At 33.1% G+C, this 144179-nt stretch overlaps 1 protein-coding gene across 1 annotated transcript; it reads right to left on the bottom strand.

Moving 5' to 3' along the window:
- Positions 1–67586: 67586 nt before the first annotated feature.
- On the bottom strand, positions 67587–142590 carry LOC126885166 (retinol dehydrogenase 11-like). The gene is made up of 4 exons (XM_050651587.1): positions 142306–142590; positions 97511–97840; positions 86574–86866; positions 67587–67874 (listed from the first exon to the last, which is right to left on the bottom strand). The coding sequence occupies exons 1-4, from the start codon at positions 142445–142447 to the stop codon at positions 67668–67670; spliced, it is 972 nt and encodes a 323-aa protein (XP_050507544.1). The 5' UTR covers positions 142448–142590; the 3' UTR covers positions 67587–67667.
- Positions 142591–144179: the final 1589 nt, after the last annotated feature.

Here is a 144179-nt window from a genome sequence, read left to right as displayed (position 1 = left end):
AGTGAAGACAAAAGGGAAGGAATTCTACACTATGCAATTCACAACCCCCGTCTGCAGCGTGGTAAGTTCCAACGGAAAATGGACCTAGTTACTCTATAGGAGTAATATAATATAAAAATAAAAATGTATAGCATTTTTATTCAGTTGCAATGCGAAGCCAAAACTGTCTTAATTTTTACCTAGATCAGAGAGTGCAGCCAGCACTCTTATCGACGATTTCACCTCTTGTTAGAGGTTCATCAGAGACTGCATAAGCTGCTTTCTCTGGTCCAGGTAAAAACTTTCGACATATTAATCCTCCACTGCAACTGACGGGAAGGTAGTAGGTGCGTAGCGCCTAAAAACTTAGTCTTTTATTTAGCAGATGCCGCTACGCACCTACTACCTTCTCGTCAGTTGCAATGGGGGATTAATATGTCGAAAGTTTTTACCTGGATCAGAGAAAGCAACCTATGCAGTCTCGGATGAACCTCTAACAAGAGGTGAAGTCGTCAATAAGAGTGCTGGCTGCACTCTCTGATCTAGGTAAAAATTAAGACAGTTTTGGCTTCGCATTGCAACTGAATAAAAATGGTATACATTTTCATTTTTATATTAGTATTACTCCTATAGAGTAACTAGGTCCATTTTCCGTTGGAACTTACCACGCTGCAGACGGGGTTTGTGAATTGCATAGTGTAGAATTCCTTCCCTTTTGTCTTCACTGCAGCATCCATTTGGCTTGCATATTGTAGAAGCCTTGGAGGTGTCACCAGGAAGATGGGCCAATAAAATTTTTTAATGAAAAATCTTTTAAAAATATTTAATTTACAAATATTTTCATTAGGTTGAAAAACTTGATCTTTCCTTCCTTATTTGTATATTTCAGGAACTCTTTGCCTAATTCGTAAACATCTACATGTCTTTCCACCAAGACCTAATCATGACTACTTCACGAAAAATTCTACCTTTGACATCTATTTACCGACCCCGTCCTCTGAGTTAGTAACGAAATTTATATTATATTTCGCAAAAAAACTTTACAATCATCTCCCTCTACAACTTAAATCTGCAGCATCTTTCCCCAAATTCCAAAAATGACAAAATCCTACCGATCTGAAAGACCATAATATATTATTCAGTAGAAGATTTTCTTAATAAATAACTAAGAAATTACAGTACCCTTTACACAAGTAGTATTTTTATTGTTTTTTTTTATCTGTATTTGGGTGTCATATGCAGCAGCTTAACTTTTAAACTTATTGGTTACTAGATAGACTATGCAATTTGCAATTTATTTAAATTTTTAAATTTTGCAATTGATTGTTTCTTTTTTACTTCATTATTTTTCTATCAGAAGAAGAAGAATCTAGTAGCAAAGCAAACAAAAAGAGTATTATAGTAAAAAGTATCACTGTATACAGATGTGAGGTATGACCACTAAAAAAATGACACTAGCAACGCCGAGAGGAATGGCATTGGATTTTTGGAGAAGAGTTGCAGGAAGATCTAGAAGAGAAATGATTATCAACGAACGCGTTAGAGAAATAATGGGAATCAAACGAACAATCACCGATGACTTATCGACAAAACAACTTATCTGGTTCGGACATATATAAAGAATGGAAAAACAACGAATACCAAAGGAAATACTAAAATGGCAACTAGAAGGAAAGAGAAAACGAAGTAGACCAAGAAAAAAGTTATACCGACGGGATAGACAAAGAGCTGAGAGAAAAAAAAAACTAGAAGAAGATATGTGGAACAACCGGACGAAGTGGCGGTTGGAAGTCTGAAAATGGCGGAGCACGTTATCTTAGTAGTAGTAGTGTTAGACATTGGAAATGTCTAAGTCGCTATTGATTCCTCGACCGAATTCATCGTATTTATGTTACTTCACATACTCTAAAGAGGACGCTGAAACTACGCGAGTGTTTCCTCTGTCCCATTTTTCTGCGCAAATGGTTATTAGTTCGGTATCACTGATTTTATTTATAATGTTACGTTGTTCAGGTAGTATGTGCAAAGAAGGGAGGTCCAGTAGGGCATACACAGAGCCCCTCAGAGTTACTCTGATTCCAAGGCAAGCAAGTTTTTGTACATTGATTAGTTCAAAATAGAGTAGTTTTTGCTGCACATTTAGCCACAATAGCACGGATGCTTATCTAATTGATGATTTTACCATCATGTTATAAATCTAGTATAACTGTGTAACGTTACAAACGTCACATCTTTGATATTTTATTTTTAAATAATTATTTTACCTTATTTCCTTTAATATTTCATTAATAATTATCTTCTTCTAATTGGTTTACCCATTTTCCCCTTTAAAAATCGGTTGGCGCTCTCTTTTATTACCCTCTTTTATTATCTTCTATTTAATATATCTCTTTCATTTAAATCATCATCCTGAACATACCTCGTATATTCATACTCTCCAAATATCTGTATTTTCAATACGGAACATGCCGCTACTTCATAGTACTTGGTTGTCATTTTAAATGTCGTTTTCAATGACAGTGTCACTTCATCGACTTGACCCCCTACTCCCTGACATACACTGGAAGGGAAAAATTAATCCTTAAAAAGGCATGTAATTCAAAAATAAATCATTTTTTCTATTTCAACAAATCATCTTCCTCTTGGGTTTTTTGGAAAGAAATCACTTTTCTCCCTTTGGGAGCTTCAAGCCATCCACACCGGTGATGGAACTAAGGCTGACACAATGGGGACTTTGACATCCAGACTCCAGCATCCAACACCTTGAGCTGCAGGGGCCTAGGGCCGAAGATCCGCCCAGGCCTACGAGAAGTCCACAACAGCAGCACCATACGACATCAAGAAGATACCATCAGCTACCAAAAACCATAAGTATAATCCAGAATTGTTAGTTTTTGGCAAGAATTTGAATACATTTGTTAATGCAATTTACTAAGTCATTTTATTTATTATATCTTTATGAACAATAAACATGATTGGTTAAAAACTATGTTTTGTTTGCTTCCATTCCAATTTTCATAGTTCATATCTGAGGTTAGGACAAGACGGACACACACCTGAGTGACTGAGCTAAGCTAAGGGTGTAACGATGGCTATCTTGGTTAGTTGAGGTAATATTTTCGAATATTATTTCAATTAGCGGGGTAGTCCATCGCTTACTCGTTACACTCTTTCCAAAAAACTATAAAACTGGCGCCCCACGTTGGGCGCCAGTGTAACGAAATAGCGATGGACTACCCCGCTAATTGAAATAATATTCGAAAATATTACCTCAACTAACCAAGATAGCCATCGTTACACCCTTAGCTTAGCTCAGTCACTCAGGTGTGTGTTCGTCTTGTCCTAACCTCAGATATGAACTATGAAAATTGGAATGGAAGCAAACAAAACATAGTTTTTAACCAATCATGTTTATTGTTCATAAAGATATAATAAATAAAATGACTTAGTAAATTGCATTAACAAATGTATTCAAATTCTTGCCAAAAACTAACAATTCTGGATTATACTTATGGTTTTTGGTAGCTGATGGTATCTTCTTGATGTCGTATGGTGCTGCTGTTGTGGACTTCTCGTAGGCCTGGGCGGATCTTCGGCCCTAGGCCCCTGCAGCTAAAGGTGTTGGATGCTGGAGTCTGGATGTCAAAGTCCCCATTGTGTCAGCCTTAGTTCCATCACCGGTGTGGATGGCTTGAAGCTCCCAAAGGGAGAAAAGTGATTTCTTTCCAAAAAACCCAAGAGGAAGATGATTTGTTGAAATAGAAAAAATGATTTATTTTTGAATTACATGCCTTTTTAAGGATTAATTTTTCCCTTCCAGTGTATGTCAGGGAGTAGGGGGTCAAGTCGATGAAGTGACACTGTCATTGAAAACGACATTTAAAATGACAACCAAGTAATATGAAGTAGCGGCATGTTCCGTATTGAAAATACAGATATTTGGAGAGTATGAATATACGAGGTATGTTCAGGATGATGATTTAAATGAAAGAGATATATTAAATAGAAGATAATAAAAAAGGGTAATAAAAGAGAGCGCCAACCGATTTTTAAAGGGGAAAATGGGTAAACCAATTAGAAGAAGATAATTATTAATGAAATATTAAAAGAAATAAGGTAAAATAATTATTTAAAAATAAAATATCAAAGATGTGACGTTTGTAACGTTACATAAATAAGGCTATCTTGGTTAGTTGAGGTAATATTTCGTTACACTGGCGCACCAACGCACTTGTCTTATCCGAAGAATCGAGCTGTGAGTGTGTGGTTTGGTAGCAGACAACAAGCATTAATAAATACTATTTTCTTATATTTCATTTTTATATTCAATTTTTGCAGTAAATCTATATATATTATATATTATCTATTTTGGTACTTTTTGACTACCTTTTTGACTAATTTTTATATATTTTCACATGTTATGGGTCAAAAAGTATTACCAGTTTCAATAATTTAATTATATATTTCAGCATAATTGATTTAAAATACATTTACAGTTGCAAATATTGGTATTTTAACATTTTGATACTTTTTCCTTATTTTTTTGGCTAATTTTTATGTTAGGACCTTGATAGTAATGTCCACATGGTGTTTTTTCTGTTTTTTTCAATTTAACCAGTTTTTTTTTGGTAGTTCTTCTTTAATTACTTTCTTATTTTATTGTAACTTTCCAAAACCCAAGAGAATTTTTCCATTTATTGTCATATTTTCTGTACTTTTTATACGTACTATTTCTTTTACGTTCTTTTCATAGGTACTTCTGTGTACTCTAAAGTGCATTTAAATCTTGTTTTATTACTTATTTTCAATTACTTTCTACTTATTCTTATATTTCCTAGTTGTTCTCATATATTTATTACCCATTTTGTACAACTACCAAAAATTTTGTTGTTTCCGTCGAACTTTCTGTTCGGATGGTATATACTACTTTACTTGTATAGTAAAGACTGGGACAATTTTCAAGTTCTTTTCTTTCATTAAGTTGTTTTATTATTCTTATTCTTTTTCTTTTCTTATTCAGCAAATTAATTTAAATCATTCTTCTTCTTCTTGTCTTGAATCTCAAAAAAATGTTTGTTCGTAAAGCATCATATTTTACATTTTTCAATTTTTTGCATTATTGCACTTATATTAATTATGATAAACATTATATTTAACATCTTTTTTATTTAACAATGCCCTATCTATCTATATATTATTGTTTTATTATTTTATTTTGGGTGTTGTACTGATTTTTGATACAGATTAGCATGAAAGCCTCATCCGGCACTTATAAGTTGTGTATGGCTTATATATAGCTGCATAGACACCTAGTGTTTTTTTTTCCTAGGGTACATATAAGTTATCCATAGGGTTGGGCCAGATCTATTGAGTCTGAGTTCCGTTTTTTTTTGGTCTTAATGACTGTTGATATACAGTTTAATGCTGTATATTATTTTTAGGATGATGTCTTTTATAAATTTTTTCTTTTGGAGTTCAAACAATTCTATGCATATCTACTTTTAGAAATCTGGTGTAGAATTGTGGCGCTTTGAAGTATGATTGTAGTTTAGCTACTAGCATTTGTTATTTTCCATCTTTGCAAATCATATTTATGCATTTTTATACATATATTTTGTTCTCTAGTGTAGATCCCTGGTATGCATTTGATGGAAGTAACATTTGCATTATGTATCATTATCTCTCTCTTTATTAACTTATTGGTTAAGTCTTTTAGGACTGGTTTTATGCAGTTTTTTCAAACCCTTTGGTGTAGAACTTTGTCTTATTTGGCTTTCCATATAGTTGGTACTTATTTTTTTAATGGTTTATCTATAGTTGCACTTGCATTTCTTTTTATTATATTATATTTATATTATCTTTATCTACTTATATGCTTTTACTCACCTTATCATATTGATTATTATATTATTACCTTACTTTAGGTACTTGTTATCCGAGTACTTGTTATTTTGTTCGAGATTCAGTTGTTGTTAGTAGCTCCAATAGCTATTTATTTATTTTATATAGGATGTGATATCCCTTATATTTACTTAAATTTGGTTATAATATGCCTTTTATTTTATATAAATACCTGAATATTTGCAATTCATTTTTATAAATAACATTATTTGGCTTAGGTCAACTTATTTACCTTTAATTATGACTTACTTGGATTTTTAGTTGAATTTGATTAATACTTACACTTTATACTATAAATCTTTATAATTTTAAATTGATTTCATACTTTTTAAAGTACATCTATTTTTTTTACCCAGAGATAGATATTCTCTGATGTCATTTATTTATAATAAATATTTTATAGTGTGATGAATGCTACAATTCATTGGGTAATATTTTTATTTTCCCCAGAGTAACATCTGAAAATTATTCTGGTACTTTAAAATTTTTATGATTAATAATTTAAATTAACTATATACATTGACTTAATGATTACTTTATTATCAGTATTTATTTTTGATTTGTTTTGAACGATTACTACTGCATATATTTATTTCTGGTTAGAACTTTCGTTTTCTTGTTTTCCTTGAGAAAAATTTCTCACCTGTGTTCGAAATTTTTCTGATCAGTGGAGGGAGTGTGTAACATTCCTGTTTTCTTTGGGAAAAATTTCTCACGTGTGTTCAAAATTTTTCTGATGGGTGAGAGGAGTGTGTAACGTTACAAACGTCACATCTTTGATATTTTATTTTTAAATAATTATTTTACCTTATTTCCTTTAATATTTCATTAATAATTATCTTCTTCTAATTGGTTTACCCATTTTCCCCTTTAAAAATCGGTTGGCGCTCTCTTTTATTACCCTCTTTTATTATCTTCTATTTAATATATCTCTTTCATTTGAATCATCATCCTGAACATACCTCGTATATTCATACTCTCCAAATATCTGTATTTTCAATACGGAACATGCCGCTACTTCATAGTACTTGGTTGTCATTTTAAATGTCGTTTTCAATGACAGTGTCACTTCATCGACTTGACCCCCTACTCCCTGACATACACTGGAAGGGAAAAATTAATCCTTAAAAAGGCATGTAATTCAAAAATAAATCATTTTTTCTATTTCAACAAATCATCTTCCTCTTGGGTTTTTTGGAAAGAAATCACTTTTCTCCCTTTGGGAGCTTCAAGCCATCCACACCGGTGATGGAACTAAGGCTGACACAATGGGGACTTTGACATCCAGACTCCAGCATCCAACACCTTTAGCTGCAGGGGCCTAGGGCCGAAGATCCGCCCAGGCCTACGAGAAGTCCACAACAGCAGCACCATACGACATCAAGAAGATACCATCAGCTACCAAAAACCATAAGTATAATCCAGAATTGTTAGTTTTTGGCAAGAATTTGAATACATTTGTTAATGCAATTTACTAAGTCATTTTATTTATTATATCTTTATGAACAATAAACATGATTGGTTAAAAACTATGTTTTGTTTGCTTCCATTCCAATTTTCATAGTTCATATCTGAGGTTAGGACAAGACGAACACACACCTGAGTGACTGAGCTAAGCTAAGGGTGTAACGATGGCTATCTTGGTTAGTTGAGGTAATATTTTCGAATATTATTTCAATTAGCGGGGTAGTCCATCGCTTACTCGTTACAACATGTCTGGTTTTACATTAACCATTTTTCCAAAAGTGCGTCTGTCTACCAATAACGTAGTTACTACTCTTTTGGTTATTCATTTACATTTAGATGTGTACAATTTAGACTTAGGTAACCTTAGACAATGTTCGAAGGATAAAAGAAAAGTAAACGAATCACAGATAAAAACATTTTTTTCCTTTAGCCCTTTTTATCTGAAGGATAAAAGATGGAATCACGAAATACAACAATGGAGACCATGGTTAGGAAGGAGAAGCAGAGGAAGGCGGCCACAAATGAGATCGGCTGATGACATTAAAAGATTGGAGGATACAACTGGAAGCAAGTATCGCAAACTCGAAAACATTGGACTAAATTGGGGGAGGCCTATGTCCAAAGTTGGATTACTTAAGGCTGAAGAAGAAGAAGCTTAGATAAATTCGAATCGAATCGAAATGAATCGAAGCTTGGAGTAAACGATTCATTAATATTCAAAATTAATAATACACTCGACGTAAGCTCAAACAATCACTTAACGATTTTCAGTGAGGTTAACATTCTAATAGACTACGTACTCAATAGCGTTCAACAGGGGCGTAACAGACGCCCCCGCAGCGTGAAGCTTGCGGGGGGGCCCCAATCGCTTAGGGGCCCCATCTTGCCATCTGATATTATGTAAAAATCTGTTATTGTTATATTATTTTACGTTGTGTGTTTAAAATTAAAAACGTAAATTTCTAAATAGACGTATTTGCCAAGTGAATCATCTCATAATATCTAGAAACTTAATACCTTCCGGCCTACCGAAATGTTATGGTAACGACAATAAACTATAATGCTTTGTACGTGACTATTGAAAGATTTGAGAATTGCAATTTGCCGAATTTTGGAACAATATTTCTAAATCTAGAAATGGGTTTTCTCTTTAATCTTTACCTACAGAGGTAACCGCTTGGTTACCTCTGGTAACCAGAGGTTGCCAGAGGCGTAACAGAGGCCCCCGCAGCATAAAGCTTACGGTGGGCCCCAATATGTCAAGGGCCCCATCTTGTTGTCTAATATATGTAAAAATGTGTTGTTATAGTATTTGCATACATACGTTTTTTAAGAAGTGCAGTACCTTTGAAACTGAAGTTGTCCATCCGAATTAATAAAATTGTAGATATATTCGCTGATAGTAGATAGTCCACGAAGAAAGTTGTTCATCTTATAGAATAATATTAATGTAATCATTTAGTAATTTTTGTTCTATTTTATTCTATACCAATAAAGATGAAAAATGTAAGTCGTCATAAACAATGCATGAATACACCAATAGCTCAGTAAATGACAGTTTTGGAGTGAAATTATCAGCGTCACGACGGACGTATTTGCTTGACAATTTGGATTTAGGTTCTAGTTACACTCCACTTCAAAGTTGGTATGCCGTTAGTTGCTTTCACTTCGGGGGGTGGCACCCCTGCTTGGGGTGAGAAACATACGTTTAAAATAGGTCCGGAAATGTATAAAATGACTAATTATAAGCAACTTTTGTTCTTCTATAGAGTTTCTCTATCTATGCTAATACTTTTCAAGTAATTTGCGAGTGAAAATGTTTATTTTTCAAAAAAACAACGTTTTCAGACGGGTTTTTTCGCAAATAACTCAAAAATAAGTATTCATCGAATTAAATATTAGATATCAAAAAAATATTTGTAGCAAAAATGTAGCTTATAAGATACAGAGAATGGTGTACTTATTCATTAAGTTTATCGACACAGTAAAAGCACAGTTGAAGCTCATGAAAAATTATTCTTATTTGTCCAATTCCAAATCGAATATTTCAACCTGAAATAAACAAAAAATTAAGCAATTTTCGAGAAAAATTCTTAAAACTTTTTTTAAATCTTTCAAAAAAAAGGTTTATTTTTATTTTTATAAAAATTTCTGGCACCAAAACTATACAAGTTGCGCTCAAAATAAACTTGGCCCCTTTTTTTGGTAAAAAATATCGTGAAAATCTGTCCCTATTTCGCACCCCAACATTAGCGCTTTACCATTTACTTTAAATATTTCTTGTTTATATGATCTGTAAGTTTGACCGGTTGGAAGTTCTTATTTTTAAAAAAATTTAAAAGTTTTTTTTTATTTTGGAAAAATGTCTTTTTTTTTTTAATAACAAAAGTATTAGTGATACGAAAAATCTCAAAGATTAAAGAATTGTAGGTCTTGCTTTCATAAATATTTTGGCTTTATTTTGTTTTTCTGTAAGACAAAAATTGATTAAGACATGGCTGTTTAAAATTTGCATATACAGTGGAACCCCGATAAGTCGGCCCCCGATAACCCGGAAGTCCGGCTAACCCGGACCGATTTTCATCAGACAAAAATTTAACAAATAAACAATTTAACAATTTTATCAAATAAAAATGTATGTAGGTCAAATAATATTTGAGAGATAATGTGTATTTGTGTAATTTGAACACATATAAGTACAACAGTAAAAATGATTCATGCACACGGCGGCAGGCAGAGCGACCGTCTCAGCTTATCGGAAAGAACAGGCACCTGTCTGTATTCCTTTTCCGTTATTTATGTCAAACTGTCTTAGCATTGTTTAAAATAGACGTGACTATTTAAAAATTCTTTTTTAAAACAATGGCCTTAGTCTGTTCTTAACTAACAACATTGTTTTAATCACTTCCGTTCTGTAATCGTGCTTCAGATTGTGTGTGCCTGATTTTTGTCTACGTAATGGTAACAAAACTGTAATGTTAACAAAACGTAAAAATGTTGTGACAATGGAAAAGAAACTAGAAACATTAGGTAGGATTGATAAAGGCGAATCTTTAAAATAAATTTATTGCAGCATCATAATATGATATTATGATACCATAGGTCTGGATCCCGCGTATGAAAAAAAAGTTGATTAATAGCAAGCTAAAAATTTGTTAATAGCTTAAGGGTGTCTAGTCGGATAAACTTTGATATATGAGAACACTGGAACAGGGGCAGTTTTAATTGTGGAACAGGTAAAAAATCTGGAACGGTCAGAACACGAAAATGGCACATTTGTTTTGTCCGACAGAACAGACATAAACTCTCCGAACAGAGATTAAACTCTCATGCAAAAATCAGACTGCTATTTATCACCTGTCATAATTCCTGTCATTTGACATATTCTACATGTTCCACTCATTAAAACGCCAATTTGGTGATAAATAGCAGTCTGATTTTTGCATGAGAGTTTAATCTCTGTTCGGAGAGTTTAAGTCTGTTCTGTCGGACAAAATACATGTGCCGTTTTCGTGGTCTGACCGTTCCAAATTTTTAGCCTGTTCCACAGTTAAAACTTCCCCTGTTCCAGTGTTCCCATATATTAATGTTTGTCCGACTAGACACCCTTAAGCTAATAACAAATTTTCAGCTTGCTATTTATCAACTTTTTTTTCGTACGCGGGATCCAGACCTACCATATTATGGTGTCGGTACATCTCTACAGTATGACTGAGTTTTTTACCAAGAAATGAACAAAACTCTACACTCTATACAACTATACGTAATTTAGATGTGTACTGTGCATATGTGTTTCATGTTTTTGTAATTATAATGGAGGTTATTTATTAATTTTTACTATATTCTCCGGCTAACCCGGATTTTCGATAACCCGGATCGGCCGCGGTCCCGATTAATCCGGGTTATCGAGGTTCCACTGTACTCGTGATTAGAGACTCGTTCAAGCCCTTCAACTAGAACCCTTTTAAAAATACGCACTTTGAACCGGTGAAACTTACAGGTCATATAAAAAAGTTAGGTAAATTGTAAGACGATAATGATTAGTTTCATTTGGGGTGCTAAATAGGGGGAGATTTTCACAATTTTTTTACCAAAAAATGGGATTAACTGTATTTTGAGCGTAACTGGCTTAGTTTTGATGCTAGAAACTTTTGTAAAAAATAAAGCTTTTTTTAAACACTTTAAAAAGTTCTAATGGATTTCCCCGAATAGTATTTCATTTTTTGGTTATTTCACGTTGAAATATTAGATTTGGAATTTGACGAATAAGAAAAACTTCTCATGAGCTACAAGTTTTCTTTTACTGAGTCGATAGACTTTTGTGTTTTATTGTTTTTATAAGCTAGATACATTTTTGCTAACAATATTCTTTTCGAACGAATACTTACTCTTTGAACTATTTGCGAAAAATCTCCTAAAAACGTGGTTTTTTGGTTGAACAATAAACATTTTTACTCATAAATAACTCGAAAAGTCTTGAGTTGACCACTTCGGTGGTGACACTGAAAATTACACGGTATCGCCATATTTTACGTTGATTTACTGGGCTGTAACACATATAGGTATTTATTACACATGTCGCATTTAGTAATTTTTTAAAGGGGGCCCCATATCCAATTCTGCGGGGGAGCCCCGGCGGAGTTTGTTACGCCACTGGCGTTCAACCTTAATTTATAAGCTCTCCCATAAAACATAAATTTATAAAAAAAATGCCATTGACTTGCCCTTTGTAAATTTTACCTTTGTACCTAATTACTTACACAAATATAATTCGAACTAGAAAATGATTGCAACACAACAATACTGCAGATAACAGAAATTATCAACTGATCTAATTCTACCGGAAAGTAAATAACCATTAAATATGTAAAATATTATTTAGGTATATGGTACGTCAAGAGTTATGTAAAATTACTAATTTTTACTAAATTATTAATTTATAATATTACATAATATTATATACAATATTGTTTGATTACTAGCAGCAGGTATTGAACGAAACAGTAATAAAATAAAAAAAAATAACAAGCAATCCTTCTGATAGCGTCTATTGCGAGAAAGTGGAATTTCTCCATAAGCGCAATACAATAATAATACACAAGTTCAAATTAAATTGGTTGGTCAATATTTCAAAAAAACAATAAAGGATAATAAAGGTAATTAAATTTATAATAGTAGGGGAGCAAAGTATGCTAAATGTGCAGTCACTCGAGCGCTTTGGGGACCCATTGGGTTGTAAAGAGTAGGTCCTAAAACCAAAAAAAAAGTTAAGTAAAGTTTTTCATTTTAGTGGGCGCTTGCCATTTTTTAATTTTTTAATTTTCCATTTCCAACAATCGTTTTTTCAGATTATAGCGCCATCTATCCATAATTCAAAAAAATGTTTCGAATAAAAGTTGCTTATTTTTACGTAAAGAATCCAAATCTATAATAAAAATTTGGGACTCCTATTTAAGATTTTAAAGTAACCCCCCAGCCCCCTCCGTGGGGAGGGGGGGTCGTGTTTGATACCATTCGATGGATTTTTCAAAAATATTGATTAAGTGTATTTTGCAGTTTTTCGATCTAATGTTTATTTTGCGAAATATCGCGGGATTTGTATTTAAAATTTTAAATTTATCCCCACCCCTCTCCGTGTGGGCCATGTTTGGTATCATTCGATAGATTTTTGAAAAATATTGAACACGTATTTTTTAGTTTTTCGATCTAACGTTCAAATCGCGAATTATTCGCTTTCTTTTTGTGAAACTTTTTAACTCCCCATTTTCTTATGCCCCGCTCAAATCGTCAGATTTTTAAAATATACACTCTTTTGCATGTACTTAACTTACCTTATCTTAATCTGACAATTTCGAGTATTTTTAGGAAAAGATTTTTTTTTTCGGGCCCCCCTTAACGAACTCCCCTGTGTTAAGAGCCAGTATATGGTGGATGTACATCTGCAGGGCACCAGGTTTCTCCCCATATGATAATCTGACGCGCTCGAGTAACTGCAAAAATCCCCTCTTGGGCACTCCTACCATTAAGTTATAGACTAAGAGCCGCTATATGTGAATTTCTTAATCATTTTAGGCACGATGGGACCCTATAACTTAAATACTAGAACCTAAAAGAAAAGGTTTGAACACTGTGCCGTCACTTTTCAGTGGCACATGCGTCGACAGTGGTGCATCAAACTTTCCACTTATGGACGGGATAAATAAATTAAAAGTTACCCTCCCTTACTAACAGAATTCAATTTTTTTATTTTTTTAAGTTCTATGTGATTAACACATAAGATTCAGCGTAATTTTAATTCACCACCCCCTTCCCCCTGCCCCCACCATCACAAAATTTATTTTTCGATTTTATTTTTTTTTGGTGAGATGCAATCAATTTTAAAATTTCAAAAAATTCACACGCATAGTTAAGGCTTTTATAAAATACGACTATTTTTTATAGACCTGTAGGTTGAGTGTACATAACCTCAAAAAATTTAAACAAATTTTTTTTTGGAAAAAAGTATATAACTTTTTTTAGGGATAGCTGCAGATCTAATTTTTTCTTAATCTTGTGTATTTTATCAAACACTATATTTTTTTTTAATTTTTCTGTAATGCCGGTCACCTTCAAAAATCCAAAAAACTGTTTTTTAAGGGGGTTTTGGGGGGTTTGAACGCGTTTCTCCCATTTTTAAATATTTTAAATGACTCAGTTACTTTAAGTTACATATATATCCTATAAAATAGAAATTGATTTAATATATTATAAAGTCTATAAAATAGGGAAAACCCCCCAAAACCCCCTTAAAAAACAGTTTTTTGGATTTTTGAAGGTGACCAGCGTTACAGTAAAATCTAAAAAAAATTACAGGTATAGTGTTTGATAAAATACACAAGATTAAGAAAAAATAAGACCTGCAGCTATTCCTCAAAAAAAGTTATACGCTTTTTTGAAAAAAAATCTTTTTTTTAAATTTTTTGAGGTTATGTACACTCTACCTAAGGGTCTATAAAAAATAGACATGTTTTATAAAAGCCTCAGCTATGCGTGTGAATTTTTTGAAATTTTAAAATTGATTGCATCTCTGCAAAAAAAAATAAAAACGAAAAATTAAGTTTTTGATGGTGGGGACAGAGGAAGGGGGTTGTGGGTTAAAATTACGCTAAATCTTATGTGTTAATCACATAGAACTTATAAAAATAAAAAAATTGAATTCCGTTAGTAAGGGAGGGTAACTTTTAATTTATTTTTCCCGTCCATAAGTGGAAAGTTTGATGCGCCACTGTCGACGCATGTGCCACTGAAAAGTGACGGCACAGTGTTCAAACCTTTTCTTTTAGGTTCTACTATTTAAGTTATAGGGTCCCATCGTGCCTAAAATGATTAAGAAATTTCACCTATAGCGGCTCTTAGTCTATTAAGCTTACCCCGTCTGGCTGGAGACACAACGATCGAAAAAACAAACGAACGAATTCGCTAACTACTACACGTCTGTACACATTCGAGTTGTGAAGGCATGTCGTCCCTTATCTCGTTAGGGAAGAATTTTTGGATTTCAAGTGGTCCGATCATCTTCTTCACGACACATGTGAATTTCGATAAGATGCTCGCCAGGAACAACACCGGCGTCGACAAGGGAAAAAAAGGGACATGATTTAGAACTAGTTAAACAACCAAATTAATATGGGATTTCCAACAAATATAATTACAGCGCCAGCTGTAAACCCTTGTTTAAAAAGCATGGCATCCTTCCTTTACCTTCAACAGTTAACAAAGTTTCAAATATATACATTAGGGTGGAGCGAAAAATTCAATTTTCGAAATTTGAAGTGGGGTAGTGTGCAAAAGTTGTCTATCGGTATACAAAATAACGTGTTAAAAGCACAAATAAATTAAAACTATTTCAGAGGTTCCCCGAACGCTTCGGATTTTACAATAATAAGATATATTACATACACGGTATTTTTATGGTTTACAACATCAATTTGATTCTCCCCCGTCAAGTATATAGGACATGTGATGCCGCAGTCTGGAACTGCATCTCATATTAAACAAGCAATCGTAAATTTCTTAGAGACAAAGGTGGACTTTTCCCATTCAAATGCTATCGGATGTGACGGAACAGTTGTGAACACTGGAAATAAAAATGGTGCCATAAGAATGATGGAAATATATCTTAAACGCCCCGTGCAGTGGTTGATCTGCCTTTTTCACGCAAATGGATTACCCCTAAGGCACTTACTTCAAAAGTTAGATGGACCTTCAACAGGACCTAGCGGATATTCTGGTACCATTGGAAAAGCTTTAGAAAGCTGTGAAAATTTGCCAGTTGTGTCATTTAATCCAATACAGAGTGGAAACTTTCCAGTGCTTGTTCCTGATGATCTAAGTACCGATCAAAAATATTTGTGGGATATATGTCAAACTGTTACTTCTTGCATTTGCACGGAGAGCCTAGCCAATCGAAACCCGGGCAAATTATCCCATTCTCGTTGGCTAACAGCTGCAAATAGGATACTTAGACTTTATATATCCACAAATGAAGTCTCAAGTAATCTTCAAATTCTAAGCGAATACGTACTAAAGGTGTACGTACCTTTATGGTTCCATATTAACCTAAAGCCGTTATGTAAGGACGGTCCTCGTCATCTGTTGAATATGATTAGATGGTCCAGAAATTTTGACAAGAAACTTTTGGAAATTATTGATCCCGTCATTCAGAGAAATGGTTTCTATGCTCATCCAGAAAATCTGTTACTTGCGATGGTAACAGATGAAACCAAGTCCATAAGGGAGCTAGGTTATCTTCGTCTCTTGAAAATTCGTCAGCAAAATCAGAATAATCAATATATAAGATTTTTTACTATTCCAAAAATTTATTTTAATGCCACAGACTTTGTGGAACTCATCGATTGGCAGTCTTGCAGGCTGACGGAATCTCCATTACTAGCTAATATTTCTAACAAAGACATTTTAGCTCTGATAGGAGTGCCAGATCAAATGGAAATTGTTAAATATCCATGTAATATTCAAGCAGTTTAACGATGTGTCAGACTGGTTACCGAACCTTCTATGGCGGTCCGTGGGGAGGACAACAGGGATGGATTTATCAAATCAAGATTAGAGTCACGACAACAGATGCCGCATTTTAATACAAAACGTGAGTACTCACTAGACACTATATAATACCATATTTACATTATGAGTTAGGGGGTGAAAAGAATTTTTGGGGGTGGAGGGCGGTGGCGGAGGGGGGTGGTGGTGGAACTCGTTTAGCAGCCACCTCCTCGTGGTGAGTTCTGGGTTGCATTTTAATGATAAAATATAAAATACAAGTGAAGTATGCTATAAGTGTGCTATTAATGTATACAACTTTATATATTACATATTCCAGATTGTGTGTTACACAACTTAATATAAAAGATTATAATCTGTATAATTGTTTTTTAAACCTAAACAAAAATATTGATATTAAGGCAATAAATTCTAAACAATTTTATATAAATTAGCAAATCACTTCCTGCTTGAACACTGTTTCTATAGTATACTGGAATTTGTTCGTTTGAGCTCCTAGTGTGGTCGTTTTTATGAAAACTAAATTACAGCCAACTGAACTGTTTTTTTTTATATTTTTATATTTCTATTTTTCACTGTATATGTTACATTATGTGTTCTTGTATTATTTGTTAGTTATTTCCTATGTATACAAAAGTGACTTATTTATATTGTGATATTACATGTTACTATGTAAAAATTATCAATAAACGTATCTATCTATTTAATTATTAATTTACTAATTATTTATTACTAAATTATTAATTTTGGGGTTTATTTTTGATTGAACTCCCTACATTTGAAATCCATTCTGTAGCTAGTCAGAGTACGTTGCAATCTATCTCTGACTGTGCGACTGTCTCTTGTACTATTCCCATACAGTCTTGTACATCACAGAATTTTCCATATTACCCAATGAGACGTGCAGTGTTAAGGATGACAACTTCTCCACCCATGCTGTTTGAGGAGCCCTGTGGAGCTCCTTCTTAGTTCAATGAATCTCAGCACTGTCTTATATTGGCGCAAGGTTTTACAGCTTTTCCGTGTTTATGTGATATTATTTGACATTTTTTTTTTCTAAATGTTCGTCTACAATTACAGCAGATATTAGCAAAGGCGATGCTGCAGTTTTCGTTACCGTCTATGACGTACTAATTAGTCCACTGATCATCAGTGAGCAATTGATTAAATTTAATACCTTTAACATATCGTCTTTAATTCGGTTTGCTGCATTTGCAAGACGACACTTCAGGAAGTAACAGTTTCATAATAAGGCTAGAAACATCTGAAACTGTGTATAATTACGAAATACCAGCAGCGAAGCTTACACTCCTTATATGATAACATAAAAGTTAATCGTTAAGTAGTAAAATGGAGTGGAAATGATTCTTGGACGAATAATTTCCATAAAAAGTTTTATAATAAAATGTTTTTGTAAAACGAAACTGTTAGGTTGAGCGAACAAGTGGTCCGTATACGTACAAATTCTCACGAAACTTTCAAGTCTTAAGGCACGTATCCAAAACGTTGGTGCTCCGTGCTCGGTGTAACTGCTTCAATGGATACTGCATGCGCTCCTCTACATATAAACCGCTACCGATTGGATCGCCGAGGGTGAGCGCCGAGCGGAGCACCAACGTGCCTTTAAGTGTAATAGGATATCTCAAACTGTATACGAATATTCATAAGTGTACATAGTTCCGACGTCCGTCAAGCATCCGATTGTGTTGGGTTTTATTCGTGCGTAAAAAGAATTACATTGTAAAAATGAGTCATGAATATCAAAGAATTTAATAATTTAATACGCTAACACAATTTTTTCCGCGATGAGAGTGATTCTGTAGATACTAAAATCACAATAAAGATGCGCTAGAAATAAACAAACCAAGACACGTTGAATATTACCAGGAGCACTCCCAAATCATGATTTACAATGTATACAGGGTGAGTCATGAGGAACTGTACATACTCCTACCTCGTATAGAGGCCCCTATGGGGTATAACAAATGACCATTAAAAAGTGTCTGCTCTCATTATTTAATAATATACAGGGCGAATTTCGCATTTTGACAGAAAGTTATATTGGTCATAATTTTTGAACGGTCAGATCGATGTATCTCTTATTTTGGTCAATCGTTACACTATTACCACTAATCAACTGATTTATTCAAACTAGAAAAAAATCAGGTCCGGCTTTAAAAAATTAGTTCGTTTGGGTCTTAGAAAAAATTTCACCCTGTTTACGCTTTTTGAAAACTCTAATATTAATTTTACAAATTAGACAAATAGGCAATTATTAGGCAAAAAGTGACATATTTATTTTTTCCCCACACGATTACTTAATTTTTTATAAAAAAATCAAATTTTTCAAAATCGCAATTTTACCATAAAAATAAAAAAAATTAAACAACGTTTTTCTTAAAATTAAAAGTTTCACCTTTTTTTCTATAACACGTCTAGATCTAAAACTCTCCATAACACTTCTCTTTGGACTCTATAGTTTAACATAGACGTGATCAAATAGATAAATTTTAAATTTTTTCACTTAATTTTTGCGAATTAACTTTGCAATTCACGAATCTGCACCTTTTATTTTTAAATTCATAACTTTTACGAGAAGAAGACTGAAAGTCTACAACAATTGTCATAGTCTTCACAATGGTAACAGATATGTGCTGTAAAAATTTCAGAAAAAAAAAATTAATTAAATATTTCTTAAAAAAAATTAATTTTTGTAATAAAAGTAAATTTTTTTAAATTTATGGTTCACTTTACCAAACTTTTAATTATTATTCATAGTCAAATTTGATTTTTTTATAAAAAAATTAAGTAATCGTGTGGGGAAAAAAATAAATATGCCATTTTAATTGCCTATTTGTCTAATTTGTAAAATTCATATTAGAGTTTTCAAAAAGCGTATACAGGGTGAAATTTTTTCCAAGACACAAACGAACTAATTTTTTAAAGCCGGACCTGATGTTTTTCTAGTTTGAATAAATCAGTTGATTGGGTGGTAACATAAATCAAATGTTTGTTAAGAAAAATAAATTTTTGTAATAAAAGTTAATTTTTTTAAATCTATGATTTACTTTAACACACTTTTAATTCATAGTCAAATTTGATTTTTTTATAAAAAAATAAGTAATCATGTGGGAAAAAAATAAGTATGCCATTTTAATTGTCTATTTGTCTAATTTGTAAAATTAATATTAGTGTTTTCAAAAAGCATATACAGGGTGAAATTTTTTCTAAGACACAAACGAACTAATTTTTTAAAGCCGGACCTGATTTTTTCTAGTTTGAATAAATCAGTTGATTTGGTGGTAATAGTGTAACGATTGACCAAAATAAGAGACACATCGATCGGACCGTTCAAAAATTATGACAAATATAAATTTCTGTCAAAATGCGATACTCGCCCTGTATATTATTAAACAAGGGGAGCAGACACTTTTTAATGGTCATTTGTTATTCCCCATAGGAGCCTCTATACGAGGTAGGAGTATGTACAGTTCCTCATGACTCACCCTGTATATATATTGTAAATCGCAAATCATGATTTACATTGTTTATACATTGAAAATGATCATTTGGGAGTGCTCCTCGTAACATTCAACGTGTCTCTGTTTGTTTATTTTTAGTGAATTTTTGTTGTCACAGTCGATCACAAACCTTAGAACAAAGCGGTCGCATTTCGCCCAGCCAATTTTAAAATATTTTATACTGTAACTGTTAATGTGATTTTAATTATTTTAATGTGTTTTTAATATCATATAATCGAATAACCCGGTACTTGTTTTAAAAATAATAAACTCAGTTTTTATTATTGATAAATTGAAAGTGATTCCAATGGCAAAACGGAAAAAACTCTCAGCGAAATGGATTACAATATTACTTCGCCGTTTCAACCGATGCAGCCACAACAGAATTTATACGGAGTTCCAACACCAGCGATGATTCAGCCAGGTCAATTTACAACTTAGCCAGTGGCGTACGCTCCGCAAATTCAGATCAACAACGACCAACTAGTACAAGGTAACGACCAACTAGTACAAGGTAACGTTCTATTTCCTCAGGTTTTACCCACACCATATTACCAAACAACACAACAACCCCTATACTTTAGCAATATCCCACCCTTACCAAGCAAAAATAACCAAGAAATTAGTCAAGAAGAATGGAAAACTGTAGAAAACACTAGGAAAAGAGTCAGACTTAGCCCTGAACACAGAGTAACTAATCAGACCAAAATTAATGACTACTGACTAAATTCACCTGTTCATACATCAAATCGCTTTGAGGAGTTGTCTAACGATGCAGATAACGAAGCAAAAAATGAACAAGTTCAAACTGAAAAAACTGAGATTCAAACTGAAAAAACCTCAAAACTACCTCCCATATTTGTAAATGAAGTGAAAAATGTGACCCCACTCACCACACTATTAAATAATATAGCCAAAAATGGATACGAAATAAAAGTTTTAAAGCACGATCAAGTTAAAATACAACCTTAAGAAAAAGAAAATTATGAGAAAAAAAAAACAGAATTCCATACATTTATACCTCGTGACGAACTCAGCTTCAGAGTCGTATTAAAAAACATGCACTACTCAGTCAATCTGACAGAATTAAAAAAAGAAATCGAAAAGCTGAAGCATTCAGTGGTAAATATGTGGAACATTAAAAATTACAAAACTAAGCAACCTTTATCAATGTTCTTCATTGACTTAAAATCAGCAGAAAATAGTAAAACAATTTACGACGTTGAACACTTGATAAACTACAAAATTAAAATTGAACCACCATACAAAAGCAGGGAAATCCCACAGTGCAGTAGATGTCAAAGATATGCGCATACAAGAAAATACTGTCAACATAGGCCCAGATGTGTAAAATGCACCGGAGATCATGCCACTGAACACTGTACCATAAAAGAAAGATCTGACGATGTTTAGTGCATTCTTTGTGAAGGAAACCACCCGGCAAATTATAAAGGATGTACGGGAGAGTTGGACAAAACCGGGTACCACTCCAAAAACCGTCTGTACTTTTGGCTATATGAGAGTAGCAAATGTTTGCTGCAGATTGAAATATTCTCAAATGATTTAAGTTTGATATGCCAATGTCAATTTTTAAAAATATTCTTAGATTTTTAATTTTCTTTATTTTTATGGAAATATTGCAAAATACCCGGTTTTGTCCAACCGGTATGATAAAACCGGGTAGTAACTTAATTACCATATAAAAAGACTAACGGGCAGAAAATAAAATATTTATTAAAAGTATGTGAACAAAAATCGAAAATCTATGAACAGAAGTCACAAATAACACTTCATCTACATCATCAAAGGCACTACAGGCGTCATAAGCCCTTTGGTGCAAGACACACATTTTATCCAGCCTTCCTTCGCATTATAATTTGAAAATAGTTAATTGTAATATAGACACGCATCGTCATTATTATCTTCTTCCTCCAAACTCTCCAAAATTTTGTTTTTGGTGCAGCTGCTTTTACCACGTTTTTTCTTTTTTTTTTGTCCAGTTCATTTAGTTTTAATTTTTTTACGACTGAGATTTTTTAAATTTTTTCCTAGTAGCTTTCTTACTAGCTTATTCAACAGAAGAAGCTACATGTTGTAGTTAACTAAAAGCAAAAAAAACCACTGCAGAAACTGGAAGTAACAACAGGTCTGATAAAATCGGGTACCAGGTTTTGTCGATTTTCGGACTACCCGGTTTTGTCAAACTCGTAAACAAGACATTAAATGTTATTATAATTTTTAATTTATGAAATAATATTCAAAATTGTTGGCCAAATTAAAGGTAATTTACTAGGCTACATGTATTAAATTTTGAAATGGCCATTAGTTATTCATTAGAAGAGAAAACAGCTATAAACACCTTAAAAATCGAGTTTCCTGCATCAAAAAACAGGTGAGGTCTTACTGCTACACAGATTACTAAAATGAGGCAAAAATGAATACAGGTGACTGTTGGTGGTAAGGGAACACTAATTTTAACATTGTCTAATAGATAGCAGCAGACAGTTAGAAGAATTGAGGGGTACCCGGTTTTATCAACCTACCCGGTTTTGTCCAACTCTCCCCTACTATAAATAAGAAACTACAGAAAAATCACATATCCAACCCTACGACAAAAACAACCTACAACCCCACTAACGAGTAATATTGGAAGAACCATCAATCCAGGCATTAGCTACTCACAAGCAGTAACAAACCAACTACCTCAAGCAAGCACATCTCAGAATACTTTACAAGCACCAAATTTAACACACCCTACTCCTGCTAACGACTTATCTGAACTAAAATCGATGTTAAAAGGATTTGCGGAACAACTGTCCACACTGCTAAAAATCCTAACGATAGTCGTCAATAATTTAACAAAATGAATAAGTTATTAAAAATTGCACTTTGGAACGCCAACGAGCTTGCCAAACATTGTCTTAAGGTAAAAAGTTTCATCATTAGTCACGAAATTGATATAATGTTAATATCAGAAACTCACTTCACAAGTAGAAGCTACTTTAAAATACCTAACTACACAACTTAAAATACTAGACACCCAGATGGTACAGCCCATGGTGGAACTGCTATTATAATCAAAAACAATATTAAACACTACGAGACTAATGACTTTAAAAAAGACTACAGTTAAATAGGGAGAAGTGTACTTTTGAAGTGTGTAAATTAAATACTTCCTAGCTGAGCGCTTTCGGCTTATAAAGTAGGGTGGGCTGAAAAAAATAAATGTTTTTTTTTTCAAGTGCTATACCGCGAAAAACTTGCATATATACTTCATAAATAAAATGCAACTGAGAAAAAAATTATTTTTTCAATATCACGGTAGCGCAATGCAATTAAAATAGTTCGTTTTTTGAAAAAAACTTGGATTTTTAAAATTTTTTCTCCGGTGTAAAAACTTTAAATAATCAATCGCTATAGTGAAAAAACTGTATAATTTGACTTAGAAAACAGAAATACACAATGAACCAGTTTAAAAAACAATGTTTACGGTAGCGCAAACAGCTTTAAATAACGGATAATTACGCTAAAAGGCGCAGTTTACAACACTGCCGTCCTGCGACAGTTTACTCACAATGCCTTTTAATAAAAAGATTTCTTTTAATTTATTTGTTGTTTAAAGTGTGGGGACTGCAAATTAATAATTCAAATTCCTTTTAACATAGTTTATTAGCATCAACTTAAATCATAGCATTACAAATCTTTCATGAAAATTGTTATTGAAAATTCAAAAAGGAATTTTGATTAGTAGAATATATTTCATCACTAAGTCCATAATCATTCTTGTTTAGGAAGTTTGAAGGCTGATTTGCTTTCAAAGCATGGCATAGCTGCTCTTGACTGTAGTGTAGTTCGGATGAGCCCATCTCTTGCTTCAAAACCAACTACTTTTTGTGAAGCGCTGGTTACAAGTTTGATGCATCGTTCAACCGCTTGCGTATGACAAGGAAATTTGTCGAATCTCCATTCAGCTGCGGTGTCCCCAGTGAAGATTTTTGCACGAATTTCTTCGTCGCTGATTCTTCTTAGTAATGGTGGTGGTGACAATGTGGTGGCAGTCCAGTCAATCAGTTCACTGTACTCTGTGGCTTGAAAATTTAATTTGGGTGGATGGAAAGCTCTAATTGACTTTCTTTTGGGTGCTGATGTCCTGGCCTTTATGATTCGTCTCAATCCCAATTCTCTTATGTGAGTTCTTTTATCTACTATCATACTCAACATCAAGTTTTCTGGGTGGGCAAAGTAAGCGTTCCTTTCAATAACGGGGTCTATTACTTGAAGCAGATTTTCAGGCAGGAATCTTGAGGATTTTACAGTTTGAAATATGTGTTCTGGTCCATCAGTTAAGTACTTGCTTTTTTTGATATTGAACCAAACAGGCATGTATGACTTCAGAATAAAATGAACTACGATTTTATGTTCGTCTGATGGATATTCAACACTCACATACAATCTTAGAATCCTGTTAGCCATTGTTAGCCATCTTGCGTGAGAGAGTGGGCCAGGTTCACGGTGAGATAAATCTATGGGACAGATTCCTGATTGTACAGCAGAACTTATGTCCAGTAAATACTGTTGGTCCTTGCTCAATATGCTTCGGTCAATATCTGGAATTTCACACTCCACACTAGCAAATTTCACCAAGGGGAGTTTTTCGCAGTTATTGAGCTCTGTTCCGATAGGTCCTTTAAATGTTGTAGGCCCTGTAGTGTCTCCATCCAAAAACTGGAACAGGTGTCGGAGTGGTAATTCGTTGAAGTGCAAGAGACAAACTGCCCACTGCATTGGCCTTTTCAATTTTTCTTCAATTGTTCGAATTACGCCCCCTTTCCACCCTGTATTTGTAACGGTGCCGTCACATCCAATGACGTCTAAATCATCAAGGGAAAGTCCAGTTTTTTTCAAATAAGTAATTATACTGTCGGCAATGTTTTGAGCAGATCCAGAACAAGGTGTAACATGACCAACATATACAGATCCAGGTTCTTGAATGATAGAATAATGTTCTTCCTTAATCACTCTCCGAAAATGCTTTGAATTTACCTTCTCAATCACAATGGTGTCATCTTTCCTTCCATCAAAATACAATCCTTGAAATGTGTTGAGCTCAGCCTTATTCTGCACCTGCAGTTCTGTGCGGATAACCTTTTTCCCCCTTCGGATTTTATTTTTATCAATAACATTAGAATGTTCAGTTTCAGTTATAATACCAAAATCTTGCAAAAGGCTAGAAGCAATAGCAGCTGTTGCTCTATCAGAAACTCCAAAACGATCACTTGTTAGCGCAGTATTAGTCAATTTAATTCGCATCTGCCATGGTGACTTTACAACAGGTTCAAACTCTTCTTCATCGCTACTATCCTCATTTCTATTTATTTCAGTTGAGTCAAAGTCTTCTATTTGTGTAGGTTCCATAGTTTTTGAGCACGATGGCTGTGACAATGAGTCAACGTTCGACTGACATCTGCTGTACTCAGTGTTTTTTCTTTTTTGTCTTTGAATAATTTTTTTTGACTCCTTCACATCTACGTTACCAATTTTGCCTAAACTATGTTTTCTTTGAAGGTACAAAAACTTAAGTTCAATGACTGGTACTTTTTTTGACTTCTCACATGTACAAACAATCGATACCGGACACTCACACAAGTCAACGGCCTTTCGGCAATTGCAATCTAATGTTATTGTGCATTTGCATGCGGAGATATCAAACAGTCGCAAGGACTTTTGCTTGAAATCTTCAACTTTTTTTTTGAACGAGTCTTTTTCCTTATCTCGTTTGTAGCACTTCATAAGACCTCTGTAACTGTTATTGTAGGCATTGATCATTTGAACAATTCTGTAAAGGGAGACTGTTGGTATTGAGGCTTTATCAAATAATTGCTTAACTTTCGGTGCAACAATATTAGAAATTTGTGAAAAACTGTTGTTGTTCAACAATTTGTTGTTGGTTTCCACAGCTAAATTGTAATGTTCAAGAAAGAAGCACTTTAAAACGTTTTCATAGGAAGGCAGTTTACTTACAGGTAGTTCCTTTGGGTAACCGAATATTGGACAATCAAACTCACTACGCGTAATTTTCTTGGACAAAGCCATGACACTCAACACACACTCAACGTAACAGTAAAAGTAACACAACAAAAGCTTTGACACTGACAAACACTGCCGAGTCACTGACGCGAGCTCACAAAATGGCGAAGCAAGCGTACACAACACAAGGAATTGTGGGTTGGGTACGAGTGGTGGGGGAAACGGTACAGTCACATACAAAACGAATCATTCCGCGCGGGACGGCAGTGTTGTAAACTGCGCCTTTTAGCGTAATTATCCGTTATTTAAAGCTGTTTGCGCTACCGTAAACATTGTTTTTTAAACTGGTTCATTGTGTATTTCTGTTTTCTAAGTCAAATTATACAGTTTTTTCACTATAGCGATTGATTATTTAAAGTTTTTACACCGGAGAAAAAATTTTAAAAATCCAAGTTTTTTTCAAAAAACGAACTATTTTAATTGCATTGCGCTACCGTGATATTGAAAAAATAATTTTTTTCTCAGTTGCATTTTATTTATGAAGTATATATGCAAGTTTTTCGCGGTATAGCACTTGAAAAAAAAAACATTTATTTTTTTCAGCCCACCCTATTATAAAGCCATCTTCAGAGCTATGGTCAAAAGGTTCAAAATACCACTATGAAGAGAGATGGATCCCATGTATGTAATGGTAGGGCTGTCATTAAAAGCCTCCATGCCACATGTCGCCATTCTGCATGCTGACACCGTAGACTTTAGATGGTAAGGTTTCTTGACCTTACCATGATCAAATATTCGTTTTATTTAATGTAATTTTTCGTGTGAAAGTCCTTTGTGCTTGTAATAGATATTTTTAACTTTTCCGACCTTAAAACAATAGCTAGATTAAGCATTTTTCAACAATCAGATAAGGTTTTTTCCAATTTTTTTCCATTAATTAAAAAACTGCATAAAAAAATAGAAGTATTTTTATATCATACATGGGATCCATCTCTCTTCATAGTGGTATTTTGAACCTTTTGACCATAGCTCTGAAGATGGCTTTATAAGCCGAAAGCGCTCAGCTAGGAAGTATTTAATTTACACATTTTAAAAGTACACTTCTCCCTATCTACCTGTATTCATAAGTGTGAACAAAATTATTTCAGTCTTTACATTTTTAAAAAAGACTACTTGCAGGCTACTAACATAGTTTTTGAAGATTGGCATAGCTCACTAACAATCTCTGCACTATATTGCCCACCAATACACAAGATAAAAAAAGAACAATTTGAAGAATTTTTTAAAACATTGGGTAACAGATTCCTGGCTGGAGGAGATTACAAATCTAAACATACACATTTGGGATCAAAATTAATCATCCCAATAGGACGACAGCGTCTAGCGGCTATGAATAGTAACAACTACTCATATATTTCCAGTGGCGAACCTACTTATTGGCCAACCGACATAAACAAAATATCAGATCTACTTGACTTCTGCGTAACAAAAGGAATTCCAAAAAGATCACAAAAATTTAATCTTGCTTTGACCCCTCCTCGGATCACTCGCCTGTATTGATCACGATAGGTACCGAACTTGTTGAGGTACAGCTACCGCCAAAACTGGACAACAAATATACGGATTGGGAAAGGTTTCGGCGGGTGATTGAGGACAGCCTAAGCCTAAACATACCTTTAAAAACAAACTATGAAATAGATGAAGCCATACAAAACTTTAACGTTATTATACAGGAAGCAATCTGGAAAACAACACCCCTAAAAAACACGACGCTCATGAAACAAGAGCTACCAAGCATAATCAGACGACAAAAAATCATAGAAAAACGAAATTTAAGAAAAACATGGTAAAAAACGCACGCGCCTTAGGACAAAACCAGACTCAAACAGGCTACACTTCAACTCAAAACTCTCCTTAATAACTACAAAAACGATGGGATTAAAGAATATCTTAGCAATCTATCAGCAACAGAAAGTACAGACTGTTCTCTATGGAAGGCTACGAAAAAGTTTAAACGACCTCAATCAACCAACCCTCCTATTCGCGCAGAAAACGGCGAATGGGCCAAAAGCAATAAACAAAAATCAGAAGTGTTTGCAAAATATCTCACAGACGTCTTTCAACCTTTCCCTGCTGAGAATAATCAAAACTTTGAAGCATCCATCCAACAAGTTTTGGAATTTCCATACCAGTTAGAACTTCCACCGGAAAAGTTTAAGGTAAATGAAGTAATCAAAATAATACAAAATCTTAAATCGAAAAAGTCCCCAGACTTCGATCTTATAACCAGTAAAATTATTAAACAACTACCCAGGAAAGGAATTGTATACCTCACTCAATTATTCAATGCAGTATTAAGAACCGCATATTTCCCTCTCCTCTGGAAGTCGCAAAAATTATACTAATTCCCAAAACAGGTAAGCCTCTGGAAGATGTCAAATCATATCGACCCATAAGCTTACTGCCGATAGTGTCAAAGATCCTAGAAAAACTGATACTCTCAAGGATTCAACCACTCCTATCAGATCGAGAACTAATCCCTGCACACCAGTTTGGATTTAGATCCCAACACGCAACCATAGAACAGGTTCATCGAATATGCAGAACTGTTAATCGAGCATTGGAAGACAAAATGTACTGCACTGCCGCCTTTCTAGACATCTCGCAAGCATTCGATAAAATCTGGCACACAGGCCTTTTATACAAATTAAAAAAAATGCTTCCTCTCACTCACTTCTTAATTTTAAAATCCTACCTCCATAACCTTACTTTTTTGTACAACATAAAGATGAGCGCACGTCCCTATTTACAGTTGGATCCGGAGTTCCACAGGGCAGTGTTCTGGGGCCAGTGTTATACCTATTGTACACAGCTGACTTACCATCAAACTGTCAAACCACAACAGCTACATATGCAGATGACACAGCAGTGATGTCAGTACATCAGGACCCACGGATAGCTTCTCAACTTTTGCAAACCAGCCTCAACACAATGCAAACTTGGCTAAAACGGTGGCGTTTTCAAACAAATGAAACAAAGTCGGTTTATATTACCTTCACAAACCGTAAAGATCACTGCCCGCCTGTATATATCAACAACCACCAACTAAAACAGCAAGAAACAGTCAAATACCTTGGAATGCACCTAGACCTAGACCAAAGATTAAACTGGAGAACACACATTTTTATGAAGCGTAAACAACTTGGTCTCAAATTAAACAACCTTTACTGGCTGATTGGTCACAAATCATCACTTTCGATGAAAAATAAAGTACTTGTATACAAAGCAATTTTGAAGCCAATATGGAGCTACGGGATCCAACTTTGGGGTACTGCATCAAACTCCAATATCGAAATCTTGGAGAGGTTCCAGTCGAAGGTTCTTCGAATAATCACAAATGCCCCATGGTATGTTGCAAATAATATTATTAGACACGATCTAGAAATTGAAACAGTAAAAGAAGAAATTACCAACTTTGCACAGAAATACGAAGATAGACTGACACAACATCCAAATGTACTAGCCAGAAACCTGATGAGACAACCAGTCAGACGAAGGCTTAGACGAAATACACCTAGTGATTTATCATCGCGATTTTAGTGTATATATGTGCCGTAATTCCCAGAGACAAACAATTTTATATCTATGTAAAATTTTTGTAAAGAAAATGATTAATAAATCATTTTCTCCAAGTCACCTACACTAGTGGTCACAACATTTACTCATTGTAACTTGTTTTACAGATTGTAAATAAATTGGAAGGTTAAATAAATAGTTATTTATGTACCAAGTCAGTAAAGTGACTATCGAACGAGTCTGATATTATGAGCCGTGCGAGCGTGGCGAGCAAGGCGAATAACGGACGAGTTCGATAAAGAGTCTTTACTGACGTGGTGTATACAAAATTGCATTGCCAATCATAAAAAACATTAACACTTACTTAACACTTACTTAATTACATCCTTCTAATGAAAAAAGAGTGTGTGTACTTTGTATGCACGTACGAAGTACTTAAAAGAACAGCCTTTCGAAGTTGCTTTTTCCTTGTTTGATCGTAGAAAATCTAAATAAATAGCCATATTTTGTGTGATCTTTTTAATGTACAATGTACATACATACAATCTTCGGGTAGAAGGGTAGCCACTTCAGGACACTTTGACCTTTGGACCCTCGCGATACAGCATCGCGCGTGACTGACTGCCTCTCGATACAACAGTCCGCGTGACTCCGACTTGTTGGGGTGAGGTCATTGGGGTAACTTGTCGGGTGACGTCATTGGGCAACAGCCGGATTAATTATTTTAATTATTTTTAATCATTTTTTAAGTCCTTATAATAGTCTAAGTATGTCAATAACCATTAATATTAAACAAAAAATTTTCCTTACGGGGATTCGAACCAAGTACTGACACGTCCGTAACTAGATACACATACCACTAGCCTACGAAACCACTTGCGAGAAACGGCCGATATTAGGAATAAAAAGAACAAATAGGCAAGTAAAAAATGTAAAGAAAATAATTGACATCAAATGAAAAGACATACATAAATCATGGTAGATTCAAGGATATGAAAAAGAACTTTATGTAGAATATAAATGTAATAGTAATTTGATTTTTGTGAATTACCTTCATCACTAAATAATCGTTATCAGGTGCATTTAATAAGAAATTAAGCACTTCGCTTCTTGCGGCAGGGTTTGTGATTTTTTGAGAATGTAATTCCTTCCTTTTTGTTTCAAAAAAGCTGTAAGTTTTTTATAATTACTTATATCTATGTCTTTATTTGTGGTCAGAGTTGCCTTTAACATTGAGTAATAGGACCACATAGTCGATGAAAAATATTATTTAGACAATTCAGAGAAATATGCTAGTAAAACACTTTCACTATAATTTGTAATAGGTACCTACACTAGGTTCGCTTTCAAGATGCAGTAGAAATAAACAAACCAAGACACGTTAAATGCCACTAGGAGCATAACCGAATCATAATATACAATGTATGTACATTGTAAATCCCAAATCATGATTTCCGAAGTTCATACATTGTAAATTATGATTCGGGAGTGCTCCTAGTAGCATTTAACCTGTCTTGGTTTGTTTATTTCTACTGCATCTTGAAAGCGAACCTAGTGTACTATATTTTTCACGCCATGCATTCAAATATGTCATATTGCCTATTGTATTTTTCGATGGATTTTGCTGGGAGAAGCTCTGAAACTGCCTCTAACGATTTCTTGCGTATTTCAGGTGGCGTGCCTACATGTAATTTCTTCCATTTCCAAAGCAGCACTACTGTACTATAATTTGATATTCGTTTTAACACTTTTATTACAATAAATACAATTTTCAATTTAAATTTTTTTAATATGACAGTGATGACAGATGAGTTCTGCATGCCGCTTTCGATTTTTCATCGATAGATAGTTATCAATATTGAATAATTACTAAATCAGTAAAATTTTGATTAATTTTATATGAATATAATTGCAAAATATTACAAAATTTTACTTTTGGTATAAATTTAATTAACAATAACGTAAATTGTGTACAATATTTTCCATAATTAAAGTAAATAAATTTTAAGTTCACTCAAATAAATAATCGATTACTGCCATCGACGCATCGACCACTTACATTCAATCTCGGTTAATTTGATTAATCGCGGCAGGTAAAGTAAAATTCTTCTTTCAGTACAATAAAGTGTTACTTTACTGCCGCAAATGGCGTCAAATGAGTAAAATAATAAATGACTTTAGTGACGGTTGGCGATAAAAAAAAATTTTTTGTGATTTTAGTATAGATAAGAAACTACTAACGCAAATAGTGGCAGGAAATATCGGAATATATCGAAATACAAAGTATTCTGAAACTGTTTTCTTGAGGCGTGTCTAATTTAAGTACTCACTATGTTTATATGGGATGTATCCACAATTATTCTCAAAATTCTAGGAATCTGGGTATCTAATGTATGTCTGCTTAAAAATGGACATGTTTGGCCTAGTTCTTACAAGCCACAGCAAGTGTGTGGTTAAAAAAATTGCGTGAAGGTGGTGTTATTACCCTCTTCTTCAGCATGTTTGCATCTACCCCTGGACAAAGGCCTCTCCATGAGTTCTTCACTCCTCTCTGTGTTATGCTATTTGGTGCCAATTTCTCCCGACTTTTGATTTAATGTCGTCTAGCCATCACTATGTACGACTGTGTTCGCGTGGTCTACAATGTACAATGCTTCTCGCCCATATTTCGTTGTTTTTCCATGCCACCTATCCTACCCAGTTCCATTTCATTTGCGCAATTCTTCCAATTACATCTTCCACCTTCATCCTGCTTCGCACGTCTTCGTGCGAAGACGTGAGTATCTCTCTCAGAGATACTCCCAACCTAGCTCGTTCAATGGCCGTCTGTGTTATTCTAAATCTCTTGGCTGACAACTCTGTAAGTGTCACAGTGTCCAAGTCCTTATTGTAGGATACAACTGTTGAATATCATTTTCTTTAGATTTATTGCCATCTTTTTGTTTTTCAAAAAATCCCTGAGTCTTCCTACTGCTGCACTAGTCATTCGCATTCTTCTAGTTACGTATCTCTATCTACCGTTTGATTCTGTTTGCCTAGTTTGACCGTGTGACCTAGGTATAGTTAAGTCGATTGTGATATTTTGATTGGTCTTCACTTTTGTTTTATTTAAACTCATTTTTAAACCGATTTTCCCAAATTCTTGTTTAAGCTCCTTTAGAATGTAGATTAGGCTCTGTGTATTGTTGTTTGTGAGTACTGTGTCAGCGACAAATCTTACATGACCTAAAAATCGGCCATCAATTTTAATTGCGCGTTGTTCACAATTTAACTTCTTGAACGCATCTTCTAATGCCAGAAAGTTTATTTAACTCTGACTGTTTTTTGTGTTAATATTTTTTTGAAATCAGTATCATCTATGTGGTTGTATAAATCAGGTTTTTTAAAGTTTTGTAGGTAGAGTCTTTTTGTGTATTGGGTGTTGCATGTATATGGTGTATGAGATGATTGGGATTTGTTCTTCGACTTCCGCTATTATTGGTATGTTTTTGTTGTTGACTTCTTCTTTTAGTATTGGTTACCAAACCGAGCTGAATTCTGCTAATGGGTTTTCTATACATTTTTATTCGTTAAGTAGGATAAGGGGTGCTTCTTTGACTTTTCTTTTTTATGTCTGTTTCTTTCTTGATTATTGATGCATCTTTCCATGGTAGTCTATGCTCCTTGTATCAGACATGTTTGAATATCAAGGATTTTTCGAAGTATCTGTTTTTGATTTATGTTGTATGCTCGTTTACCCTTACACTTAGTAAACTTGCAGTTTCTCCAACGTAGAAATTATTGTATTCAAAAGATATTTTATAGATGCAGTTTTTGGATCTTTCTTGTGTATTGTTAGAAATGGTTTTGGATAGGATCCAGTGACGGATCGAAGGGAGGTGTCATGTGGGTCATGACCCCCCTCCCAGATGAAAATAAATATCAATTCAATAATCCTAAAAAAACCGAGAGCGGTCAATCAAAAAATATTTTAGGCCCATCCAAAAAATAATTGAAAACCCACTTATTCTAGAGGTGGTAAGACTAAGTGACCTTGCATCAGAGAAAAGTAATTAAATCACCCTCACCTCACGATCCATGAGCCCCCCCAAACCAAAAAAATTTCTGGATCCGCCGCTGGATAGATCTTAGAGTGTTGGTTGTTTTGAATGTTGTTGTGATCTTGTATTTGTTTCTTATCCTCCTTAAATTTTTCTGGTAAGCCTATGGTATTTTTGTGATCTTTCAATCCTTTCTTGCGAGTGTATCTGAAATGCTTGTGGTGTTTTATTGTTTCTTGTCTTCAATCTTGTGTGAAAGTCCTTGTTCATAAATGACAACAGGTAGTCATTTTTAGTTAAAATCTTTGTTAGCAGTTTTTTTTATCTTCCTGAAATACATTTTCCATTAAAGCAGGCGTTGCGGGTCGTATCATACAGGGATTTTATAATTCCTTTCTTGATATTTATGTTATGGTTGGAGTGGTAATTTAAGTATCTTTTGGTGTGGGTTTGTTTTCTGTAGAATTTGATGAATTTTTCTTTATTGTTGATGAACAACAGAAATTTGTTCAATGCCTCTGGTCAATAAATGGAGAAAACATCATCTACATATCTCCACCGTATTGTGAGTTGTTTGTCTTGTTGTGTACTGTGTTGTGCTCCAAATCTTCTATAACTATGACAGCTAATAATGGAGATAAGTATGAACCTATAGCTAATCGGAAATTTTGTTTATAGAAGATTTTATATAGTTGAAAATAAGTGTTTGCTGTGCACTGTGTTAGTAGCTCCATTTTAGCTGATACATTAAGTTTGGTTTTCTGTTGTAAATGTATTATCGATTATATTATAATAGAATATAATCAATATATTATCTAGATTGCCTTTTAATATTTTTACAGTTTTCTCCAGTGGTAGATGGGTAAAAAGTCTGGTAAGGTCAATAGGCGAGCGGCAGCAACCCCTAAAATCACGTTATACCGACCACGAAAATCAACTTTCAGGTGAACGACCAATTTTGGTTATTATTTATGTTTTCGAGGTCGCTGAATCCAAATACGACGTTTATTTTTATCTCAAATTGGTGGAACATGTTCAAAAATCAAATTTTATGCAAAAATGCGACAAATAAATTTAGATGATTTTTCAACTTTAACTCACTGTGTTCTTGGTGGGTGTAAATATTTGCTTTCGAAAATTTTACTGTATTATCTCTAAAGTATTTAGAGAACAATGAGATTTGTACAAGATGTTTAAACAGATTAAAAGAGGAGTTGTTAATTTTTAAACATTTTGTCGTTAGATTTCGTTAGTTTCATGTTTACTTAAAAAAATTGGGTGACAAACTTTTTAGTTTGTAATTTTAACCAACACAGCGTGAACACATGAGCCGTGAAAAAGTTTTCTAGATAATCTACAGTCAAAATTTGCAATAGAAAAAAAGGTATGTGACTTTATAGAGAGTGGCACTCCCTCCAAAAATTGCTTATTTCTAGAGATACTGACCACGGTGTGGTGAATGGCTAACTTTTGTCATATTTTATGTTTCTGACGGTGCTGAAAACGAAAATGAGGTTTATTTTGAATTTTATGTGGAGGAAAATTATTAAAATCGCAATTTTACCCTAAAAATAAAAAAAGGATACCATGTTTTTTTTAAATTAAAAGTTGCACCATTTTTTTTCTATAAAACATTTTGTTCTTTGTACTTTACATTTTAATATAAACTTAATTAAAAAGCTAAATTTTAGAAGCTAAAGTAATTGTCTATTAATAATTAAATATCTTGGTAATATAAAAGCTCTTTTTGTATAGATTATAATTTCAGAAGCCGATGGAAATTTAATAAACAGTTTAGCAACAATTGAATTGTAAATTAAAAATTTACGGTCGCTATAATTACCACAATAATTACGATATATAAAAATAACTATGATTTTTGTATAAAAAAACACTGTACCTATCTAATGTACTTTAATTTTTTGGCTTATAAACAAACAGAATATCTCGGGAAATATTAAATTAAATTAAATCCTGAAAACGTTATTGAAAAAAAAGCGGCAGGACGCTGCTTAAAAAAAACGTTTAATTGTGATGAGTGGTTCCTGAGATACAACCGGTCAAAGTTGACCGGCATTTACGGCAAAGATATAAACAATAGGATCATAATTTTTGAACCATCACCTTTTTATTTTTGTCCTCTTTTTTCACACCAATTTTCACATCTTTAAAATACTCATACCATATATTATTATAATAAAAACTATCGATATTACGAGTGAAAATTGCCAAAATAGCAAAATTCCAATCAAAAATTAGGTTGGAGAAAATGTAATCTCAAAGTTCAAAATCGGTATACGTTAAAAAAATGCATTTTCTCGGCTTCCCATGGAACAATTTTCTTTATTCTTTTTTGTAGACTCGAGTACCTTTGTAGTAGTACTTTTGAAGACCAAGTAACTCGAGTAGAACCATCTAACTAACGCATTATTAAATGTCAATGTTGCTTTTGTTTTGTTATAATAAATTAATTTATTAATTATAACAAAAATTTTTAATTTCTTTAAATAAAGATTGTTTAAATAATTACACAGCTATCAAATGAGAATATTTGTGTTTTTAACGTTAAAAGGTACACTTGAAGAAAGTTAATCTAAAAAAAGTCTAAAACTGGAAAAAATATGCAGTTTTCTTTTCTTATAAATAAATTAATCTATTATAACAAAACAAAAGCAAATTTGACATTAATTGGGGAACAAAAAAAGAATGAAGAAAATTGCTCCATGGGAAGCCGACAAAATGCATTTTTTTAACGTATACCGATTTTGAACTTTGAGATTACATTTTCTCCAACCTAATTTTTGATTGGAATTTGGCTATTTTTGGCAATTTTTACTCGTAATATCGATAGTTTTTATTTCAATAATATATGTTATGAGTATTTTAAAGATGTGAAAATTGGTGTGGAGAAAGAGGACAAAAATAAAAAGGTGATGGTTCGAAACTGCAAAACTTTGCCGTAAATGCGGGTCAATTTTGACCGGTTGTATCTCAGGAACCACTCATCACAATTAAACGTTTTTTCTTTTAAAAGAAGCGTCCTGTCGCTTCTTTTCCAATAACGTTTTTATGATTTAATTTAATTTACTATTTCCCAAAATATTCTATTTGTTTATAAGCCAAAAAATTGTTTATAATTTTAAAATATTCCTGAGGCCGCTTAAATAGTCCAATTTAAATTATGTAAAGTACATTAGATAGGTACAATGTCTTTTTATACAAAAATCATAGTTATTCTTAAGTATCATAATTATTGTGGTTATTATAGCGACTGTAAATTTTTAATTTACAATTCGACTGCTACTAAACTGTTATTTAATTTCCATAGGCTTCTGGAATTATAATTTATACAAAAAGAGCTTTTATATTACCAAGTTATTTAATTATTGATGGACAATTACTTATCTAAAATTTTAGTTGAAAATTAAAGATTTTGTTGGAAAAACCCGCATTTTCCGGGAAACGTTTTCGTCGAAGTAAATCGGAAAAACACGTCTCGATGAAGAATTTAATTGCGGTGAATTTTTATTTGGGTGTTTTTGGTGTAAAGTTAAATCTTTGGAGTTATAGGGCAAAAATTGAAAAAAAAAACACGATTTTCGGGCGCCATTTTGTTTATAAAAAAAGTAGCACACTATCTGCGGACTTTGCATACCTATATTATTATTATATACCATCATAAGATTCGATTCCAGCAATAAAATTGGTGGTAAATAACTTTTTCTACGAGCGTGCAAAAATGTCTACTTTCGCGCACGCGTTTTAGTTTAGAAAGTTTTACTTTTCCGCACGCGTGTTACTTTTCCGCACGCGTTTTACTTTTCCGCACGCGTGTTAATTTAGATATGTTAATATGGCCTTAAAGTAATTAAAATACATGCAATAAACTAATATTTAGATATTATTTACTAATTTATTTCAAATATATCTTATTGTGTTCATGTTTTAATGAAATTAACGCGAGAATTCGATGAAATAAAATAATTTTGACATAATATTCGAAAGTCAGATCAGTAGACAATAACAGTGGTTTTGAATCGTCGGTCGTCATGCTAACAAATTATGGTGAAAGTTTGGTTTTGACAACGTTGTCAAAGAATTAATTATGTATTTTCGTATTAATTAAATTAATTGATTAAGATTTGGTCATTTTTTAACGACTCGTAGAAAAAATATTGTTCCTAACGCTTGCAGAAATTCTCTTTTCCGCACTCGACTGCTTGCCGAACTCCCGCTTCGCGTCGTTCGGCAAACTGCAGTCGCGTGCGAAAAAGTATGACTTTCTGCACTTGTTAGGAAAATAACTATTTCCTTGTATTTTGCTAATTATTATGTATTACTTTACTCTCACTATATCTACAAATTAATATATTGTAATTGACAGAAATGTATCCAATTTTTTGACAGAATACCAATCCAATTTCAAATTTCAGACTTTTGAACCAATCAGATATTTTTGAGTTAAGATTTTTGAAGTGACAACTTCTTTAAGGACGTTGTGCGATTTTTGGATAGGGGAAAAAGCATTGAATTCGCGACCGTCATCGCGACCCTCATCGAGACCGTCATCGCTACCGTCATTGCGACCGTCATCGCTTATGCTATATATTATTTGTATGTATATATCAATTGTATAAAAGTATTTTACATTTAAAATAAATGTAAAGCCTATTTTAGGATGGGGAAAAAGGATTTATTTCGCGACCGTCATCGCGGCCGTCATCTCTTCGACGAAATAAATTTTGTACGCATATTTATTGAAGTGAAAACTTCCTTAGGGACGTTGTGCACTTTTTGGATGGGAAAGTGTATTAAATTGGCGACCGTCATCGCTTCGAAGAAATACATTTTTGAAGTGAAAACTACTTGAGGGACGTTGTGCACTTTTTGGATGGGAAAAAATATTAAATTGGCGACCGTCATCGCGAACGTCATCGCTTCGACGAAATATATATTTGACGTTGTGCACTTTTTAGATGGGGAAAAACTATTGAATTAGCGACTGTCATCGCGACCGTCATCGATTCGGTGAAATAAACACTGTTTGCATGGGAAAAAGTAATAGATCAGCGACAGTCATCTCTTCGACGAAATAAATATTTGAAGTGAAAACTTTTTTAGGGACGTTGTGCACTTTTTGGATGGAAAAAAGTATTAAATTAGCGACCGTCATCGCGACCGTCATCGCGACCGTCATCGCTTCGATGAAATTGGTTTTTGAAGTGAAAACTTTTTGAGTGACGTTGTGCACTTTTTGCATGGGAACATTTATTAAATCAGCGACCGTCATCGCTTTATCGAACTAAATTTTTGAAGTGAAAACTTCTTTAGGGACGTTGTGCACTTTTTGGATAGAAAAAAGTATTGAATTAGGGACCGTCATCGCAACCGTAATCGCTTCGACGAAATAAATTTTTGAACTGAAAACTTTTTTGGAGACGTTATGCACTTTTTGGATGGGAAAAAGTATTAACTTAGCGACCATCATCGCGACTATCATCGCTTCGATGAAATAAATATTTGAAATGAAAACTTCTTGAGGGACGTTGTGCACTTTTTGGATGGGGGAAAATATTAAATTAGGGAACTGCATCGCTTCGACGAAATAAATTTTTGAATTAAAAATTTCTTTAGGGACGTTGTGCACTTCTTGGATAGGGAAAAAGTATTGAATTTGCGACCGTTGTCACTTCGCTGAATTAAATTTTTTACATTATATAAATTATGTGTATGTATACATAAATAGCATGGGGCATACGCATCGCGTATATGATATAAGTATAGCACTTCTTTTTGGACGGGGAAAAACATTGAGCTCGTAATTTATTTACTTTAATAAGTTTTCACTTCTGTCGGCACTCCCACGAGTGCCTTCAATTTTTTTTAAATTTAAATAAACCAACTATTTTTTAGATATAGAAATCGTATAACTAAGTAAAAAATACTGTTTAACATTCATTATAGTTTTATTGAAAATTTTAAAATATTTTCTCCTTATTTTTTTGCTATTTTAAATTGATTGTGCTGTCTTCGTGTTTCGCGTACAGCTTAAAAAGTAACGAAGATTAAATTTCATTTGTAGCATTTCGTAAAAATTTCGATTTACGTAAGATGTGTATTATGTTTTCTAGGAAAAATTGTATCAAAATGCAAAAAATATAATTTTAATATTGTTCTGGAGATATTTATTTGTGGCATTTGTGTAATTTATTATTCTAATTGGGAAATAAGCCACAATTTTACTTGAAAAATGATTTTATTAACGTTTTGACTTCCACTTCGAACGTCGGCGTCGCGTCGTTGACAAGATACAAAATAATAATAAATTAAACAAAAATGCTCTTGCTTAATAAAAAATTCTTTTAATAATTTAATTTTATCTAACTCATTTATATGAGTAATTTAGTATGGTATAGTTAGACCCAAACCCAGACATCCAAAGTGAAAGTTATCCTCCAACACCAAATTGTTCTATATGGTCCACATAATGTTCAGAAAAAAATCACACCATTTTGAGCGTAGGGTTTGGGGGCTAGAGGGGGGAGAAATCTGCAAATTCGTAGTTTTTTAAGTTTTTCGTCGATATTTCTAAAACTAAGCGGTTTAGCATAAACAACCCTCTACACAAAATTGTTCTACATTAAATTTGAAATAAAAAAGGCCCTATGCATAACCCTTCAGAAATGAACGGTTCCAAAGTTACGGAGGTAGTATAGTATAATTGGTCCAAAAAAAGGCCTAACCCAGACATCTAAAGCAAAAGTTTTCCTTCAACACCAAATTGTTCTATATGGTCCATATATTGTGCAGTAAAAAGTTACACCATTTTGCGCGTCCGGTTTGGGGAGGAGATGGGGGAGAATTCGGTAAATTAGTAGTTTTTTTAGGTTTTTCGTCAATATTTCTAAAACTATGCTTTAGCGTAAGTAATGTTCTACAGAAAAATATTCTACATAAAATTTAAAACAAAAAAGGTTCTATACATAATTGTTATAAAATCAACGGTTCCAGAGTCACGGAGTGTGAAAAGTGGAGGTTTTCGATACTTTTTATATTTACCGATTTTTCCCCCCTCTCCCCCCAAACCCGACGCTCAAAATGGTGGGACTTTTTTCTGAACATTATGTGGACCATACAGAACAATTTGGTGTTGGAGGATAACTTTCACTTTGGATGTCTGGGTTTTTGGTATAGTTATATCTTAATATTGTCCAAAAAATATAAAAAGTATCGAAAACCTCGACTTTTCACCCTCCGTAACTCTGGAACCGTTGATTTTATAACAATTATGTATAGAACATTTTTTGTGTTAAATTTCATGTAGAACATTTTTGTACATAACATTGTTTACGCTAAAGCATAGTTTTAGAAATACTGACGAGAAACCTAAAAAATCTACTAATTTGCCGGCTTCTCTCCCATCTCCCTCCCAAACCGTACGCTCAAAATGGTGTAACTTTTTACTGAACAATATGTGGACCATATAGAACATTTTGGTGTTGGAGGAAAACTTTTACTTTGGATGTTTGGGTTAGGCCTTTTTTTGGACCAGTTATACTATACTACCTCCGTAACTTTGGAACCATTCATTTTAGAAAGATTATGCATAGGGCCTTTTTTATTTCAAATTTAATGTAGTTGTAGCAATTTGTATAGAGGGTTGTTCATGCTAAACTCCATAGTTTTAGTAATATTGGCGAATAACTTAAAAAACTACGAATTTACCGATTTCTCTCCCCTCTCCCCCCCAAACCCGACGCTCAAAATGGTGTGACTTTTTTCTGGACATTGTGTGGACCATATAGAACAATTTGGTGTTGAAGGATAACTTACACTTTGGATGTCTGGGTTATGCCATCTTTTGGATCAACTATACTATACTAATTTTATGAATAATAACCAACTAATTATGAATAAACTTAGGGCTAATTAATGATGATTGACCATATTCTTGAATTAATCATTTATTTACATAAAACTTCATTTAAAAAAAGGGATATATTTTTCGTTTGATTGCTGCTTGACAAGAGTTAGTTTTCAATATATTATATAAATATAATTTTAATATGTAAAGATTTACGTAGTTTATACAGAGTGAGTCTGTAATTTGGAATAAATTCAATAAGTCAAATACTAATCGTTTTTTTGAAAAATGCTCAGACCCGTCGATTAGTATTCCAAATTGTCTTTTTTGACACACAATAATAATATATACAGGGTATCACGATTTAGAGATATGACGTCATCGTTGATTTTCTTAAATGGCAACACTCTCATTTTGATAGCTATTTTGACAGGGTGTGTAAAGTTATACATAACTGCAAGATATCAAATTTTTATTCTCTACCGTTTACAAGATAATAAAAATTAACAAAGTTATGTCTGTAACTTGGAACAAATTCAATAATTCCAATACTAATTATTGTTTTTTTGAAAAATGCTTAGACCCGTCGATTAGTATTTCAAATTGTCATTTTTGACATACAATAATAATGTATACCGGGTGTCCCAATTTAGAGATATGACGTCATCGTTGATTTTCTTAAATGGCAACACTGTCATTTTGATCGCTATTTTGATAGGGTGTGTAAAGTTATACATAACTGCAAAATTTCAAATTTTTATTCCCTACCATTTACTTCTTTCTTTCTTTCACTTACTCCTGGCCCTAAGGCCCTTCTCAGGGCGTAGGAGGGCCTACCTAACCTACAATTTAAAAGATAATAAAAAATAAATTTATGAAAAACAAATAATCAAATAATAATTGAATTTAATTATTTCAATTAAGCAAATGCTCATAATTTTACCCTCAATTATTGTCAAATAGTCAACGGGCAAAATTATGAGCATTTGCTTAAGGGAAATAATTAAATTCAATTATTATTTGATTACTTGTATTTCATAACTTTGTTATCTTTTATTATATTGTAAATGATAAAGAATAAAAATTTGAAATTTCGCCGTTATGTATAACTCTACACAACCTATCAAAATAGCTATCAAAATGATAGTGTTGCCATTTAAGAAAATCAACGATGACGTCATATCGCTAAATTGGGACACCCGGTATACAATATTATTGTATGTCAAAAATGACAATTTGAAATACTAATCGACAGGTCTGAGCATTTTTCAAAAAAACAATTAGTATTTGAATAATTATTGAATTTATTAAAAATTACAGACATAACTTTGTTATTTTTTATTATCTTGTAAAAGGTAAAGAATAAAAATTTGATATTTTGCAGTTATGTATAACTTTACACACACTATCAAAACAGCAATCAAAATGACAGTGTTGCCTTTTAAGAAAATCAACGATGATGCCATATCTCTAAATTGGGACATCCTGTGTACATTATTATTGTATGTCAAAAAGGACAATTTGAAATACTAATCGACGGGTCTGAGCAATTTTCAAAAAAAAACAATTAGCATTTGAGATATTGGATTTATTCCAAATTACAGACTCATTCTGTATATGTAAAGTAAGCCAGTACCACCATAAACACAGAAAAGAAAAATCATTGGCAAACAACTTGCAGTGTGAATGTGAATATAAAAGAAAATAGATAAAAAAGGCGAAAGGAAACCGTATATACGTATATCAGACTGGTTGGTCATCACAGTACGTTGTATTTAAATTAAAAGAGGAGAATTTAACTCGGGAAACAATCACTAGCGGAGCAAAGTTACCATTTTTGGCGACAATGTCAGAAGACCATGTCTTTTAGGGCTACGAATAACACAGCCACGGAGGTAAAGCTACTTGAGGAAAGAAAAGCCAAAAATTTATAAAAATAAAGTATGTTGAGTAAGCAAGTGCTAAAATGAACATAAAAAAGGGTAATCGTTGGCAAAAAAACTCGTAGTGTGAATGTGAATACAAAAGAAAATAGATAAAAGATCGAAGGTAACCGTATAATACGTACCTATTTAAGACTAGTTGGCTATCATCAGTACGGTGAAAAACTATAACATTGCTCCTGTAGTGATCCTTTCTCGAGTCAATATGCTCCTTTTTTAACTTGGCTACACCGTATTGATGATGACCGACTAATAATCTGAAATACGTATATACGGTTATCTTCCATCTTATTATTGGTTTTCTTTTGTATTCATATTCACATTGCTAGTTTTTTTGTCAATGATTTTCCTTTTCTGTATTTATTGTGGTACTCGCTTACTCAACATCCCAAACCTACCTGCTTAATAATACATATCGAAGAATAGTCAACCGAGAGCGGGCTTCAAAACTCTAAAAACAAACACAACATGATTCTCCAAAAATCTCTAGGATTAGACATTCAGAAAGCGCGTGTGAAATTTCCAGCATCTTTAAAACGAAAACTCTCATTTAAAGAGATGTCAGTTACATGTGGGCAAAATATATCTTCTTCTTCCTCTTTGTAAGCAATGTTCATTGGCGGATTGATATCTCTATGGAATGTTGCCACTCCATCTTCTCTATCTGTACGGTTTGCGATACGTCTTCTACCGATTGATGATTTATCAGTCTTACTATTTTGATCACGCGAATAATATTGGAATCAAACTGCCAATGTAAGAATTGACAACCAGGACGCCCAAGATATCAAAACACAGAGAGAAGTCCGTCAGGGTTGCGTGCTGTCCCCATTACTCCTCAATGTCTACAGTGAAGCGGTATTTCAAGAAGCGCTCTCAGATTCAATAGAAGGTACATCTATCAATGGAGAAGTTTTGAACAACTTACGTTTTTCAGACGATACCGTAAAAATAACGGATAACAACAATGATTTACAGAACGTAATGCAACGTATTGATAAACGCTGTCATGAGTATGGACTGAAGATAAATTTAAAGAAAACTAAATGCATGATCATGACTAAATCAGCACACGCAAACATCCAATTGACTATTGAAGATACTGTAATTGAGAGTGTGGATAACTACAAATACTTAGAAACATTATTATTATCATCAGCCCATAGTCGTCCACTGATGAACATAGGCATCCTCGAAAACTTCCATTCAGATCTATCCTGCGCTGCTGCAATCCAGTTAGTACAAATCCTCTTTATGTCGTCAGTCCATCTTAGGGTGGTCTTCCCGGGTTTCGTCTATCCGCTCTCGGTCTCCACTTCAAGATGTTTTTGGTCCAACTATCATCTTTCATTCTAGCGACGTGTCCTGCCCACTTCCATTTAATTTTGGGTATGTGTTTTATGATGTCTTCTACACCACTTTAACGTTATGCCCAACAATGATCTTGCCATTCTAGGTTGCGTCACTTGTAGTTTTCGTGCAGATGTCCTTGTTGGAGTAAGTGTCGCTGCGCCATATGTAAGAACAGGCAGGGCACATTGATTAAAGGCTCTCCTTTTTAAGCTGATAGCTTTATCACCTTTAAAAATATCACGCAGTCTTCCACATGCTGCCCATCCCAGAATTATTCTTCTTAGCAGTTCAGCAGTTTGATTGCGTGTGCTAATTTTTACCGCATGTCCAAGGTATATGTATCTGTCAGCAACTTCAATTTCGATATCTTTTACCTTTAAAGGATGGCTCGGAACTAAATTCGTCATCATTTTAGTCTTTTAGTAACTAATATTTAGACCTACTTTACGTGCTGCATCGCTGAGTTCATTCAACATATCATTGGAAGTTTTTAGGTCATCTGAAATCAGGACAATATCATCTGCGAATCGTAGATGACTAAGCATCCCCTAAACATGTTCAAGCACAGTAATGAACAACTTAGGCGACATAGTATCTCCCTGTCGAATACCTCTCCTGATATATATTATCTTATTGGTAGGACCGTGCAGATTTATAGTTGTAGCATTACTGTATATATTTTCTATAATATTGGTGTACCTATGATCAATTCGACACTCTTCCAGTGCCTTAAGTAGTGCAGGTAGTTCGATAGTATCAAACGCTTTATGGATGTCTGTAAACGTTAGAACTAGAGGCCTGTTGTATTCAATTGATTTTTCAATCCAGACTTTGATGCACTGTAGGTGGTCATTTGTACCGTAGTTGGGGCGAACATTAGCCTGTTCTCTTGAGTAGTACAGCTCAAATTTTGCTTAAAATCGATTGTTTATTCTTCTGGTGTACAGTTTGTATAAATATTTTTTTCCGTCCTAGTCCGAAGCACTTCACCGGTTCTTTGAGATTAATTTATTTTTTTATATATGGCAGACTGCTAACCTAACCCTGCAACCCTCCTCCTTTATCCGGGCTTGGGACCGTCTGGACGCTGCCCGAGAAGCCATTGGAACAAAAATAATTAACAAAAACAAAAAGTGGTCAACGAAAACACCATGGTTTACAATAGAGCTAAAACAAAAATGCCACCAAAAAAAAAATCTTTCCTAAAATCATCATCATCATCAGTAGCTCGAAAACCCTTTTTGAGTCCTGGCTTGTTCTAGGATTTTCCGCCATTCTGTTCTGTTCCTTGCTTTGTTCTTCCAGTGGGTAATCTCAAGTGTTTTCAGATCTTGTTCCACTTGTTCCATGTATCTAAGTTTGGGACTTCCCTTTGACCTTCTACCTACTGGTGTTTGCTTCATTATGTATTTTGGTGTTTCGGTCTCCAACATTCATTCAACATGGCCCATCCAGCGCAGACGTCCGATCTTTATGGATGTTATGACGTCGGGTTCGTTGTAAGCTGCGTATAGTTCAAAATTATATCTTCTGCGCCATACGTCATTTTCTTTCACCCCCTTATATATGTGTCTAAGAATTTTTCGTTCAAACGTACCTAATAAGTTCTCATCGCTTTTCGTCAGTGTTCATGTCTCTGATCCATATATAAGGACCGGTTTTATCAGGGTTTTGTATATTTTGCATTTGGTTTTTCTCGTGATGTTGTTAGATCTTAGATGTTTAATGAGTCCATTATATGTTTTATTAGCAATATGTATTCTTCTCTTAACTTCTTCGCTGAGCTTTCCTATATAAGTCAGAAAAAACGAATGAATCATATGAAGATTATAAAAGAGTAACAACTGAAACCCCCCAATTAGTAAGAAAAACAAAAACAAATTATTGGGAAAGAACAGATCAGGGGTTTCCTGACCCGGGACCCTGTTTAGGGTCCCTTGTCCAGGGTTACGGATGAAGACCACAACGGCAGACATGGCGGAGAAGGACACCTTCTGTATGATATCGATGGAGGAAGTGGCAACCCCTTGATTTTAGGGTTTGTATGAGATCAACTAGCACGCTGCGTCTGACCCAGAGTGGGCGGCAGCAAATAGTGTCTGTATCCAGAGGATCGGCTAAAATACAAACCAGAGAAGGTAACGGAAAACCACTCTGGTATATATTTCCCAAGAAAACTGCAATGAAAGCACAAACAGAAATGGCCCCTAGTCTCCGGCAGTTCTTAGATGATCAAGGGGTGCGAAAAATCCCCGAGAGGAATAGGAATAGTCTAAATATTATGAATACAAAATTTAAGATTGCAACATGGAACGTTAGAGGTCTGTTCGAAACAGGAAAACTCGCAAATGAATGCCACAAGATGAAACGTTTAGGACTGCAGATATTGGGTTTGAGTGAAGTTAGATGGCCAAGTTCAGGTAAAGTTAAAACCATGAACAAAACTTTAGATTACTCTGGTAATATTGATCCGGCTCATCGTAACGGAGTGGAGTAATTTTAGAAGACAAATACAACAATGCCGTCACAAACTTTGTGCCATTTTCGGACAGATCGATGTCTATTTATTCAACTATCCGGAAAGCCAGTAAATAATAACATCATTCAGACTTATGCCCCTACGACCGATAAACTCATGGCAGATCTAGAAGCGTGGTATGCAGATGTAGAAAAACTTATAAAGATGACCAAAAAACGAGACCTAACATTTACCTTAGGTGACTTTAACGCTAAGTTAGGTAGAGAAAAGGTATCTGGATTGATTGTAGATTTCGGTCTTGGAGTGGTACATGGTAGAAACACAACATGGTAGCGACAAATAACAACATACGTGGTTTAAATTACATCCTCGCAGATTATACACTTGGACTTCACCACAACACAAAGAAAACATAATAATCCGTAACAAAATAGATTACATATTGGCCAACAAAAGATATCACAACGTTATCATCAGTACAAAAACATATCCTGGAACTGACTTCAATTCCGATCATAATCCTGTTGTTGTAAAAGTGCGCGCAAGATTGAAACTAATAAAGAAACAAAAACTTCAACACAAACTAGACATCCGATTATTGAAAAACGACACCATACAACACACAGTAAATAAAGAATTAAATAAAAATTTAGGAAATATTGACCACCACAGAATTATCGAGTCGGATGATATAAACGTTCTTGGGAAAACAATTAAAGAACAAATGAACAATGCAATAGAAAAACATCTAAAAGTTTCACCCAAAAATAACAAACAGGAATGGATGACAGATGAGATTTTACAATTAATGGACAAACGAAGAGAATCTAAAGAAAAAAATGACCAGGATGGAGCATACAAAAGACTAAATAGAATAATTCGAAAAAAAATAACCGCAGCAAAAAGAAGTGGCTGGAAACAAAATGCGTCGAAGTAGAAGAACTGCAACAGAGGCACGATTTTTTTAATTTACATAAAAAGGTAAAAGAGTTTACATCAACTACCAAGCGAACAACTTTTCACACCATGCTGAACACGGATGGCAAACTGCTAGAATTAACGGAAGGTAAACTGAAAGAATGGGAAAACTATATTAAAACTTTTTTTCATGACATACGAGAAGAACCAAGATTGGAAAATAACAACGAAGGACCAGCAATTCTGAAATCTGAAATTATAAATGCAATTAATTAACTCAAAACAAATAAAGCCCAGGTACAGATGGAATATACCCAGAAACGTTTAACCTAATCAGCGAAGAAAATATCGAAATAGACAAGGGCGCACCTGTAAAAATATTAGTACATTTGGATGTTGAGAGGTGACTCAAATTTTTTTGCAGAAATTGCTTGAAAATGACTGAAATAATAATATTTGAGTTATCCTCCCTCTCAAAAAGGTCCGGAACATTGTTTAAATAATCGAAATGTCAAACAATGAAGGAAAAATTCGATTTTTTTCTTCGTTTTTTAAATATAACTTTAAAAGTATTCATTTTCAAGAAAAGTTGAACCGACATAAAAGTTGCGTAATTAAATTTTCTACAATGTAGAATTAGTTATAAATTTAAAAAATAGTGACCCTTGTTGCAAAATAGCAATAATTGCGAAAAAACCAGACAAAAACAAGTATTCGCATTTTACGTTTTTCAACCATTTTCGCTACACTTAGGACCTTCATATTTCACTCAAAAAAACTTTATGATATAGTAAAACAATACGACAAATTTCATTAAGATCGGTCTAATAGATTTTGCAAAATAAATTTTGCAGTCCAGCTTTCGCAAAAAAATTATTTTTTTCAAAATGTTACAGGACTGAAAATCAAGCAGATAGCAAGTTGATTTTTTTTTGCGTACAGAAGTGTACTGTACATTTCATTTGCAATTTGTAAAATTAAAATTGGTTAACTACCACGGCGTCAGGAATTTTTTTAAATAAACATTAATTATTGGTGCTACGCGCAGGATAGCGGATAGTTTGCTCTGATTGGGCATTCCAGTGACCTTTGATAATGATTGATACATTTTAATTTTTTATTACATTTCAATATAAATAAATAAATTTGTTTATTGCAAAATTAAAATACATACTCTATCCTTTGAAATAACACTTTTTTTAGCAAAAACTTTCTTTGTTCATATATTTTAACTTAAAGAATAAAAGTTTATTATTTTTAAACATATGCAATTGTTTAAACAATATTTTACAAACAGTAATAAAAATTAGTTTGATTTTTGTAAAATTAAAATATTAAAATACAACAAAATATAGAGTAAGAAAATAATATATTAGATAAAAATTGGAAGAAATTTTGGTGGAAATTAATGTTTATTTTAGAAATTTCCTGGCGCCGTGGTAATTAATCGATTTTAATTTTGCAAATTGTAAATAAAAGGTACAGTACACTTCTATAAGCAAAAAAAAATTAACTTGTTATCTGCTTTATTTTCACTCCTTCAACATTTAAAAAAAATGAATTTTTTTTGCGAAAGCTGGATTACAAAATTTATTTTGCAAAATCTATTAAACCGATCTTAATGAAATCTACAGTGTTCTTTTATTATATCATAAAGTTTTTCTGTGTAAAATATGAAGGTCCTGACTGTAGTATAAAGGGTTGAAAAACGTAAAATGCAAATACTTGGTTTTGTATGTTTTTTTTTTGCGATTATTGCTATTTTTCAACAAGGGTGACTATTTTTTAAATTTCATACCAATTCTATATTGTAGAAAATTTAATTACGCAATTTTTATGTCAGTACAACTTTTCCTCCACCTCTCAATATCCATCTCAAAACAGATGCGCCATGGACTAAAATATTTGTCCTTTTATTCAATCGCATTTATAATACAGGTAAAATACCCCAAGACTGGCTAGAGACAATATTCATCCCACTACCGAAAAAGCCAAACCCACAACACTGCAATGAGTTCCGTCTGATAAGCCAGACATAATATAGATATTCGGGGAGATGAGTTGCCAAATATTGTACTTGAGGCAGAGTGGCTGGACCAAGATATATCAGAACACACGTGGAAAACCATTGCTAACAATCAGTGGATTCCTCATTTAGCCACAGGACTAGTCACTGTATTCATTGTTATGTGGATTGTCAATATTTGGAAGGTAGTCAGATATATTCGAAACTCCAAGACAACCAAAAACCAAAGGCATCAAGGTTCTTGCATCCAACCTCATCCAGCGCCTCGAAAACATACGGTATCACAACCAAATTTAAGTAAAACTTTAGAGAAAGCCCCTCCTAGATCAGTTTCACTTAATGAGCTTAGATTTGAATTAGATATTTTAGCTAAATCATAAATTCTAAATATTCAAGTTATAGGTAGCACTGCTCGGATGAGATAATAATTCAAAATCCGAGTGAATTAGTGTTATGAATATTGTTATAATATTATTATTTTATATTTTATATGCTTTAGACATTTTATACCTACACTACACTACACTACAGTACCTCGGACATGTGATGCGGGGCGAGAAGTATGGCATCCTGCAACTCATAATGCAGGGAAAGATAGATGGCAGAAGAAGCATCGGCAGAAGACGAATTTCATGGCTGAAGAACCTGAGAGAATGGTTTGGATTTAGCTCAAAACAACTATTTAGAGTTACTGCCTCAAAAATTAAAATAGCTATGATAATTGCCAACCTCCGTAGCGGAGATGGCACCTGAAGAAAAAGAAGACATTTTATATTGGTCGTTTGTTTCTTTTATATAGTGGCCAAAATGTTCAATCACACATTAATCCCTTAAGAGGATCGGTACGTTTTTTCGGCTGCAATGCTATTCAAATGGGGATTCATTTTTTTCGAATCCTGAGAAAACTAATAAGTATTTTTTTTTAATTTAAACGCAGAATGGAAGATTGCGTTATTAGCGAGGGCTGAAAGTCTCTGAGAACTTCTAGAATGTTTATTTTAATAAGTTACAGGGGTGAAAAACTAAGAGAAAATTTAGTGTTATATTTAATTTTAAATATCTCATTCAAAATAAACTTTTTATTTATTCTAAGGGACTTTTGGCCCTCGGTAATAATTTAGTCTTTCATTCTGCGTTTAGATTTTTCAAAAATATTTATTGGTTTTTTCAGGATTCGAAAAAAATGAACACAATGTCCGTGGTAATTTTCCAAATCTATCTTTGTCATACAACGCACTCAGTCGAATAGAATATTGTCAGTCAGACACTGACAATCAGTGACAATTTTAAATAATTATTTGACATGAATCGGGAATATTTTAAGTTGTTGATTAAATAATATTGATATTGTGTATTTGATAAATAATTGATTTAAAAGGTGAACTTTATAAAAAGTTATTTATTGTGTATTATTTATGGAAGATAGAAGCAGAGAAGACATCAAGATATATTCTGTGATCCAAGTATTTTGTTGTTAAAGATGTTCAAAATTGTAAGCGTTCCACAGTAACAATATATTATTAAAAAATCACTTTAACACTTTTCCTCTTTTCTCGATTGAGTATTAGTTTTTGTTGTAGGTACATATAAATTATTACAATCACTGAATACATAGCTAGTGAAAAAATTATCAAATTTATTAACTGAATTTTAAAATTTAAAATTTAATATTTAAAATTTGCAATTATACAAAAAATAACAGTTATCCAAGAACATTCAAAAGCCATCCCTTTAAGCTAGTTATGACGTTGTCAAGTAGAATGACATTCTAGTAATATGTACATATCCATACCAGTGTGAATTTTACTACACGTAATTTGCCATGTAAAGACAGAAAAGGTAGGGATAGCCGTAAAATATTTGCGAATTATGTACCCATGGCCTTAATTTGTAATCTCACATTATTCTTAACTTCCTAAACTTTTATAGTTTCACCGTGTATAATTGAAACATTGTGAAACATTTTGAGTAATATTTTAATAATATTTTAATAAGTACAGTCCATTAAACCTGCAAACTTAATAAATTGCCAAATAATATATTTTTTAATTGAACTTCCTAAGTGTTGCAATAACGGCCTCGATTAAATTGTATTGTAAGCTCATAGTTCAACGTTTGTTATTAGGATAGATTCATTGGCCTCTGTGCTGTTTTATACATTATTTGTGAAATTATAAATTGATTTAAGCTCCTTTGAGCGCAGTCTATTATAGAAAGGTACCTACCTACCTAACCAACAACTATAGTGTAATAATTAGTAGCTGTCAATAAAACCATATTTTTTACTCCACACGCCAAACATTTATTTTCCATCTTCGATCGAGAAGAAAAGGACACAAGACATTAGAAAAGAGTTCGATCCTGATATTTACATGGAATTGTCCACCCATTTTACTGTTCGTCAACTAGATTCTTCCAAAATATTTGGAACCACCTTTTTAATTTTACATCCGTTTAGTTTTACTTTTCATTCTTCTTTTAATTTAGGTTTAAAAGGAAAAGTTTTGTCTTAAGTACTCCTCGCATAGACTTGAATAATTTTTAAAATAATCCCTCTCTACTTTAATATGATACAGGTGTAATAAATACACATCAATACAAAATCTGTAAAAATTAAAATACTTCAATATTAGATATCAATGCGTTCAAAGTCAAGTCGAGATTAACGATTAGCAATTTGTCATACCATCATTGATTAAAAACCACCCAGTTGTACTATCCTATATAGTAGTTATTAATGAATGATACCACCTTTCTAGCATCCTCGTCCACACCTACACTATCGTTCTCCTTCTTAGTAGTAAGCTGCCTCTACTCCTATTTCTCAGAGGCATTAATAAATTGTTTACCTAAAACGATAGTTTTTTTAGATATAATTCATCTTAGCCTAAATATACTTGTGAAGACGTCCCTGTCATCTGATATTTCTTTATATTCCATATAGATAGCAAAGATATTTAGTCCTTTGCAGGTGCTATTTTCATAAGTTATTTCGAGTGTCCTTACAATTTTTTATTCAAGTATCCACTTAAAGATAATTATTAATTAAATTTTATGGAATCTGTTTATCCATTTTTAAGAAATCTGTAATATTTTGACTTAATTTATCAAATACTTTAGAGCATTTGATTTATTAGTCTTTATTTTAATTTATTTCATCAGCCTCTTGACACATAATGCACACACTCTTTATGAAAATCTTAACGAACAGACTAAACACCTAAACTTGATTTCTATCAGAGCTCAGCGCTAGGAACAGGCCGGCTTCAGGGCAGGATATGACACAAATTACCATTTGAATATCATAAAGATATTAATTGAAAAATGCCTCGAGTACAACATACAGGGTGCGCCAAACCTCTGGTCTTCTTTGATTACGGCTAATCTATGAGATATACAAAAAAATGTTTATAACAAAACTAATGTGTATCAAAGAGGTCTATAATTTAAAATTATTTTCAATTATACAGGGTGAGTCAGAACGACGGTATGAACCAAAGTTGTATTTTTTTAAATGGAACACCCTGTATATTAAATCATTTTTGAATATATTATTTAAAAATATGAAAAATTTGTATAAGGTCTTATAGGCCTAAAGTTAATAATTTTCAAGATATTTACATTTTTATTGAGAAAAATGGTAATATTTATAGGGCTGTGGATTATGTTTCCAAGGAAATAAAAATTTAGGTAATAGGTCAAAGTTTTTAAAATATAGTTTTATTTTTAAATAATTTAATATTTTTTACTTTTAGCTATAAAATATACAGTGTGATCACTATTTGCAAATACAAAATTTTCTCATTTTTTTTTAAATGGGACACCCTGTATATTAGTTTTGCGTTTTGTAGTAAATATTAAAACCTTTCTTTTGGTATAAGGTTGTATGTACCTAGCATGTTTCGTTTTGTAGATATTTTAAAAAAACTATAGATTTTACGTGTTTGCGGATTTTTTATTTAAAAATTTTTTTGCAAAAAAAATAATTATAATCTGGTTTTAGAAACATACACTAAAATATAAAATATGAAAATAAAAACGTAATTAAAGATTAAACTAAATCGTATGCTAGTACAATTCAATTGAATTTAATAACTTTAAATTATTTTACAAAAAATATTTTACCATATTAATGAATGCATAAATTAGTTACTAAATTAAATAAACAACCAAATTTTAAATCAACCGTAGTAATTTTTCTACTACAGCAACTTTCCTGTACCAAATTAATTGTTAGTTAAATTGTATTTAGTTAAAGTTTTAATTTACCTTTTAAATTTACTTACATACATCTTGAGAATATAAAAATTATTATAAAGTATGCTTTGAAACAAATGAATGTTAAATGTATCATCCAAATTATTTATTAATATAAATATTATTTACTGGTGTTACAAAAACTGGTAATACTTTTGTAGTTGAAATTTTTGTAACAATTTTTTATATTTTAAATTTTAATTTTTTAACCGAAAATTTTTTGGATATGACATTTGTTTTGGGCGAAACCATTAGAAATTATTACCAGCTTTTGAGACACGAGTAGGTACATAGATACTATTTACTTCTTAATATACTTCCATAACGTTCATTTGTTTCAAAGCATACTTTATACGTTCTCAAGATGTAGGTAAATTAAAAAGTTATTAACTGATCTTACTCGTAAATACAATATAACTAACAATTAATTTGGTACAGGAAAGTTGCTGCGCTAGAAGAATTACTACGATTGATTTAAAATTTGGTTGTTTATTTAATTTAGTAACTAATTTATGTATTCATTAATAAGGTAAAATATTTTTTGTAAAATAATTTAAAGTTATTAAATTCAATTGAATTGTACTAGCATACGATTTATTTTAATCTTTAATTACGTTTTTATTTTCATATTTTATATTTTAGTGTATGTTTCTAAAACCAGATTATAATTATTTTTTTTGCAAAAAAATTTTTAAATAAAAAATCCGCAAAAACGTAAAATCTATAGTTTTTTTTTAAATATCTACAAAACGAAACATGCTAGGTACATACAACCTTATACCAAAAGAAAGGTTGTAATATTTACTACCAAACGCAAAACTAATATACAGGGTGTCCTATTTAAAAAAAATGAGAAAATTTTGTATTTGCAAATAGTGATCACACTGTATATTTTATGGCTAAAAGTAAAAAATATTAAATTATTTAAAAATAACACTATATTTTAAAAACTTTGACCTATCACCTAAATTTTTATTTCCTTGGAAACATAATCCACAACCCTATAAATATTACCATTTTTCTCAATAAAAATGTAAATATTTTGAAAATTATTAACTTTAGGCCTATAAGACCTTATACAAATTTTTCATATTTTTAAATAATATATTCAAAAATGATTTAATATACAGGGTGTTCCATTTAAAAAAATAAAACTTTGGTTCATATCGTCGTTCTGATTCACCCTGTATAATTGAAAATAATTTTAAATTATAGACCTCTTTGATACACATTAGTTTTGTTATAAACATTTTTTTGTATATCTCATAGTTTAGCCGTAATCAAAGAAGACCAGAGGTTTGGCGCACCCTGTATATCTGGTTCTTGTATTTGTCGTTTACGAGAAGGCTTTTGATCTTGTTTAGTCCCGAACGCTACGGGAAGCCCTAAAGCAAAACCGAATTGATTACAGGTACACGCAACTTTTCAAAAACATATGTGCGGACTTCACGAAGACACAGAAAAATTCATATTAGGTCGAGGAGTGAACAAAGAGACAATGTTTTACCAACATTTTTCAGGGCAGCTCTAGAGTCAATTTAAGAACACTCAATGGCAAGATATGGCATTAATATCCATGAAGAATGATTAAATCATCTGAGGTTTGCATCTTCTTCAAGTGTCCTTTGCGAACGTTGGCTATTAACATGGCAATTCTGATCTTACTTGTGGCACTTCTGAATAGTTCGACTGATGTGAGCCCGAACCACTTCCGCAGATTTTGGAGCCACGAGTGTCTTCTCCTGCCTGCCCCTCGCTTACTGTCTATTTTTCCTTGGGCAATCACTTGCAGTAGACGGTAATTTATGAGGTTTGCATATGATATTTTATTAATCGCAGACAACTTAAAGATGCAGTTTCTTTGATACATTCGCTTAAAACTCTGTCTGCGAGATCAGGAAAAAAATAGACTTTGAGAAAACTAAACTTATGACAAATCTCGTAATGAGTGGAAATATAACTATTATATGGACAATTACCAGAGAACGGCAGTTCTCGCCAGTGGCGCACAATACCTCTACATGCGACACTATATTATATACACGAAATTTTTAATTTTCTAAATCTGACTGTATTGAAAATTGGGCCAAATCCCATCTTAAAGTTTAGGAAAAGACTCGTCCATCCATATGTCAACTCTCCATTTTGGTCCAACGGTGTGAATTTTACATCCCTTCCCATTTAGTGTCTGTTTTTCTTTCTAGTCCCCAAAACTCCCAAAAATTTCAAAAATTTAATTCCTAACTTTGCGGCTTCTGGTAATACTGATCATTACCTTTCCAACACATGGCTAATTTTGAAAATCGGTTATACCATTCAAAAGTTACCGGGTTCAGAAATATGACTCATATCAATTTTTATTTAAAAAGGGGAAAATGTTTGTGGATATAATATATGTATGTATGTATGTACAGTGTACAGTGAGGACGTTTGAGTTGGAATAAATTCATGATCTCGAGAATGGGTGGATTTGGAGAGAAATCCTGAGACAGGTCGATTATTATTTTTAAATTAGGATTTTTTGGCACATATATCATACTAGTGACGTCATCCATCTGGGCGTGATGACGTAATCGATGATTTTTTTAAATGAGAGTAGGTGTTGTGTGATAGCTCATTTGAAAGGTTTTTCAATTCTCTGTTTATTAATATCAACAATAACCTAACTACATATACAGGGTGGCCAAAAAATATTTTTTTATTAAATTAATTGACACAAAAAGAAGAATGTAAACAACTTATTTAACACACAATACATTTTACTGCTGTCAGAAAACAGGTAAAAATGTTTATTTCACAAATAAACATTGCTTTTCGCTTAAATTCAATGTTCCAAATGCTAAGAGACAGGTGGGTGGCAGTTTTAACATTGAATTTAAGCGAAAACAATATTTATTTGTCAAATAAATGTTTCTTTCTGTTTTCTGACAGCACTAAAATGTTTTTTGAGTTAAATGAATTACATACATGCTTCTTGTCTCAATTAATTTAATTCAAAATTAATTCTTTTGGACACCCTGTATAAATAATTATGTTCAAGTTAATATTTCTAAATAGAGAATTTAAGAACCTTTCAAATGACGTATCACACAACCCCTACTCTCTTTTAAAAAATCATCGATTACGTCATCACGCCCAGATGGATGACGTCACTAGTATGATATATATGCCAAAAAGTCATAATTTAAAAATAAAATTCGACCTTTCTCAGGATTTCTCTCTAAATTCTCCCATTCTCGAGATAATAAATTTATTCCAACTCAAACGTACTCACTGTATATGTGTGGTAAAGTTAGACCGATCTGAATTTTGTTTTCTGTGTTTCAAGATAGAGTCAGAGCCGATTCAAAACCGGTGTTGTTTGTGAGTTTTGACCACCCATAAGCCAGCTATACGGCTAGTTAGATACAAAATGGCACATTTTTTGGGCGTATATATCTTAGGTTCTAGGAGAAACAGGAAGACCACAAATACACCAAATCAATAGCGATGAGTTAAGCTTTCAAATGGTGCCTAAGTGCACGTTCAGAGTGGAGCGAAGAAATAGTGCGAGCAAAGAGCAAAGAGTAAAGAGCAAAGAGCACAAGCAAAGAGCAAAGAAGTGCTAAACCAGTGTAAAAGCTGATAGTTACGCGAGACAAGTAGTTACGCCAGTCATAGATAGTTATTTTCTTTTTTTTTTTTTTTTTTTTTTTCGAAAACTCCTCATTGAAAACGTGATACTTTCTGACTCGCGAAAGTATTACAGAATTCATTGTATTAATCAATCCCGCGGTAATCAAGGTGAATTTTGCCATTTATTCAAAGAGCTACATGAGGATCCCGTCAAATTAAACGCATATTTCAGGGTGAATATGGAGACTTTTGACTACCTACTCGAAAAAATCTAAAACAAATAATTAATAATTGGCCAAGATATGGAAGAATTTCAACAAGAACCCCATCTTACTTGCTGAATGTCTTACTGTAACTTTAAGTTTGGTATGCCACATATATTTAATGAATTCATTGTCATAATTAAGATTTAATTTATCATAAGTTATCATTTATTATACAGTGTGACAAAGCCAAATAGAATAAATTCATTTTTTCGTGAACCGGGAAGATTTTGAAGTCAAAGACTTGAGGAAAAGATCAATCTTAGCCCTATTGAAATCACAGACAATATTAACTAAGCATGGGAAAAAATAAAAAATCATATAACTAGTAGTGCAAAAGAAGCCATTGGACAAAGAACAATTGACTTACACAGCGGCAGAAACCAAAAACCATGGTTCACAAAGAAAGTCAAAGATTTAGCAAATGAGAAGAAAGATGCATACGTAAGATATATTAACAATAGGACCCCAGAAGAGTATCAAAGGTATAAATCAGAAAGAAATAGAACAACTAACAGAATCAAAGATCTAAAACAAATATATTGGGAAAAATTCTCAAATGACATGGAACATTTTACGAGGAGGTCAAAGGAAGGTATGGAACATGTTGAGGAACAGGAAGAAGCCGGTTACCGAAGAATTAAAAATTAAAATAAAACCAGAAGAATGGGTAATCCATTTCGAGAATCTCTACAAAGACGATAACGACGATAATAATGAAGTACAAAGAAATGACCTACAAAACATTCACCAAGAAGAAACAGAGAATGACAACATCACCCAAGAAGAAGTAAACGAAGCAATCAAAAGATAACAATACCCATCTACAAGAAAGGCGTAAAGACAGATCCTACGAACTACCGAGGAATTACACTACTCAATCTTGCTACGCAGATGATGCAGTCTTAATAGCCGAAAACGAAGATGACTTACAACGCCTACTACAAAAATTCAAAATAACCGCCGAAAAGTATAACCTGACACTATCTAAAGAGAAAACCCAATCGATGGTAATATCCAGGAGCCCAATTAGATATAAATTAGCAGTGGACGACCATATAATCGAACAGGTAATGGATTGTAGATACTTAGGTGTGGAAATATCTAGCGACAGGCATCTGTGGCAAGAATCAAAACAGCAGGCAACGAAAGCAGCGAGAATATCTGGTTTCCTGAGGGATATAATCTGGCGGAATAAATATATGAGCACCGAAATCAAAGTCCGCATTTATAAGACATGTGTTAGACCCGTACTGATATACGCAGCTGAGACAAGGGCCGAGACAACAAAGACCAAACAAATAATGAGAACAACAGAGATGAAAACCCTAAGATCCATAAGAGGTATCACACTCAGAGATAGAATACGAAACGAAGACACATTGAGAGAGCTAGGCGTTCAAGACGTAGTGAGATGGACAAGAGCGCGACGACGCATGTGGAGAGACCACGTAGATCGGATGGACCCTGAACGTATGGCGCATTGGGCGAAAACACAGAAGCCTAACACCAAGCGACCCATAGGAAGACCCAAAAGACGATGGTACGAGAGTTGGAGCTCCGGATCGCAGCAAAGACTGTAACAGAAGAAACAGGACATAGTCCTATTACAAGAAGAAGAAAAAGAGGAAGAAGTGAACCGGTAACTTTAAGAAAAAATCTCGAAATAGGTCGATTTTTATTTTTAAATTATGATTCTTGGGCATATACAGGGTGTAACGAAAATACAGGTCATAAATTAAATCACATATTACGGGACCAAAAATAGTTCGAATGAACCTAACGTACCTTAGTACAAATATGCACATAAAAAAAGTTACAGTCCTTTGAAGTTATAAAATGAAAATTGATTTTTTTGAATATATCGAAAACTATTAAAGATTTTTTATTGAAAGTGGACATGTGGCATTCTTATGGCAGGAACATCTTAAAAAAGAATTATAGTGAAATTTGTGCACCCTATAAAAACTGTATAGGGGTTTTGTTCCCTTAAGCCCCCCCAAACTTTTGTGTACGTTTCAATTAACTTATTATTGTGGTACCATTAGTTAAACTAAATATTTTTAAAACTTTTTTGCCTCTTAATATTTTTTCGATAAGGCAGTTTTTATCGAGTTGCGGCTTCTTTTTTAATATGTTAACATAAAAATTTTATGAGGGTTTTGTTCCTTTAAACCCCCCAAATGTTTGTGTACGTTCCAATTAAACTATTACTGCGGTACCATTAGTTGAACACATTGTTTTTAAAACTTTTTTGCCTCTTTGTATTTTTTGGATAAGGCACCTTTCATCGAGATGTGGTTTCTTTTTTAATATGGTTCAAAATATACCTAAAAATATAAATCAAAAATAAATTTTCATATTACATATTACCAAGTCTCCATAATCGTACTTAGCCATATACAAATATTGTGGTGGATTTGATAAATATTCAAAATATCTCGATAAAAGCTGATTTTTCGAAAAAGTACGAAGAGGCAAAAAAGTTTTTAAAACATTTTGTTTAACTAATGGTACTACAATAATAATTAAATTGGAACGTATACAAAAACGTCTAAACGGAACGTCTAAATTGGAACGTCTAAAGGAACAAAACCCCCATAAAATTTTTATGGGGTGTCCAAATTTCACTATATTTTTTTCTTAAGATACTACTACCATAAGAATACCATATGCCTATTTTCAATAAAAGATCTCTAATAGTTTTCGATATATTGGAAAAAATCGATTTTCATTTTGTAATTTCAAAGGGCTGTAACTTTTTTTATGTGCACATTTGTACTAAGGTAAATTAGGTTAAGTCGAATTATTTTTGGTCCCAGAATATGTGATTAAATTTATGACCTGTATTTTTGTGACACCCTGTATATCATACTAGTGACGTCATCAATCTAGGCGTGATGATGTAATCGATGATTTTTTAAGTGAGAATAGGGGTCGTGTGCTAGCTCATTTGAAAAGTTATCGTATTCTCTATTTAGTAGTACAGTAGACTCCCTCTATAACGAGAACTGAAATGGCAGACTAATTACCTCGTTATACGCGGATCTCCTTATATCAGACAATATTAATATTGTGCATACATATAAATACATTAGACTCTCTCTATTACATTATTAACGAACAAGGTTATTATTTTGCTTATAACGAGGTGCACTAGATGTCCCATGAAATTTCTATTGAACTGAACACTTCTATAACGAGGCATATTTGGATATAACGAGGAAAAATGAAATCGTATAATATGTATCTTTATTAATCTTTATCTATTTTTAGCGCTGTAATGGCTATAAGTAAATACCCCAACTACCTGTATACATAAATCCCCAATATCTGTGCGGTTATTTATCGAGGGTAGTGCTGTAATAAAATCCACCGCCTACCCATAATAAACTTCTTCCTGTTCTGTTTATCTCTTGACCGATACGGAATATTGTAAAAAAAATTATAATTTATGATGGCGCAGCTTTATTGTCGAGGAAACAATATTTAGCATCTTATATTGCTCCGAATGGCTTCACTATAGAAAGTCAATATTTTAGAAAACTGTATACTTATTCATATGTGTGCACAATATTATTGTTGTCTGATATAACGAGATCCGCGTATAACGAGGTAATTAGTCTGCCATTTCAGTTCTCGTTATAGAGGGAGTCTACAGTATATAGTTTTCTAAAATATTAACTTTCTATAGTGGAGCCATTTGGAGCAATATAAAATGCTAAGTATTGTCTCCTCGACAATAAGGCTTCGCCATCATAAATTATAATTTTTTTTACAATATTCAGTATCGGTCAATAGATAAACAGAACAGAAAGAAGTTTATTATAGGCAGGCGGTGGATTTTATTACAGCACTACCCTCGATAACCGCACAGATGTTGGGGATTTATGTATACATGTAGTTGGGGTATTTACTTATAGCCATTACAGCGCTAAAAATAGATAAAGAATAATAAAGATACATATTTTACGATTTCATTTTCCCTCGTTATATCCAAATATGCCTCTTTACAGAGGTGTTCAGTTCAATTGGAATTTCATGGGACATCTAGTGTACCTGGTTATAAGCGAAACCTCGTAATAACCGTGTTCGTCATAGAGAGAGTCTACTGTATAAACATTAACATAATTATTTATATAGTGTCAAAAAATTTTTTTGGAATTAAATTAATTTAAACAAAAAGTAGAATGTATGTAATCTATTGCATTCAAAATACCCATTATTTTACTACTGTCAGAAAACAGAAAAAAATTATTATTTGAAAAATTAACATTGCTTTTCGCTTAAATTCAAGGATCAAGCTGTCACCCACCTGCCTCTTGGCATTTCGAATATTTAATTAATACGAAAAGCAATGTTTATTTGAGAAATAAACATTTTTTTTTCTGATTTCTGAGAGCAGTAAAATATATTTTGAATTAAATAAACTACACACATTCTTCTTTTCTTCTAATTTAATTCAATAAGAATTTTGTTGGATACCCTGTATAATTATGTTAATGCCTATATTACTACATAGAGAATTAAATAACCTTTCAAATGAGCTAGCACACGGCTCCTACTCCCATTAAAATAATCATCGATTACGTCATCACATCGAGATGGATGACGTCACTAATATGCAAATGCCAAAAAAATCATAATTTAAAAATAAAAATCGACCTGTTTCGGGATTTTTTTTAAGTTGTCGGTTTACGAAATAATGAATTTATTCCATTTGGTTTTGCCACACTGTAGAACTAATAATAATTATTAAGTTACATAATATTTACTTAATTGTAAAATTGCATAAAGCTATAGATTTAATTACTCATCGTCGTCATCTGAATAGGGAATCTTTCTGATCCCATAACAGCTTTCTTTGAAACACTTCAGCTATCAGGATATCGAGATTCATTTTTCGGAAAAATACAACAGAGTGCGAGCGGAGAAATCAAACCTCCATTTCTCAGGAGTAGTTTGATTTCACCGCTTTGCTCTTTGCTCGCACTCTTTCTTCGCTCCACTCTGAATGCGGCCTAAGCGGTCAAGATCATACGTACACAAAGCTCAGTATAGCCGAAAAACTGAAAAATGAAACTTTAAAAATTTTGGTTTCTCGACAATTACTCAAAATTTCAACTTACGAATTGCGCCAATAACTGAGCGTTTGTAGAAGGACTCTAGGCGCGTATAACGGTGTATACCTCATGTCTTAGAAAATTCAAATTTTTAAGTTATAGGCTCCAAAATATGATCAAATCTATTATGGGATAAATGGTTTTTTAAGCTCAATAATTCCTGTAAGACCTTCAGTTATCATACTTTACCTTGGATGCATCAGATACTACTTGTCAATATGTTTCAGACTCATGTTTAATGATTAAAATCGGTTAAGCCGTTCATATTTTATCGAGCTCCAAAAGTATAATTTATTTAACCACTATCGCCGAAATGGTTTATGTAGTTGTAGTGATTACGGCGCTAAGTTTGATCGGGCAATCCGAGTTCATTTGCCGGCCATAATTATTAGGATGGCTGGGATATGAACCCGGATTGTCTTATCACAAGTCTGGTGTCTTAACTACTAGTTCATTTGGGACTGAATGCGACAAAGGCGACCAATTATAACGCTTAACGTGTAATCGAGAAACATTACATTCAACTTTATACATTTAATTTTTAAAAAACGTATGAAAAACTCCTGATACAAGAATAAAAACCGCTAAACGCCGTAAAAATGAGTGGCGCATAACATATTCCAGCTACAAAAGAGCTGATATGGATATTACGTGGCGCGAAAATGTATTTTCATTTTCATGGAAAATAAAATTCTAGTTTTATTTTGAAAGATTTTTTCTATAATATTTGCTAAATTTGAAGTAAAGTACGCCACAAAAGAGCCTCAAGATGCAAACTGTTTCAAAGTTCCTCTTTTTATTTGTAGAGCGCTTATTTCAAATTTAGCAAATATTATGGAAAATATCTTTTAAAATAAAACTATAATTGTAGTTTCCATCAAAATGAAAATTATACATTTTCGCGCCACATAATATCCATATCAGATCTTTTGTAGCTGGAATATTATATGCGTCATTCATTTTACGGCGTTTAGCGGCTTTTTATTCTTGTCATAAAAAGTACTCTAAACAAGTAATTGGACTTAGTAAGTCCTAGGTTTTCACCCAAAGTATAAATATAATGTAAATTTATAGGTTAATATCGCTAAATTTCCCAGCTCAACTAGTTTCATTTCTTTTTATCTCACAACTTAATAGGTTTTCCATCTTTTGTGCTATTTTGCCGTTTATTAGCGTACTCATCACTGTACTGTGATGAATTGTTTTTGTTCCTAGAGGAATTGGGATTTCCCCCGGTAGTTGCGGTTACAGAGCACTGCCTTGAAGTCAACGAGCCTTTTTTTGTAGAAAAATACACCACAATTGCTAGGTATGATCGTCCAAGCTCAGCTCATGGAGGCACCCTGATTCTTTCTACGAGCAATGATTTTCCTTTTCTACGATATGACTTTCTGTTAAGTGAAGCCTTCTCTGACTCTTCCGTGGAACTATTCTTTCAGAACCTGCTAAATTTGTTAGATGACCTATCCCATAAAAGTAGAAAAATTTTATGCGGGGACTTTAACATTGATTATGCTGCTGCTTGTGCTACACAAATATCCTTGATCAACATATTTGAATCGTATGGTCTAACAATGCACGTTGATTCTCCTACAAGGATTACAAAAACTTCATCTACCATAATTGATTTGATTATACTGTCTCAGATTTCTCACCACTTGATATCCACTCTACAATTATTAATGCTGGACTATCTGATCATGATGCAGTTTATACGAAGTTTAATATCTTTAGCAAACCCTCCCCGAAAACGCGACGTTTAGGTAGGATTTTTTCTACCCGGAACTTTCGTAATTTCCAAAATCTATGCTTAACCTCTGAGTGGTGCTTTCCTGATATGGACGTGGATAATAATTTCAGTGATTTTTTAGATGAGCTTGTCTGTATCTTCAATAAAGCATTTCCTTTAATTCCAATTAAGCCAAAACATCGCAAACCCTGAACTACTAAAGGTATCCGAATATCTTCCAAGAATATGCGTTCTCTACTCTACATCAAGAAATTTACTACCAACGTCTCTATCACTGAATATATCACCAAGTACAGGGCAACCTATTTTAAACTTATAAAATCAGCTAAAAAAGTCTACTACCAAAATCGTCTGGGAAGCTCTAAAAGTGTTGCAAAAGAAACTTGGTCCATAATAAACTATCTTCGAAATAAAACCCACACTGCTCAAATATTTTCCCTTCCAGACCCTGAAAATGTAAATAAATACTTTGTTAATGTGAGTAAAAATATTACATCAACTATTTTGCCACAAAAGATCCCATTTCCGATCTCCCTTATTCAGGAAAGGTGTCGAATTCATTCTTTATAAAACCAGTCGATAAATCTGAACTGATCCAAACAATCAATAGTATCAAAAGCAAATCTTCCTGTAGTAGGTACTGATGGTCTATCGATAAAAATTTTTTCTAATCTCCCAGAAAATGTGTTGGAAGTCCTCATCTCACTGATTAATGATTTTTTTGAGAAAGGCAAATTTCCAGAGTGCCTAAAGACTGCCATCATTATTCCTCTTCATAAGGGTGGTGAAATATCTAATACCTGCAATTATAGACCTATTGTACTACTACCGGTACTCTCCAAAATTATTGAGAGACTCATAAAAGTCCGACTTATGTCCTTTCTCGTTGAAAACAACATTTTATCTCAAAATCAGTTCGGCTTTTTAAATAATACATGCACCACTGATGCCATGTTTTCTGTATTACATGAGGTTTATCAAGCACTGAACAATAATCTTCACACTGCCACCATTTTTTGTGACTACGCCAAAGCTTTTGATTGTGTAAATCACAACATTTTGATAAAAAAACTAAATCTCTGCGGAATTCGAGGTATTTCTTTGAATTGGTTCCAATCTTACTTGGATGCTAGGAAACAACTGGTTAGAGCAAATGATACAGACTCTAGTCTCAAAAACATTGTATGTGGGGTACCTCAAGGATCAGTATTAAGTCCTCTACTTTTCCTTATCTTTATTAATGACATCACTAGTTTAAAAATCGGTGGAAAAATCTTTCTTTTTGCTGATGATACCAGTATCACTTGCAGCAACTCAAATATTGCAACTTTTTATGCTACTATAACTTCTGATATACTTACAATAAAAACCTGGTCTGACTTTAATTTACTCTCGTCTAACGTAGATAAAACAGTAGCATTATCTTATAAAGGAGCTCTCCAACCCTTACCTCTTAATAACAGCCAGATCAGTACTGTTGATTCTGTAAAATTTCTTGGTATTTTTTTAGACAGAAACCCTAAATGGTTCCTCCATATTAATTTGTTAAGGAAGAAACTATCTTTAATTAGAAACAATTAAGAAACAATTTAGCATCTTCCAAAATAACATATTTTTCTTTGTTCGAGTCACATCTTCGTAATGGTCTTCCTTTTTGGGGTTCTGGTACAGCTGCCCAATTCGATGTTATTTTCAAATTACAAAAAAGAGCAATAAGATATCGGTTTGGCCTCAGAAGAACAACACATTGTAGAAGCTACTTCAAGGATCACAGAATTTTAACCCTTCCATCTTTATATATTTCAGAAACTGTTTGCTTAATTCGTAAACATCTACATGTCTTTCCACCAAGACCTAATCATGACTACTTCACGAGAAATTCTACCTTTGACGTCTATTTACCGAGCCCGTCATCTGAGTTAGTAAAGAAATCTATATTATATTTCGCAAAAAAACTTTACAACCATCTCCCTCTACAACTTAAATCTGCAGCATCTTTCCCCAAATTCCGTAAACTGACAACTACCTATCCGAAAGACCATATTATTCAGTAGAAGATTTTCTTAATCAATAACTGAGAAATTACAGTACCCTTTGCACAAGTAGTATTTTTATTATTATTTTTAATCTGTATTTGGGTGTCATATGCAGCAGCTTAACTTTTAAACTTAATTACTAGGTAGACTATGTAATTTGCAATTTATTTAAATTTTTAAATTTTGCAATTGATTAGCTGTTTAACTTCATTATTTTTATTTTTTTAATTTATACTGACGATTTATGTAATTTTAGTAAATTGAATTGTTATTGTTTTGTTTTCTTGATTTTTTTGTAAGCTTTGTCGATAAAATTGTACAATTTTTCATGACAATAAAGCATATTTCTATTCTATTCTATTCTACACTGTACACATATACACATAATACATAAAGGTTCAAACTTTATTCGATAAATATAAATAGCAGACATATATTATTTAACTTATTCAACTTATATTTTTAAAAATCTTTAATTATTTTCTCTAAGTTCTGAAACTTCCTTTTCACATTTTAATAGCTCTACCGTCTTTTCCCAAACACCATCTACCAGTGCAGTGTCATTTGCGACAGCATATCTCGCAATCTTCTGGCATTCTTCAAAATGACAACCAGAATATTTTTCCAAACCTTGTTCTAAAGCAGTATGAAGAGTAGTTTGAGCTCCTTGTTCCGCTGTCTGAATAAAAGAAATATATATTAATTATTTGCTAGAACATGTAATTTGTTGTAGTACTTTAATGTGAATGTAGTAGTTTTAAGTTATAACCTATTTATTCTATGTGATAGTCTCCAGGGCCTTCAAGAGTTATTGGATAGAGTAAATATGAAAGGAAGAGAAATAGGTCTAAGTGAACATCAATGGTGAATTGATTCACTCCATAGTCTTTATCATGCAATATTTTTCTGTCCTGCTGTATGACTGTGAAAGTTGGACAATGGGCTATAAAAAAGAAAAAAGAAATGATGCGATTGAGATGTGTGTTGGATTTTCAATAATTTATTTATTTCCGCGAGGAAGCCAAACATTTCCAACTCTATTTTGCTTTCTATCGCGATATAAAGAGAGGTTTGCTTAATGAGTGCAAAAACTGAAGCTTTGTGTTGGTGAAAAAGGCAAAGAAGTCAGTTCATCGACAACCCACGGCTAAGCTAGTTTTTTTGATGTTTTAAAAACTAGCTTGTAAGGTTTTTTTTTGTATATTTATGGATTTCCACGCAATTGTTGGTGCTAACTGCGTCGAGGGCCCTCTGAAGACCAGATGAAGGCCTAAAACGGTAAGTGGACCTATTTGCGACTCGTGTACCTTTATTTTATTCTTTTTTGCTCAAGATTAAATTTTTTATAGACTTTATAGACTCAAATCGACTTTATAAAACAAAGAACCATCCCCTACCTTAAGAGCTGAACATCAAAGATCGTACATTATTTGGTCACTTCGACCGTGGATGTAGTTTTTTTGACGTTTTTTGATTGTCGGTTTTTTAAATGATTTCAACTTTATTGTTTTAATAATTAATTAATGTCAGTTCGTTGGCCTTGAATAAAGTTCAGGTATTCAATAGTACACAGAATTTTATGAGTTTCAAATTTTAAAGTCACTTTGCGGCGCTTAATAAGTATTCTGGTGTTTTTTTTTTGATAAACTTATGAATTTTAATTTTTTTGGACATTAAACCTGTAAATATTGTCTATTTTAAATTTATTTATCGTTAAAATTTGATTGCCTCTATGCCAGTGGCAGTTTGATGAGGGGACGTTGATTAGTATTTTGAATTTGGATTAGGTTAAATAAATTTTTTAATTTACTTTCTCCACAATGGCTGACAAATTTAAAAAATATACCCTTCAAAGGAGAATGGCAATGAAAGATTTAGACACGTTATTGCGTTTATCCAATTCTACTGTTACTGAGGTACATTACTCGGTAACCCAGAATTAGATGATGTTTTGGAGAGTTTTAATAAGAATCATCAAAACATTAATTACAAATCTTCTGAACTCTGAACCTACGGATGCTCAATTAGATTCTGAGGACATTATTCGTTCCCAATTTTTTAATGATTATTATCAAATCAAGGCTACTTTCGCAGATCTCTGTGAGGATGATCATGATGGCAATAATCAAAAGAATGAACAAAATAACGTTGCTTCTAATGTGGTACAATCTCCTAGTAATGTTCACTTGCCCCATTTAGAATTTCATTCCAGACGCTTCAAGTTGCTTTTCTGAGTGTGCTGAAATGCTTGATAAGGAGCGTACGGTAACCTTGGCTTGTGTTAATGATGATCATTTTCTTGAGAATCTACTGAATGACATTTCAGATTTCTCGTTTATACGACGACTTATAGCTTGGATCTTGAGGTTTGCTGGAATTCAAAATTCCCCAATGAGAAGAGAGAAGGTTCCTTAAGTTCAAAGGAACTTTATGATTCGTTGATTATGCTAGTTAAAAATAAGCACTATCGATATTTTAAAAAGGAGTTCAATGGAAATGTTTTTTCCAAACCTTTTCTTAAATTGTCATGGCAGGCACAATGTTGGCAGTCGCCTTAGATATTTACCTGTTTCGATTGATAAAAAATTCCCTAGCATCATACCTCGAGAAGGTTGATTAACTTATTTACTGATTGATTATTACCCTAAACGGTACTGTCATTCTGGGCCGCGTACAGTTAGTTTTTGCTTGCAAAATGTATGCAATGTTGGATGCACAATCCAAAAAATTACCAACCTCCAATTTGTAACTTACCCCTAGTTAGAATTTCCCAGGTTAAACCCTTTCTGAATTCAGCTATGGATTCTGGTGGACCGTTTAATGTGATGAATCGCTATTGAGGAGCTAAATCTTGTAAGGTGTATCTTTGCCTCTTTGTTTGCATAGCCACCAAAGCTCTTCATTTAGAGTTAGTGATTTATCTAGTGAGACTTTCCTTTCGGATTTGCAGCGTTTTTCCTTTCGGCTTTGCAGAGTTTCATAGCTCGTCGAGGTAGGGTTGATAATCTATATTCTGATCGTGGCAGTAATTTTGTTGGCGCTGCTAAATACCTTAACCGCATGAAAAATGCTGCTTCAAATGACCATATTTCCTTCCATTTTAATGCTGCATCTGCTGCCCACTTTGGCAGATTATGGGAGGCAGCAATAAAGGCAGTAAAGACGCACCTACTTCGCGTTATAGGAGATCAAATCTTGTCATATGAGGAACTAAACACGATTGTAATTCAGATTGAATCGTATCTTAATTTTAGGCCCTTGATTCCTATGAGTTCTGATCCTAACGATTTGTCAGTTCTAACGCCGGGTAATTTTTTAAACCTAAAACCACTTTCGGCTGTGTTTGAACCTCGGGATGGAGCATATCTTCCTTCATCTCATTTGATGACAGGGAGGTTAATAAATCAGTGTTGTTCTGAAGCTATTTTCTTATGGCATTTTTGTAATCAATTACTTTTAATGGGAAATAAGCCACAATTTTACCAAAAAATTGATTTTATTAACGTTTCGACGCCCAAGACGGGTGTCGTTGTCAAAATACCGACAACGACACCCGACTTGGGCGTCGAAACATTAATAAAATCATTTTTTTTTGGTAAAATTGTGGCTTATTTCCCATTAAAAGTAATTGATTAATAAATTAAATGCATAAAACTTTTTTTGGGAGCGCTGGAGCAAAGAATATTTGCATACTTTGCATCAGCGTAGTAAATGGACTTCATCTGATCGTTTAAAACTCATCGAACTAGAAACGATGGTCCTTATAAAGGATGATAATATCCCTCCCTCGCAATGACGTTTGGGACGAATATCCCACGTCTTTCCGGGACAGGATGGAATTATAAGAGTTGCGGATGTTAAGACCACAAAGGGAATTCTTCGACGCCCCCTGGTCAAGCAGAGGCCGCTGCCTATCTTAATAATTCCTTAGTTTTTTTTATTGATTTGTTTTATTTTATATTATTAGTATTATATTGTTTCATTTTTGTTTTTTGGGATTTATTCCAAAGTGCTATGACTAAATTAAATTTTTTAGTTGTAAGTTTGTATTAGTTTAAAATGCACCATTTAAAGTTTTATGTTGGTGGGGGAGAATGTTCGATTTTCAATAATTAATTTATTAACGCGAGGAAGCAAACAGTTCCAACTCTATTTATTTTGCTTTCTATCGCGATATAAAGAGAGGCTTGCTTAATGAGTGCAAAAACTGAAACCCTGTATTAGTGAAAAAGGCAAAGAAGTCAGTTGATCGACAACCCACGGCTAAGCTAGTTTTGCCAAAGTTTTAAAGCCTAGCTTGTAAGGTTGATTTGTATATGGACTTGTACGCAATAGTTGGTGCTAACTGCAGTCGAGGTCCATCTGAAGACCAGATGAAGGGTTAAAACGGTAAGTGGACCCCTTTGCGACTCGTTTATCTTTATTATTTTATTCTTTTTTGCTCAAGATTAAATTTTTTATAGACCCGGTGTCAAATCGCCTTTATAAAACAAAGAACCGTCCTTTACGTTAAGAGCTGAACGTCAAAGATCGCACAATGTGTATATGTAGACGGATGATGAAAATTTCATGGGTAAAAAATGTTAATAATAAGGAGGTACACAATCTTAATACTAATGTGGTACTTCGGCGCATGAGTAAAAAAAAGGGAAAAATAACATAAAAAGGGGAATCCCTCTAATTGGCTGTATACCACAGCAAAAATACTGTAGAAGTAAAAAAAGACTGCGTTTTGTAGCTGGTCTGTATAAATTTTATTAAAAAATTTTCTTAAAAAGATCTAAGTTGGACAAAAACTTCACAGATTAATGAACGTTTTCAGTCTAAATTGGTCACATGACCTTTGAATAATAAATTTTTAAGCCATATTTGCTTAATCTGATGCGACAACAAGTTGATGTGAGAAGAACAAAAGACAAGAATTTGTAATCTTCTAACATCAGATTGTTGTCGCATCTTCTTCTTCTTTTTCTTAGCCTTCTATCGTCCACGTTTGGACATAGGCCTCTCCCAACTCCTTCCATCGGCCTCTATCCTAAGGAACATATTATTTCCAATTTGTTCCGGCTTCTTTTTCTTCTTAACGTGCCCTATCAAGTCCCCTTGACGTTGGCGATTAACATGGCGGAACTATCTCTGTCTCGAGCTATTCTAAATAGTTCTGCTTTCTTTATTCCTGTCCACTCCCGGATATTCTTCAACCAATAGGCCTACTTTCTACCATTTCCTCTGCGTCCTTCGATTTTACCCATCATAATAAGTTGAAGAATATAATACCGGTCTCCCATTACTACGTGTCCAAAATAGGCCATCTTTCTATCTTGATGTTATCAAGTAGCTTGCGAGCAACATTTGCTCTCTTAACTACTGCCACATTTGTCAGCATAGCCGTCCATGTTACTCTTGTTCCGGCTACTCTTTTAATATCATCAACCTACCTCATATGTAGTCTTCCTCTGGGTCGTTTACTTTCGTAAGGTCTCCAGTGTTGTATTGTTGCATTCCAACGTTGGTTTTTTGTCTAGCAGTGTGGCCTGCGAAGCTCCATTTATGTTTGACAACTTTTGTTGTTATGTCCCCGACTTTTGTTTTTGATCTTACCCAGTCGTTCCTCTTTTTATCTGACAGTCGTATACCTAACATTGCTCTTTCCATTGCTGTTGTGCCTAGTTTATTCATGTTTGCCTTGGTTAGGGTCCAGGTTTGACACCCATATATCATGATAGGAAGGATGCACTGGTTGAACACTTTGCTCCTCAAGTATTGGGGTATTTTGCGGTTCTTAAGGATCCAACTAAGTTTTCCAAATACTGCCCATGCTAGTCTTGCTCTCCTAGTAATTTTCGCATTTTGGTTCTCTTTGTCAAGTTTCAGGATTTGACCTAGGTAGATATATAACTTTACTACTAAATGTGATGTAAAAGCTTTTAACCAAGATATTAACAAACATATTAACAATTAAATTAGATGGATACCAGACAAGAGAAAAAGCCGGATTTAGAAAAAACTTCAGTACAAGTGACCACCTTTTAACGATGAAGATATTAATCGAAAAAGCTAACGAATATCATACACCACTATACATGGCATTTATTGATTTCGAAAAATCATTTGGTAGTGTGGAACACTGGGCAGTAAAGAATTCCCTACAGAACAGCAGAATAGACTACAGATATACCGACTTAATTACAAATGTATATAATAAGGCAACAACAACTATTAAGCTAATGAAACAAACGGAGCCTATTAAAATAAACCGAGGAGTAAGACAAGGAGATACCATCTCGCCCAATCTATTCAACTAAGCCAGGGTTGTCCAACAGGCGGCCCGCGGGCCGCATCCGGCCCGCGAGGCTATTTTTTGTGGCCCACGTAAGATTTTCGAAAAGCATATATTTTCTTTAAATGCTGCCACTGTGAAAAAAGATTTTTTTATTTATATTTTATGGTTTAGCAGTGTTTTTACATCACAAGTACTGTACCGCGTGCCGCTTCGCGGACGTGTAACGAACACAATCGTCCTCCACCACTATGAGAACTGCACTGATTACTGCGCATCACAGTTCACGCAGGCCACACCTCCCACTGCTTACCATCCGTCGCCAGCCGCCATCGTGCCAGTGTGCTACTGACACGTAGGCTAGTCGGCTAATCTATTACGTTGCTAGTGAACAGTGAACTTGATTAATTCTTTGTCTTGATTCCTCTTATACAATAATGAGTGTAAAACCAGTAAAACGGGAAATTGATAGTGAGAACAGAATTTACAAAGAAAGTTGGGAGAGTGATTACTTGATTGCTAACAATAATGGAAAGTTGCAGTGCTTAGTGTGCATGAATGTCGTTTCAGTGCCTAAAGAATATAATGTGAGAAGACATTACACAACAGTGCATGAAAATAAGTATGCTACGTACACAAATGAAAGTCGGCGTGCCCTAGTTGCAGATTTGAAGAAAAAGCTTAAACAGCAAACTGGTATGTTCAGTAAAATATTACACTCTCAAACGCATTCTTTGCATGCATTTTATGCCGTTTCGCTTGAGCTGGCAAAGGCAAAAAAACCTTTCACTGATGGCAATTTGATAAAAAAATGTGCTGTTGAAATGGCCAAAGCTTTCGGTGATCCTAAAATGGTGGAGAAATTTGAATCAGTGCCACTTTCACATCAAACCATACAAAGAAGGATTGTTGCTATGGGTGAGCAAGTAGAAAAATCTATGCTTAGCCTGGTTAAGAAAAGTTCATATTTCTCACTTTGTTTGGATGAAAGCACTGATCAAACCGATGTTAGTCAGCTGTTAATATTTGTGCGCACTACTTTTGATGATTTTACCAGTAAAGAGGAGTTATTTGATATTTGTCCTCTTTATGGAACAACAGAAGGAAAACACATCTATGAGGCTGTGAAGAAAACAGTTGACAGAATTGGAGGCTTTGATAAATGTTCAGACATAGCAACAGACGGGACCCCATCAATGACAGGTAAAAAAATTGGATTAGTGGGTCTGCTTCGAGAGAATGGTGTCACTTGCCCAATAATTCATTGTATTATACATCAGGGAGCTTTATGTGGAAAATCAGTCAAGGAAGATCAAGTTTTCCAAACCGTGATTAAGATTATAAATATGATTAGAGGTGGAAATCCATCTCTTTTACACAGGCAACTTAAGCAGTTTTTAGTGGAAACAGAGGCTGAGTATGGAGACTTGCTAATGTACAACCATGTAAGGTGGCTGAGTGCAGGAAAGTGCATGGAACGATTTTTTGTCATAAGAAAGGAAATCCCTGCATTCCTCAACAAATACGTTTCATCTGACACAACTGAACTGGAAGAGAAGTTTAAGGATCCAGAAATCTTAAGACAGTTAGCTTTTATAACAGATCTGACTAATCATCTTAACATGTTAAACTTGAGTCTTCAAGGCAGAAACCAGACGGTTTCAGATTTGATCGGAATGATAAACGGATTCCGGAATAAGCTGAACGTGTTTAAACGTGCTTTAGAAAAGAACAACCTGACACACTTCCCTAGCTGTCTGCAAATAGCAGAAGAATTCAACGGTGAGGAAAATATTGAGTTTTCATCCTGCATTTCACAAATTGAATAAGTTATTGATGAATTCAATACAAGATTTGAAGAAATTGAAAGTCTCAAAAGCAGTGTACTACTTTATAATAACCCTCTTGGAGCAACCATTGATGATCAACCACCCAACTTACAGCTTGAGTTATGTGATCTTCAAGCAGGCATGTTCCTAATCACCAGACAAGAAAAGAGACCTGAATTTTTCAAATTACTGTCAAAGGAGAAATTCCCAAACCTGCGAGATTTTGGACTGAAAATGACGTCAATGTTCGGAAGCACATGTACATGTGAAAGTGCCTTTTCCTCCATGAAATACATAAAAAACAAAAACAGAAGCAACCTTACCGATTCTTCCTTACGTCATATTATGAGACTGTCTACAACTGAACTGGAGGTGGACATTTCTTCATTGGTGGATGAAGCCGATCGACCATAGTCCTCACACTAATTGGATACATCTTTTTCGTTGCTTTTGCAATGTTTGTCTTGATTATTGAAAAGTGTTATGAATAAATTTTCCGTTTATAAAAAAATGTAGTTGTTGAGCAATAAAAGAAATAATACACTTTTTTGTTTTAATTATTTTTATACCTCACTTTATTTTGTTATTACTTGTAACAAAATTATTATATGGCCCGCGACAACATCAAAGGTTTTAGTTTTGGCCCTTGAGGCATTGCAAGTTGAACACCCCTGAACTAAGCGCTAGAAGATGTATCCAAAGAGCTACACTGGGATGGCTTGGGTATAAAAATAAACGGGCAATATCTGAATCACTTACGATATGCTGATGGTATTGTATTAATAACAGAAAGAAGTGAAGAACTACAAAGAATGATGGAAGAACTAGATAGAGAATCGACAAAGATAGGACTGAAGATGAATTACAGTAAAACAAAAACCATGACCAATCGACAAGAAGAACTAATAATTACAGTGGCATAAACAAGAATGGAACAAGTAAATGAGTATATACAGGGTGTCCAGAAACTCTACCGACAAACGAAGACAGGAGATTCCTCAGATAATTTTAAGATATTTTAACACAATTTACCTAGTCCGAAAATCGTTCCTAAAGGAGCTAGAGCTATTTGAAGATGGCGCCTTGTAAGTAGTTTTTCTTAAATAACTCCAGAACGCTTCTATTGAGAAAAACTAAAATTGGTACACATATTTATCTTCTAGAGATAAATCGACTCCATACATTGCGAATTGCTAGTACCGGTCATAAGCGTCTGTTTTGGGTAGGGCAACAATTATTTTATAGCATAACTTTTATATCTTTAACTTTTGAGCATTTTTGACTCTGGAGTATTACATTGTGAGATATTCTACAACTAAAAGGTACTCTTGTTTTAGGTCGATAAGATACACCTTTTCTAGAAAAATCGATTTGAATTTGTTTTTATTTCCAAAAAAAGTTTCAAAAAAAAACTATTTACAAATGTGAAAACTGGTACGTTTATTTATATTTCAGAGATGAATCGATTTCATTAACTGCGAATTTCTAGTACGAGTCATATGCGTTCGTTTTGGGTAGGTCAACGGTTATCTTACCGCATAACATTTTTGTCTTTAATTTTCAAGCATTTTTGACTCTAAATTATTAAGTTATGAGGTATTCTAATACTAAAAATTACTCTTGCTTTTTTAAGTTGATAAAATACACCGTTTTTTTTTCTTAAATTTTTTTAAATTTTTATTCAAATTCAAAAAACGAAACATTTTCAATTCGATTTTTCTAGAAAACCGTGTGTCCTACGGACTTAAACCAAGAGTAACTTTTAGTACTAGAACACCTCACAATTAATAATCCGGTGTCAAAAATGCTTAAAAGTTAAAGACAAAAAAGTTATGTGATAAAATAACGGTTGCCCTACCCAAAACGGACGCCTATGATCGGTACTAGAAATTGGCAATGGATGGAATCGATTTATCTCTGAAAGATAAATATACGTACCGATTTTCGTTTTTCTATATTGAAGCGTTCCGGAGGTATTTAAGAAAAATTAATTACAAGAAGCCATCTTCAAAGAGCTCTAGCTCCTTTAGGAAGCATTTTCGGACCAGGCGAATTGAGCTAAATTGTCTTAAAATTATCTGAAGAATCTCCTGTCTTCGTTTGTCGGTAGAGTTTCTGGACACCCTGTATATCTAGGATAAATCACTAGATTAAATAAAGAAAATCAGACCGAAGAAATAAAGAGAAGAATAAGATTGGCCTGGGCATCATTCGGAAAACTGTCTTATATTCTAAAGAAGAGAAAATACCTGCAATATCTAAAAACAAGAGTCTTTAATCAATGTATACTCCCTGTTCTAATATATGGCTCTCAGACATGGACGTTTACAAAAGAAAATATGAAAAAAATAGCAAAGACAGAAAGATCCATGGAAAGACAAATGCTGAACATTAAAATATCAGACAGGAAAAGAAACGAATGGATCCGTAACAAAACAAAAGTGAAAGATGTCTCAACCCAAGTAGCAAAGTTTAAATGGAAGTTCGCCGGACACACCCTACGGCAGAAGGATGAAAGATGGACTAAGACGATTATACATTGGAGACCGTGGAACCACAAACGAAAAAGAAAAGAGGAAAGCCACAAATGCGATGGTCAGATGACCTGATGAAGTACACTGGGTCAAAATGGATGCAAATTGCCCAAGATATAGAGGCATGGAAGAAGGAATAGGAGGCCTATATCCAAGGATGGATGTTTAGAGCTGATTAGATAGATAGATAGATAAATCCCTGGACTTTTTTTTCTCTCACTGCCATTTGTAGCTATACCTCTGGGCTCATCTGTGTTTGTCATTATTTTTGTTTTTTGCATATTCATTTTTAGGCCGACGTATTGGGAGCTGCCTGCGAGTTCCTCCATCATAATTTGCAGTTCCTCGAATGAGCTCGCTATAATCACAATGTCGTCAGCGAATCTGAGGTGGTTTAGCTTGTTGCCATTTACGTTAATGCCGTAGGTTGACCAATTTGTAGTTTTGAAGACGTCTTCTAGAGCTAGGTTAAAAAGCTTTGGCGGCATTACGTATCCTTGTCTCACGCCTCTCTTAATAGGGATGGGATTTGTATTTTCGTCTAGTAAACTTACGTGCATAGAAATCGGCCCACTTAAAAAAAAGGGTCATTTTTGATATCACATATTTCCTAAAACTGTTGTTTAAGCGATATTTTAAATATGTTATAACCTGTTTCTTTAGAAATACCACTGTAATAATATTGTTGCTAAACAGGTAAATTTTCATTGTATACCGGGTGTACCAATCAAACTGTGTTTTTTCCCTCAAAGTTCGCATCACCCTGTAGAATATTCTACCATTTATAAAATACTATAATTAAAACTCAACTAGCCTCAGGTTTTCTTAATATTCTGTTTTTTGATTCATTCGTTTATGTTGGATAATAAAAAAGTAAGGTACTTTAAAAGCTAGACATGTTCTTCATCAACTCACGGTGTTTCTAAATAAGTGCGACAAACTTTAAGGGGTAGTTCTGCATGAAAAAAAAATGACAGTTGGCTATTAAGGTTCAAGTTGAAGACTCAAATTCATCCGAGATAAAATTGGGATTACAAAGGCTATCTGAAAACATCAGCGAAATATCTAATCAGATAAGTAATCTTTCCAGCAAACTACCTGCTATACAAACTGAAAAAGAGGTATCTAAAAAAAAGATAGTGTATGTCACTTCAAGCACCCAAACTGAAGGCCCTCAACATTTCCAAACCTGTCCAGAGAGAAAATCAAAAGTTTCAGAAGATAAGTGTCATTTTGTTGTTATCAGTAACTTAACCGCAGCATACACCCCTATACAAATAGTACACTACATTAAAGAGAGGCTAGGTATCAAGGATTATATTAGATGTTACGCTCTCCCTAAAGACGCCAACACAGCAACTGGTTCCTCATTCAAAATAGGCATAAAATCCAAACCATCTATCGACTTATTATTTAATAAGGAAATTTGGCCACCTGATGTCAACATTAAATGGTCTATAGAATCACCACACTCTGAACCAAAGACTTCATCTGAAGAAAATATGAATCCGAAGTACACCAGAAGCCAGGTTAGCTTGGAAAACCCAATTACCATTCCAAGCAACAACAAAAATGAAGTTGAAGACACCAATATATTTACAGACAAGCAGGCCATCACAATTTGCAAATCTCAAAAGCCTTTCCTTTCCCATATCAATTTTGTTAAGACAGATACTTTGGAACCATCCATAAATTTGGATCCTTTAACACCACCAAGAGTTAGACTAACTAATAACTCGAACAGTCGATATCTTCTTGCAAGATTAAGGGAACCGGACACCTTAAAGGCAATTAAACTACATCTTGCTTTTCTTCACGATCAGCCTGCTTCTGTATTTTACGACGGATATACCAACACCAGCGTGAAACTCTTTTTGGCTTCCGAAGGACTACCTACTAAGACTGAAGAACTTCGAAAAGTTCTTCTAGAATTTAACCATGCTATGGAATTCACTTCGGAAAGAATTATACACCTACAAAAGTCAAGGGAATGTCACCGAAGTTATTATTCCACTGGCTCTCCAAAGCGAAATTTTTAAACAAAACGACGTGTTCTGAGGGACTAGAAACCTCAAATTATTTTAGTGATGACAACTTTGGCATGGTTCTGATTAATATTCGTTCTATAAGAAATAAAACTAATGAATTATTTTTGTTTCTGGAGGAATTAGGATTTCCTCCGATAGTTGCGGTTACAGAGCACTGGCTTGAAGTTAACGAGCCTTTTTTTGTAGAAAAATATACCACAATTGCCAGGTATGATCGTCCAAGTTCGGCTCATGGAGGCACCCTGATTCTCTCTAGAAATAATGATTTTTCTCTGGTAACAGAATATGACTTTTTGTTAAGTGAATCCTTCTTTGAGTTTTCCTTAGTTTATAATAAAAATCTTAATATTTACATTATTTGCATTTATAGATCACCTGATTCTACCGTGGAACTATTTTTTCAGAACCTGCTAAATTTGTTAGATGACCTGCCTCATAAAAGCAGAAAAATTCTATGCGCTGATTTTAACATTAATTATGCTGCTGCTAGTGCTACCCAAGTGTCACTGGCAAACATATTTGAATCGTATGGTCTCTCAATGCACGTTGATTCTCCTACAAGGATTACAAAAACTACAGCTACCATAATCGATTATATTGTCTCAGATTTCTCACCCCTTGATGTCTGCTCTACAGTTATTAATGTGGGACTATCTGATCATGAAGCAGTGTATACGAAGTTTAACATCTTCAGCAAACCCTCCTCAAAAACCCGACGTTTAGGTAGGATTTTTTCCGCCCAGAATTTTCGTAAATTCCAAAATTTATGCTTAACTTCTGAGTGTCAATTTATTTCTATAGACGTGGACTATAATTTCAGTGTTTTTCTAGATAAGCTTCTCCACATCTTCAATAAGGCATTTCCTTTAATTCCTATTAGGCCAAAACATCGGAAACCTTGGGTTACGAAAGGTATTCGCATATCAGCTAAGAATATGCGTTCACTACTATACATCAAGAAATTTACTACCAATGTTGCTGTCACTGAATATATCATGAAGTACAGGACAACATATCTAAAACTTATCAGGTCAGCTAAAAAAGCCTATTATCAAAATCGTCTGGGAAGCTCTAAAAGTGTTGCAAAAGAGACTTGGTCTATAATAAACGATCTTCGAAATAAAACTCACACAGCTCAATCATCTTCCCTTCCAAATCCTGAAAGTCTAAACGACTACTTCGTTAATGTGAGTAAAAATATAACATCAACAATTTTGCCGCAACAAGATCCCATTTCCTATCTTCCTAATTCAAGACAGGTCTCGAATTCATTCTTTTTACGACCAGTCGATAACTCTGAACTTATCCAAACAATCAATTGTATCAAAAGCAAATCGTCCTGTAGTACTGATGGACTATCTATAAAAATTTTCTCTAATCTCACAGAAAATGTGTTGGAAATCCTCCTCTCACTAATTAATGATTCCTTCGAAAAAGGTAAATTTCCAGAGTGCCTAAAGACAGCCAATATTATTCCTCTTCATAAGGGTGGCGAAAAATCTGATGCCTGCAATTATAGACCTATTGCCTTACTACCGGTACTCTCCAAAATTATTGAGAGACTCATTAAAACTCGACTTATGTCCTTTATCGTTGATAACAACATTTTATCACAAAATCAGTTCGGCTTTTTAACAAATAAATGTGCCACTGATGCCATGTTTTCTGTACTACATGAGGTTTACCAAGCACTAAACAATAATCTTTATACTGCCACTGTTTTCTGCGACTATGCCAAAGCTTTTGATTGTGTAAATCACGACATCTTGATTACAAAACTAAATTTCTATGGAATTCGAGGTATTTCTTTGAATTGGTTCCAATCCTACTTGAATAATCGGAAACAACTAGTTAGAGCAAATGATACTGACTCTAGTCTCAAAAACATCGTATGTGGAGTACCACAAGGTTCAGTAATGGGTCCTATAATGTTCCTTATCATTATAAATGACATCACTAATTTAAAAATCAATGGGAAAATTTTTCTTTTTGCTGATGATACCAGTATCACTTGGAGCAACTCAACTATTGCATCTCTTCATGAAACTATAACTTCGGATCTACTGACGATAAAGACCTGGTCTGACTCTAATTTACTCTCTTTTAACGTAAATAAAACAGTAGCATTATCCTATAAAGGAGCACTTCAACCTTTGCCACTTCATAACAGCCAGATCAGTACCGTTGATTCTGTAAAATTTCTTGGTATTTTTTTAGACAGCAAACTCAAATGGTCACTTCATATCGATTCGTTAAGTAAGAAACTCGCCTCAGCTTGCTATGCAATACGATCTGTCTCAAGGGAACTCAATTTAGCATCTTCTAAAATAACATATTTTCGTTGTTCGAGTCTCATCTTCGATATGGTCTTCCTTTTTGGGGTTCTAGTACAGCTGCTCAATTTGATGTCATTTTTAGACTGCAAAAAAGAGCAATAAGATATTTGTTTGGCCTCAGAAGATCTACACATTGCAGAAGTTACTTCAGAGATCACGAAATTTTAACACTTCCATCTTTATATATTCTAGAAACGGTTTGTTTAATTCGTAAACACCTTCATGTCTTTCCATCAAGGCCCAATCATCTTTACTCCACCAGAAATTCAATCTTTGATATTTATTTACCGATTCCATCCACTGAGTTAGTAAAGAAATCTATATTATATTCCGCAAAGAAACTGTACAATCATCTTCCGTTACAACTTAAATCTGCAACATCTTTCCCTAAGTTCCGAAAAATGACAAAAGCCTATCTATCCAAAAGACCATATTATTCAATAGAAGAATTTCTTAATGAATAACTAAGAAAATTGGGTTCCATGCGAAGTAGCATAAACTTGTCAGTTCCTTATGTTGTACCTATTTTATTTTATTTGTTGTATGTTCAATTTGCAATTTATATATATTTTGCAATAAATTGTTTTTGTCTTGGCTTTTATATCTTATACTGTACATTATTAACGATTTATCTAATTTTAGTAAATTGTAGTTGTTATTTGTTATTTATATTATGTTTTTCTTTTGACTGTATGTAAGCTTTGTCCATAAAATTGTAAAAATTTTCAGTGATAATAAAGCATATTTCTATTCTATTCTATTCTTATAAACGTACGTCCGCAAATGCTTCGTTTCTGAGATACGGGATGTTGAATTTTTTCTTGCAAACTGACGATTTATTTGATTGCTTTAAAACCGGTTGAGATAGGCCAATGAAATTTAGTGGGTTTTAAGACGTAGTTATTGCACATTTTTTGACATACATATAAGAATTTAATATTCACCATTAGCGAGCATACGTGTAATAAGGCCGATCATCTTACCTGTATGCACGCCGTAAATATAAAATTCTTAATTGTATGTCAAAAATTCTGCAATAACTATCTCTTAAAACATACCAAATTTCATTTGCATATCTCAACTGGTTTTAAAGCAATAAATAAATCGTCAGTTTGTAAGAAAAAATTCAACATCGCGTATTTCGGAAACGAAACATTTGGGACATACGTTTAAAAAGCCAACTGTCATTATTTTTTATGCAGAATTACCCCTTAAAGTTTGTCGCACTTACTTAGAAACACCGTATATTGATGAAGAACATGTCTAGTTGTTAAAATACCTAACTTTTTTATTATCTAACAAAAACAAATAAATAAAAAAACAGAATGTTAAGAAAACCTGTGGCTATAGTTGGGTTTTAATTTTAGTATTTTATAAATGCTAGAATATTCCACAGGGTGATGCGAACTTTAAGAAAAAACATAGTTTGATTGGTACACCCGGTATACAATGAAAATTTACCTGTTTGGCAACAGTATTATTACAGTGCTATTGCTAAAGAATCAGGCTATACCATGTTTAAAAAGTCACTTAAATCGGCTAAGAGGTTTAGGAAATATTAGGCATCAAAAATGACCAAATTTTTAAGCGGGCCGATTTCTATGCACGTAAGTTTAGTTCTATCTCTAGAAAAAAATTTGTTATTCAAAGGTCATGTGACCAATTTCTGTGGCTAGTTTTAACTACAATGATCTATAGCCCGATGATGGTCTGCTAAGCCCGAAATCGTTCGTTAACCTGTGATGTAAGAGTTTTGTCCAACTTGGATCTTTTTAAGAAAATTTTTTAATAAAATTTATATATACCAGCTACAAAAGAAAGTCTTTTTACTTCTACAGTAAATAGAAGAATTTTCAAAGAAAGGAAAATACAATACTTGGGTTATGTGTTGAGAGCTTAAAGATATGAATTACTTCAACTCATATTGGAAGGAAACGTACAGGGCAAAATATCAGTAGCAAGAAGCCAAATTAGTGGTTAAAAGACCTATGGAGGTTAGGTTAGAAGAAGTTTCCAAAGCTACAAATGCAGTACATATTATATCGTCGGTTTGGAAGAAGAATGCTACAACTCAAAAATTGCCATTTTTGAGGTTTACCCTCTAACCAACTCTAAATGTTAAACTTTATTATGGGAAAAATTGTCAGAAATTGCACTCATGTAATTACCGCTAGATGGCGACTTATAACAGTTTGACTTTGTCAAACCCATGCATTACATTTTATGGAAGAGCGTCGCATTATAGTTGTATTTCAGTTCTTGTGGAAGTTACCACATGTTTTTTGGAAAACAGTGTTACAAGTTAAAAAAGGAACGTATTTTTTTGGGGATTTTGTATTTAATATTTAATGCAAGACAGTTACAATAATGACAGTTGGCTTTATAAACGTATGTCCGCAAATGCTTCGTTTCTGAGATACGGGATGTTGAATTTTTTCTTGCAAACTGACGATTTATTTGATTGCTTTAAAACCGGTTGAGATATGCCAATGAAATTTAGTGGGTTTTAAGACGTAGTTATTGCACATTTTTTGACATAAATATAAGAATTTAATATTCACCATTAGCGAGCATACGTGTAATAAGGCCGATCATATTACCCGTATGCACGCCGTAAATATAAAATTCTTAATTGTATGTCAAAAATTCTGCAATAACTATCTCTTAAAACATACCAAATTTCATTTGCATATCTCAACCGGTTTTAAAGCAATAAATAAATCGTCAGTTTGTAAGAAAAAATTCAACATCCCGTATTTCGGAAACGAAACATTTGGGACATACGTTTAAAAAGCCAACTGTCATTATTTTTCATGCAGAATTACCCCTTAAAGTTTGTCGCACTTACTTAGAAACACCGTGTATCGATGAAGAACATGTCTAGTTGTTAAAATACCTAACTTTTTTATTATCTAACAAAAACAAATAAATAAAAAAACAGAATGTTAAGAAAACCTGTGGCTATAGTTGGGTTTTAATTTTAGTATTTTATAAATGCTAGAATATTCCACAGGGTGATGCGAACTTTAAGAAAAAAACATAGTTTGATTGGTACACCCGGTATACAATGAAAATTTACCTGTTTGGCAACAGTATTATTACAGTGCTATTGCTAAAGAATCAGGCTATACCATGTTTAAAAAGTCACTTAAATCGGCCAACAGGTTTAGGAAATATTAGGCATCAAAAATGACCAAATTTTTAAGTGGGCCGATTTCTATGCACGTAAGTTTAGTTCTATCTCTAGAAAAAAATTTGTTATTCAAAGGTCATGTGACCAATTTCTGTGGCTAGTTTTAACTACAACGATCTATAGCCCATGATGGTCTGCTAAGCCCGAAATCGTTCGTTAACCTGTGATGTAAGAGTTTTGTCCAACTTGGATCTTTTTAAGAAAATTGTTTAATAAAATTTATATATACCAGCTACAAAAGAAAGTCTTTTTACTTCTACAGTAAATAGAAGAATCGTCAAAGAAAGGAAAATACAATACTTGGGTTATGTGTTGAGAGCTTAAAGATATGAATTACTTCAACTCATATTGGAAGGAAACGTACAGGGCAAAATATCAGTAGCAAGAAGCCAAATTAGTGGTTAAAAGACCTATGGAGGTTAGGTTAGAAGAAGTTTCCAAAGCTACAAATGCAGTACATATTATATCGTCGGTTTGGAAGAAGAACGCTACAACTCAAAAATTGCCATTTTTGAGGTTTACCCTCTAACCAACTCTAAATGTTAAACTTTATTATGGGAAAAATTGTCAGAAATTGCACTCATGTAATTACCGCTAGATGGCGACTTATAACAGTTTGACTTTGTCAAACCCATGCATTACATTTTATGAAAGAGCGTCGCATTATAGTTGTGTTTCAGTTGTTGTGGAAGTTACCACGTGTTTTTTGGAAAACAGTGTTACAAGTTAAAAAAGGGACGAATTTTTTTGGGGATTTTTTATTTAATATTTAATGCAAGACAGTTACATTTCGTCTTAGGTAAGTATTCCTTACAGGATATGTGCGTTTATATAGAATTATTATGAGCAATACAGTAACATTTCAACAAATTTTGGGAAAAAGTGTTACAAATGCTAATTACAGGTAGAAAGGTGAGAACAAGAAAGGTCTTTCTATTTATATTTAAATAGTAATAATCTAATAATGGGCTCTTTAATATTGTAAAAGATTTTACCTCTTATTTTTTACCTTACCAAAATTATAATGAAAACTAGCACATTAAAATTTTAAAACGTCGCTACTAAAAATTAGAACTTTTCGGCTTGTAACGTTCTTCTTCTAAACCAACGATATGTATAAATATTATATCTATAGTTATATATGTGAATATATCCTACCTTAAAAAACATGCGATACACTGGCATAAAAATAAGTTTACTGAATCCTGTTATTCGTCTAAATATATCAGTCTGTACTGCTCCAGGATGAAGGGAATAAACAGTAACATTTGAATTTTTTAAAATTTCCGCCAGTTTGATTGTGAATAATATATTTGCAAGTTTACTGTTTCCGTAACTAATATATGGACCTGGTGGTGGGTCATTTATATTTGCTGGTGTTAAATTAGTTTTTTTTGCCATCATAGATGATACGTTTATTACTCGGCTGGGGGCTGATTTTTTTAGTAACCCTGAAATACGAAATAACATTTAAGACAATACCTTATAGATATAGATATATTATACACATGTACCAAATGTTTTTATTGAGTATATATTTATACAGTTGAGTTCATGGATCTTTACCCATGCTTCATCATTTAAACCAAACTAAATTAGCTGGAAATTTACTCCACGCAACAGCAAGTGACAGAAAAATGATGTTTGGTGTTTCATTGATGATGACAGGGTGTTTCATTGGGAAACGGAAATACGTTAATGGTGAATAGAGGTCACCGAGCCGGTTTTAGATATACTACATTTTTTGCCCTACCGACTATTATAACCGAGTTACAGAGTGTTTTATCGATGTTGCCCATTTTTTCCTAAGCCATAACTTTAGAACCACCCCGTAAATTTTTTTGGTTTTTGGTACACATATGTCTCATTCAAAACCCAAACGACCGACATACTAATCATAAGAAAAATCCAGGTCCGGATTAACAAAAAATTATAAAGTAATTGTGACCTTAAAACAACACCCTGTATATTCAAATTTTGAAAATCTGTTTGCATATTTGAAAAGAACACAAAAAAGTAAGTTGAATGGTTTGCTTCAATTTTTCGGCCGACAATTTTATGACTTTAATTTTGCAATTATATTGAATTTTTTAAGAACTCTGACATTAAAAAGCAGATATTATTAACTTTTAGTTATAAATTATTAAAGTTAATGAATAAATACTTATTCTAAAAATAATCAATACTTATTTACCACATTGGAACAATCCAATTACTAATGACAAGAAAAATCCAGGTCCGGATTAACAAAAAAATATAAAGTAATTGTGACCTTGAAACAAGACCCTGTATATTGAAATTTTGAAAATTTGTTTGCGTATTTTAAAAGACCCTCAAAAACTGCGTTAAAGGGTGCATGTAAAATTTTTGCGCAGACAATTTAATTACGGCAATTTTGAAATAATATTGATTAATTCTGTCAAGGACACAAGAAGCTGCCAGAAAAATGAAAAATAATTCCAATGTAATTAGAAAATCGATTCAAAATCTTTTAAAACGAGCAAGGAAATGCATCGAACAAAATGGCGGACATTTTGAGGAACTGTTATAGTTCAAATATTTTTAATTTATGTTAAATTGTTGAATTGTTTAAACATTTTTTTTTCATTAGATATAGCCGTTTTTACTTTATCGTACTATATACGTAGTATAAGTATAATAGATAAAGTTATAGGATCGTGCAAAAAAATTTTTTCAGATTTCACTTTTTTTCGACGTTTTGAGTCTAAAAAGCAAATAAAAAAAACATGTCGGAAGTATGTACGTACGTACGTATGTCGCCACCGCCCAGCAAAAACTACTGGACCGATTTTGATGAAATTCGGCATGAGTAAGTTTAAGAGAATTTTGTCGAGAAACTAAGCTTTTAAAAAAAACCTCTCAAAGGGGGGCCGAAATAGGGGGGCTAATTAGGGCCCATTTTTGCAAATTTTGACCGAAATGAATCAAATTCAACTCAAAGTAAGCTCATCGATAGGTAAATAAAAATACGGAATTTGACATTTCCAAATTCAAAATGGCGGCCAACATGGCCGACCGCCCACCCGACACATTTCCCTATCTATCTAAAAACTTGTTTAAGATAAGTTTAATTTGAAAAAGTCATTATATAGCTTAAAGATGGGGCTATAAGAAGGATGTTATCGTTTTTCAGAAAAAGTTACGGGTTGCCTATATTTAAGGGGTCAAATTTTGACATAAATTTGAACTAGATTTTCTCAAAAATGGCTCCAAGGATTTTTTTTATTTTTTGATATAATTTTGATGTCGTATCAGTAAATTGAATGACATTAGTCATATATCTTAACTCCCCATAGGAGGGGAGTCATGAATTTTTTATAAAAAAAATATTCGAGTGCCCGTAACTTCCTTCTTAATAGAAACTAAAATTTGAAATTTTGCAGACATATATGGTACTTTATTATCTATTATCACAATAAATTTTTCCAAAAATATGGCTTCCGGTTGAACTGGAAATGAATAAAAAATCTTAATTTTTTTAGATATTCCCTGTACATTTTAACATATTTTGAAAGAATGCAAAATTGCCTTTCCAATGACATAAAATTCATTACTTTAGCTCAAAAACTCGAAAAGTTACGGTAAATAGAAATTTTGCTATAATCTTATGTGTGTCCTCTCTCACGCGTTCATAGCAGAGCATTATTGTAGGGCAGTCAATGAGGGTATTTGGCTCCGAATTCCATCCTACTACATTGATGTACTTCATATTTTCACAGTAAGTAGGGAATAGCTCAAGAAACAAAATCTACCCTATATACTATGGCGCTTTTATCTTGGGGCGGTTCCCACTTCTTCAAGGGGGTGGAAAATTTGTTGGTCAAAATAAGCACGGAAGTGGCTAAAGAACCTATTTCTAAGCAAAAACTGGTCTATACTTTTTTTTGAGAACTCAATACTTTTTGAGTTTTCATTGAAAAATGACACCTTTTCGGACGGATTTTTTGTGAATACCTTAAAAACTATGCATCGAACTAAAAACACTATATAAAACATTTTTTTAGATTATAAATAATAAAGAGATTCGTTCCTTCGTAAATGTTCTATTTATAATACAAAAAGAAATATGGTAGGTGAAAATAGTTTGTTTTTTGGTGCATGCTCAAATTGGTGTATTCAACTTGAAATAACAGAGGAACGGTAGGTTTTAGGTGTATAATGCTACCAACACCTTTTGTAGTGTTTGAAAAGGCCTTTAAAACCAGCACCGTTAAATGTCGGTTACTTACAAGCTAAGCGAGATATGGTGCAAAAAAATATATGACTAATGTACTTTCAGGAAAAATGAAAAGTATATACATTTAACTCCCCATCCACCATAATTTAAATGCATTGTTTTCCTTCTACAATACCTTTTAATATATATATATAGAGTTATTTCTACTTTCAAAAAGTTGAACGGGTTTAAAATGAATGGTTTTTGTAAAAAATGTGATCAAATTATAGAATTAATTTTTAAATTTTCTTAAAAATCTTCCTTTTTCTCCATGTAATTCGAAAAAATATTTCAACCCTGAGAAGTGGTGGGAACTTCCCCCATGATAAAAGCGCCATAGTATATAGGATAGACTTTGAATTAGGAGATTGGGCTACTCCCAAAATTTCATTAAAATCCATGCAGTAGAATAGAATTTGGAGATAATATCTTGTTCTTAATCTCGCGCATTGACTGGTGTAATCGAAATAGAATGAAATGCAAATATTGTAAACTATTAATTTCTCAGAAAAATGAACTAATTTGAAATGAAAGTATGACTATAATATTCTATTGATTTATGCAATAATCTACACATCTATAGTGTGTCCCCGAAATATGGCATCGAACATTTTCTCAAATGCAGGAATTAATGATGCGTAGAACCATAATAGTATATTACTTTATGAGGCGGAGAAGCATGACTTTTCTTGACGCGCCCGATATTACGCGCCGAACGAAGTGAGGCGCGTAATAGAGGGCAAGTCAAGAAAAGTCTCTTCTTTGCCGAATAAAGTATACTATTTTTTCTTCAAACGTAGCAAAATCTAGAATGCCTCAAACGACATGGGGGCTGGAGATCAAGCACGGTTGCCGAATGATATATAGAGGATTCAATAAGAAATAAGAACGATAATGCTCAAAAAATTTTAAACCCTCATGATTCGCCAACATCGGGAATGATTGCTGAAAGTTGTGCTCGACCATCAGTATCATCAACAATTACCAATGCGTATCAAGAGTCGGGAACATTTTTGCACGGTTTCAATTTTGAAAATGCCCCATTAACTAATTGTACTTTTAATATTACTATAAATAAAAATGATGTTTAATTGTTGTTAATGACATTTGTATTGTTGGTTTGTGACATATTTCATATTGTTGCCATGACAACATTTTTCCCTCCGCCGTAAAGAAATGGGAAAAAAACTGCTGCCGGCGGAGACATCAAACTTTGACAGGATCAAGTTAGATAAGTAATGTTATCATTATTTGACGTTTGAAGAAAAAATACTTTTCAGTACAGTAGGTGTTTCTAAAATATCAAAATAACGAGTAACTTTGTTATTTTTATAGAATGCCAGTATCTAGTACCATAACGATAATAGGTCGGTACGATAAAGTTCTCGGGCGGCCCTTCCGTCCAGCGTTTTTTAATTCTTTACTAAATCATTAAAATATCCCAATTCTCGCAATTCTAATTTTTAATGATGTGCATACAGCTACAAATCCAAAGAATCCATGAAGCCAGCGTAGTAAATAAGTATTAAGTATTTTTAAAATAAGTATTGATTCATTAACATTAACTTATTAAAAGTTAATAATACATACCTGGTTTTTAATCAGAGTTCTTTAAAATTTCAATATAATTTCAAAATGGATGTAATTAAATCAACGGCGAAAAAATTAAAATGAACCTTTAATCACAGTTTTTTATGCTCTTTTAAAATGCGTAGACAAATTTTCAAAATTTCAATATTCAGGGTGTTGGTTCAAGGTCACAATTACATTATATTTTTTTGTTAATCCGGACCTGGATTTTTTTTTTGTTATTAGTAATTGAGTCGTTCCAATGTGGTAAATATGTATTAATTATTTTTAAAATGAGTATTTATTCATTAACTTTAATAATTTATAACTAAAAGTTAATAATACCTGCTTTTTAATGTCAGAGTTCTTAAAAAATTCAATATAATTTCAAAATTAAAGTCATAAAATTGTCTGGCCGAAAAATTGAGGCGAACCATTAAACTTACTTTTTTGTGCTCTTTTCAAATATGCAAACAGATTTTCAAAATTTGAATATACAGGGTGTTGTTTAAGGTCACAATTACTTTATAATTTTTTGTTATTCCGGACCTGGATTTTTCTTATGGTTAGTATGTCTTTCGTTTGGGTTTTGAATGAGACATGCGTGTACCTAATATCAAAAAAATATACACGGCGGTTCTAAAGTTACGGCTTAGGAAACAAATGGGCAAAATCGATAAAACACCCTGTAACTCGGTTATAAAAGTCGGCAGGGCAAAAAATGTAGTATATCTAGAACCGCCTCGGTTACCTCTATTCACCGTTAAAGTATTTCCGTTTCCCAATGAAACACCCTGTATTATAAAATTTGACGTTATTAAATAAATAAAATGTAAATTTTTAGTATTGCTTTAAAATTTTCGTACAAAATTACAGCTACATTTGAAGTAGCTTAATATATTCTCTTGAAGAGGTATATGCAGCAGCAATTCAAAATCTCCACTACAATCAGAGTTATAGGAAGTTATATAGAGGGCCGGTCTCATACACCGTGTGCGAGTAACGAGGGGTTAAGTACTTGATAATTACAAAAATAATATTTTTTACTTGTGTTTTTTTTTTATAACTAGGAAACGATGAACTTGTAGAAAAATTACGAAAGACCTTTTTCGTTTCGAATAATCCAAAAAATCTAAAATAATATCTGCCGGGCTGAAAATTGTTTTTTAATTTTTAAAAAGAAGTTATAATAATTATTAATTTAATTATAGTCGGAACAAAATTATATCGGGCACCCCTTTTTTTATAACTGTTTTTGTATAACATACTAATATAGTATGTTAGTATAACATACTAACATACTACATTACATAATAATTTTTTATTAAGTAGTAGGCTATTGATTATGTATTTTAGAAAGGAACTACAACGTTAACGGGGTTTTATTATTTCATAGAGTCAATAGACCTCTAAATATGAAAAACCCGCGCAGTACTACCATTGAAAGGGGTGCGTTTTTGAGAAAGGAGTGAATTAGTCCCTAGGCACAGGGCGAATTAGGGTGAGTTCTATGCACTTTTGGTACAAATACGTCTACAGGAAAATTGTTCCAGATTAAATTTGCTATCGAAACATCACATATTAAAGTCAAAAATATTTTTTTTCACAAAAATATAATCAAAAGAGGAGCAAGAAAAAATCACGAACGATAGTAATTTTATTTTTTGCACCATAAATTTTTTCCACGGGGATACAGCTGCAGGCATTGCTTCACAGAAAAAAACTTCCATCCTTCCTCTTTAAAATGACGTTCGGTAGAGGTCTCCATGATTTACAGTTTTCAAAATATGATTTTTCAAAGTTCGCCACTCACATCGATTTTGGCCCATTTTCCTTGATACTTCTCAAGCATTGTTCTGTAACTTTTTGGACGTAGCTTTAGGTATAAACAATGTTACATTTAATAGGAAGAAACGTCAATTGCCTTAAAAATGGTCTTTTTAGAAGGCTTTATGACTATTTTTAAGCAAGATATGGTTGTTCAAAATTTTATACTTTTAATGATTTTTGATATACCTAATTTACGGATTATTTTTAAATTTCTCATTATAACTTTTCTTATTGTATATTTAATTATATACATTGTACAATAAAAAAGAAAGCTTATTTTCTTTACTTTAAAATTATGTATTGTAAAAAATTCTAGGACAATTTTTAAACAAGATATGCTTTTTCAAAATGTGAATACACATGTAATAGGTCCCACTAAGTTGGAACCATATGGAAAACTTTTTTATTTTTAACTTTATGAAAAAAAATTCTCTATAAAATGCTCTGCATAGTCTAAAACCTAAGATGCAATCATCAGATATAAATTTTATCAATAGTGTACGAGGTATGTTAAAAATATGAATTTCGCTCAAGAGTAAAGTACATTTATATTTCACAATATCGAAAAGTGTTATTAAGAAAACTTATTTAGAATTAAAAATTACGTTGTAGTATGCAATTATATTCTTCTAATTGAAAAAAATAAAAAAAAATTAATTTCTCAAATTACGGATACCCTTGGAAATCCTCTGGATATCTTGTTTAAAAATAGTCCTAGAATTTTTTGCAATACACCATTTTAAAGTAAAGAAAATAAGCCTTTTTATTCCACAATGTATATACCTAAATGTCAAGAAAGAAGTCATAATGAGAAATTAAAAAAAAATCATTAAAAATATCAAAAATTATTAAAAGTATAAAATCTTGAAAAAACATAACTTGTTTAAAAAGAACCGTATAACCTTACACAATAGACCCTTTTAAAAGTAATTGACTTCTCTTTCTTATAAATGTACCATTAAATATACCTAGAAATACGTAGAAAAAAGTTACAGAACAATGTATGCGAAATAATGGGGAAAATGGCCCAAAAATGCTGAGAGCTGCGAATTTTGAAAAATCCTATTTCGGAAACTATAAACTCTAGAGACTTTTACCAAACTCTATTTTAAAGAAGAAGGATGGAAGTTATTTTTCGCTGAACCAATGCCTATACCTATATCCATGTGGAAAAAAGTTATGGGGCAAAAAACACAATTGCTTTCTCTCGCGTTTTTTTCTTGCCTTTCTTTTGAATATATTTTTGTAAAAAAAATATTTTTGACTTTAAAATATGATATTCCGATAGGAAATTTAACCTGGAATAATTTTCTGTTTGTACCAAAAGTGCATAGAACTCACCCTAATTCACCCTGTGCCTAGGGACTAATTCACCCTTTTCTCAAAATCGCACCCATTTAAATGGTAGCACTCCGCGGTTTTTCAAATTTAGAGGTTCACTGACCATATGAGATAATAAGATCCCGTTAACGTTGTAGTTCCTTTTAGCTCTCTTATTTTGAACATAATCAATAGCCTATAGTCTATAGTGTTATTTTATTATGTTATGATTAAACAGATCGATGCAGATCGACCTTATATTGGATCCGTTACTATATTCTAAAATAAAAGCTTGGTAATCTACTTAAGTTGGAACATAATGGAAAACTTTTCTATTAATAATTTTACGAAAAAAACCTTATTCTTCATAAAAAGTTCTGCATGGTCTCAAAATGGCTACCCAACATCGTTTTTATTTATTTCATATATGATAACTCTGTTATTATTACTTTTACGTAAAATAGTTATTCTTTATAAAAAGAAAAAAAAATTTAAAAAATACGAGATTTTTTGTAAAAAATACATTTAAAATACCCTAAATAAGGGTTACATTAAATTACAAAACGTTTTCGGATTAAGAAATCCATCATGAGTGTTACTAAAAGCCAAAAAATAATAGCATGCCTGACTCACCAAAATGTTTTGGGTAAAAACCTTTTAAATGTTTACAGTTGTTTTATATTACATATTAATTCTTCTTAAAGTTCCCTCTCCCATCGGAGGTTGGATATGATAATGGCTATGGTCACTTTGTTGGCTGCTTCTCTGAACAGTTCTAATAAACTACAGTTAAACCATTCTCTAAGGTTCCTCGGCCAGGAGATGCGTCTTCTTCCTATGCTTCTTCTTCTTTGGATCCTTCCTTGCATAATAATTCTCAGCAACTCATATTTTTCTCCTCTGGTAATGTGACCCAAACATTCCAGTTTTCTAGTTTTTATACTGTTCATAATTTCTAACTCCTTATTTAAACGTCGTAGCACTTCAACATTGGTAATCCTTTGAACCCACTGAATTTTCATGTTCTTCTGTAACACCACATTTCGAACGCTTCTATTATTTTTATGTGTTGTCTCTTCAATGTCAAAGCTTCCATTCCGTATAGTAATATAGAAAATATGTATCATCTTAGAGCCCTCAATATGAGAGACAACTGAAGGTCTTTGTAAGCAGTGTCTTCATTTTTATAAATGGATGCCTTGCAGTTTCAATTCGGACTTTAATTTCTTTGCTTTGGTTATTTTTGTCATCAACCTAGGTTCCAAGATATTTGTATGTCTTTACTTTTTCTATTTGGGTTTGCTCTATTATTAACCTTTCATTTCCATGTTGTGTTTTTGAGGCAATCATAAATTTAGTTTTTTTTCTTGTTTATTTTTAGTCCGTATAGAATGCAATAATCGGTAATTCTATTAAGCAATGCTTGTAGCGATTCCAGGGTGTCTGCCATTATAACGGTGTTATCAGCGAATCTTATATTATTAACTATTCTTCCGTTTATAGAGATTCCATCACTTAGCTCCGCTATCGCTTCCTGAAATATGGCTGCACTGTACACGTTAAACAGTAGCGGCGACAGAACACAACCCTGTGTTACTCCTCTCTTTATATCAATATTCTCGGATTCTTGTTTTTCTATCTTTATATCGGCATTTTGATTCCAATCAGATTGATGATAATATAATTCGTAAATCTCGTCTGTCTATATCTTTGTTTTTCAATAATTCTATTAGTTTTTCATGTCGGAGACTATCGAACGCTTTTTCGAGGTCAATGAAACAGGAATAAATATCCAGGTTCATATCTAAGCATCTTTGAGAGAGGACATTAAACGCAAACAATGCCTCTCTTGTTCCAAGTCCTTTGCGGAACCCAAATTGGGTATCATCCATATCATCTTCTAGCTTTCTGTATAATCTTCCATGAATCACCTTTAGAAATATTTTGTGGGTATGGCTTATTAGTGATATTGTCCTATAGTCCGAATAATCTTTGGCATATATTGTTTTTGGTATTGTTACAAAGGTGGACATCAACCATTCCTGAGGGATTTTTCCGGTTTAATATACTTCATTAAACAGATCCAGTAGTACAGGCCGAGTTTCATCGTCTAGATATTTCATTAATTCCGCAGGTATTTCGTCTGGACCTACAGTTTTTCCGTTTTTTGCGTTTCGTATTGCTTGTTCGATTTCCTCCATTATGATCTCTGGTCCCGTTTCGCTGTCGATTTCTTCCGGTTCTTGTCTATTATCCTCAAACAGATCTGTTATGTATGTCTTCCACTTTTTTAACTTCTCTTTGACTTCTATAATAATGTTTCCAAAAATGTCTTTAAGAAGGCTATCTTTCTTTTTTCGCTGTGTATTTGTGATTTGCTTTATTTTCTTATGCATGTTAAAACTATCATACTTTTTAAAATATTCTTCTATTTCACTGCATCGATTTGCCAGCCAGGTGGATTTGGCCTCTTTTATTTTCTTTCCTATTAATCTCTGTATTTCCTTGTATTTTCATTCATTCATTCATTCATTAGCTGTAGTCATCCATCTCTGTTTTTCCTTAATTTTGTCTGTAATATCTTCTTTCCTACCTTTACTAACGTTTCTTGTATCATGTTCCATTTGTCATTAATATCTGTTGTTTTGTCACGTCTTGTTTGATTTTCTTTAAGTTATCATTTATTTTTGTTTTAAACTCTGACCTATAGGTTTCTTCTGTTATCTTTGAGATACATTATTAATAAAAATACTCAATGATGTTGCATTTTTCAATGAAAATTAATAATATAAAAGTTATCATATATATAAAAATAAATAAAAATGATATTGGGTATCCATAATTTGAGAAAAATGATTGAGGCTGAGGGCAATTAAGTTAATCAAGGAGTATTCAGTCAAATTTACAGCAGGGCCACTAAATATTTCCAAAAAGTTTTCAGGATAATATACGAGCTTACGACTGCACATCGTAGGCACAAGAAGCATTTGAGTCTTAGAAGTTTAATAGAAGAGGGTTTTGTTGGTTCTCACTAGAAGTTGACAAGACAGCGTTGTACGTCATTTGAAAAACAGAACGTTATCTAAAGAAGCCGACCTATACAGCAAGATTTATATATTTTTAACTCAAGAGTGCTTACCTGTTAACAAAATTGTAAGTAAAACTGGCGCAAAATAGTTTATCTGCATTAATAACTGTAAACCATCCTCAGTATATTTATGATTGAGACCACCACTACCAGCGTTGTTAACTAGAATATCCAATCTTTCTTCATTTTCATTAATATCTTTTGCAAAGTTTCTAACAGATTCCAATGAAGTTAGATTAAGTGACTTGACAACAACATTCTTATTTTCGGTTTGACATATAATGCGATCTTTAGCTTCTTCGGCTTTTTCTAGGTCCCTACATGCTAAAATGACTTTAGCTCCTCTTGTAGCGAAGTTAAGAGCGGTTTCATATCCAATTCCTTAAAAATATTCAGATTGTAATAAAGAATATAATATAGGATATATTGTATTTTATGTTACCGACCAAACCCGAATTGGCATAGACCAAACTGGTTTGTACTAAACGAAATAGGATAAACTAAACTTTTGTGCATAGAAATCGGCCCACTTAAAAATTTGGTCAGTTTTGATGTCTTGTATTCCCTAAACCTGTTGGTCGATTTAAGTGATTTTTTAATATGTTATAGCCTCATTCTTTCATTTATCGCTGTAATAATATTGTTGCTAAACAGGTAAATTTTTATTGTATACCGGGTGTACGAATCAAACTGTGTTTTTTTCTCAAAGTTCGCATTACCCTGTGGAATATTCTAGCATTTATAAAATACTGAAATTAAAACCCAACTATAGCCTCAGGTTTTCGTAACATTCTGTTTTTTGATTCATTCGTTTATTTTGGATAATAATACGGTGTTTCTAAATAAGTAAGGCAAACTTTAAGGGGTATTTCTATATGAAAAAATAATGACAGTTTGCTTTATAAACGTATGTTTGCAAATGTTTCGTTTCCGAGATACAGGATGTTGAATTTTTTCTTACAAACTTTTTTTTATTTATTGCTTTAAAACCAGTTGAGATATGCAAATGGAATTTGGCAGGTTTTAAGAGATAGTTATTGCAAATTTTTTGACATAAAATTAAGAATTTAATATTCACCATTAGCGCGCATACGGGTAATATGACCGATCGTAGTACCCGTATGGACACTAATGGTGAATATAAAATTCTAATTTTATGTTAAAAATGTGCAATAACTACGTCTTAAAACCCTCCAAATTTCATTTGCATATCTCAACCGGTTTTAGAGCAATAAATAAATCGTCAGTTTGTAAGAAAAAATTCAACATCCTGTATCTCGGAAATGAAACATTTGCAAACATACGTTTATAAAGCAAACTGTGATTATTTTTTCACGCAGAATTACTCTTATAGTTTGTCCCACTTATTTAGAAACACCGTGTATTGATGAAGAACATGTCTAGTAGTTGTTAAAGTACCTAACTTCTTTATTATCCAACATAAACGAATGAATAAAAAAACAGAATGTTAAGAAAACCTGAGGCTATAGTTGGGTTTTAATTTTAGTATTTTATAAATGCTAGAATATTCCACAGGGTCATGCGAACTTTGAGAAAAAAACACAGTTTGATTCGTACACCCGGTATACAATAAAAATTTACCTGTTTAGTAACAATATTATTACAGCGATATTGTGAAATGACCAGGCTATAGCATATTAAAAAAATCACTTAAATCGGCCAACAGGTTTAGGAAATACGAGACATCAAAGATGACCAAATTTTTAAGTGGGCCGATTTCTATGCACGTAAGTTTAGTTTAGCCTAGATCAAACTAGTTTATCCTGATATACAGACACTGCAGGATAAACTAGTACGGTCTAGGATAAACAGTAGGTATAGTATACCTGCAAAGCCAAAATAAATATATAAACAGAATAAAATATTGTGTAATTGGAAAATAATTATTTTTATTAAAAAGGATAATGATTCGTCGTTAAAACTGTAGGGGAGGAAAGTATGCTAAATTTGCAGTCACTCGAGCGCTTTGGGGACCTATTGGGTTGTGATTAGTAGGTCCTATAACCAAAAAAAGTTAAGTAAAATTTTCCATTTTGGTGGGGACTCTCCATCTTTTAATTCAATTTTCCATTTCAAACAATCGTTTTTTCGATTATAGATAGCGCCATCTATCCATAATTCGAAAAAATGTTTCGAATAAAAGTTGCTTATTTTTACGTAACGAATCCAAATATGCAATAAAAATTTTGGGGCTCCTATTTAAGATTTTAAACTAACCCCCCAACCCACTTCCGGCGGGGGTCGGGTTTGATACCATTCGATAGATTTTTCAAAAATATTGTATAAGTGTATTCTGTAGTTTTCCGACCTGATGTTTGTTTTGCGAAATATCGCGGGATTTGTATTTAAAATTTTTAATTTACCCCCACCCCTCTCCGCGAGGGTCATATTTGGTACCATTCGATAGATTTTTGAAAAATATTGAACACGTAGTATTTAGTTTTTTGATCTGACGTTCATTTCGCGAAATATTCGCTTTTTTGTGAAACTTCTTGACTCACCCACTCCCTTACTCGCCCAATTCGTCAGATTTTTGAAATGTACATTTTTTGCATCTACTTAACTTACCTTGTCTTAATCTGACAATTTCGAGTATTTTTAAGGATAGATTTTTTTTCGGGCCCCCCTTAACGAACGCCTGTGTTAAGAGCCAATATATGGTAGAGGTACATATGCAGGGTACCAAGTTTCTTCCCATATGATAATCTGACGCGCTCGAGTAACTGCAAAAATCCCCGCTTGGGCTCCCTTACCATAATGGACAATTGGTAATACAAACAATCATATTATAAAAAATATTCAGTGTTTTTTTTTTAAAGCAATAATAATTATACCTTAATTATAAAAATTATTAATTATTTTTAAATAGAGTGGGCGACACTTAGGGCCTGTTTTCATTTAGGCGGTTTGCCACCGGTTGACGCCGCGGTTAGCCGACGTTTGCATCGTACTAGTGATGTAACGAATATTCGTATTCGCATTCGCATTGGCGAATATTCGCATATTTTTGCATATTCGCATTTGCATCCGCATGCGCGAAATTTGTGCGAATGTTTTGCGAATATGAAAACCAGAAAAAAAAAATTTTAAGATATTATTAGGTTAATAAAATCAAAATCTAGTCACTTCTTATCTTTTTTTGTTAAGAAAAGGTAACTGAACCTCAAACATGCAGCTACTCTCAAATGTAAATATGCAGGACACAACAGCAGACAAAGAGATGGAAGATGGAATGAAGCGATAACTCACTTGAGACTACAAAAGAGGAAGGGGCAGACCACAGACGAGATGGTCGGATGAACTAAAAAGATACGCAGGGGCCAGATCTACAGCATTAGCACTGAACCGAGAAGAGTGCAAAAATAAGGGGGAGGCCTCCGTTCAACTTTGGACAAATGAAGGACAATAGATAGATAGAACTTAACCTTGTATAATCACATTATCAGCCTTCACTTTTTTTATTATTTGGTATTATGTAATATAGCTTAAGATTCAGATTTACACTAAATATCAATTAACTTTTCATTATAAATTTAGGAAACATTACAAAAATAGAAACAAATTAAAAAAAACTGAATATTCGCATTCGCATCCGCATTCGCGAATGTCGGTAGCAAATATTCGCATTCGCATTCGTATTCGCGAATGTTCGTATTCGCATTCGCATATTTTTGCATATTCGAATTTGCATCCGCACTCGCGGAATTTGTGCGAATGTTTTGCGAATATGAAAACCAGAAAAAAAATCATTTTAAGATATTATTAGGTTAATAAAATCAAAATCTATTCACTTCTTATCTTTTTTTTATTAAGAAAAGGTAACTTAACCTCAAACATGCAGCTACTCTCAAATGGAAATATGCAGGACACAACAGCAGACAAAGAGATGGAAGATGGAATGAAGCGATAACTCACTTGAGACCTTGGGACTACAAAAGAGGAAGGGGCAGACCACAGACGAGATGGTCGGATGAGCTAAAAAGATACGCAGGGGCCAGATCGACAGCATTAGCACTGAACCGAGAAGAGTGGAAAATTAAGGGGGAGGCCTACGTTCAACTTCGGACAAATGAAGGGCAATAGATGGATAGAACTTAAGCTTGTATAATCACATTATCAGCCTTTACTTTTTTTATTATTTGGTATTATGTAATAAAGCTTAAGATTCAGATTTACACTAAATATCAATTAACTTTTCATTTTAAATTTAGGAAACATTACAAAAATAAAAAAAAATTAAAAAAAAACTGAATATTCGCATTCGCATCCGCATTCGCGAATGTCGGTAGCAGATATTCACATTCGCATTCGTATTCGCGAATGTTCAAAAAATACATTCGTTACATCACTACATCGTACACATGAGAGCGATTGACTCGCGGTCTCATTCCTCCCCTAGTAAACTTACAACTGCCGCACTGCCGCGGTTTGACGACAGATCGGTTTCGGTTGAATATACATACTTGGATCTACAGACCCAGCGCGTCTCGTAAATTGCACGGCTTCGCGCAATCGTACTTGAGACACGTCAGGTGTTTAAAAATTTGATATTATGTGGTGTGAATTTTTAAAACTTTTAAGTGTGGTTTTTGACCGTTGTGAGAAATTATTTATTTAGTTTTGTGTTTAACTCTTGTTTTATTTTTAAAGTGTTCTTTTTGTTGTAAGTAGAAAATGAAACGTTGTAGTGTAACATAAACTTTTCGAAATCTACTAACTTGACGGCACATGTAAAAAGAAAACATCCAAGTGATATCATATTTTATACAGGGTGTTTGGTAAAGAATGGGCCATAACTTAACCGTAGATTTCTAAGCTTAAAATAGGTGGATTTAAGCTAACTTACCTTAGCATAAAAGTTGATAATAACCGAAATACAGGGTGTCAAAATTAAAATTTTATTTTATTTATTCTTGAATATTTCCCCAAAGGCATGGGATAACAACACGAAATTTGGTAAGCGGGTGTTTTTTGGGATGAGAAATCTAAATTCGCCACCAAAACTGATGTATGACCCAGAGGGCGCCACATATACGTCTTTCAGCGCTCATTTAATACGTTCAACTTTTATCCCCTACTCTATATACTTTTTGAATAAAAACTTTTGTTCACTCAATATTTTTACTTAAAAAAGGTATACTACATTCATCGCACTAATAAACTCAACTACTGTTTTCGAGATAAACGCATTTTAAATCTGCGATACAACATAATTTTTGCATAATAGTGGAGTCAATGAAGGTTTTCACCTCCGATTTCGTTGAACCTCCATCGATTTTCATGAAAATTGGTAAGTATGTAGAGGATACCTCAAGAAACAAAGGGACATGGTGCCAACTTGCGCTTTTACCCTGGGGGGGGGGTTGCCACCCCTTCTCGGGGGTGGAAATTATTTTATTAAAAATAATACCACTAATCGATAGAGGGACAAATTATAAGTAAAATTTGTTATATAAAGTTATTTCAATAAATCAATAGTTTTTGAGTTATTAAAGATCAAAAATTTTGATTTTTCCTGAAAAAAATCCATGTTTTAAAGCAGTTTTTCATAAATAACTCAAAAACCATAAGTTTCTTCAAAAAAGTTGTTATTACCAAAATCGAAGAAAATATAAAAATAAATAAGCTCCTTATTCGAAAAATCCTTTATTACATCTACAAAGTGAGTTATATGCAATTGAATGTATATTTTTTTTCCGCGAGTACTCAAATCTTAGTATTCAATCTTAAATAACAGGAAAACGATTCACTTTGTTCAATATAGATATCAAACATTTTAATAAAGTACTTAAAGGTAACTATCAAAAAGCTATATAAGAAGTCGATAGCATCAAAATTAAGCAAGTTATGATGGAAATAAGAGGACCCTTTCAGATTTTTTAGGGAAGAATGAAAAATGAAACATACGTCATTTCCACAAAAATTAAAAGTTATAGTAACCCATTTAAAACTTTATTTATTCTAACATGAGTAATAACTTCAACAACTTTGACCGGTTTAGAATGCATATTTTTGAAAAAAAATACGATTAAAAAAAAATTAGAATTTTTCAAATTTTCGTGAATTTCATTTTCTTTTGATAATAACTCCAAAAATACTCGATAGACTTAAAAAATGGTACAGAAAAAAATTTTAGTTCTAACTTTATTTAAGCTTTTTCTTTTTTTAATATTTTTTTACGACAAAAAATAACCGAGATAGAAACATTTAAAACCTAAATTTTACTGCGAGAACCATGTAACCGGGGCCCTTTCACCTTGTATTTAAAAAAAAATAAAGGATTTAGAAAATTATGTTTAATACATTGTTATAGAACTTTTACTTAGCTTTGTAACGGTTTTTGGATAAATCTCATGTTTCAAAATTTAACGGAGTTAGTTTAAAAAAACCAATAACATTTTCTTCGAAAAAATTTTATAGCGGAGATTTCGTATGTATACAGGTTGTGGGAAGTCCAATTAGTCGTTTGTTGTAGGAGATACGAAAAAAGTTTATTTAGGTGAGATTGGGGCATACATAATATCAGAATTTAAATACATTTCCAAATATACAGGGCCACCCATATTGACAGGGTGAAACAAAATTATCTTTTGTTTACTGGAACACCCTGTATATTTTTACATTTTTGGATTCTCCTCTATGTTTTATTTCTTAAAATATCAGGTTTTGTGATGTTATACGAAGTAGTTTAAAAGATAATTACCTTTTTATTTTTAAATTTCATAGCAGTATTCACCCCCTGTATAATTCTAGTGATTTGACATCAGAAAATCAATTTATATGCAAGTGATTTTTAATATAATCTATTATTGTTAGAAATTATTAATCTAGCAAAACGTTTAATTTTAGCTAATACAGGGTTGGTCGAAACTGAATGAGTGTTTTCTCAAAGTTTGAGAGTATGAGTTTTCTCAAACGGAGCAGCCTGTAATGCCTGTAATGAGCATTGTAATGAAATGCTATTGTATGTCACTTTATTATTTCCCACCCTGCCAGTGAGAACTGAATTTATTTTTGAAATCCCTAACTTTATGTCTTTAATTATTTTAAATATGCTAAACGATTAAAAACAATCAAATTAAATTGAAATGAATAACCAGTGTATATCTTCCACATTTACTTCATATTTAACGTAGCCTGTACCATAACATTGCACAGATTATTATCCCTGTATAGCAACGATATACCATGAATGTGAATTCATACTTGAGAAATGTCCTATATCCACTCTCACAAAAAAGGGATTCCTCAAACATAATGTATATGCAGACAAAATCAGCCAAAGTGATTTGCGATATCTAATTAAAGGCCCTACCAAATTGGTTTTGTTGAATATAGCATGGAAGCACGACGATACTTTAGTGATGAGCGTATTTTTCGTAGTAGCTATAGTATGTTGTTTTATATTATGTATTACCTATATTAAATTAGTTTTAGTATGTTTCGTTTATCTAAAAAAATATAAAACAAACAAAAATTCTGTTTTTCTTGTAGTTGTTTTTTCGTATAGATATTGTTTTATATTGTAGTAAATTGAATTTAGTTTTAGTATGTTCCGTTTGTTTGTAGAATTATATTTAATTAGATTTGCTTTAATTACTAAAATAAATAAATTTTCAATTATATTTTATGTATTTGTGGAAAAGGAAACCTAGCATTAGCGGTTACATTTCTATAACGGCCAATTGTTTTCTATTTTTAGTGGCCGTTATTGTCAGGTTTTACTGTACCAATAATATTTTATTAAATTATGAAATATTATTTAAATAAAAAATTTAGAAACTTGATAAAAGAAAATTTGCTTAGAATTTACTCCTCTATCTAATTATGGGGTTATTTTTAATAAAATAGTGTTCACCCATTAGAAAGGGTAACATCCACCCCAGGATAAAAGTGCAAGTTGGTACCACATCATTTTTGTTTCTTGAGGTATCCTCTAACTACTTACCAATTTTCATGAAAATTGATGGAGGTTCAACGAAATCAGGGGTGAAAACCTTCAGTGACTGCTTTTTGGAAATATAAAAGATTAATTTTTTTCGTGATTTTCGATTTGCTAATTTTCTGATTTTTGGTTGCTATAAGGTTTAAAAAATTAATAAAAATTATAAATCATGCACATAAATGTAAAAAAATATTTATTTTACTTAATTAAACGAGATTGTTTGAGCCAGAATGCTGAAATCTGCATTTTTATCATTAAAAAAAAAGGGAGATTTCACCCCTAAAATGCAGAAAGCGCAACTTGGTGCCATATCACTTTTGTTTTTTGAAGTATCCTCTAACTAATCAACAATTTTCATGAAAATCGATGAAGGTTCAAAGAAATCGTGGGTGAAAACATTCAGTAAATACACTTTCAGAAATATAGAAGAATAAGGTTTTCGTGATTTTCGACTTGTTAATTTTCGGATTTTTGTTTGCTATAAGGTTTGAAAAATTAAAAAAAAATGTAATTCATGCACATAAATATAAAAAAAATATTTATTTTTCTTAATTAAACGAGATTACTTGCGCCATAATACGGAAATATGCATTTTTCACAATTTAAAAATTAGGGGTGTATTACACCCCTAAAATGCAAAAGCGCAAGTTGATGATATATATCTTTTATTTCTTGAGGTATCCTATAACTACTTACCGATTTTCATGAAAATCGATGATGGTTCAACAAAATAGGAAGTGAAAACTTACAGTGACTGCACTTTCAGAAATCTAAAAAATAATTTTTAAAAAGCGGTGTATTTCACCCTTAAAATGCAAAAAGCGCAAGTTGGCTCTATGTCACCTTTGTTCCTTGAGGTATCCTTTAACCACTCACCAATTTTTATGAAAATCGATGGAGGTTCAACGAAATCTGAATGCTTGTGCATTTGCAGTACCTAGGCAGCGTTTAAAATTTAAATTTCAGTTCAATATTTAAAAAAATGTGAACCTTCAACCTATTTGATTGTGCAAAATTTTAAATCTGTATTTATTTTGATAGCCCAAATATCTTCATCTTAAATGTGACACACTGTATCTATATACACTCACGGACAAAAATATTGCATATTTTGAAATTAACCTGTGAAATAAAATTTTTTGTGCTGCCCCCAGTGTCATAGAAATAGGATTTATTTTCCGAATGCGATGCGTTTTAATGTATCATATAAATGGTATAATCGGATTTAATATGAACTATACGATGGCCAATATAATTTTTAAACTGAATATCATCAAGGTAAGTATTCACTATTCTACCGACATGAAAACCTGCGTCATGGTGCATTAACACGAATTTGTTATCCAATATGGCTGGCAACTGACAAAACATTATCATCTAAAATATTTTCAATGTACATATCAGCTGTTATTCATCCAATCACCTCCACAAGTTCGGTATCTTCTTTCCAAGAAGTACCACTCCATATGGTCTAAGAGCTAGCGACGTTTTCGAGAAAGTATTTTAAGACAGCTGATTCTTTAATATATTGTTCCCTATGCTTCCTCGAACACCCTACCGGCCATCTGGCTGCTGATACAGGTTGCGTTCCAGCACACCTGTACAGGTAAATACAAAATCATGGTGATTGATTAGTGTGATAAAGCTTAGTAGATCCGCTATAGTAATAGATAGCAATAAAAGGTAATAACAAAAATTGTAGCCAACTTTGAGCTTCACATTACAAAATTAGTTAGAATGTTACAGGGTGTTCGATAACATAGTGGTAGAATAAACTTATGTCTTTTTTTATTAGAACACCCTATATTTTATTTTATATTCGAAATCTTCTTTTCTTACCCATCACAAAAATATAAAGCTTTGTTATGTTATTATCTTATTGTGTTATTTACAAAGATATAACCAATGTTCTATCAAAATCGTAATAAGTTCAGCTCCCTGTATAAATAAAAATAAACACAACAGCAATGGTTTATTGGTGCCATATTTTTTTGTTGATTGTCAAAATTTCTAAAAATGGTTGATATTGCTAATTTTCTTTATATCTAATACAGACTGAGTGGAATCGCAAGTACATTATTTTCTCAGTAATTTTAAATAGAATACCCTAATTAATAACTTGCTTTGAAAAATGAAAATATCTCGAAAACTAACAAATTTAGACATAGGGAATATTATACAAAAATTAAAGTACGGTAATGGTACTTTTCGAAAATGATATAAAATACACTACAGTACTTTTAAATAGAACAATTGTTGTCCTAAGGCCGTATCCATAGGACTCTACATCCAACCTTTGGATTTCACTATGTTTTTACACACATATAAGACTTTTAGTCTATTTTTAAAAGGTCTTTTGTATTTTTGGGTGGCTCACCATGTTCTTCTAACACTGATGATGCTCTTGTTACAGAGCGAAAACGTTTTGTTTCTATGTTTGTAGTCCTATATGGGCTTTTTAAACTAATACAACTTTTACCAGGAAAAAATTTTTTTATTAAATTTTACTTAATAATTTACTATTCCAATTGGAAAATAAGACACAATATAAGTTGAAAAACATTTAAAATAATTTATTGACATTTCGGAGGTCGTTACCGAAATACAAAATATTAATAAATTAAACAAATTTTATTGCTTAGTAAATAAAATGCTTCTATATTAATTTAATGTGACTTATTCATATAGACAATTCAACAATGATACATCAAACAAATGAAATAGAGAATGTGGAAAAATCCCCTTACGAATAACTCACACATCCACTATTTCTGGCTGGGAAAAATTTTTCGAATAGAATCAAAGATCCAAACACCAGTTCTTAGAAATGTGTTTCGCCCTCTTCAACCTCCGTGGGCTCATCGGTAAAGATGAGAGGTTGAATATCTTTAGACACATTCCATCAAAAAAACAACATCCGAGACATAGACATAACAGGAGCGTAAATCTACGCCCAACCTGAAAATGACAGTCTCAAGTTTTAATTCCCTAATTACTTTAGAGTAAGTAAGATAATGTTTATGAAAAAACAAAAGATGTAGACCTTTGAAACACACTCAGTGATCAAAAGATCCACAGGTACTGGTTTAACGACCACTCGTACGAAATCAAACAAATTTTTTGATGGAATGTGTCTAAAGATATTCAACCTCTCATCTTTACCGATGAGCCCACGGAGGTTGAAGAGGGCGAAACACATTTCTAAGAACTGGTGTTTGGATCTTTGATTCTATTCGAAAAATTTTTCCCAGTCAGAAATAGTGGATGTGTGAGTTATTCGTAAGGGGATTTTTCCACATTCTCTATTTCATTTGTTTGATTTCGTACGAGTGGTCGTTAAACCAGTACCTGTGGATCTTTTGATCACTGAGTGTGTTTCAAAGGTCTACATCTTTTGTTTTTTTTTGCAATGCAACAATGATACATATTGCTAATATTTATGAGTTGCGTTCCTGGGAGGACCTTATTGAAAGATAGTTCAATCGATTGCATAAAATCAACTTTAATTTAAGAATATCCGTTACAAAAATTATAGCATGTGATTTGTCTTTAAAAAGACAACCACATGCAATGGTGACAGTAAAATTCTCGTGTTACTGATTCCATAGTAAATCACGAGGAAGAACCAGGAAAAAACCTCATGATACTATCCCGACATAGTATGTATTTGGTCTTACATTAAGTTTACTCTCAAAACTCACACAAAATTCCAATTTTATATGTATGTTCTTTTAAGTTATGACTAATATGACTAATACATATGTAGATATATAAATAAGACTAATAATATAAATGATGTACTATGCTTGATATGTTATTGACTTACTAATCGTGGTATTTTCTTTCTGTTGACTTCCTACTGCATTCTACTGAGGAATCTGCGACACAATTGGTTTCATATAGCATAATTAGAGCTGCTTCTTTGATTTTTCTCTTGTTACTATCTGTTTCTGTCAGGACTATACTTGAATCTTTCCACTGAACTCTATGTTCATTGTCCCATACGCGTTGACTTATTTGAGATATTTGTGACGGGTATTCTTAAGTTAAAGTTGATTTCATGTAATCAAATGAACTATCTTTTAGTAAAGTCGTCCCAGGAACGCAACTCATAAATATTGTCATTGTCATTTTTGAGTCTTCTACTTTAAAATGTATAATATATATTTTATATATCTGAATTTCCAGTACGAATGACTCAGATAAAATTAAATTAGAAGAATTTTTTTACTAAGAAACAAAATTTGTTTAATTTATTAATATTTTTTATTTCGATAACGATCTCTGAAGTGGAAGTCGAAATATCAATAAAATTATTTTTCAACTTAAATTGTGGCTTCTCAATTAGAATAGTAAATTGCATAAATAGTAGTAGTATGGTATTATTTGTAAGCCAATCATGAAAGACTTCTTCTTCTTCTTCCTCTTCTTCTTCTTCTTCTTCTTCTTCTTCTTCTTCTTGTTCTTCTTATAATAGGCCTCTTGGCCTGTTCCTTACCGATTTTGAGCTTGTATTCATAGCTGTGATGTTGACTGCCAGCTATCTCGCCACCTTTTAAAGGGCCTTCCTATTGGTCTCTTGCCTGTTGGCTTCGAACCCCTGGCTATACGGGCTATTCTCTCGCTCTCCATTCTCGTCACATGCTGATTCCACTCTCGTCATCTCTGTTTTCCCCACCGTACTATATTTTGTATGTTACAGAGATCTCTTATTCTGTCGTTCGTTATTCTGTCTCTCAGTGTTTTCCCAGTTATTGACCTCAACGTTCTCATTTCTGATGTTCTCAGTATCCTCTTGGTTTCTGCAGTGTCACATCTTGTTTCTATCGCATACGTCATGATCGGTCTTACACATGATTTGTATATGCGTACTTTCCCTTCCAGCCTCATATCTTTATTTCTCCAGATGACATCCCTCAGACATCCTGACACGTAATTAGCTTATTTGCTTGCTTTCGGACGCTCTATTTAACACCTCCATAACTACATATTTTGATTCCCGGATATTGGAATCTCGAGACTTGTTCAATCAGTTCGTTGCTAATTACTAATTTGCATCTTATGGGTTCCCTTGACACTACCAGGGATTTTGTCTTGGCGGTTGATATTTTCATGTTTTAGTTCTTCGCCACTGTATTGAAAGTTTGTGCCATTCGCTGTAGGTTATCCTCGTTATCGGAGATTAAGATTGCGTCGTCAGCATAACAGATGATTTTTGTTTGTTTTTCCGCCATCTTATATTCTTTTCCAGTACCTACCTTTAATGTTTTCTATGATTTTGTCCATGACTAAATTAAAAAGCAATGAGCTCAAGCTATCCCCTTGTCTGATTCCCGAGTTGATTTCTACTTCCGATGTTAGTTAATTCTTGACTTTTATTCTGGTTTTGTTCTTCATATTAATGTCTTTAATTATCCTTATCATCTTGTTGGGCTGATTTTTCTCCTTTAGCAATATTAGCACATCTTCCAATCTTACACAATCGAAGGCCTGAGTCAGATCTATAAAGCACATAAATGCAGGTGTATTATATTCCAGTGCTTTCTCAGCAATTTTTCTGGCTATGAATATGGCGTCTATTGTGGACCTATTTCACCTAATCATGAAAGACTGACGTGGATATTTAAATTTATAGAAATAATGGAAATATGAAACATTTACAAACGAATCTCGTTTTGAAAAAAAAAATGTGATAGTTGATGTGCACGTGTTTTAGATTATTTGTTAGAGTTTATCACGTATTACAGATAATTATTTTTTAATTTCGAGTAAATTCTATTAAGATGAAGTATGCACTTAGTTTCATAGTACGAACAGATTTATTAATTTTAAACATAAATAGAATTAGTCTGATTTTTAGAGAGCAAATTACCTACATTAATATCATAAGAGAGTGAGAAAAAAATCACAACAATGCGACATGTTTCGAAAACTTGTTTCCTGGCAATAGGCACGAGGGCACGGAGGGCTCTAGTGACTATCGCCGATTGGAAACAAAATACTTGTTTTTGAAAACAGATTATTTTTTAATACTGACATATAAAATTCAAGTCTTTTTATACAAATATCCAATGCCATTGATCCCAATTAAATGTGTCACAAATTTTTCAACTTGTCAAAGTGAACAGCACAGTTAAGCAAATATTTAGACGAAAATATTAATAAAATATTAGTAAAAATTATTTATAAATTCAGTTTTATTCATGAAATAATCTTACTGAAGGAAACTCGAGCGCATAAAATTGGCGATTTTTGATCTCGTGACAATTTGGCATTAGATGCAGAACTAAAAGTTTATACAAATTTTCTTAAATGTGACTATGTTGCCAAAACTAGGAAACTGGTTGCAATTAAACAGAAACAATCTACTTAAAATTATTCCCACTATAATAATGTACAGTACAAATTTACCGCTGTAAAAATAATCTGATTAGACAGAATTAAATACGTGATGAAAAATCTTACTACACGATTGTTGAACTTACTACAACATGTTGCTCATTTAACATTACGTTCGAGGTATTCCTACTCTAACTGTATTTAGTATAATTATTGGGATATTAGGTCTGGATCCCGCGTATGAAAAAAAAATTGATTAATAGCAAGCTGAAAATTTGTTAATAGCTTAAGGGTGTCTACTCGGACAAACTTTGATATATGGGAACACTGGAACAGGGGAAGTTTTAATTGTGGAACAGGTTAAAAATTTGGAGTCAGACCACGAAAACGGCACATGTATTTTGTCCGACAGAACAGAATTAAACTCTCTGAACAGCGATTAAATTCTCATGCAAAAATCAGACTGCTATTTATCACAAAATGGGCGGTTTAATGAGTGGAACATGTAGAATATGTCAAATGACAGGAATTATGACAGGTGAAAAATATCAGTCTGATTTTTGCATGAGAGTTTAATCTCTGTTCGGAGAGTTTAAGTCTATTCTGTTGGACAAAATAAATGTGCCGTTTTCGTGGTCTGACCGTTCCAAATTTTTAACCTGTTCCACAATTAAAACTGCCCCTGTTCCAGTGTTCCCATATATCAAAGTTTATCCGACTAGACACCCTTAAGCTATTAACAAATTTTCAGCTTGCTATTAATCAACTTTTTTTTCATACGCGGGATCCAGACCTATATCTAGTTCTAGTTATCGCAGAGTAGTGGCTATCCACGGCACATACCCTAAACTACACTTGAGAGCAAGATAATCGACTCACTCGCTGAATTTTACCGATTTGAGTGATTTTTTTACTATGTTAGCCTTATCATTTATGTAGCCTTATTATTTAAGAAAATCGATGTAAAAATATTGTAGCTAGACAGGTAAATGTCATTTTATACCGGGTGTAACAATCATACTGTGTTTTTTCTTAAAGTTCGGAACATCCTGTGGAATATTCTAGCATATAAAAAATATTTAAATTCAAACTCAATTGCAGCCTTAGGCTTTATTAACATTTTCTTTTTTGATTCATTTGCTTACATATGGTGGATAATAAAAAAGTTAGGTACTTTAACAACTAGCGATGCTGTTCATCAATAAATCCTCATTTTTTGAAAAGTTTAATAAACAAGCCTAAAGTAGGCTATAAGAAATTAGCAATTATTTAATGGATGTCAAATGGTTAGCAGTCAAAAATTGTCTGGTTTGTTGGGAAAATTGGTAGATTTATTTAAAGTTTTAATTAAGTCCGTAGTTTTTTTTTTGGTATTTGGTGGTGGTTTGCATTGGCCATCACATAGTCCAGATCTTAGCTGGATCCACCATTTGCGGGACATAATTTGCAGAAGACTACGGCAGCGTTTGTCACCTCCTAGAACCTTACAAGAGGTAGAAACAGTAGCTCTCGAGATTTGGAATGTTATTGATCAAGACCAAATAATAGCATACCCCATTTGTAATATAAAAGTACATATCTCTTTTATTATCGAACATAAGCGAATTAATCAAAAAACAAGATGTTAATAAAGCCTAAGGCTACAATTGAGTTTTAATTTAAATATTTTATATATGCTAGAATCTTCCACAGGGTGTTCCAAACTTTAAGGAAAAAACACAGTGTGACTGTTACACCCGGTATAAAATGACCTTTACGTGTCTAGCAACAATAATATTATATCGATTTTCTTAAATAATAAGGCTATAACATACTAAAAAAATCACTCAAATTTGACAACAGGTTTAGTAGTGCAGTCACTGAAGGTTTTCACCTCCGATGTCGTTGAATCTCCATCGATTTTAATGAAAATTGGTGAGTAGTTAGAGGATACCTCAAGGAACAAAGGTGACATGATGTTAACTTGCGCTTTTACCCTGGGGGTGGATGCCACCCCTTCTCGGGAATGAAAATTATTTCATTAAAAATAATACCACAAATCGATAGAGGGACAAATTCTACGCAACATTTGTTATATAAAGTTGTTAATATAAATCAATACTTTTTAAATTACTAAAGATCAAAAATTTTATTTTTTTGTAAAAAATGCATGTTTTAAAGCTGTTATTCACGTATAACTCAAAAACTATAAGCTTTTGCAAAAAAGTTAGTATTACCAAAATTAAAGACAATAGGAAATTGAATACAATTCCTATTTAAAGAACTACACTAATGTTAATTCAAAGTGAGTTATGGGTAATTGAAGGTATATTTTTTTCGACGAGTACGCAAATCTAAGTATTCAAGCTTCAATAACGGCAAAACGATGGAGTTTATAAAAAATACCTACAAAACACTTGTCAAAGTACTACTAGGAATACCTATCAATTCCAGAAGAAGTTAATGGCATCAAAGTTAAGCTAGTTATGATGAAAATAAGAGAACCCTTTCGAATGTTTTTGGGAAAAGTGAAAAATAAAACATACGCCATTTCCACAAATATTAAAATTTATAGAAATCCTTAAAAAAATTTCTTTATATTAGCATAAGTAATTATTTTAACAATTTTGACCGGTTTCAATTGCATATTTTTGAAAAAAATGTATAATTTTAAAAAATCAGAATTTTTCAAGTTATCGTAATTTTTATTTTCTTTTAATAATAACTTAAAAAATACTTAATATAAGAAAAAATGACATATAACGAAACTTTAGTTTTCTCTGTATCAAATATTTTAGTTTTTTACTATTTCTGTAAGGTACAAAATAACCGAGATAGAAACGTTTAAATCTTAAATTTTGCTGCGAGAACCATGTAACCGGGACCATTTAACCTTTTATTTTTAAAAAAGTAAGGGGTTTAAAAGATTTTTTCAACATGGTTTAAAAGCCCTAAGTTTCAGCTTTCAAATGGCTTTTAGGTCAATCCGGATATCTCAAAACTAACGGAGTTATTTAAAAAAAAAACATAACATTTTTTGGAAAAATTTTTAAAAGATAAATTTTGAAAAATTTTTGTGGCATAAATTTTAACGCTATTAACTTGTTTGGGGGCTCATTTGATAGATATTTTTAAATACTTTGACAAATGTTTAATAAGTTTATGTTATAAAATGCACCATTTTCCCGTTATTTAAGCTTGAATACTTAGATTTGGGTAGTCGCCGAAAGAAATATATATTCCATTACCTATAACTCACTTTCAGTTAATACTAAAGGGTTTTTCTGGCAAGGAATTTATTTCTTTTTTCATTAACTTCAATTTTGGTAATAATAACTTTTTGTAAAAACTTATAGTTTTTGAGTTACTTATAAAAAATCGGTTAAAACATGCATTTTTCTCAAGAAAAATTAAAATCTTTGATCTTTAATACCTCAAAAAGTTTGGATTTATTTTAATAAAAATAAGAATGTATACCATTTTTATTCAGTTGCAATGCGAAGCCAAAACTGTCTTAACTTTTACTTAGATCAGAGAGTGCAGCCAGCACTCTTATCGACGATTTCACCTCTTGTTAGAGGTTCATCAGAGACTGCATAGGCTGCTTTCTCTGGTCCAGGTAAAAATTTTCGACATATTAATCTCCCATTGCAACTGACGAGAAGGTAGTAGGTGCGTAGCGGCATCTGCTAAATAAAATACTAAGTTTTTCAACCTAATAAAAATATTTGTAAATTAAATATTTTTAAAAGATTTTTAATTGAAAAATTAGTATTACTCCTTAATATAAAAATATTAGTATTATTCCTAGAGAGTAACTAGGTCCATTTTCCGTTGGAACTTTACCACGCTGCAGACGGGGGTTGTGAATTGCATAGTGTAGAATTCCTTCCCTTTTTTCTTCATTGCAGCATCCATTTGGCTTGCATATTGTAGAAGCCTTGGAGGTGTCACCAGCAAAATGGGCCAACAAGTCTTTTAATTAAAAATCTTTTAAAAATATTTAATTTACAAATATTTTTATTAGGTTGAAGAACTTAGTCTTTTATTTCAATAACTTTATATAACAAATTTTGCTTAGAGTAAGTCCATCTATCGAATTATGGGGTTATTTTTAATAAAATAATTTTCACCCACGAGAAGGGGTAGTATCCACCCCAGGGTAAAAGCGCAAGTTGGCACCATGTCACCTTTGTTCCTTGAGATATCCTCTAACCACTTACCAATTTTCATGGAAATCGATGAAGGTTCAACGAAATCGGAGGTAATAGCTCACATCTACCTTCAGTGACTCCACTATAGGAAATTAGAGACTTCTAACGTGTACAATTCAGCAAGTGAGTCGATTATTTTGCTCTCAAGTGTAGAACTTATGGTAATTACTATAACAACTTTATTTCAAAATCAGCTAAGATGTTTATACTAATTTAATGGAAAGTGCACAAAGACGTTCTGTAATATATTGTCGACTAGTTTGTATTAAAATGCTCCATCATTTTACAGAGATCTAGTTGACAAGAACAACAAATATCTGTGGAGTCAATGGTAGTATTCAAAAAGTGTTTGCTCCCTACAATCTAGTGACTCGCAGGCATGTAAAGTATGATTGACTATTTCAAGTTCTGCGCTGCGAAATTTTCATAAAACACTCTCATTTTTATGCCGGATTTCCTGAATTAAATTATGGTCAGTAAAAAAGCATTTTATTATTCCGAACTGATTCTTGCTTGTTTTCGGCAATATTTTAGACCTATCATCTCAATTGTCCTATTTCAGACCTATTGTCTCAATTTTTTTTTCCAAAATACATGCTGCCCTGGTCTTAACTATGCATATTTACCCAGTGGTAGTTATGTTTTGTTAAGATTAAGGCTCTTATTCAGTCACAAATCAAGCAAAGTCACACTGTTATGCTCCGCCAGTATTTCGAGTTATTTATTACATTCCCGCAATAGCCTAGAGTCCTAGAGATTATCTTACAGTTCCTGAGAGAGTTTATAGCTGCTTGACTATCTGCGGATATAAAGGTTCAAATTATGGAATAAATTCATATTTTTCGAAAATCGGCCACTTTCGAGAAAAATCCCGAAGCAGATCGATTTTTATTTTTAAATTATGATTTTTTGACATATACAGGGTGAGGCAAATAAAGGGCCTATTAGAAATATCTCGAGAACTAAAGGCAACAGAATCATGAAAACTGAAATAAAGGGGTTTTGAAGGATGATCTATTAAATGAAAATATTTTCATCTCTTTGCAACTTCCGATTATACCGGAAGTTGCTTATAACTTCGTTTTTTTAAATGGAACATCCTGTATATTTTTACATTTTTGGATTCTCTTCAATGTCTTCTTTCTTAAAATATGAGGTTTTGTAATATTATACAGGGTATTTTAAAAGATAATTACGTTTTTTTATTAATTTCGTAGCAAAATAAACACCCTGTAGAATTGTAGTAGTTTGACATCTAAAACTCTCCTTACGTTCAAATGATTTTTAATATACTCTACTATTGTTAAGAATCATTAGTATAGCTAAATTTTTAATTTTAGTATACAGGGTTGGTCGAAACTCGGACTGAGTATTTTCTGAGTTTTCTTAAATGGAACACCCTTTATTTTAGTATTGTAATGAAATGATATTTTATGGTACTTTTTCATTTCTTAAGCATTCCCTATACCTAACTGCTTTAATTTGTGCTTAATTGTTAATCGCACCAACAATCTTAACTAAGTAGGTATTTCGATAGCTAAACCATTATTGGTAATTTTAAGGACCAGTCTGGATTAATATGTATTTATTTCTGAAAAATTATTTGGGATTGAGTATTTTCACGGCCAACCTAATACAATTTTACGTATTTTTTCTTGCAATTAATCTTTAGCTTCAATCACCAATAACTCACAAATTAAAGCAGTTAGGTATAGGTAATGCTTAAGAAATAAAAAAGTACTATAAAATATCATTTCACTACAATAAAAAATACAGGGTGTTCCATTTAAGAAAACTCAGAAAATACTCATTCCGAGTTTCGACCAACCCTGTATACTAAAATTGAAAATTTAGCTATACTAATGATTCTTAACAATAGTAGAGTATATTAAAAATCATTTGAACGTAAGTAGAGTTTTAGATGTCAAACTACTACAATTCTACAGGGTGTGAATATTGCTACGAAATTAATAAAAAAACGTAATTATCTTTTAAAATACCCTGTATAATATTACAAAACCTTATATTTTAAGAAAGAAGACATCGAAGAGAATCCAAAAATGTAAAAATATACAGGGTGTCCAATGTAAAAAAACGAAGTTATAAGCAACTTCGGTATAACCGGAAGTTGCAAAGAGATGAAAATATTTCCATTTAATAGATCATCCTTCAAATCCCCTTTATTCCAATTTTCATGATTCTGTTGCCTTTAATTCTCGAGATATTTCTAATAGGCCAGTTATCTGCCTCACCCTATATATTATACCAGTGACGTCAACCATCAGGGCTTGATGACGTAATCGATATTTTTTTTAAATGATAATTGTGGTGTACCGATATATTGTATCAAATATGATACATCGAATGAAGATCTTGATACATGCTATAAATCAATATAATATTCTTGTATAATTAAATAATATAAAAAAAAATAAATAAAAGGATGAGGTTTTCTCCAAAAATTAAAACAAATGATACACTTACGAATAAAAACGAGTACGAATTAATATTGTTTTCACCAATTTTTAAAAAATGTGAAAACGTTGAATTATCCACGTCCGTCTGTCCGTCCGTCCGTCCGGCTGTCTGTCTGACCGTGAACTCAACTCCTCCGTCAATATGCCAGGTAGAATGACAAATGAGGTGTCAAATGAAAGCTTATAATGCAAGGATGGTGACTAAAGGTGACAAATTTGACCTAGACTGTCTGTCCGTCCGACCGCGAATATAAGTCAATATTATTGTTTGTTTGTTACGAATAATTATAATTTTAATAAAAATTATTATTTTTCCAAGTACAAAGTATTTTATTAAATTTATTATTTATATTAAGCCGTACTAGTTCGCTGAATTACTTTCTTCTTCTTGGTTTTTTCCCATTATGATTTTACCGTTTTCGTCTTCTACAGCACTCTATTCTCCCAGTCGCCATCTCTGAGGTCTCTATCTATCATAGCATTTCCTATGTGAGTTTTCCATCTCACAGCAGGTCTTCCTCTCCGTCTTCCCTCCTCCCCCGCGGATCCCAGTTAGTATGGTATAGTTAGACCCAAACCCAGACATCCAAAGTGAAAGTTATCCTTCAACACCAAATTGTTCTATATGGTCCACATAATGTTCAGAAAAAAGTCACACCATTTTGAGCGTCCCGTTTGGGCGGGAGAGGGGGGAGAAATCTGCAAATTCGTAGTTTTTTACGTTTTTCGTCAATATTTCTAAAACTAAGCGGTTTAGCATGAACAACCCTCTACACAAATCTGAATTGCCGATATAAATGAGTCAAATTAAATAAATTATTAGAAGAATTTTTTTACTAAGCAACAACATTTTCGTTTATGTTAATAGTATTTTGTATTTTGACAACGGCACCCGATTTGGGCGTCGAAACGTTAATAAAAATCATTTTTTAATAATATTATGGCTTATTTCCCATTATAAATATTTAAAATTGTAAAAATGCCACAAGAAAATAAATTCAGAACTACACAAAATTGTTCTACATTAAATTTGAAATAAAAAAGGCCCTATGCATAACCCTTCTAAAATGAACGGTTCCAAAAATACGGAGGTAGAATAGTATAATTGGTCCAAAAAAAGGCCTAACCCAGACATGCAAAGTAAAAGTTTTCCTTCAACACCAAATTGTTCTATATGGTCCACATATTGTTCAGTAAAAGGTTACACCATTTTGAGCGTCCGGTTTGGGGGGGGGAGATGGGGGAGAAGTCGGTAAATTAGTAGTTTTTTTACGTTTTTCGTCAACATTTCTAAAACTATGCTCTAGTGCTAGTGTAAGGAATGTTCTATAGAAAAATGTTCTACATGCGATTTAAAACAAAAAGGTTCTATACAGAATTGTTATAAAATCAACGGTTCCAGAGTTACGGAGGATGAAAAGTGGAGGTTTTCGATACTTTTTATATTTACCGATTTCTCCCCCCTCTCCCCCCAAACCCGACGCTCAAAATGGTGTGACTTTTTTCTGAACATTATGTGGACCATATAGAATAATTTGGTGTTGGAGGATAACTTTCACTTTGGATGTCTGGGTTTTTGGTATAGTTATATCATAAATATTGCCCAAAAAATATAAAAAGTATCGAAAACCTCGACTTTTCACCCTCCGTAACTCTGGAACCGTTGATTTTATAACAATTATGTATAGAAAATTTTTTGTTTTAAATTTCATGTAGAATATTTTTGTATACAAGATTGTTTACGCTAAAGCATAGTTTTAGAAATATTGACGAAAAACGTAAAAAAACTACTAATTTACCGGCTTCTCTCCCATCTCCCTCCCAAACCGGAAGCTCAAAATGGTGTAACTTTTTACTTAACAATATGTGGACCATATAAAACATTTTGGTGTTGCAGGAAAACTTTTACTTTGGATGTTTGGGTTAGGCCTTTTTTTGGACCAGTTATATACTATAGTACCCCCGTAACTTTGGAACCATTCATTTTAGAAAGATTATGCATTGGGCCTTTTTTATTTCAAATTTAATGTAGAACAATTTTGTATAGAAGGTTGTTCATGCTAAACCGCATAGTTTTAGAAATATTGGCGAAAAACTTAAAAAACTACGAATTTACCGATTTCTCCCCCTTCTCCCCCCCAAATCCGACGCTCAAAATGGTGTGACTTTTTTCCGGACATTGTGTGGACCATATAGAACAATTTGGTGTTGAAGGATAACTTTCACTTTGGATGTCTGGGTTATGCCATCTTTTGGATCAACTATACTATACTAAGTCCAGTAACCTTGTCGGCCACCTGCGCTCCGGCATTCTTTGTACATTTCTTATTCTATCTTATCTGGTAATTTACAGACACCTTCTCATAAACTCCATTTCAACTGTTTGTATTTTATTTCGTATTACTGTTGTCACTGGCCATTCTTCCGCTCTTGTAGGGTAATATTCAGCACTATACCCTGAAAAATGCTTTTTTGTTTTCTTTAGTTAGAGTGTTGTTCCATATAACTCCATGGAGTGCTTTTGTGGCTTGTTTTGCCCGTATGATTTTCATTTTTATATTTATCTTTCATACAAGTGCCATCCCGGTTTATCATTTACCCTAAATACTTAAAAGTCTTACAACTCTTAATAGAGCGTTCTAAACTTACGTTTAAATCAGCAACCAATCTGTAATCAATTATATACTTTCGACTAGATTAAATAATTGGTTTAGACTAGGCTAAACTAGTTTATCCTGATATAAAAACATACACTTCAGGATAAACTAGTTTGGCCTGAAGTGTGCGTCTTTATATCAGGATAAACTGGTTTGACCTAGGACATACTAGTTTATCCTAACGCGCTTAGGAGAAACCAGTTTGGCCTAGGCCAAATAAGTTTGTCCTGAAATCGGGTTTGGCCGGTAACATACAGGGTGAGTCATGAGGAACTGTACATACTTCTACCTCGTATAGAGGCTCCTATGGGGAATAACAAATGACCATTAAAAAGTGTCTGCTCCCATTGTTTAATAATATACAGGGTGAGTTTCGCATTTTGACAGAAATTTGTATTCGTCATAATTTTTGAACGGTCAGATCGATGTGTCTCTTATTTTTGTCAATCGTTACCAGTGGCGTAGCTAGCCCTACGGGGGCCCCATATCAAAGTTTGTCGAGGGGCCCTTTTCCCCCGCGACAAAAGAAGCAGAAACGCTTGTATAGAATAGAATAGAAATATGTTTAATTGCCACTCAAAATTTTAGAATTTTATAAGCAAAGTTGACACAAAAGCCAGAAAAAAAGTAATAACAAATACAATTACAATACTACAGTTTACTGAAATTACATAAATCGTCAATATTAGTACAAAATAAAAGATAATGAAATAAAACAAACCAATATATTGCAAAATTTAAATAAAATGCAAAATACATAATACAACCTTAGTAAATAATAAGTTCTGCGTATAACACCCAAATATAGATAATATCGGCAAATTGTCATGGAAGCTACCCACGCCTAAAATTTGGGCATGGTACTTGAAGAAGAAGATAGATAACAATAATAAACCTAATAAACTCTAATAGACCAAAGGGGAGAAATATATTTGAACTGTTGAGACTCATTGTTTGAAAATAGATACAGTTTTTTCAATCCAACGATGAATGGACATTTAAAATGAGCTTAAACAAAGAAGCTCTGTTCTTATGGTATAACGGTGAGCGGCCGGCAAATACACTTCTCCAAGAAATTAAAGTACCTCCTTAAAAATGTGTCATTTTTGATGTCTGATTTAAGTGATTTTTTTAATATATTATAGCCTTATTCTTTAACAATATCGCCGTAATAATATTGTTGCTAGACAGGTAAATTGTCATTGTTTACCGGGTGTACCAATAAAAGGTGATTTTTTCTCAAAGTTCTCGTCACCCTGTGGAATATTTTAGCATTTATAAAATACTGAAATTAAAACCCAACTACATAAATATAGCCTCATATTTTCTTAACATTCTGTTTTCTGATTCATTGGCTAATATTGGATAATAAAAAAGTTAGGTACTTTAACAAATAGCCTTGTTGTTCGTCAATACAGGATGTTTTTAAATGAGTATGGCAAACTGTAAGGGGTAATTCTGCAAGGAAAAATAATAACAGTTTGCGTTTGCTTTATAAATGTATGTCCGCAAATGCCTCGTTCCCGAGATAGGGGGTGTTAAAATTTTTCTTACAAACTGACGATTTATTTATTGCCCTAAAACCGGTTAAATATGCAAATGAAATTTGGTGGGATTTAACAGGTAGTTATTGCGTATTTTTATTATACAAATAGAAATTTAATATTCACCATTGGCGCACATACGTGTAATATGACCATTATGTGCGCCAATGGTGAACATACGTACGTTAAAAAATGCACAATAACTACCCCTTAAAGCCACCAAATCTCATTTGCATATATCAACCGGTTTTAGGGCAATAAATAAATAGTCAGTGTAAGAAAAATCTCAACCCCCTTTATCTCGGAAACGAAGCATTTGTGGACATACGTTTATAAATCAAACTGTCAATATTTTTTCATGCAGAATTAACCCTAGTAAAAATAAGGCTAGTTGTTAAAGTATTACCTAACTTTTTTATTATCCAACATAAGCAAATGAATAAAAAAACAGAAGGTTAAGAAAACATGAGGCTATAGTTTGGTTTTAATTTCAGTATTTTATAAATACTATAGTATTCCACAGGGTGACGCGAACTTTGAAAAAATCGCAGTTTGATTGGTATACAGCCGGTATACAATGACAATTGACCTGTCTAGCAACAATATTATTACAGCAATATTGTTCAAGAATACGGTCTATAGCATATTAAAAAAATCACTTCAATCGGACAACAGGTTTTGGAAATACGAGACATTAAAGATGATCAATTTTTAAGGTGGTGCATGTGCGTTAATTTCTTGGAGAAGTGTAGATATATAAATACATACAATTATAGATAAAGAACAGATTACACGAAAATATACCCAAACAATACATACTGTTTTAAACATTCAAAGATAAAGGGATTACAAAAATGGCAATTTGGCATTATATATTATACAACGACTCATACACAGCCAATGGAATTGACAATGAAAGGTAGCTTGAGCACAAAAAACTCTGTTCTTATGCGACAGAAAATAGAAAACAGATAAATATAATTTATATAGGTATAGATAAAGAATCCATTACACCAAAATATTGATATATAAACAATATACACTGTTTCAAAGCGTTTTAATAGTGAAATAATTGTAGAAAATTTTGTTCAATTTTTGTAAATGGAATTTTGTTTCGACATGCCGCGCTGGGGCCCCTCAATGTCGGGGTCCCGTATAATTGACACGGCTGATACGGCGGTAGCTACGCCTCTGATCGTTACACTATTACCACCTAATCAACTGATTTATTTAAACTAGAAAAAAATCGGGTCCAGCTTTAAAAAATTGATTCGTTTGAGTCTTAGAAAAAATTTCACCCTGCATACGCTTTTTGAAAACTGTAATATGAATTTTACAAATTAGACAAATAGGCAATTAAAATGGCATATTTATTTTTTCCCCACAGGATTACTCAATTTTTTATAAAAAAATTAAATTTGACTATAAATTAAAAGTTTGGTTAAGTGAACCATAGATTTAAAAAAAATTAACTTTTATTACAAAAATTAATTTTTTTTAACATATATTTAATTTGTGTTACCACCCAATCAACTGATTTATTCAAACTAGGAAAAAATCAGGTCCGGCTTTAAAAAATTAGTTCGTTTGGATCTTAGAAAAAATTTCACCCTGTATACGCTTTAATTTTACAAATTAGACAAATAAGCAATTAAAATGGCTTATTTATTTTTTCCCCACAAGATTACTTAATTTTTTATTAAAAAATCAAATTTGTCAAAATCGGAATTTTAACCTAAAAATGAAAAAAATTAAATCACGGTTTAACTCGCTACAACTCTGTTCCATTTTAATATTTTTTTTCTGAAATTTTACAGCACATATCTCTTACTATTGTGAAGACTATGAAAATTGTTGTAGACTTTCAGTCTTTTTCTCGTAAAAGTTATGAATTTTTACAAATAAACGATGCAGATTCGTAAATTGCAAAGTTAAATCGCAAAAATTAAGTGAAAAAATTTAAAATTTATGTATTTGATCACGTCAATGTTAAACTATAGAGTCCAAAGAGAAATATTATGGGGAGTTATAGATCTAGACGTGTTATAGAAAAAAATGGTGAAAATTTTAATTTTAAGAAAAACGTTGTTTAATTTTTTTATTTTTATGGTTAAATTGCGATTTTGACAAATTTGATTTTTTATTAAAAAATTAAGTAATCGCGTGGGGAAAAAATAAATATGTCATTTTAATTGCCTATTTGTCTAATTTTTAAAATTCATATTAGAGTTTTCAAAAAGCGTATACAGGGTGAAATTTTTTCTATGACCCAAACGAACAAATTTTTTAAAGCCGGACCTGATTTTTTTCTTGTTTGAATAAATTAGTTGATTGGGTGGTAACATAAATCAAATATTTGCTTAAAAAAAGTTAATTTTTGTAATAAAACTTTATTTTTTTAAATCTATGGTTCACTTTACCAAACTTTTAATTCATATTCAAATTTGATTTTTTTATAAAAAATTAACTAATAGTGTGGGGGAAAAATAAATATGGCATTTTAATGGCCTATTTGTCTAATTTGTAAAATTCATATTAGAGTTTTCAAAAAGCATATACAGGGTGGAATTTTTTCTAAGACCCAAACGAACTAATTTTTTTAAAGCCGGACCTGATTTTTTCTAGTTTAAATAAATCAGTTGATTAGGTGGTAACAGTGTAACGATTGACCAAAATAAGACACATCGATCTGACCGTTCAAAAATTATGACGCATACAAATTTCTGTCAAAATGCGAAACTCGTCCTGTATATTATTAAACAATGGGAGCAGACACTTTTTAATGGTCATTTGTTATTCCCCATAGGAGCCTCTATACGAGGTAGGAGCATGTACAGTTCCTCATAACTCACCCTGTATATGCCAGGTAACATACCAAAATAGTACATATTAATTTCATTATTAATTGAATATGTATTTTGTTACTGATTTACCTTTGAATTCTTCTTCTCTTCTTCACGTGCCATCTCCGCGACGGAGGTTGGCAATCATCTTGGCTATTCTGATCTTAGATGCTGCTGCTCTGAATAGTTCGGTTGATGTGCATCCGTACCATTCCCTCAACTTACGCAACCACGAAATTCTTCTCCTTCCTACACTTCCCTTGCCCCGGATTTTCCCCTGTATAATCTATTATACAGGGGAAACCTTTGAATTACCTTGATTAATATTTATATTAAGTCCATCATAATTCATATCATTTGTAGCCGATTGAATTTTTGTACCTTTATAAACATGGTTTATTCATTGTATACGACCAGTTAATGGTATTATCATATACCAGCATATTTTACCGTTTTAACGTTTATAATTTGAATGTGTTTTCACACCTTCAATCATAAGCAGATATATAATAGCTTGCTTTGCATTGTTCTTTGTTACCTGATTACTAACTCATTCATGACCTGCGTCGATCAATATATTCTTTCCTGTCTGAGATTTTGACTCTGTTGTATTATTGTCCCTTGTATAATTATCGGCAGTAATTTCACAAGAGCTCTAAAATTATTTGAATTTTTCCCGATAATGACGATAGAGATACGAGTGACAGTTTTAAGGCGAGTGAAATTATGTCAAAGTGTCACGAGGGCAAAAATTCTATATTAATTTTAGAGATCGAGTGCAATTTGTTGCGATTATTTCATAAATAAAACTATTCAAAACCAAAATTTTATTGTAATTTATTTATGTAAGTACAAATTAGTACAATTAAACACACAGTTGTTATAAATATTTGACGGTTGAAAGTCATCACTTTTATAATTTTTAAAACATTAATTGTCATTAATGTCACTGAATGTATTTTTTCATAGCAACGACGGGCATCTGACGTAATATACTTGACGACGGGAAATTATCAAAAATTATCAGTAGTAATTGCACAAGAGCTCTAAAATTCTATATTAATTTTAGAGATTGAGTGCAATTTGTTGCGATTATTTCATGAATAAAACTGTTCAAAACCGAAATTTTATTGTAATTTATTTATGTAAGTACAAATTAGTACAATTAAACAAACAGTTATTATAAATATTAATTTGACGGTTGAAAGTCATCACTTTTATAATTTTTAAAACATTAATTGTCATTAATGTCACTGAATGTATTTTTTGGTAGCAACGAAGGGCATCTGACGTAATATACTTGACGACGGGAAATTATCAAAAATTATCGATTTAATTTAGATTTCTGTAGCTTTCTATTGGTCAGAATCTCCTATGAATGAAATAATCAGTAGTAATTGCACAAGAGCTCTAAAATTATTGAATTTTCCCCAGTGACACTTTGACAGTTTTAATTTCACGAGCCGAAGGCGAGTGAAATTATGTCAAAGTGTCACGAGCGCAAAAATTCTATATTAATTTTAGAGAACGAGTGCAATTTGTTGCGATTATTTCATGAATAAAACTGTTCAACACCAAAATTTTATTGTAATTTATTTATGTAAGTACAAATTAGTACAATTAAATACACAGTTGTTATAAATATTAATTTGACGGTTGAAAGTTATCACTTTTATTATTTTTAAAACATTAATTGTCATTAATGTCACTGAATGTATTTTTTCGTAGCAACGAAGGGCATCTGACGTAATACACTTGACGACGGGAAATTATCAAAAATTATCGATTTAATTTAGATTTATGTAGCTTTCTATTGGTCAGAATCTCCTATGAATGAAATAATCGGGTATAATATCACAAGAGAGTGAGAATAAATCGAAAACAATGCGACAGTTTTTCGAAAATTTGTTGTCTGGCAATAGACACGAGAGCCCGCAGGGCTCGAGTGGCTATTGCCCAATGACAACAAATTTGAGTAAAAATGAAGCATTATTTTCTTATTTATTCTTACTGACTTGGGATATTCGTAATATTGTTTTTTAATACGTATATTATTGATAGTTTCTTAAATGTGACAATTGTCAAAACTAGGAAACTAGTTGCCATTAAACAGAAATAATCTACTTAAAAAAAATTCTATCGGTAATTTTCTACAGTAGATAATTCTCAGTATAATTTTAATCTGATTGGACAGAATTAAACACGTGATCAAATATCTTACTATACGATTGGAAGTTGAAATCATCAAAAAATAATCAGTTTAATTTTTATTTCTGTAGCTTTCTATAGGGCTTTTCATTCACAGTCATTTGTTTCGAGCTTCTGTCATGTGTCACATAATATTAATATATCTACGTCATACGTTATTGGCATATACCCATGATACACACCAAAGACGTATGACGTAGATATATTAATATTATGTGACACATGACAGAAGCTCGAAACAAATGACAATCGATGAAAAGCCCTATTGGTCAGAATCTCCTATGAATGAAATAATCAGTAGTAATTACTCGAGACCTCTAAAATTATCGATTTGTATCCCGAGCGACACTTTGACAGTTTTAATTTGACCAGCCAAAGGGTAGTGAAATTATGTCAAAGTGTCACGGGGGCAAAACAAATTGATAATTTTTAAGAGCTCGAGAGTAATTCGCTAAGATTATTTCATGAATAAAACTGTTTTTATAAATCATTTTAAATAATATTTTATTGATATCTTCGCCTGACTATTTGCTAACCCTATTCATGGTGTTCTCTTTGACAAGTTGTAAAACATTAATTGTCATTTATGTCACTGAATATTCATTTTTGCGTAGTAACGAAGGGCATCTGACATAACACTTGACGACGGGAAATTATCGAAAAAAATTCCCGCTGTAATTTTTATTCTTGTAGCTTTCTATTGGTCAGAATCTCTATGAATGAAATAATCTCAATACTCATCGTCGATTGTAAATAAGTTTTTGTGTCTTGGTCACATCGAATATTTCAGTTTTGTGTATAGTCGAACAAGAGAACTAAGAGACTCATTAATATTCATCTGAGCGGGGTGCTATTGTTCAAAGTGTCAATGATCACTTGTATATATAATTTCACACCTCGATTGATAGTTTCCCGTTGAACGGAACATTATTGAGTCTCTAAGTGGAAAAAACAGCATATTCTAGAGGGAAGGTACATATCCACCCTCTTTTTCTGATGCCCTCATATGGTATATATATAGGTAATCCTACGTGCAGAAGGTAACAGCAAATTTTTGTCCATTATCCAGAAATTGACCTAGCTCATGAACTTTTTTGAAAAGTTTATACTGTAACTTAAAGTTTTAGTTTTAGAAGGTACAAAAGAAAAGATAAAGAGTACTTGAAGCCATTTACGGAGAATTTTTTTCTTCAGCCTGGTCTGAATATGAGACTGGTCTCTGGTAAATGGGAGAGGTCTATCCGTCAAAGGAATAGGTCAAACTCTTTACTACGATAAATGCAACATTTCAAAAAGCATTATCGCTGATACATCCCTTAAACAATAAAAACAAATAGTGGACCATTGGAAAGCATTAGATTTGCGTTTCTGTGGACTTACAGTAAAATCTTCTAATTCTGGCATATTAGTTTGCAAAAAAAATTGTATTCAGCATGTCGCAATCGGAAATTAAAAGGTTGGGATTGGACTAGAAACTTCATAAAACGAAACCTCCTTCCATTGCTTACACCTTACACCACGAAAAACTGGTGTAGTATTTCCAAAATTTAAAATTCGTTTTGGAGAAATATAAATGTTTATCCAATAGAATTTAAAACGTAGTTTACGAACGGTACCAAATAAGTTACCTGAACATGATACTCCAATTGAAAAAAAAGAGATAGCAAAAAATGTAGTTCCAAACCAAGGAAAATCTATAACAGCTGCATGTTCTATGAGTGTAACAGGACATTATGTTACAACCTTATTTTATTTTTGAAGGCAAAAGACCAAATCCTCTTTTAATAAAGAACCCTCGAATTGGTTCTGCTTTGGCTATAACTGATTCTGGATACATGAATTCAGTTATGTTTTTCAATTTTTAAAGCACTTTTGCCATTATACAAATTCTACCACTGTGAGGCCTGTCCTATTAATAGTCTAGTCGCAACATAGGCGGTCCCGTGGACACTTTTAGTTCGCCGCGATTTGATGGTGGTATTATAGGTTTTTTTTGGGTCGCTGAATCCAATGGAAGTGGTCTGGAATCCCAAATGTGGTGCATTTAATTATTATTAACAAATTATGGTGAAATTAGGTGTTTTTCAGGAATTATTAGAAGCCCTGTAAATAAATTGATAGTGTTAAGGTCTTCTCTGGTGTATTTTTGGGTCGCTGAATCCAATGGAAGTGGTCTGGAATCCCAAATGTGGTGCATTTAATTATTATTAACAAATTATGGTGAAATTAGGTGTTTTTCAGGAATTATTAGAAGCCCTGTAAATAAATTGATAGTGTTAAGGTCTTCACCGGTGTATATTTGGTCGCTGAATCGAATGCGACTAGTCGCGATTACTCAAAATGTGTTCTTATTTTGTTAATAACAAAATAGTTGTTATTTCGCCGAAAAGCTCGAAATGTGTTATCTACAGCAAGTTTGTAGTCTTTTTTATAGTATTTTTATACTCTAAATCGATTGTCACTAGTCGTGATAGCTTAAACCACGTTCCGACTTTGTTATTAATAAATTATTGCAAAAATAACGGTTTATAGTACGTTTACTCACAGTTTTTGCTCTAAATTTTAAAAAACCACTTGGAATGACATGAAATTTGGCATGCACGTATCTAACGTATCAAACAAAACAAGTGATATTGTGCCGATGTGTGCTTTTACCCTGGGTGTGCGTTTCACCCCGTTTCGGGGGTGAAAGAAGAAACCTTTAAAATAGGTCCGGAATTGGATAAACTGATTAATTCTAAGCAACGTTTGTTCTATACAGTTTTTTCACTAAGTCAATACTTTTTGAGTTATTTGCGAGTGAATATGTTCATTTTTCAACAAAAAAACCAAATAACTCGAAAAGTATTGACTTCGTGAAAAAATTGTATGGAACAAAGGTTGCTTAGAATTAATCAATATATCCACTTCCGGACTTATTTTAAAGGTTTCTTTTTTAACCCTTGAAAAGGGGTGAAACTCACCCCCTGACAAGGGGTGAAACTCACCCCCAGGGTAAAAGCAGACATCGGCACAATATCACTTGTTGTGTTTGATCTCTTAGCTACATGTATGCCAAATTTCATGTCGTGTATGTCAATCCAAGTGGTTTTTTAAAATTTAGAGCAAAAACCGTGAGTGAACGTACTATAACCGTTATTTTTGCGATAATTTATTAATAACAAAGTCGGAACGTGGTTAGCTATCACGATTAGCGGCAATCGATTTAGCGTATAAAAATACTATGAAAAAGACTACAAACTTGCTGTAGATAGCGCATTTCGAGCTTTTCGGCGAATAAACTATTATTTTGTTATTAACAAAATAAGAATATATTTTGAGTAATCGCGACTAGTTACATTCGATTCAGCGACCAAAAATACACCAGAAAAGACCTTAACATTATCAACTTATTTACAGGGCTTCTAATAATTCCCGAAAAACACCTAATTTTACCATAATTTGTTAATAACAATTAAACGCACCACACTTGGGCTTCCAGACCACTTGCATTGGATTCAGCGACCCAAAAATCTATAAAACCACCATCAAATCGCGGCGAACAAAAAATGTCCACGGGACCCCCTATGTTGCGACTAGCCTATAATTTGTAACATGAATTATCTGAATTAAATCCTGGAGGGTCTCATTAGTTAAAGTTTATGGCAAAATCAAGGATTCATTTCAAATTTATGCGAATTACTGTAATGATAGATGACTCGATGAGATTCATTCCTCATTGCGTTTTTTCTGAAATTGAAGAAGAGTTTTTATTAACAAAACTGACATTAAAAGGAATTTTCCAACACATTCTAAGGCAGTTCTGTTTAAGGACTTCACGAGATTTTCAATGGATTTAAGTGATTTAATGTTGCATTAGATATAGATAACCTTCATTTCTTCTATTTACTGTATTTAGGTAATGGACCAAGTGTTTTATATGTTTATGTGTTTCTGGATAATATTTTTTCTAGGTCAATGAAAGGGGCGTCATTCCCTCCGATAGTGGCTGCAAGATTTTGACGTGAGTTCGGGGGCATAAGCTGACAGTTTAGATAAGGCTGTAGTCTGGTGTAGGAAGTGGAACAAGTATGCATGTGTGAATGAATACGATCTCCCTAATAAGGAGCTCTCCGCTGAGTGTATGTACCCCCTATAAACGGACTAGGCCTGATGAATGGGAAGAATGAAAGGATGTGAAACAAACTTGCTAGATGGGTTCCTGTCACCACTTGGTTCTCTGGGGTATTTAAGAATCTCTCCTAGATAGTCTAGACCCTAAAAGTGGACGAACTGCTTCAGCGACCAAGAAGCAGCCTCCCCAAACCTACCCAAGCTAAGATAAATGGTAATCGTGCCGATGGCTGGATGGCCACAGGGTGTATGTGGGCGTAAATGATCCCCTTAGGGCACCAGGCGAAACCCCATTGCATATAGCCTTCCTCTGGTAATGCGGGGCTCTTTCAGGGGTGACCAACCTTTCTCTAGCTACTCGTGGGAACAGCATGGACTCAAAAAACAAACTAACAATAACAAACAGAAAACCAAAACCAAATCCCGAGAATGAACCCAAATGTTCACCTCAGCTAGAGGCCGCGGTTGAGGATGGACAGCAATGTTCACCTCAAGCCTCGGCCCAAGCAGAGGCCGGACAAGGATCACCTCGGGAAAATCGACAAAAGCGCCACAAACTTAGTGACGCCGAGATAAAAGAAGGAGGAAAGCCAGAGATGCGGCGGGGAAGGCACCTACGGGATCCACCCATTCCTTTCCAGCCCCTCCAAAAACAAAGGTGAGGGTGCCCGCATCGGAAGCTGGCAACAGTTCCGCCTCCAAAAGAGGGCAGGACCCGACAGCCCCCGGTATGAAGCTCCTTCACCCAAGCACTTTCAAGGAAGGCACGCCGCAGAAGCACAAGAAGATACACAGCGGTGGAAACACCACTGCCCCTTCCCAAAGCTTCGCGGAAGCAGCCGTGACACACCTTAGGGTAGCTATCACAGATAACGTTAACCCGTACGGCAAGGTTTCTGCCTACCGGGAAAACCTTATCAAACGCAGCCTGATGGAGGAATTGGACAGAGCAATCTTGTCCACCTCCAACAGCCAAGCAAAAGTATCCACGTTTAAGTCGTGGACCTATTCTGATTAGATCATCAGAGTAGCCTGCGATGACGACGAGGCGCTTGCGTGGCTAAAAAAGGCTATAGATGACCTCAAACCGTGAGAGGACGCATCACTGGCTCTTGTCAGTCAGGATAAGTTGCTGAAGCTTACTAAAGCCTCCCTATGGATCTCGAAGGATGTTACTAACACCTCCGATGACACAGAAAGAGTGCTGCGGAGGCTAACGGCGAAAAATACAGATGTGTCAGATTTGAGATGGTGCACCTTTCACCATGAGACCAAAACCAATTCAAACGGACACCTGTTCGTCTTCGGAATCGGAGACGACATGGCAGTCCTTAAGAAAAGAGCAATGAGGCTGAGCTAACCTGAGCGTTCACCTCATTGACTCTAAAAGCAAGTAAACAAAAAATGGAGGGCCCCTCCTCGGAACCAGGGACCTCAGATACTCGCCAGCCGGATACGGTCACTGAGACTGGAACACCCATGGTTCCACAGCAGGACGACAACCATCAGATGGTGGTCGGCGGACCCTGCAGAGGAAGCACCGGAATGACTAAGGCTGCCGCCTCCTCAAGTCAGGAGGAATGAACGCCTAAAAAGAACCAATACGACAACTTCGCCATGGGCAAGGACGTCGGGAAAAAGGTAACGATTATTCAATGCAAACTCCAGCACAAAAAGGTGGCAACCGCGACACTCTGTTGCCACATGGATGAAAAGGAGGATGCAATAGCATTAATCCAAGAACCTTGGATAATTAAGAACAAAATAACTGATTTTTGCAGTCGAAATGGTCAAATCTTCAGGTTACCAAGCAACCAACAACCGAGAACAACAATATAATATGTTCCCAGGAAAATAAAAGCCTCCCCCTGGTGCAGTTTTGCACCTCAGACGTAATTGCTGTTAAAGTAAATTGCCTATTAAAAAAAGCCAAAAACAGAGAGTTGATACTAGAATCGGTCTACCTACCCTCAGATGCAGCCACCTTACCACCAACAAAGGAGATGGAAGATCTGGTAGTCCATCGCCTCAGCCAGAAAGTAGAACTTACTATCGGCTGCGATTTGAATTCTCACCATCTAGGCTAGAATTCTCACAATCTGCACAGACAGCAGACAAGCGCTACTAACCCTGAACAGACCACGTGTCATATCAGGGCTAGTAATGAAGTGTCATGAATCACTAACCCAAGCTTCCGATGGTAACAACATCACCCTAAGTTGGGTTAAAGGACACAACAAAATAAAGGCAACCGAAGTGCTGGCCAGCTATATCACTCTCACACGCAAACCGTGAAAAGATGGGAAGACGGGCCAGTATGTAGACTTGCTAAGGAACCTTGGGAAGTCAGCATCAGGAAAGTACTTGAGAATGACCAGGAAAAACCTACGCTTGACAGTTGGTTTTTTAACTGGCCATTGTCAACTAAGAAAACACCTCCACATACTGAGGCTAGTAGACACACCTCTACGCAGGAGGTGTGTGAACGAAACTGTCGAGCATGTTCTATGTGAATGTCCGGAGTTATCGTCAATACGAGAGTATGCGTCCGGCGAGCCTTGACCTACACCTGCCGATTATAGGGGAGATGTCACCAGGTGATTTGTCCGCCTTCCTGGAAATGGCAGGTTGGATAATGAACTAAGAACGACAACCCCCTGGGAGGATGTACAATGGGTCAATTGTGGCCTAAGTGCTGTGAGACTTAATCACACTCCCTACTCTACAGATACAGAGAAGGGGTGTCATTTTCTAGAGTTTAAAAGGTCTTGGGTACTACATTGATGCAAACGGATTACTCATAGGTTTTTGGGGTTGCTGAACAAGAGTACGCCATGTTAACAAACACCGGAGCACCTGGTGCCTAAGGTATGTTCTCTTCTTAAGTTTCGAGAGAGAGTTTTCGGTACTAGATTGATGCAAACGGATTACTCTTGGGTTTTTGGGGTTGCTGAACATGAATACACCGTCAGATCCGAACCACGGAGCACATTGTACCTACGGCACGTCATATTTTGTAGTTTCGAGGGTTTTCAACATTAAATTGATCGAAACGGATTACTCATGGCTTTTTGGGGTTGCTGAACGCTAATACGCCATCAGATCCGACCCACGGAGGACCTGTCTAAGGCTGGTTGTCTTCTCGAGTTTCGAGAGTTTTTGCCATTAAATTGATGCAAACGGATACTCATGGCTTTTTGAGTTGTTGAATACGAATACGCGATCAGAACAAATACCGGAGCACCTGGCGTCCAAGGCACGTTATCTTCTGGAGGTTCGAAAATATTTCAGTACCAAATTGATGCATAAATATTACTCAGGAGGTTTTGGGGTTGCTGAACACGAATACACCCTCAGAACAGAGACCGGGGCGCCTAGTGTCTAAGACATATTACCTTATCGATTTAAGAGAAATTTCGGTACTAAATTGATGGGTTTTTGGGTTTGCTAAACACTAATATAAAATCAGAACCGACCGCGAGCTCTGAGTTCCTAGTGGCCAGAGTGACTGCTATGCATGTCATGTTTTAGACATTCCGACACTAGATTGGCACACATCGAGTACTCGGAGGTTTTCTGAGTTGCTATTTGTAGACTTTATTAAAATAACTATGTTGTGCTATTCTATATTTTTAATTATTATTAAATATAAGCTCAATTTATATCTGACAATGTTTTTTCTTCATTTATTTCAAGATCAATTTACTATTTTCTATTTTGATAGTATTATTCATCGTAGTCACTAGATAGTTCAGAGTCTTTTATCTAAGTCATATTTAGGGAGCGGATTTTATGCTAAATGAATATTGCATGCATATTTCGCATATTTGATAACTTCACTAAATTTTGCATATTTTTAAAGAAACATGCATATTTTGTGCCTATTTAAAAACATCTAAATCCAAAAAAAATTAAAATTTTTTAATTCGACCCAAAATATTTCCCCGCACAGGCTGTCGTATCTATTAATTCGAGAAATACCTGAAGAGAGACGGCTCATTAACTGCCTTTTCATTTTTTTTTTTTTTAGAAAGTACCCGATCTTTACACAAAGTAGGTACTTATACATAGTAGTTGTTATAGTGTTTATAGTACGCCGTTATAAAATTATTGTAGGATGTTAAAATGATGAAGGATGGTTTACCGAAAAATCAGAATTTTATTTACTTTTATTATATTTAGTACAATTTGTATCCCAATTAACCAGGTACCTATAATTCTGGTGATTCTTTTAAATCCCCTATTGTTAAGAGAATTTACACCTTTAACCATAGTTTTACGATTTTCTAACGGAAATTGAAATATTCATGCTTTTGATCAGATCCCGTCTTTAAAGGGCTTTAAAATTTTGGATGACATATGCGAAATTTTTAATGGGAATTTTGAAATTGATTTTGTTGCAGAATTTTCGGCTTTAACAAGTTATTTTAGATATGCCCCAATTACTGCCGTTGATGTTGAAAGGAGTTTTCAAGTTAAAAAAATATTTTATCTGATCAAAGAAAATGTTTCCTCGTAAAAAATTTGGAAAAACACATTGTAGTGAATTATAATCGAAGATATATATAGTGATATTGTTGTTTTATTTTAAATAGGTAACTATTGGTATCAGTTTTTGTAAAAAATGTGAATAAATTGCATATATAAAGAATAATGATTTTATTTGAAAGATAATAAGTAAGATTGCCGCCCCCCCTATAAAAGAACCCCTAGATTAGAATAGAACAGAAAATTTGTGGTTTCTCGAAATGCGCATTTTTTGAATTTTTGTGCATATCTTGCGCATATTTCGTAAGTTTTTACTGCATATATATGCGCATATTTTATCAAAATTGATCGCATATAAATCCGCTCCCTAGTCATATTCGTGTTCATCAACCCCAACATATAGTACAGAAATCTCTCGAAAATCCCAAAGATGACGTGCTTGAGGCACCAAGTGTCCCGGTGTCTGTTCTGATGAAGTGTTTGTGTTCAGGAACCACAAATAGCCATGAGTAATCTGTCTGCTTCAATTTAATGCCGAAAACTTTCGAAACTCGAGAAGATGAGGTTCCAGGTGCTCCGTGGGTCGGATTTGATGGCATATTCGAGTTTAGCAATCCCAAAAACCTATAAGTAATCCGTTCGCATTAATTTAGTTTCGAAAACTCTCATAACTCCAAAAGATGACGTGCCTTAGGCACCAGATACTCCGGTGTACTGCTGGGGTATCCGTGTTCAGCAACCCCAAAAACCTATGAGTAATCCGTTTGCATCAATGTAGTACCGAAGACCCTGGAAGCCCCAGAAGATGAAGCCCCTTGCAGTGATGCTTGGCACAAGGTGCACCTGGTGTCGGTTTTGATGGCATATTTGTGTTTAGCGACCTCAAAAACATTCCAGTAGTCCATTTGCATCAATTAAATGCCGAGAAACTTCGAACTCCAGGAGATGACGCCCCTTGCAGTGATCCAGTGCATCAGGTGCTCTGTAGGTCGGTTCTGATTGCGTATTTGTGCTTAGCGACCTCAAAACTTTCGAGTAATCCATTTGCATAAATTTAATTCTGAAAATTCTCGAAACTCCAGAAGATGGCGTGCCTTAGTTGTGACCCTTGTCAACTCTGATGGCATATTCTTGTTTAGCGACCACAGAAACACATGAGTAATCCGTTTGCATCAATTTAATGCCGAAAACCCTCAAAACTCCAGAATATGACGTCCCTTTTAGTGACCTTGGGCACCAGGTGATCCAGGTGTCGATTCTTATGGCGTATTCGTGTTCAGTGGCCCCAAAAACCCTCCGAATAACAAAATTTCGATGGTATAGCGCACACAGGTAAGTACACACGTACATTATTTTGACCCAAAGTTTATTGTGCACAAATGTGGTAAGCAAATGGTGAAACGTGTAAGAAATACAAGTTGACATAATGTGTTAACTGCTAAATATAAGAAAAATTAAATGAGCAAAATGTTGTATGTGCCCTTACCACAAATGGTTTCTCTTCACTGTTCTAACATGAATGATAATTCTGATGATGAATACATATTTGTATTCATTCTTTTTGCTAATTAAACAATTTTTCCTTATATTTGTTATTTAATTTCATTTAGAAGCTTGTAGTATATACCTGTCAAATGGGGTATGTATGTACAATATAAGAAAATCCACATGTGGTAAGCACATACCTATAAGTACAAAAATCTATGTTTAAGTATTTAAAAGTAAGTAAACCTGTTTAAACTAATAACTATGTGATAGATAACGGTTCTGTACTCAAGCTTACACAAAACTAAATTTATAGAAATTAAGAACTACACACGCTGTCCAACAGAACTTTCAAATGGCTGTACTGTAAAATGTTAGTTTTTGCACTTACCACAATTGTGCACTATGCCGTCGATTTGGTCGTTGGTATACTCATTTTAGCATGTGTATGCACTTTAAAGTGCAATTATGCATTTCCACTCATTTTTGAATACTAGACTTTTTTCCCGGCGTCGTCCTGAACACAATGCAAAAAACTGCAAGTCTCTAGGTGCTGTATTTAAAAACCGGTTTATTTTGTCTAAATGCCCTCGTCTAATTGTGGAATAAACCGTTACGTCTGCCAGGACAATGATAAACAATTTTGTGTTTAGTTTTATGTATTTTCCTAAGGTGAATTTGTGTGGTTTATAAAAGACATTTTTGTGTTCCCCCCATCAGGGATTTTAGATTGGTGGACGTTTTTCTAATTTTAATATATTTTTAGTTAGTAGCAACCAAAACTATGCTCTGTAAATACGTATAGTAAGCAATAAATAGTTCTATCAAAAATTGTGGTATATTATTTTAATTTGATAAAATAATATTATATAGCAACTATATCTCACGTTAAACTAATCGTGGGCCAATTTAGTATGTATTTGATAAATTATTGTTAAGAGTAAACAGTAGCGATCAACAGGTAGCAACAAAATATAACTTCGAGAGATAGTATCATAAACTTTGGCAACAGTGGTAATCTTTGACATTATCAAGATTAATATTTTGACAATATCATAGTCGCGCTAAATGGAAGTAATAGAAAACGATTTTATTATTAATAAATAGATATTTATAAAAATAAACCAAAATGGGTGAAAATTGTATGTTAAGATAGGTATTTAGAAAGGTATTTGCATGAAATATCTAATAATAAAACAATAATAAATAATCATTTTGGCACGGTTTTTAATGGACATTTTCTTGAAAGGTTTCACTTTATTTTTCGTTTGATTTACTTTTTCCATTTTGTTAAACTATTGATAATATTTTTAGAATAAAAAATCCTCCTAAAACTTTATATACTCGCATTAGAATTCGAAATATTTTTACGTAAAATATACTTACCTACCTACATATAACTAAAACTCACAATTAACAACAATCTATTCTTTCAAAGAGGCCAACAACTTATACAACAACAAATATATAATAAATTAACTATCAATAAACACTACTTTCCTATGAAACAACAATAACGAATTCTTAAATTAACACACTACTGCACTGAACAGATATCGATAAAGATGACAGAACAGATTAGAGAAAATCTGACGCAGGTTTGTCAAAATGACAGTGATAATTTCTCTATGTTGCCTAATTAGTTATTTAGTTTTAATATGTTCGATTTCTTGTTAGAAAAAAAAATTTTAGTAGTTCCAAAATTACACAAAATCTAGGCATGGGATAAACAAGTTTATTTGAAGAAAGTTTTTTTTTCTTCGTAATGGCGGCACAGGCTCCTTTTTTCAATATTTTATTTAGTTATAGAGTAATTTGCACGTATTAACATATTTCTGAAATTGGGCTCTATACCGCCATTCTTTATTATATTACGAATATGTTTGCCAAATATCTCGACAAAATATTCAAAATTAGAGCCGCAATCTTGGAACGCGTTTGTTGCTACCTGTTGATCGCTACTGTAGCCTCTTAATTATTATTATTTAAAAAACCGATATCTGGCAACTATATAGGCACTCAATATTAATATAACAAAACATAAAATCCTACCCAATATCCAAACTAAAGCTTATAACAAAATACTGTGCATTAAACAAAACGAAATAAATATAATAATATGAACCATACACCCTATTAAAATTTATATTTGACATTAATATCCTAAAAAGCAAGATACTTAGGCAGTTCCGTTAGGGTATAATAATTATGTGTGGATTTTATACTTTGGGTGTCTCTGGGTACATAACAGGATTTTAATCCAATTTAGTATTTTACTCTTAGTCGATTTAACAAAAGCATATGACACCGTGCCTGTTGCGAAGTTGTGGAAAGTATTGGAGAAAACCAGTATCAGCGTTACACTAATCGATGCTATTAAAGGGCTTTATAAGAACACAATAGCAAAAGTTAAAATAGGAAAAGAGGTGTCTAATGGTTTTCAGGTAACAAAAGGACTTAAGCAAGGTTGTTGTTTATCTCCCATACTGTTCAACATATATATCGATGAAGCACTCAGGCACTGGAAGAAGAAGTGTAAAGGGATGGGGCTATCTATTGGGGATGAAACGTTATATACGTTGCACTATGCAGATGACCAGGTAGTTATTGCCCAAGACCAAGAAGACCTGGAGTATATGGCTAGAAAACTAATGGAAGAGTACAAAAAATGGGGCCTCGAAGTAAATGTCCAAAAAACACAATATCTTTGCGTAGGAGGAGAAAATAATCCAGATGACCTCGACTTAGAAGATGAAACTATTAAGAAATGTGACCAATGTACATATTTGGGGGTAAAACTGACAAAGACAGGACGAAGTGATGAAGCCATAAAAGACAGAATAACCAAAGGAAAACAAGTTATAGGTGCGTTGAATTCAGTATTATGGCAAAAAAATATAAGACCGGAAACGAAAAAAGGAATATATAATACCATATTAAAACCAGTAATCGTCTATGGCTCAGAAGTGTGGCAGTTATCACAAAAACTTAAAGGTAACCTATTGGCAGTTGAAATGGATTTTTGGAGGAGAGCAGCGGGAAAGTCTAGATTAGAACATGTGAAAAATGAGGACATCAGGAGACAAATGAAAGTACAAAGATCAATTATAGAAGACATCGAAAAACAACAACTAATATGGTACGGACATGTTAGACGTATGGGGGAAGAAAGACTACCCAAAAAGATATTAGAATGGGTACCACCAGAGAAAAGAAAACGAGGACGACCACCAACAACATGGATCCAAGGAATCTCAAAAGCAATGTCAGCAAGAAATCTATCTGAAGAAGACTGGCAGAATAGACAGGCTTGGCGAACGGGAACCCAAAGGCGTATTACGCTGTGAACGGGATTTATATATATATAGTATTTTTGGTGGGAATAAGCCACAACAGGGGCGTCACTTGATAGACGATCCTGAAAATGACTGAAATTTACAAAAAATAGATCAATTTTGTGTTATGTTTGCATATATAATGTATTGTATATACAGGGTGTCCCGAAAAGATTGGTCATAAATTATACCACACATTCTGGAGTCAAAAATAGTTCGATTGAACCTAACTTACCTTGGTACAAATGTGCTTATAAAAAAAGTTATAGCCCTTTGAAGTTACAAAATGAAAATCGATTTTTTTCAATATATCGAAAACTATTAAAGATTTTTTATGGAAAATAGACGTGCATCATTCTTATTATCTTAAAACAAAAGTATAGTGACATTTTTCTACCCCATAAAAATTTTATGGGGGTTTTGATCCCTTAAACCCCCCCAAACTTTTGTTTACGTTCCAATTAATTCATTATTGTGGTACCGTTAGATAAACACAACGTTTTTAAAACTTTTTTGTTTCTTGGTATTTTTTCGATAAGCGAGTATTTATCGAGACGCGGCTTCTTTTTTTAATATAATTACATAAAATTTTTATGGGAGTTTTGTTCCTTTAAACCCCCCAAATGTTTGTGTACGTTCCAATTAAATTATTATTGCGGTACCATTAGTTAAACACAGTATTTTTAATACTTTTCAAATGACGCTCCTGAGCCACAAATTTACTTTAAAATTAAGTTTATACGATTGACGTATCGATTTCGATTCGAACATCAAATAAACTTAATTTCAAAATAAAACTGTGGCCTATTTCCCACCAAAAATACTAAATGGCATTAGGATGTCACAAAACAAAAAATTAAACAAGAAAGTGTTTCCTGAAGATATTTTTTTATGACGTCTTTATACAATTTACTAGTTTTTTTAGGGGGAATAAGCCACAATTACTTTGAAATAAGTTTATTTTGACACTTGGATTTTCACTTCGATTAGTATATTTTGAGAACGATTTTTGAAGTGGAAATCGAAATGTCAAAATAAACTTATTTTAAAGTAAAATTATGGATTATTCCCAATAAAATTAATAAATGATGAGTTTCCAAATTGAAAACCGTTTACAAAATACACCCTTTAAAAATAAAAACCCTATTATATTATGTTACTTATTATTATAATACTGATTAATAGAAATGCAAGTTACCTGTATTGGCACCAGTTACTATGGCAACTTTTCCAACTAGACAAACTTTACTAGAACATGACTTTGCTTTTAATATATTATAGATCTTTATTATTCCCAAAATAATTAAAACCGATATTAAAATAGTAAGTGCAAATGCCATATTCAGCTGCTTTTAATTTAAACTACAAATAAACACACAATGAAGTAAGTAATTCATGGCACCGACATACAAGTGTACGTTAATGAACAATGCTACTGATAACACTTTTAAATGTTCCGATATCGTAAAATATGCTTACAACCTTTGTCCTTGTTGTAAGAAATATATAGGAATTTTATCATATGCATCACTAATGTAAATATTTTGATAAAAATTATATCAAAATAATAATAAAAATTATATCATTCTAGACGTAATCTAATATAACTACATAGTATAATAAAATGAAAGATAAGGTTAAACCTTCAATTGAAGACCTTGGGACCAGTAGGGAACATGCCACAAAAGATTATTTTGGAGAAAACACAATTTTAAACTTATTTTCAGATCCTGAAATCCAATGTTTACATTTTTATCGGAAGTAAGGTCCACAATCGTTTGGAAATATGTTCTTAATTTGGCCCAGTCGGGATAGCATTTGACCTTGCATTAGGAGCTGCCCCAAATTGTATTTTTCTAATCTTTAGGGAGGGTCAATATTAGTATAAATTTAAAATCTCGACTGAATTCCGCTGTTGCGTTAGAAACTGAAATTGTTGAAAATGCGATTTTCTATAGTTTCATTTATTATAAATTTTTTCTGCGGTCGATATTTTCCGAGCTATGAGGGGAAAATAGTGACAGTTGTAGCATAATTATTGAATTATTGAATTATCTCGTTTATTTTTAGTTTTACAACAAATATATACCTATACAAAAATGAAGAGAATTAAATTTTGTACAATTTTGATGCCATACATTTTTTTGATAAAATCAATATTTAAGGTAGTACGTATGTGGTAAAAGTGCGAGCGTAAGACCTGATTGATTTTGTAGCAATTGTTTTTGTTCAATATCTCCGCCATTTTCAACTTTTCGACAAAAAGTGTAAGAACTGAAATTGTTGCAATTACGATTTACTACAATTTTTCGAGAGAACCAGTGGCGGGTCTACAAGGGAGGGAAATGGGAAAATTCCCCCCAACAGGGTGCAAAATTTAAAAAAAAATTGTTGAAACATCACGATATATTAGCTGACATAAAACTTAAAATATCGACAGACAAATTCAACCAATCAAACCCGCTAGTTAATAAAATTAAGTGAACTTAATGCACATAATGTCTTTTTATGTCTTTTATATACTTAGTTTGGTTGATGTTTCATTGGAAGTTTCAAAAATTGTATAAAATAGAATTCTCTTTATTTTTGTTTATGTACAATTATGTCGTAAAGTTAATAATAAATGAGACAATTCAATAATTATGCTTCACCTCCGCTTCCATTATATTCCCCCTTAACTCGGAGAATATTGATCGTATAAAAAATTGTGCCAAAGAAATTGTAGGAAATTGTATTTCCAACAATTTTCTTTCCCACCATTTAGGTTGAAAAGTTGAAAATGTCGGAGGTATTAAGCAACAACAGTTCTCATTTAAAATCAATATGGCGGCTAATGCAACCGCGGAATTCAGTCGAGATTTTAAATTTACACTACTATTGATCTCTGCTAAAGGATAGAATTATAAAATTTGGGGCAGCTCGGAAACAAAATGCAATTCAATAATTATGCTTCACCCACCACTTTTTACTATTTTCCCATGTAACTCGGAAAATATCAACCGTATGAAAAAAATTGTTAAAAAGAAATTGTAGGAAATTTTATTTTGAACAATTTTAGTTGAAAATGGCGTA

This window comes from Diabrotica virgifera, chromosome 5 (assembly GCF_917563875.1).
Source record: "Diabrotica virgifera virgifera chromosome 5, PGI_DIABVI_V3a".
NCBI classification, from domain to species: Eukaryota; Metazoa; Arthropoda; class Insecta; order Coleoptera; family Chrysomelidae; genus Diabrotica; species Diabrotica virgifera.
The sequence above is the reverse complement of the archived record's forward strand: the minus strand, read 5'-3'. Positions and strand labels throughout refer to the sequence as shown.

Bases quoted from the DNA above. Each gene is read 5' to 3' on its own strand.
- LOC126885166 (XM_050651587.1), bottom strand. From the start codon at position 142,447: ATGGCATTTGCACTTACTATTTTAATATCGGTTTTAATTATTTTGGGA. The intron at 86,867-97,510 runs GTAAGCACTCTT...TTCGTATTTCAG, and splicing joins ACTTACAATTTTGTTAACAG to GGTTACTAAAAAAATCAGCC. The intron at 67,875-86,573 runs GTAGGATATATT...TCTTTTATTCAG, and splicing joins TGTATCGCATGTTTTTTAAG to ACAGCGGAACAAGGAGCTCA.